This window comes from Mauremys mutica, chromosome 9 (genome assembly GCF_020497125.1).
Source record: "Mauremys mutica isolate MM-2020 ecotype Southern chromosome 9, ASM2049712v1, whole genome shotgun sequence".
Lineage (NCBI taxonomy): Eukaryota > Metazoa > Chordata > Testudines > Geoemydidae > Mauremys > Mauremys mutica.
The window spans coordinates 26,869,705-27,013,883 of record NC_059080.1 but is presented as its reverse complement, the minus strand read 5'-3'; the positions used below and the strand labels follow the sequence as shown (position 1 = coordinate 27,013,883).

Genomic DNA, 144,179 nt, shown 5'->3' with positions numbered 1-144,179 from the left:
TTTGGAGTAGTTCTACTTTTTGGGTGTAGTGCACAGGTAGTTGGGTCGTGTTAATGGCTTGTGAGGAAGTCAGTGTGGATGGTCTGGTGGTCCCTACTGGCCTTAAACTGGATTCTAAACTTCACTCATGGAGAACAGATAGGATTCATGAAGGAGAGAGTTGCACCAAATAAATTTGTGAGCTCCTTTGAGGAACCATCTTGCTCTTGCTTTCTCTTTGGATCAGGAAGAGACATGTGTAAGGCCTGGTCTACACTAGGACTTTAATTCGAATTTAGCAGCGTTAATTCGAATTAACCGTGCACCCGTCCACACCAGGAAGCCATTTAATTCGACCTAGAGGGCTCTTTAGTTCGAATTCAGTACTCCACCCCGACGAGGGGAGTAGCGCTAAATTCGACATGGCTATGTCGAATTAGGCTAGGTGTGGATGCAAATCGAACTTAGTAGCTCCGGGAGCTATCCCACACTGCACCACTCTGTTGACGCTCTGGACAGCAGTCCAAGCTTGGATGCTCTGACCAGCCACACAGGAAAAGTCCCGGGAAAATTTGAATTCCTTTTCCTGTCTGGACAGTTAGAATCTCATTTCGTGGTTGGACATCGGGGCGAGCTCAGCAGCACCGGCAGCGATGCAGAGCTCTCCAGCAGAGGAGTTCATGTAATCTCTGAATAGAAAAAGGGACCCAGCATAGACTGACCAGGAAGTCTTGGATCTGATCGGTGTGTGGGGCGAGGAGTCTGTGCTTTCGGAGCTGCGCTCCAAAAAACGGAATGCAAAGACCTACGAGAAGGTCTCCAAAGCCATGAGAGACAGAGGATACAGCCGGGATGCAACGCAGCGCCGCGTGAAAATCAAGGCCCCCAGACAAGGCTACCAAAAAATCAAAGCGGCAAACGGACGCTACGGAGCCTGCCACTACTGCCCCACCAGTGACCATGGACTCTGACGATGGGACAGTGTCGACAGCCAGTTCCTCGGCGATGTTCACGGACGGGGAAGATGAGGAAGGGTTTGTGGAGGACGAGGCAGGCGACAGCGCTTACAACGCTGGTTTCCCCGACAGCCAGGATCTCTTCATCACCGTCACGGAGATCCCCTACCAACCCTCCCCGGCCATTAACCCGGATCCTGAATCAGGGGAAGGAGCAGTCGGTAAGTGCTTTAACCATGTAAACTTTTATTCTTAATATAACAGGAATCTGAAGTATGTGAAAAGGAGGTCTCTCTATATATGGGGATAGAACAGAAATCCTCCTGGGAGATCTCCACGAAGCTCTCCTGGAGGTAATCGAAAAGCCTCCGCAGGAGGTTCCTGGGGAGAGCTGCCTTATTGGGTGCTCCATGGTAGCACACTTTTCCACGCGAGGCTTTCATGAGGTACTCAGGGAGCATTGCCTCCCCGAGCACGGCTGCATAGGGCCCTGGTTTGTGCTGGCTTTCACGCAGCATGCGCTTTCTATCTCCTTCAGTGACCGTCCTCAGGGTGATCTCGCTCGGAGACTCCTGCATCTAATTAGGGGAATTACTGTAATGTTACGCCTGGTCCAAAGTCTTTTTAAAAAATATCCGGACAGACGGCATAGCAGAGACTCAGCATGCTGCTGCGTGACGAGCGTAACGGAAAGCCAAAGAATCAAATGGACGCTCATGGAAGGAGGGGGGACTGAGGACGCAAGGTATCCCACAGTTCCTGCTGTCTCCGAAAAGCATTTGCATTCTTGGCTGAGCTCCAAATGCTTCTAGGGTCAAACACAGTGTCCGCGGTGGGTCAGGGCATAGCTCGGCAATTTACGCACCCCCCCCCAGAAGTGAAAGGGAAAACAATCCTCTGTTGACTCTTTTACATGTCACCGTATCTTTACTGAATGCTGCAGATAGATGCGATGGTGCAGCACTCAACACCAATATCCTTGCTCCCCCCCCCGCCATGGGTGGCTGACGGTACAATATGACTGATATCCATCGTCATCATCAGCCTATTGGCACATGGGGCAGTGCAAAAGGACTGGTAACCATGCCGACTACCATCTGTCAGGTCCCCCAATGTCAGGTGAACCTAATTTTTCATGGTAGATGGTGCAGTATGGTTGATAACCGTCTTCATCATAGCAACAGGGGGCTGAGCTTCATCAGCCCCCACCCTTCATGTGTAAAGAAAAGATTCAATTGCCCCTGGACTAGCAGCAGGATGCTGGGCTCCTCTCCTCCACACTCCTTAATGTCCTATCTGGACTATCATAGCAATTGGAGGCTGCCTTCCACTCATTTCTCACTAACAAGTCACTGTGTCTTATTCCTGCATTCTTTATTACTTCATCACACAAGTGGGGGGACAATGCTATGGTAGCCCAGGAAGGCTGGGGGAAGAATGGAATGAACAGGTGGGGTTGTTGCAGGAGCACCCCCTGTGAATAGCGTACAGCTCATAATCTATGCAGGATCTGACACAGAGCAGCTGTGCTCTCTGGTTCTCTGATACAGTGGTTCTCTAGTACACTTGCCCATATTCTAGGCAGGAATGATTCTGTTTTTAGATACCAAAAAGGAGGGATTGACTCAGGGAGTCATTCCCAATTTTGGCTTTTGCGCCCCTGGCTAAGATCAGCCAGGGGCACTTATGACAGCAGCAAATGGTGCAGTGCAAAAGGACTGGTAACCATGACCATCTTATTACCAATTTATGGTATGGTAGATGGTACAGTATGGCTGGTAACCATCTCTGCTGTCATGCAAAAGCAAAAGCATGCTGCTGTGTAGCGCTGCTGGACTGCCTCTGTCAGCGGCATCTAGTACACATACGGTGACAGGCACAAAAGGCAAAACAGGCTCCATGGTTTCCACGCTGTGGCGTCTGCCAGGTCAATCCTGGGAAAACGGGCTTGAAATGATTGTCTGCTGTAGCTTTCCCGGAGGAAGGGATGACTGACGACATTTACCCAGAACCACCCGTGAAAATGGTTTTTGCCCCATCAGGCACTGGGATCTCAACCCAGAATTCACAGAGACAGACTAGACTGTGTTCATTGTTCGCAAAAATGTATCTTTGCAAGGAATTCACTCCCTTTTTCCCATCACACAGCTTCGACTGTCTCCAGACCTGCCACAGCATCCCCCTCACAGAGGCTGGCAAAGATTAGGCGGCGAAAGAAAAAGACACGGGACGAGATGTTCGCTGAACTTATGGGGTGCTCCCGAGACGAGGCGGACCAGCAGAGCCAGTGGAGGGAGACCCTCTCTCTGTACCAGCGCTCACACAGCGAACGGGAGGAGAGGTGGCGTGAGGAAGACAAGCAGGCGACTCAAACGCTGCTTGGACTAATGAGGGAGCAAACGGACATGCTCCGTCGCCTTGTGCATGTTCTGCAGGACCTCAGGCAGGAGGACAGAGCCCCCCTGCAGTGTATCTGCAACCGCCCTCCCCCGCCACAAAGTCCCATACCCCCCTCACCCAAAATAACCAGAAGGAGGGGTGCCAGAGGCCGTGAAAACTGTCACTGCACCCCAGCAGAGTGCTCAAGTACCCAAAAGCTCTCATACCCTAAATTTTGAGAAGTCCTTTCCTTCCCGCCTCACCCAAGCCCCCATCCCAGTTTCATCCCCTAACTGTCTAGTTGATAATAAAAAATACTTTTCTGTTAATTACTGTTTCCGTCATGTTCTTTTAGAGGAGACTGTGTTTGAAGAGGGGGAAGGGGGTTGGTAATTGGACAGGACAATCACCTTTACCAGGGTACAGACATGGGGGCAGGATCAGCAGCAGGTCACACACACACTGCAGTCAGTAGGCACCCTGGTCGGTATGGGAGGTGGTTTGCAGGTTCTGTGTGAGTGGGGGGGTACGTGACTTTGTAGCGGGGGAGGGGGGTTACAGATCTCATGCAATGGTCCCTGTCCTGGACCACAGAGCCACGCAGCAGAGGAATCTGTATCCGTCCTCCCCCGCCAAAAGGCCACATAGCCCCCGCACACAGAGTCTCAAAAAGGAGGGATGGCAGGCTCCGTTGAAACATCCAGTCCGGCACTGCAGACCGCTCTGGGAGCAGGAGCCTGTCATTCCTCGAGTTTACAGGCGGTCTTTACATCACTGCACACCCTACCCAGCACAGTCCGTGTCCCAGTTTCAACCCTGTAACGCAAAGTCATCAATAAAGAAACCTTTGTAAAGTTACAGTGGAACATGTATTTTATTTTTAAACGTGTGTTGGAAGTTGGGGAAGCGGGGTGGGCGGGGTATGTAACTGCAGATGCTAATCAACAGTAACTTGGTAAAGAAACAGGGGCAGGTTCAGCTTCTCTGTAAAGAAACTGAACAGTCACAGGTCACGCTGCTCACTGCTCGCTGGTACTTGAAGAGTTCCTTGTCGCTGTGCAAGGCGCCTGCACAGAGCTTCACGAGCCAGGGCATTAGCGGGTAGGCTGGGTCCCCGACGATCACTATAGGCATCTGCACATCCCCAAGACTTATTTTGTGGTCCGGGAAGAAACTACCTTCCTGCAGGCGTCTAAACAGACCAGAGTTCCTGAAAAGACGCACGTCATGAACTTTGCCTGGCCACCCGACGTTGATGTTGGTAAAACGTCCCCCATGGTCCACCAGTGCTCGCAGCACCATTGAAAAGTAGCCCTATTTCTCAGCAGCTGACTGTGGAAGAGGTGGACGATAAGGTGCGAGGAGTTGACAACGGCCATAACTGCAGCGGGATCCGTGCTCAAAGTGCTGTGGCGCCCGCGCTGTCACTGAGCAGAAAAGTGCACGAACAGATTGCCCGCAGGCGCTTTCAGGGAGGGAGGGAGAGAGGGCGTGATTGACGGTTCAATGATGATAGTTACCCAAAACCACCCTCGACACATTTTTCCCCCCAGCATGCATTGGGGGGAAATCCCAGAATTCCAATGGGCAGCGGGGAGTGCGGGAACTGTGGGATAGCTTCCCACAGTGCACCGCTTCCAAAGTCGACACTGGCCCCATTACTGTGGACTCACACAGTCGAACTAGTGTATTTAGTGTGGATACACAACTTCGACTTGTGTATCCAAGTTGGGATACGGTCGATTCCACAAATTCAAATTAAGTTGATTCGAAATAGTCTTGTAGTGTAGACATACCCTAAGATTGAATTAATAGTGTTAATATTTATATTATAGGAACGCCCAAGGCCCCTGTAGTATCTGGGATCCAATTTCAGGCTTCACGGCAGATGTTTGGTGTCTGCATACAAAAGAAAACTGTGTGATGTGTGTGAGATCAGATGAATGCAAGAGGAGATAAGAGGCAAGCTATCTGAATCTTGTTACACAATGGCTGTATGTACTTGGCTTTTGTGTATGTGTGTGAAAAAAATAATCTCCCACTGTTATTCTAGCACCACTGCTGCTCTACCAGTGCCAGCAACAGTGTGGGAGCATTCGACCCAGCAGTTAGCGTTTTTGCCACTAGGTAACATGCTACAGATTTCCCTCCTGTTCAGATACTTGCAACTTGAAAGTGGATTCTAGCTACTACACTGGTCTAAGTAACATCCCTGGTGCTTAGTAAATTCTCCCCCAGCCTCTTCCAAGCAGACACCACCCATAAGTTCTCACTCTCTTCCTACTACTGTTTTTTGCAAGTAGCCTCACAAGAGTACCATGTCTTCACATCTGTCCACCTGCAAGCTTTGCAAGTGGCTGGGACCATTACCTGGATAACCAACCTGGGTTTGGGCTCATTGCAGCAGAATCTCAGTTTTCATTTAAAAACAACAACAACAACAGGCAGGGGGTGGGAAGTTACTAGCCCTTTGCCTTGTGAAAGCAGCTTGAAATGTAAACTAATCACTAGGATTGAAAGGATACAGCAGCTGGGCTATATTTCCACAGCAGAAGGCTGTTGAACACCCTGAAGAGCCTCTGCCCCACATTTTTAAATATAAAAGGTCAGCCCAAATCACTGATCTCACTACAGTCCCGAGGCTGGGCCTGCACCTAATGCTATGATAATGGTGGACAGGAATTGTGCCGGGGGAGGGGAAAGATAGCAATAAATTGGCTCATAGGCCCATCCGCAAATATGCTAAAGCCATGTCTGCGTGTTAAAGAGGTCAGTCCTCAGAGGCTGGGACTCAGCAACGACAGTGCTGCAAAAGGAAATCTCCTCCTGTGTCCCTCGGCCAGCACCCTTAGGAAGAACACCATGGGGAGAAGGGGCTCCAATTCCCCACTACCTTCTATGGAATATTTACTCCCTCACCTGAACCCCCAAACCACCTAAGGGAGACACCCCCTACCCCTAAGAGTCACACCCACTATTGCCAACCACAGGTGTTCAAAAGCTACGAGTCAGACAACAAAAGTCATAACTTTGGCTTAAAATATATATATATTTTTCTAAAGTTTAGTGATTTATTATATGCCAGGTTCTTTTTGTTTGCCTCCTGGTTTCCAAGCCCTCGGAGTGCACACGGGTCATGTTTTCCAGTTTTTTCCTCCCATCTCATGAAGACTAGAAACACTTTTAAAATGAAAGCTCATGTTCTCAACTAAAGCAACGGACTCCAGAAGCTGGGGCTTTAATGCCAAATATCATGAGATGCACGATAAAATTGAGAGAATGGGCCATGTTGCGCACCCCCTTGACACAGGAGTGGTGGAAGCTCTCTGAAAGTGTGTGTGTGTGTGGGGGGGAAATGGGGAGCCACCGGGATTCAGCATTTCACAAGAATATTCCTTGTCAAAGGATATTAAACAGCTTACCATGGCCCAATACAAAAGGAGTTTTAGGAAACCAAAATGGAGGATTAAAGATTAAAATAGGTTAAAGGCGAGAGGATTGAAAACCTTCCAGCCCATTAATTAATTCATTCTGAAGTCCTCCCAAGAAAAAATTAAACATCTGAGGACCATGCTTTAATATGTTCTGCTTCGGATATTACTTGATCTTGCCTAGAAGGATTTATTATTAATAAGTTAACAAGGGCCTTCATGCCATCTCTTCCCCCCAGGCCCTGCCCACACACCACCCCTTCTTCTCAGGCTCCACCCCCTGCTCCTCTCCACCTTCAGTTGCTCACCCTTACAGCCACCCTCCCACATGGCCTTTTGGCTGCCCCTGTTCCGGTGCTCCTGACCTGACACCACCATTATCAGCACGTGTCCCACACACTGCTGCCACCATCACTGTAGATGTGAGGAACAGCTGTCAGGTAGGGGAACCACAGACAGAATTTCCATGAGTGATGGGAAAGGGGATATATAGTTAGTTGAATAGAGTTAGAAGGATTGATGGATTTGGGTGCAAGGGAGGATTTATTTTTAGGAGAGGGGGAGGGAAAAAAGATGACTAGTGAAATTAGCATGGAGGAAGGAAAGTATTAAATTGGAGGAAGCCTTGGGGGCAAAAGTATCTTACTATTTTCCCCAGGGAACTACTGAGGCCAGGGCAGTAGAGTTCGAACTGATGAGCAGAGTGGCTGAACAGGCATTCTGGGATACCTCCGAATACCTCTGGAGGCCAATAACAGAGCTTTTGGTGGCCACACTGGCGGAGCAGTGCTGCATCAGCAGCGCTATAGTCGTTATTCCCCAGGCCGAGGTGGAGTACAACCAGTGCTGTAGCCAGGGAGATACAGCGCTGTACGTGCCTTGCAAGTGTGGACGGTGAGTGAGTTGCAGTGCTGTAAAGCCCCTACCAGCACTGCAACTCTCCAGTGTAGCCAAGCCCTGAGGAAGTAAAATATTGAGGGAGCCCCTTGTTATGCTGGGGAAAAAAAGGTGTTATTAAAAAAAGTAAGGTCTAGACTTATTGTTACTGCTGGAAATTCCTACCGGGCATTACAGCTGTTAAACTAGAATGATTGCACACTTTATGATGAAATAAACATCCTGGACTTTATCAGTGCATTGTGTACATGTCTTTATCTTATTCATTTACCAAACGGTAAATCCAATAAATCTCAGCATATCCTGGAGCATCCTTCAGCATATCAGAATGATCAGGAAACCAAACCCACACAGTTTGCTGCCTTCCATCTGGAATACCCATCAAATTTTGTTTAAAGCATAACTTGACTTGATGAATGAATGGATTTATTTAGATCAGAAACTTACCACAGAGTAATCATGGTTTCCACTATACCATGCACCTTGTTCACAGGGTGCACGTTAACCACAGCTACATTATACCCCTGAAAAACATGAGTACAGCAATGTAGAATAAAATAAACTCCTCTGAGCGTTTGATCAGCAAGGTGTTGTACAAACTCTTCAGCATTGATCCAGCAAAGCAAGTAAGCATGCGCTTAATGTTAAGCATGTGCAGCATCCTGCTGAAGTCAATGGAAGCATGGCATTTGGTGTAATCAGAGCTAGTATGTGCCACATGGTGGAGCAATGGCCTACGCTCTATTCCGGGTTCCAGCTCACAGACCATCTAATCAGCAGACAAAGTCTATTCCCTCCTGAACCTTGCTGCCACTTTTCCAGTCCTTTTCTACCTGGCTGGCTTCTCCCCACCTCTGGGTTTGCCAGCATCCCAACTCCCAGAGAGGAGGCATAGACTACCTGCCTCTGTGGTCTCCAAACACACCTTCCTTCTCCCAGCAAATGACTGCAGCCTCTTCTGCTATCAGCTCCCCGCCTTTATAAAGCCAGCCCAACCAGGGTCTTCTCAGCTGGGCCCCCTCATTCAGTGAGGGACCACCTGATTCCCTTCAGCTGTGGCCTGTTTGATTAATTGGCCCCCTTCATCACCTATATTAACTCTTTCAGGGCAAGTATAGAGATGAACACACCATCACAATCTGTTTGAGATGCTTGCTCATCCCGCTTTGTCCACAACACTTCCCTATGAATTTTTTCCCCTTGGGATGCAGGATTCAAAAAGGTTCTGAAACTTTGACTTAAAGCGGTGTTTCCCAAACTTTGGACGCCGCTTGTGCAGGGAAAGCCCCTGGTGGGCCAGGCTGGTTTGTTTACCTGCCGGGTCTGCAGGTTCAGCCAATTGCGACTCCCAGCGGCCGTGGTTCACTGCTCCAGGCCAATGGGAGCTGCTCGAAGCGGCGGCCAGTATGTCCCTCGGCCCGCGCTGCTTCCAAGAGCTCCCATTGGCCTGGAGCGGCGAACTGCAGACAGTGGGAGCCGTGATCGGCTGAACCTGTGGAGGTGGCAGGTAAATAAACCGGCCTGGCCCGCCAGGGGCTTTCTCTACACAAGCAGCGTCCCAAGTTTGGGAAACACTGACTTAAAGTAATTCCAAGCCTCCTCCTCATTCAGATCCTTGAATTCTTCAGTCTGTCTGCATCCCTAACTAATTCCCTTAATTTTTTAAAGTTTGCCCTTCACTTCTATGTCAGAAATATTATGATTTTATTTTTAGTTACAAGTAACATATCTCTACTGTACAGTATTCTCATCATTCCATAATTCATATATTTTAAATTCTGTCTTGAACAGTACTTATAAGTTCTTATTACAAGAGAATAAAGAGAAAATAGAAAAGAAATAAAGAAAAAGAGATTTATACTAGTAATAACTGTATGAACTGAATTTAATACAGCAGATGGAAGGATAGCATGTGGGCAAGTCTTTGATATTTGTAAAGCAGCGTACATCTGCTACTAATGATGTTAATAGTCTGATTTATTTCAGTTGCTAAAACAGAGAATCTCAGTAAGTTAAGTCAGATGAGTGGGCTCTTTCTCTTCCAGCTGAATAGGACCACTCCCCCACCCCCTGCGATAAGCCCATTTAGTATACAAAAGAGATTTAACACAAGATTTGGAGTATAATTGAAGGCTAACGCCAAACATAAACTGTAAAAACAGTGCCATCATTACAGCATGAAGAAATGGGTGAGAAATACATCAGAAATCAAAGGTAGGATTTTGGTTTTTTTTAAATCTTTCAAAAATTATTTTATAACAAATGAAAAAGAAACCTAAGGTACAGCTAGAGCTGTCAATGTGAATCTTATGTTCAGTGTTATCCCAGGGGATGCAATGAGGTAAGATTAGCTGTACTTTATGGTGAACATGGGCAGAATCTATTATCTGAAACATCCATGAATAAAGAAAGAAAAGAGGTTGATAGACTCGGAAGACAGGTAAGCTGATGTGCTCTGAAACAGTCTTGTGTCTCTAATGCCTTTCCTGTTATTATTCTACCCTTTCTTGATCTTACAACAGGGAAGCACAATTTTGGTCCCAGTGTTTTGTGACGTAGTGTCATTACCCTCATTTCTCCATTCCTTGATCCTAGAATGTGTACGGATTAAAAGAAAGAAAGACCCACAACATCAAATCTCCAGTACTGGCTAAACTGCATTTTATGCACAACCTTGTTTCACTGGCCCAGGAGACACCATGGGGTGCACTGTGGACGGAAGTAATTTGCTAGAGCCTATTTGAGAGTGAAGCTTACTTCCTTGCCACAGAGCCAGCAGCCCCTGTAATTCCCTTAGACTGGGGAAGCCCTACTATGGCTCTTACTCTCTGCGTGGAGGAGTTACGGCTAGTCACAATCTAGCCCTATAAACACAGCAGTTGGCTGTATCACTCATCCCACAAAACATAATGGCTGTTGTTTTGATTGTCATTTCTCAGAGGTCCAAATTAGAAAAATTCCCTGCTGAAGTTCGACATGCTCATTTTTTCAACATCTAAAATCTAAAAGAGGGGAAGTGAGTTGCTCAAGATCAAACAATGAATCAGCCGCAGATTGAGGATGAGAATCCAGGAGTCTTCATTCTCAGTGCCTTGTTATATTCACTAAGCAACACTCTCTCACTGTGTTTAAGGCACAAAACATCTCTTATGGGCACACCATGGATTCAGAGCCAGATCTTAAAAAGTAGGTGAAACTCAGATGCATATGCACAAACCCTTGATTGCACACATCAGTGTACAAATGTACACTCACTCAGGACTTTGTCGGAACAAAGTGCAAATGGAAATTATGGCCCTAGTTTTATTTGGTTCTAGGGCAGTGGTTCTCAAACTTGCTGAGGGTCTTGGCGGACCACTTAATGATCTTTCCAAACGTTGTTTGTACTGTTAGCTAACTACTGGAAAGCGCTTTGGATAAAAGTGCTATATACAAAAACATAGTAATTAAAAAAATTGTTCTACAAATAAAAGCACACAACTCATATTTTAATATCAGTAGTCTTACCTTTCTAATGTGGTGGATGTGCCCTCTCTCCCCGCCACGGCAGCCCCAGAGCTGGAGCTAGGAAGGAGGGGGGTCTCTCCCCTGCCACAGCAGCCACAGAGCTGAGGCTGAGAAGGAGGGCTGTTTCTCCCCAGCAGCCGCAGCCCTGGAGCTGGGGAAAGTTGCCTTTCTCTGGCCGCCGCAGCCCTGCACGTCCCAAATTCCCCCCATCCTCTCTTCCCACCCCACTGCCCCCTTCCACCTACCCCCTATTCCCCCCAAGGCCACCACCTCACCTTATATGTGCGTCTTCTCCAGGGTCCAGGCCAGTGATTTCCCTACACCCCCCCTGAATTTTCCCAACACCCCCCCCAAGTTTTGTGAGCTAGTTACATACCAATTTAGTGACTGTTTGGAAATCTGAATTTAAACTGAAACATTAATACACACTTTAAAAGCTTATACAGTATATGATAAAATATGTGTATCTGAAAACGTATAATAGATTTGAAAAGTATGAACATAGACTAGCTTCCTTGCTTCCTTATACAGCTGTTTTTTATGATGTCAGTGCATTCATTTCGGTGATGTTGGCCAACCTAATAATTTCAAATGATGATTTGTAAGCAAAGTCTAAATGAGTTCTCCCTGATAGCTAGTGATGAGCTGGGGGCTAAGGCTTCAGGGCCAGATTATATTTACATTCACACCTAATCTACCTAGGTATCCAGCAAACAGAGCTGTGTTGTCCAAGTGATAGATTTTGGCTGGGGTTGGGTTACAAACCACTGGAATGTGGGGGGAAGCGGGGATGAAATGTTGTTCTTATTGTATGAGTAAAGGGCAGTAGAACTGTACTTAGCCTGTGATGATCTGAAGGCATCAAGAGAGAGGGTGGGGACCTGTCCCTCTCCACTGTTTAAAGACAGAGCTGATTAGGCTCCATAGATAGTCTTTTGTTCTGTTAAGTGATCGCTTGCATCCGAAGAAGTGGGTATTCACCCACGAAAGCTCATGCTGCAAAACGTCTGTTAGTCTATAAGGTGCCACAGGATTCTTTGCTGCTACTGCAGCTGAAATCACTGAGAATCAGGTCTAAGTGCTTAGTCCTGTTGTGGGGACAGTGTTCCTGTGGGGACAGTGTTTTTGTGTAAGAGACAGCCCAGACTGCACTAGCAGCGAGGTTCCCGCACTGAGAGCTCAGCTGAAATCACTGAGAGCTGGTGGAACCTCAAGAGACCAACTCGCAGAGGTCACAGTGGTAGGTGACAGCAGAAGGTGACTGTGCAGGCCCATTGGCAACAGAGTGGTGGAGTGAATGGTGGCACAACGAACAGCCGTGGCCAGAGCAAACTGTGCCTTTTTGTCCCCCACCTGGAAGGGTGTACTCATGTGAAAACACCTCTGAACTCTGAGTCTCCACTGACCAAGGACAACACCGGTGAGTGGAGTGTGGTGGAGGGAAAAGTGAGGGGCATGTTAAATAAACATTTGTTTGTTGGACTATATTTTAGTCACTTTGCTCCAGAATGCTAGATTTGTGACTGGGAATGGAAACATATATAAATATGTTTCCCAGTAGGCCAAGGTTTTTAAAATGCATTATTTGCCAAGGTTGTTATCTCACATTGTTGCTAGCTTGGGAGGTCATTATGTTGGGGAGTTTCTGTACTAAACATTTTTATTATAATTAATTTTTACATAAGAATGGTCATACTGGGTCAGACCAATGGTCCATATAGCCCCGTACCCTGTCTTACAACAGTGGTCAAGGCCAGGTGCTTCAGAGGGAATGAATAGAACAGGGAATCATCAAGTGATCCATCCCGTTGCCCATTCCCAACTTCTGGCAAACAGGCTAGGGACACTCAGAGCATGGTGTTGCATCCCTCTCATCCTGGCTAATAGCCACAGATGGACCTGTTCTCCAGGAATTTATCTAGTTCTTTTTAAAATCCTGTTATAGTTTTGGTCTTCATAGCATCCCCTGGCAAAGAGTTCCCTGGGTTGACTTTATACTGAGTGAAGAAGTACTTCCTTTTGTTTTTTTAAAACCTGCTGCCTATTAATTTTATTGGGTGACTGCTAGTTCTTCGCACCAGTCAAGATTTTATAGACCTCTATCATATCTGCCCTTAGTCGTCTCTTTTCTAAGCTGAAAATTCCCAGTCACTTTAATCTCTCCTCCTGTTTCATACCCCTCACCATTTTAGTTGCCCATCTCTGTACCTTTTCCAATTCCAATATATATTTTTTAGGATGGGTGACCAGATCTGCACACAGTATTCAAGGTGTGCACGTACCATGGATTTATATAGAGGCAATATGATATTTTCTGTCTTATTATCTATCCCTTTCTTAATGATTCCCAACATTGTTTGCTTTTGTGACTGTTGCTGCACATGGAGTGGATGTTTTCAGAGATCTATCCACGATCTCTTCCTTGAGTGTTAACAGCTAATTCAGATGCCATCATTTTGTATGTATAGTTGAGATTATTTTCTAATGTGCATTACTTTGCATTTATCAACACTGAATTTAATTTGCCATTTTGTTGCCCAGTCACCCAGTTTTGGCCTGGTCTACACTGGGGGGGGGGGGTCGAACTAAGGTATGCGTAGCTGAACTCGAACTACCTTAGTTCGAACTACTCACCCGTCCAGACGCCGCGGGATCGAAGTCCGCGGCTCCCCCGTCGACTCCGCAACCGCCGTTCGCGGTGGTGGAGTTCCGGAGTCGACGGGAGCGCGTTCGGAGTTCGAACTATCGCGTCTAGATTAGACGCGATAGTTCGAACTCCGAGAAGTCGAACTCTACGCGTCGACCCGGCGGGTAAGTATAGACCTACCCTTTGTGAGATCCCTTTGTAGCTCTTCGCAGTCTGCCTGGGACTTAACTATCTTGAATAGTTTTGTATCATCTGCAAATTTTGCCACCTCACTGTTTACCCATTTTTCCAGATGAATATGTTGAATAGGACTGGTCCCAGTATTGACCCCTCAAGGATACCACTATTTATCTCTCTCCATTCTGAAAACTGATACTTTATTCCTGCCCTTTGTTTCCCATCTTTTAACCAGTTACTGATCCATGAGAGGACCTTCCCTCTTACCCCATGATGACTTACTTTTCAAAAGTCAATTTAAATTAAATACATTTTTTTAAATTATATATATATTTTTAGAAATCTAGATCTGTTATGTGTTTTGGTGTAACTTGCATTTTCCTTATGTTAAATTTGCATTATCCTAACAAAACATTTACTTTATTCACTTTCTTCACACCAGTCAAGATTTTATAGACCTCTAGCATATCCTCCCTTAGTCGTCTCTTTTCTAAGCTGAAAATTCCCAGTCATTTTAATTTCTTCTCCTGTTTCATACCCCTAATCATTTTAGTTGCCCATCTCTGTACCTTTTGCATTTCCAATATGTCTTTTTTGGGATGGGGTAACCAGAGCTGCACACAGTATTCAAGGTGTACATGTGCCATGGATTTATATAGAGGCAATATGATATTTTCTGTCTTCTTATCTATCCCTTTCTTAAAAAAGCAAAGATTTCAGAGTAGCAGCCGTGTTAGTCTGTATTGCAAAAATAACATAAGTTTTCGTGGGCTACATCCAATGAAGTGGACTGTAGCCCATGAAAGCTTATGCTCAAATAAATTTGTTAGTCTCTAAGGTGCCACAAGTGCTCCTGTTCTTTTTAAAAAAGCAAACAGAATGTTGGGAATCACTGACTGTCGCTGCACACTGAGTGGATGTTTTCAGAGAACTATCCACAATGACTGCAAGATCTTTCTTTAGTGTTAACAGCTAATTCAGACTCCTTCATTTTGTAAGCATAGTTGAGATTGTTTTCCAATGTATATTACTTTGCATTTATCAACATTAAATTTCATCTGCCATTTTTGTTGCCCAGTCACCCAGTTTTATGAGATCCCTCTGTAATTCTTCGCAGTCTGCCTGGGACTTAACTATCTTAAATAGTTTTGTATCATCTGCAAATTTTGCCACCTCACTGTTTACCCATTTTTCCAGATCATTTATGAATATGTTGAACACCGCTGGTCCCAGTACCGACCCCTCAGGGATACCACTATTTATCTCTCTCCATTCTGAAAACTGATAATTTATTCCTACCCTTTGTTTCCCATCTTTTAACCAGTTACTGATCCATGAGAGGACTTTCCTCTTACCCCATGATGGCTTACTTTTCAAGTCAATTTAAATACTTTTTTTTTAAATGTATATTTTTTTAGAAATCTAGACCTGTTATGTGTTTTGGTGTAACTTGCATTATTCTTATGTTAAATTTGCATTATCCTAACAAAACATTTACTTTATTCATATCTCTTTTATATATCTCATTGGTTCTGACACCCCCCCTGTAAATTCCAACACCCCCCCTAATTTCAATTCCTGGGGAAACCACTGGTCCAGGCACCTAATTAGTGGAGCCACGCCTGCGCGGCTCCACTAATTAGGTGGGTGGCCCTTCATTCTCTTGTGTGCTGCCACCCAGGCACGCACCTTAGAGGGACCTATCCATGGACCCACCTGAATGGAGCTCACGTACCACCCGGACCACAGTTTGAGAACCTCTGTTCTAAGGAACTCAGTTTTTGCCATATACTCAGTGAATAAAAACACACATCTTCTCTTTCATATTCCCTTGCTTACCAGGTACCTTGGCCACCTTGGCTTAATACAGTGCTTTATGGAAGCAAAATCACCCCATGCTAAGCTAAGCTACCTACATTATAAAATAACTGAATTATTAACATATGATGAAAATTGTGCCTTAAGAATGCAAACTGTGCTTTTTCCTTCTTAAATTTTGTTGAGCAGCTGCAGTCTGATGTCAGAAAACAACGTATCTCCTTGTGTGGAGGCAACTCTACAAACCAGTAATAAAGGAAGGATTGGGTTTAGGCCCAAGCAAAGCAAGATGCAGTTTGGATTAAGCTGGGCAAGCAAAATGGTAAGTCCTTCAATGTGCATGTAATTAAAGATGGAATATACAAATCTGAAGGAACTGGTGTGCTGTAGGAAAACCTATGTTGGCACAAGTCCTGACTTAAATGAGTTCTTGTGAGGAAAATTAATCTGAAGTATTAAGAGACAAAAACAGGAGAAAATTTACCAGTGCTCTGGATATAAGGCAGGGAATCAAATGGGCCTCTGTTTATTGAGATTTCAACACATGTAAAACAACATGGTTCCATTGACTTCAATGGAGCAATGCTGTTTTACACTAGCTGAGAATCAAAATGTGCAAATGTTTTATGTCATTTGATGGTAATAAAATCTAAATATGTTGGCTGTTCAGTACACATCACAAAACCTGCAGTAACTCTCAGCTTTGTGGGCACTATCTGTGTCAGCACAGAGACCAAGAACTGGGTGGATGAGGAGACTAAACCATTTCATCGGAGAAATAGCCTCCTTCAGATCAGTGTTGAGGCCATTTAGTGAGGCAGTGGGATTAAGCAAGGCTAGCATTCTGCACATTTCTCCAGTACCATGTAAAAAGTGCTGTTCCTCTCAGTGCTAGATTCCCACTCTCACTCATGCCTTTAATTATTTACTGCATTATTACTACTACTGATGCTATAGTTAATTGATATTAGTATTAGGCGTTATGTACTGTAAGTTTCGACCAAATAGGGCAGTGCTGCCTGAGATGTAAAGGTGATGGTCTAAACTAGAGGGTTACACACTTCATTGCTTAGGTAAGCTGAGCGGTACTCCTAGTGAGAGAGAGTAGCAAATTAAGCTGTGATATGTATAGACAACAGCATAGGAGAGTCCAAGGAGATCCCTTTCCATACAGCACCGAATGAGCATTCTGGGGGCCTGATTTTCTTCTCACTTACACCAATAGAAATCAGGCTTTTCTGGCTTTCCAATTTCTCACCAAAATCAGTACAATTATACCCATTATTGCCTAGAACACTCCTTGAAATTTTGGAATTGATCGGACGTGGCCTTCAAAAGTTACCATGTTACAAACAGACAGACAAACGGAGAAATACAATCAACTGAGTGTAAGGACTTGCTTCCCTCGGCCAACTAGGCATCCACCATTTCTGAGTGCTTTTGTCAATTAATTTTTAGTTTGCTCGGCTGGGGCTAAAGGAGGAGAGGAACTGTGCCAGTTCTTCCACCTTTCCCCCCAACCATGTATGAGTCAGGTGTCTCATTGTTTGGTGAAAACACATATAAACGAATCTCACTGTTGCATAATTTACATGGACAGATTTTCATGTCATTTTAGCTTACTTGGGAGAGAATGGGTCCTGAGTGCCCTGCATATCCCATCATTAAAATTTTACTTGGTAGTCATGTGAATGCTTCATGAACTTCCATATGCTACATTTACTCCATTGTAATTAAACGTTAAATGATGGAAACTTTACTTGATTTTGGCCATCTTCCTAATTGAAATAGTTTATTGCAGTATGCAAGTTTGTTTTCTCTGATGCTCTTCTACGCCTGACAGTTTCTGCATATCATCAGTGGCGGAATACAGGTTGATACATATGAGGTGGCCTGCACCATCTAGTTCTGTTCTAGGAGATGTTTGAGGGGATGCTTTGGTGGTTGTCTTTCCAGCTCAATAGACGGAGAGCAGAATTATGGTGATAAAGAGGGAGACATCCTGAGGAGGTGCATACCCCTCAACATATGATTTCCTCTATCTCAAGCATGCCTCCTGCTCCTGAGATACAGAGGAAAACTCACTTAATCATCCCAGATCCATAAGTGTGGAAAGTAGGGTTGTCTTCCATGGCCATGTTGCTTCACCGTTGCTGAAGAGAAATGGCAGGCATTATGGTTCCCCATACACAAAGGAAACACTCTTTTGCCTCAGTGGCTTTTATGTCAGATTAAAGAAAACAGAAAAGAAAGAAAGAATAAATATAAAGTTTCCATGAGAGAGAAACTCTAGTTGCTCACTCTTTCAGTTCTGCATCTCTGCACCAGGTGTGTAGATTTCTGTAGGTATAGATTTTAAATCAGTTCAGTTCTTCATAAGGGCAGTTAAAAAACCCCCACAACTATTCTCCATACTCTTCAATTCTTTAATTCCAGAAGGGAGGCCTTTCCTAGTCTGACTCCACCTCTACCGCCTGAAAACTAGGGTACTTTCAGAAATAAATGCTCCCCCCTCCCCAGTGGAGGAGAAAACTGGGAAAGCTGCACTCAGCCTGATTCACCTGCCTCACAATAAGAGGGGCTCTCTTGGACTCAATGTAAATCAGGAGTAACTCCAGTGTAGACAAGGCAGACAACAGTAGTGGTGGCCATGGCTGGTGACAGTAAAACTCATGAGGTCAGATCCAAGCCCTAGAATTTAGTTTTAAACAAATGACTTTTTGGAGTGTGGTTACACATAAGAACACCAATAAGCTCCAACCTCAGTGTACATCCGCTCTAGCTGAGACTCTAACAATAACTCTGGCTTTAGCAGAGGCAGGGGATGTGACTCAGACCCAGAGAGTATAGCTAACAATAGCTGAGGGCTTGGCTACACTTACAGTTTGCAGCGCTGGTAGTTTGCAGCGCTGGTCATCCAGCTGTGTAGGAGCAGCGCTGGTGTGTGGCCACACTCACAGCTACCAGCGCTGGTGTGTGGCCACATTTGCAGCATTTCCAGCGCTGTTGGGAGTGATGCATTATGGGCAGCTATCCCAGCATTCAAGTGGCCGCAACGTGCTTTTCAAAAGAGGGGGGTGGAGTGGGGTCTAGTGTGACAGGGAGCGGGGGGAAAGAGAGAGTGGATTTTTGGAGCCAACACTGTGTGTTAGCTTCCTGACTTGAAAAATCAGAACATTTTTCCGACCCCTTAGTCTTAACTCTTAATTGCAAACAGCATGTAGGCAACACGACTCCCCGCTGTTTCCCTGCCTGCCTCTCATTTGATTGTTTACAGCCAGGTACAGATGATCACAGCAAACAGGAGTTCTGTTTGTTTTTTAGATAGCAGCAGCAATGGAGGAGCTCCACAGAGCTCCTTCACAACAGGGAGGAGGATCTCATTTGATTGTTCACAGATTGATCACAGCAAACAGGAGCTGATAAGCAGCTCCGGTAGAAACGGAGCGAAACGGAGCTCCTCCGGAGGTTCACAACAAAACAAAGAGAGGCTGCATAACAAAACAAAGGGAGTAATTTAGTTTAAAGCATTCTGGGATATCTCCTTATTCCCTGGAGGCCAATAAAAGCGCTGGTGTGTGTCCACACTTGATGAGCAGCGCTGGATCACCAGCGCTGCAATCGCTACACCCCAACCTGGCCAGGTGTACAGCCAGCGCTGCAGCCAGGGAGTTGCAGCGCTGGATGTGCCTTGCAGGTGTGGACAGTTACTAATTGCAGCGCTGGAAAGCCTCTACCAGCGCTGCAACTTGCAAGTGTAGCCAAGCCCTGTGTGAAAGAGAGGTTCACGAGGCTTAAAATTTTAGTCAAAATGTTAAAATCACAATTAAAGGAAGGTTGAACTTTTACTTTTATCCAAAGCGCTTTCCAGTAGTGAAAACTGCGTATAGTCAAAATTACATTGAGTTGAATGGCGGGTGGAATCGCCCGCACTACAGTTACAGTATTAAAATTGTTATTTTTTCTCTTTTTTTGTTTGTTTTTTTGTTTTTGCCGACCGCGTAAAGCTGAAATTGCGCATGTTAAATGCGCGTAAGATGCGACAGACCTGTACTCTTAAAAACAATGCTAATATCCTTTGAAAGAACACTATTTCCTTCTTAGCATCATCCTGTTTAAAGAGTCACTGTTGTCCAGAAGGAATTGAAGATTTATGAAATATACTAGAGAAAATAAAAAATGGGTCTATGCTGAAGTGTGAGCCTGGCATGGAGTCAGACCTGTGAAAAATGTCTTGTCATCTTTGCACCCAGGTCCCACCATTCTAGGAAGCACATTTAGATTTTGTTTTCTAGAAGACATGTCATACCTAAAGGGTCCCAAGGTCTTCCCAAAGACCGGAGGCTGTGAGTTGTATGTTTTGGATTCAGGAACCAACCTTGCAACAAGATGTTAAGAAAAAAGTCTCTTCAGTATGCCACAGTCTTTAAGACAGGAGCAAACATAGTGAACTAAGGACCTTTGACCACAGCTGATGGCCTCACACCAGGCACTGTGTGAATCCATGTGAATCCACGACTCTCTGAGGAAGTCTCACAGGCAATGCTAGGTAGGGTCAGGGTGTGCACCTCTTTGTGTGTTGATGGAGAGTTTGAGAGCTCAGGATTTGGTGCTGACAACACATACAGAATGCCTTTAGCCACTCCAAGTCTGCCTGGAAGAGAGTCCAGGTTTCTGACCCATATAGCAATACTTTTTACATACACACAGGGCCCAACTGAAATCATAATTTGGTTTCTGCTGCAGAGGTCAGTTTTGATGAATTTTTCGACTGAAAAATGTTGAGATTTAGTTTGTAAATGGTCAAAACATTTTATTTTGTCATTTTCTAAATGACAAATTTCACTTTTCCACTGTGAAATAACTTTTTGGTGTGAAATGTAAGCTAATTATAGTAAGAAAAATGGCTGAAGACAAAACTAAACTTTTGGGGGGATTTTTGGTTCCTGAAAAATGTTCAAGATTTTGACTTTCAGCCCTGATTCAAGATGCCAAATTTTTTCAAAATCTCTCAGGTACCAATGTGAGATTTCTAAGGATAGATACAGCACTTGACCCAGGGTTTAAGAATCTGAAGTGCCTTTCAAAATCTGAGAGGGATGAGGTGTAGGGAATGCTTTCAGAAGTCTTAAAAGAGCAACACTCTGATGCGGAAACTACAGAACCCGAACCACCAAAAAAAGAAAATCAACCTTCTGCTGGTGGCATCTGACTCAGATGATGAAAATGAACCTGCGATGGTCTGCTCTGCTTTGAATTGTTATCGACCAGAACCCATCATCAGCATGGACACATATATTCTGGAATGGTGGTTGAAACATGAAGGGACATATGACTCTTTAGCGCATCTGGCATGTAAATATCTTGCAATGCCGGCCACAACAGTGTCATGTGAACGCCTGTTCTCACTTTCAAGTGACATTGTAAACAAGACATGGGCAGCATTATCTCCTGCAAATTGTAACCAAACTTGTTTGTCTGAGCAATTGGCTGAAGTAGGACTGAGTGGACTTGTAGTTCTAAAGTTTTATATTGTTTTATTTTTGAATGCAGTTATTTTTTGTACATAATTCTACATTTGTAAGTTCAACTTTCATTATAAAGAGATTGCACTACAGGACTTGTATTAGGTGAATTGAAATATATTATTTCTTTTGATTTTTACAGTGCAAATATTTGTAATCAAAGATAACTATAAAGTGAGCATTGTACACTTTGTATTCTGTGTTGTAACTGAAATCAAGATATTTGAAAATGTAGAAAACAACCAAAAATATTTAAATAAATGGTATTTTATTATTAACAGTGCGATTAATCACACAATTAATTTTTTTAATCGCTTGACAGCCCCAATTACAAGTGAAGTCAGTGGAAGTTGTGGAAGCTTCGACATAGGACTGAAAAGCAGCACTTTGAAAGTTGCATAAAGAGTGAGGCTCCTGGGGCTTGCCTATCAGGGCCCTCAATACATTCAAGTTGCTTAGAAAAGTTATTTAACTGTTTGGATGCTCATCTCAATCCCAACTGCAGTTCCAAATTACTGTCCAAAACTACCTGTCACATTAGAAATTCTGAAAGAAAATACCTTCATTCTTTAAGGTCGCATTCCCTGGTTTCATCTGTGAGATCATCATTTTTGGAACACGGGTTGCATTATTTTAAGACTTCTCCTAGCAGAGGAGCTTTCAGTTGTGTTCAGTTCACACTTCATTTGTCATAGAGAAGGTATTTTTCTTTTCTGAGTTAGCTTCTAGTAAACAGATCAAGAATTCAGAAATCAGTTAAAAAATGGTAGTATCTGTTTCCCTTAACAGCTGGAATACTGCGCACTTTTCCTTGCTTTGTGATATATGCTTTACTTGAAGGTAAGTTTTTTTTGTTGCCATAGTAAAATGCTCCCATCCAAAAATGTTGTCATATTTGTTTTCCTTTAGGCTATACCTGTCACAGTCAGTCAGTATCCCAAGTCACTTCCTGTAGATGTGTATTACATAGTGTTGCAAATACCTTAAAACTTCAGTTTGAATCTGTAGGATGCATACTCAAATGTCTTTGCTAAACACAGAATGCAGAAGCAAATGAGCTATTCACAGTCAACTATGGGCTGCTAGGGCTGAGTGAAGTTGGGGAAAAACCTCAGAAAATTCTTTCTCTGATTTGTTTTTTGAGTCCTGTGCCGCTATGCAGAGTACCCCAGGGAGCACTCATGGCTCTCCCTGAAGTCCTAGCGGTGTGCTGAGGCCACAAGCTCTGTTCCTTGTCAGCCTTATCCTCTCAAAGGACGATTTGTCAATAGCGCTGCACGTTTCATTTCTTGTCCCTTTCCCCAATTTTTCCTTCACAAGAGATGATTTGGCTGACTTCAGTGGAGTCACACCAACGTTGAACATAGCCCAATATGCTTAGTAAAATGTATTACTTAGTATTAGGGCAGTTAAGCGATTACAAAAATGAATTGTGATTAACTGTGCGATTAATCACACTGTTAAACAATAATAGAATACCATTTAATTAAATATTTTTGGATGTTTTCTACATTTTCAAATATCTGGATTTCAATTACAACACAGAATACAAGATGTGCAGTGCTCACTTCCTATTTATTTTTATTACAAATATTTGCACTGTAAAAAAACAAAAGTAGTAGTATTTTTCAATTCCCCCATTACAAGTACTGAGGTCAAATCTCTTTATCGTGAAAGTTGAACTTACAAATGTAGAATTATGTACAAAAAAATCTGCATTCAAAAATAAAGCAAAGTAAAACTTTAGAGCCTACGTGTCCTCTCAGTCCTATTTCTTGTTCAGCCAATTGCTCAGACAAAGAAGTTTGTATACATTTGCAGGAGATAATGCTGCCCACTTCTTGTTTACAAGTGATAACAGGCATTCACATGGCACTGTTGTAGCCAGCATTGCAAGATATTTATATGCCAGATGCGCTAAAGATTAGTATGTCTTTTCATGCTTCAACCACCATTCCAGGGAACATACATCCATGCTGATGATGGGTTCTGCTCGATAATGATTCAAAACAGTGCAGACCGAAGCATGTTCATTTTCATTATCTGAGTCAGATGCCACCAGCAGAAGGTTGATTTTCTTTTTTGGTAGTCAGATTCTGTAGTTTCCACATTGGAGCGTTGCTCTTTTAAGACATCTGAAAGCATGCTCCACACCTTGTCCTTCTCAGACTTTGGAAGGCACTTTAGAGTCTTCAACCTTGGGTCAAGTGCTGTATCTATTCTTAGAAATCTCACATAGGCACCTTCTTTGCGTTTTGTCAGATCTGAAGTGAAAGTGTTCTTAAAATGAACAACAAGTGATGGGTCATCATCCGAGACTGCTATAACATGAAATATATTGCAGAATGCAGGTAAAACAGAGCAAGGCACATACAATTCTCCCCCAAGGAGTTCAGTCACTAATTTAATTAACACATTCTTTTTTAACAGGCGTCATCAGCATGGAAGCATGTCCTCTGGAATGGCGGCTGAAGCATGAAGGGGCATATGAATGTTTAGCATATCTGGCATGTAAATACCTTGCAATGCTGACTACAAAAGTGCCATGCGAACGCCTGTTCTCACTTTCAGGTGACATTGTAAATAAGAAGCAGTGAGCGTTATCTACCGTAAATGTTAACAAACTTGTTTGTCTTAGAGGTTGGCTGAACAAGTAGTAGGACTGAGTGGACTTGTAGGCTCTAAAGTTTTACAATTTTGTTTTTGAGTGCAGTTATGTAATAAAAAAAATTCTACATTTGTAAATTGCACTTTTATGGTAATGAGATTGTACTACAGTACTTGGATGAGGTGAATTGAAAATTACTATTTCTTTTATCATTTTTACAGTGCAAATATTTGTAATAAAAATAATAATATAAAATACTGTACACTTTGTATTCTGAGCTGTAACTGAAGTCAATATATTTGATAATGTAGAAAAACATCCAAAAATATTTAATAAATTTCAATTGGTATTCTATTGTTTAACAGTGTGATTAAAACTGCAATTAATCATGATTGTTTTAATCATGATTCATTGTTTGAGTTAATCGTGTCAGTTAACTGCAATTAATTGACAGTCCTACTTATTATTTATTTGTATTGCTGTAGTGCTCAGAGTCCCCAGTCAAGGGCTCATTAGGCTAGGCACTTTACACTAAATCTGAATCCTTGTTGCACTGTCAGATGTCATTTAGGGCACAAACAAGGCTCCTCCACCCATCTATCATGCTGTTTGCTGGACTGGCTACCTTGTTGTTTCTATAACTAACTCTTTCATGAAGATAGATTGTTGGTCTATGGCTCAGCCCTCCAACTGGAGAACCAGTGGTCTGCTTTTCATCTGGTTCCTACTCTTTGACCTGTCCAGTTTGGGTGGCCTTACCAGGAGTTAAGACACATGCCAGCATAGCTCACAGGGTCAGTGGAACATACAAACTTTCCCACAGCATCAAAGTTCCCAGGCAAGGAGATGCTGCACACACACACATAATAAAAAAGGCAGTCGCTGCCCTCAAAGAGCTTACAACCTGAATAAATCCTCTTAATAGGATACCTTCCTACTGTTCCCTATGCCCCTGGCTGGGTTTAGCCAGTGTTATAAATGTATTTTGTTATTGAGAAAACTGTTCTAAATATAAAGACTTTAAAGCACCTCACCACTGATTTGAATAGGAAGACACAGTAATAGCACAGAGAAAGATACGGGGGAAAAAAGAGCCCCTGGTTAGAACTACTTCTGTAGTCATTTAAGTGAGAAGTGTTATTTTTAATTATTTTTTCTATGCTTCATTTCAGTTATTAAGGCACTTTTGCCACTGACTGTAATATGAAAGGTATGTTGCAGAGTATCTTGAAAGATAGTGTGTATGTGTCCTATTATATGATCAGACCACGGTGCAGTTGTGCCAGTTTTTTCACTGCACAATCAGAGCTGATTAATGTAAATCAGTTTGGAAAGTCTATTTTTTAAAATTTTACTGAGAGTAAAACATTTTCAGATTAACAAATCAAGGCTACGTGCATGTAGCAGAAGACGGGTATCCATTTAAGCCTTTCAGATATTCAGACATCTGGATAAATCCAGCATAGATTAATCAAGACTGACTGTATAGCTTTCATTATCCAAACTCTCATTGAAATGAATAGGATGCTTGCATTGTTCTCACTGTGAAATTATATAGGTAAGTACAACGGATAGTAACACTGAGTAGGAAACTAACATGGAATAAGAATAATTTGGTGGTTAAACCTCCAGGCAACAGTATTGGTCTGTAAACAGTTATGTTGCAAAATTTTTAAAAAGCAGAAGGAATTAAATACACAAGCTATTAAAATAACATGACAAGTCTAAACACACTAGGAGTCCAGAATAAAGCAGCAGTCTTAACACTGAGTTTCTTTGCTTTTATATGTTTTAGTCAAACCCTTTGTATTATTTTAACACCCTTTTTGTATTTAAATTTCTAATTTCTTTGATTGGGGAAGGGTGAAAGGGGGGCAACCAATTTAATTCCATAATCCTCCTAAGCCCTTACTTAATACAGTCACTTTATCTCGTGTCTGTGAATTTCATAATGGTGCTCGGGGAGTTGCAGCACTTCACGGGAAAATGTCCCATCATCTCCATTCAAGGCAAATTGTTTACTCTGGTAAGCACCCTATTCATACCATTCATATTGCCAAAAACCAAACCAAAACATAAAAAATACCCACCCCATTTATGGGCAGGTCTCTTTGCTGCTGTAACTATTTATGATTAAGGAAGCTCATATTCTATTTGCAAGTCATTATAATAATAAATTACAAACAGGAACATTTCTCAGAATGAGGAATTCCATTGAGGTTCCTCAGCGATACAATGGATGGGCTCCCAGCAGCCAGCTGTTAAAATAATAGCATGGAACCAAGAGAGGGTGAAGGGGATTTCCATGACTCCAGTGAAGTTTGCCTTTTTGAATGCTGCTAAACCACCCTTGCCAGACAGGACTTTTCCCTGGAGCTCATACAATGTGGCTGAAAAGCAAACTTTTTGCCTTTAGATGGACAATGGCTGAAATAACAAATATTTAAGAAAAAAACAAGGGAGAAGAAACTTCCTACAAGAACTTTATCTACAGCCCCCTCTTTAAATTACACAAGTGGGGTACTCTCTTATGCTATCCATATACAGCAGGGGTTCTCAAACTGGGGGTCGGGACCCCTCAGGGGGTCGCGAGGTTATTACATGGGGGGTTGCGAGCTGTCAGCCTCCGCCCCAACCCCCCTTTTGCCTCCAGTATTTATAATGGTGTTAAATATATTAAAAAGTGTTTTTAATTTATAAGGGGTGGGGGTTGCACTCAAAAGCTTGCTATGTGAAAGGGGTCACCAGAACAAAAGTTTGAGAACCACTGATACACACAGTGTAGTTAGCAGCACAGGGCATGATTTTCAAAGCTCCTTAAGTGACTCAGGCACACAAGTCCTGTAGAAAGTCAATGGGATTCGAGGGTGGGATTTTTAAAAGCACCTACGTGTCTTAGAAACTTGTGCTCCTAAATCACTTGGATGCTTCTGAAAATCCTACTCAGTATGTTTTTCAGAAGCAAGGTATGAATACTTCCAGCAAAATGCAGCTTAATAAAATATGTTGTCTCCTTATATGGTTGTGGCTATGCTGAAACATTTTGGTTTAAATGGGGAAACAAATGAATAGATTCCCTCAGTTAGCTAACTACTTGACAGATAATATCAACTAGACCAGGGGTGCCCAACCTACAGCCCATGGACCATACACAGTCCACCAGAGCATTTCATGAGGCCCATGGCCTGCTTCACCATAATACACTAATGGCTGATTTATTAGCATTTTGTCATCATGTTTATATCATTTTAATTTACACAAGTCTGTAAACAGACAATACTGAACATAGAAACAACCTATCTAAATACATACAAAACAAGCTGAACTTAAAATATAAATCAATATAGGTGACTTTAAATCTTATTAAAATATGTAGAATCTGTTTGGCCCATACAAGGTTGTGCTTATATTCAGGGGTGGCTCCAGACACCAGCACACCAAGCGCGTGCCTGGGGCAGCAAGCCGCAGGGGGCAGCCTGCCGGTTGCCGTGAGGGTGGCAGGCAGGCAGCTTTTGGCGGCACGCCTATGGGAGGTCCGCCGGTCCTGCGGGCTTCAGCGGCAATTCGGCGGCAGGGACGCTGATAGCATGGCACTGGTGAACCTCCTGCAGGCGCGCCGCTGAATCCACGTGACCGGCGGACCGCCCGCAAGCGCACCGCCGAAAGCTGTCTGCCTGCTGTCCTTGGGGCGGCAAAAAACATAGAGCCGCCCCTGCTTATATTTATGTGGCCCTCCTGTGTAATAAGGTTGGGCACTACTGAACTAGACCCTTGGTAGCCTGTCTGATGAGATGGACACTGTGTCAGAGCAGGGGGAAGCAAAGAATCATCTGTGCTGGAATTAATTTGGAGTTGGAAAATCTACTGTGGGGGCTGCTGTGATGCAAGTAGCCAAAGCAATCACTAAGCTGCTGCTACGAAAGGTTGTGACTCTGGGAAACGTGCAGGCCATAGTGGATGGCTTTGCTGCAATGGGATTCCCTAACTGTGGTGGGGCGATAGATGGAACCCATATCCCTATCTTGGCACCGCAGTGCCAGGGCACCCAGTACGTAAACCGGAAGGGGTACTTTTCAATGGTGCTGCAAGCACTGGTGGATCACAAGGGACGTTTTCACAAAAATCCACGTGGGATGGCCAGGGAGGGTTCATGACGCTCGCGTATTCAGAAGCACTACGGCTGCAGCAAGGGAATTACTTCCCAGACCAGAAAATAACAGTTGGGGATGTTGAAATGCCTGTCGTTATCCTGGGGGACCCAGCCTACCCCTTGATGCCATGGCTCATGAAGCCATACACAGGCAGCCTGGACAGTGGTCAGGATCTGTTCAATTACAGGCTGAGCAAGTGCAGAATGGGGTGGAATGTGCATTTGGCCGTTTAAAGGCGCGCTGGCGGACATTACTGACTCGCTCAGACCTCAGCCAAACCAATGTCCCCTATGTTATTGCTGCTTGCTGTATTCTCCACAATCTCTGTGAGAGTAAGGGGGAGACCTTTATGGCGGGGTGGGAGGCTGAGGCAAATCACCTGGCCGCTGATTACGCGCAGCCAGACACCAGGGAGATTAGAAGAGCACACCAGGAAGCAGTGCGCATCAGAGAAGCTTTGAAAACGAGCTTCATCAATGGCCAGGGTACAGTGTGACTGCTGTGTTTGTTGATGAACACCCAACCTCCCTTGATTGACTCATTCCCTGTAAGCAACTCACCCTCCCCCTTCGAGTACAGCTTACTTATGCAAATAAAGTCACTCTCGTTTAAAAATCATGAATTCTTTATTAATTCATTATAAAAAGAGGGAGAGAAGTAAGGGTGTGGTTTGGGAGGAGGATAGGAAGGATGGAGAAGGCCATTAAAAAATTTCACATTAACGACAGCCTTCTGGTTGGGCTGTCCACGGGGGTGGAGTGGGCGGGTGCACGGAGCCTCCCCCCACGCATTCTTACACGTCTGGGTGAGGAGGATATGGAACATGGTGAGGGTTGAGGGTGGTTACACAGGGGCTGCAGCGGTACTCTGTGATCCTGCTGCCGTTCCTGAAGCTCCACCAGACGCCGGAGCATGTCAGTTTGATCACGCAGCAGCCCCAGAGTTGCATCCCGCCACCGCTGATCTTCCTGCTGCCACCTCTCATCTCGGTTGTCCCTCCTGTCCTCACGTTCACTGGCCTCTTTCCTGTAATTTGATACCACGTCCTTCCACTCATTCAGATGAGCTCTTTCATTGTGTGTAACTTCCATAATATCCGAGAACATCTCATCTCGCGTCTTCTTTTTCCTGCGCCTTATCTGTGCTAGCCTTTGGGATGGAGGAGGGATGCTTGAAATATTTGCAGCTGCATGAGAGGGAGAGAAATATTTAAAAAGATACATTTTACAGAACAATGGTTATACTCTTTCACAGTGAACAGCACTATTCACCTTACATAGCCCATGTGATTTCCCTACAAGGTTGCATTCTTCATCTTAATACTGAGTGCCTGCAGCTCTGTAGTTACAGATCTCACAGACACAGGTCCAGGCATCAGAATTCAGCTTGCATGCGGCCATGGTAAGCCACTGTCTTTCGGCTTCTGCAGTGATTTACCCCTCCCCCCAATGCATGGCTAATACCACGCTAGCTCCCTGCTAATCAACACCCTTCCCACCCCCCCCCCCACCCACTGCGTGGCTGGTAGCTTGGGGAAGCCCCGCTGGCCAAACACAAAAAAGATCATCGGCATTTCATTCCTCCCCTCCCCCCGCTTGGCTACGTGGGGGAAAGGATTTTTTTTTAAGTTGCTGCAGTCCACGAACCCAGTAGGAAAATGGCCATCCACCTTACTTAAATTCCTGATTTTTAACCAGGTTATCCTGAACGATATCACTTTGCTGAGGATAACATAGCGAGATAAAGAGCGGATGCTTCTTGAATGCCAGCAATCACCGGGACCATACGCTGCTATGCTTTGCCACGCAATGATACCGGACTACTTGCTACATGCATGGCGTGGTAAAGTGTCCTACCATGGTGGGTGGAACAAGGCTGCCTTGCCCAGAAACCTTCTGCAAAGGCTTCTGGAGTACCTACAGGAGCGCTTCATCGAGATGTCCCTGGAGGATTTCCTCTCAATCCTCGGACATGTTAACAAACTTTTCTAAGTAACTATACTGTCTGCGAATGCATCCCAAGTCCTCAGGGCAAATCAATCATTAAAAAATGCTTGCTTAAAAAACAATGTTTGCTATTTACAAAGGTACACTCACCAGAGCTCCCTTCCATGGCGTCATTGTCTGGGATACTTGCTTGGGAGGGCTGGGAGGAGGGTAATTCCGTCAGGGTGATAAAAAGCTCCTGGCTGCTGGGGCTCACGGAGTGTTGTGTGCTCTCTGCTAGATCTTCCTCCTCTTCTTCATCTTCATCTTCCCCATCTGCATAATCCTCAGCCATGGCAGAGATTACAACCCCCACCTCGGAATCCACGATCAGGGGTGAGGTACTTGTGGCGCAGCCCCCTAAAATTGCATGCAGCTCAGCATAGAAGCGGCATGTTTTTCGACCTGCCCCAGACCTTCCGTTTGCTTCTTTGGTTTTCTGGTAGGCTTGTCTGAGCTCCTTAACTTTCACTCTGCACTGCACTGAGTCCCTGCTGTGGCCTTTATCCGTCATAGCCTTAGAAATTCTTTCAAATACTTTTTCATTTTGTCTTTTGGAACGCAGTTCTGATAGCACTGAATCCTCTCCCCATATAGCGATCAGATCCAGTACCTCCCGTGCAGTCCATGCTGGGGCTCTTTTTCAATTCTCAGGAGACTGCATTGTTACCTGTGCAGATGAGCTGTGTGTGGTCACCTGTGCTGATGAGCTCTCCACGCTGGGGAAGCAGGAAATGAATTTCAAAAGTTCGCGGGGCTTTTCCTGTCTACCTGGCCAGTGAATCCGAGTTCAGAATGCTGTCCAGAGCGGTCAGTGGTGCACTGTGGGATACTGCCCGGAGGCCAATACCGTCGATTTGCGGCCACACTAACCCTATTTTGATATGTTAATCCCGATATTAGCGCTACTCCTCTCGTCGGGGAGGAGTACAGAAACCGATTTAAAGAGCCATTAAAATCGATATAAGGTGCCTCCTAGTGTGGACGGGTGCAGCGTTAAATCGGTTTTATGCTCCTAAAACCGATTTAAACGCCTAGTGTAGACCAGGCTTAAGCTATACCACCACAGCCCTCCTCCACAGACAGAGTCCTCATATTTCTGATGTTCTCTATCTGCACTGCTCATTTCCCACCATATCTCTGAGGTTCATTCAAATTACTGGATGGAAGTTCTAGATGTGCAGACAAAATTTTACTCAACCACCTATGAATTAAGCAAAAGCCTGTTACTAATAAAAGTCTGTGGTGAGAGGCTGGGTTCATTGAAAGGAGCTGATAATGCCTTTCTTAAAGCTAGACTGTATCCCATAAACACAGGATGCTGCTGCATTGCTGTGCCACTCCAGGATCATCCCAGGACAGGAGTTGTAGCAAGGACAAGAAATTTGGACTTAACATGGGGATAGGGATTTAGGGGGGGGGGGGTCAGATTAATGAAGAGCAGTGACAAAGGGTGGAGAAGAGAGGGGTTTGGAGAACAGATCAGGAATGCAGTTTTGGCCCTGATAATTTTAACTTGCCACTGGGGCAGCCAAATGTCAGAGAGACAATCTGAGATGCGAGACACTTTGGGATGCAGGATTGGATGGTGAGAGTTAAATAACGAACAAAGAGATGGTAGCTGAAACTGTGTGATGTTGACCTGAATTTATGGACTAGTTTATTACGGCTTGCCAATGATCTGACCAAAAGATACTTAGGTTCTTGTCCCATTTCAGGCTACAGGGTTAGAAAACTCAGAGAGTTCAATGTCATGAGAGGACCTTCAGGTTATGTGGCAAGGACACTTATACTGAGGACAATACTGAAATGTTAAGATCTTTATTAAAATGAATGAAAGAATATTCAAAGATATAAAACACAGAGTCAAAAAGCAGTAATACAATTCTATGGCCCAGGGTGCTAACATTTCTATTCTAAAAGACTACCTTAACTAACATACTCAAATCCTTCCCTGAAGACCTGGTAGTGGGAGACAGAGGACCAGCCTCATCTCTGGCATGCCTGATGAATTCGATGGTCCAGGCTTCCCAAGTTGGTAGGGATCAGGCTCGAGTGTTGAGTAGCTAAGCTATACTGCAAAGCTGAGTTGATAGCTTGATAGAAGCTAGGAAAGATTGATCCTCTGCATGGTTGTTTACCCTCTTATAGGGTCCTGGCCCTGCCTTAATCAGGGCCCAACCTACCATGCCCAAATCCTGTTTCCTCACCCAGATAAATCTTCGGGTACATTTACTCCATAGGTTAACATATTATGACATGTATTCATACGTATTAACATCAATTATCTCATCCCCGAAACTGTTACCTTTGGCCTAAATCATGACTTCCACGTTCTGTGGTGTACCCTGCGGTTACCAGTCTGTTCCAGACTTACGGTAAACACATTCAGTTCCTTGTTTGGTTCCCCACTCAGTTCCCCAAAGTCAAAAGGGGTAACCGGTATGCCATTTATCTATGCCAAGGTTAAAAACACTTATGCTAACTTACTCTAGCTAATCATACAGGATACAGCCCTGTAGGTTCCTTGCATTATAGCCAACTATTATGAGTAACATATACTGAAATTCAGCATAAACAAAACCCAAGAAAATAACGATATAATCAACCAAACCAATGAAGAAAACACATTATACAAGATAGCAACTAGCTGACTGGCCTTATGGGCTATAGTGAACAGATGAAATCATCCAAAGAGAGACTGCAGAAGGAGAAGAGAAAAAGGCCCCAAGAACAGAGCCCTGTGGAACTAGGGTGACCAGATGTCCCGATTTTAGGGTCTTTTTCTTATATAGGCTCCTATTACCCCCCACCCCATGCCGATTTTTCCCATTTGCTGTCTGGTCACTCTGTGTGGAACCCTCACAAAAATGGGTGGAAAAGGACCCTCCAAGGAGATGCTGAAGGAGTGAACAGAGGGGTAGAAGGAGAACCTGGAGAGGACAATGCCATGAGGGAGAGGAAGTGATTGACAGTGTTAAAAGCAGCAGAGACATCCGGGAGAATGAGGTTGAAGGAGAGGCACTGAGATTTGGCTAAGAGGAGCATGTCAGAAACCTTGGTGAGAGCAGTTTACGGTGTGCAGCAGGCAGGAGCCAGACTGTAGGAGATCCAGCATGGAGGTGGAGGAGGAGAACATTTAAAAGTAATGCTTATTAAAGGCTCTTTCAATAAGCTAACAAGTGAATGGGAAAAAGGAGAGGGTATGGCAGGTGCATCATTTTATTTCAGTAAATGAAGGTAACACGCTTTTAGGTACCCATTATAACACCATTTTAGACAGCCAATCATGAAGGCTCCTGGTAGGGTGACCAGATGGCAAGTGTGAAAAATCGGGACAGGGTGAGGGGTAATAGGAGCCTATCTAAGAAAAAGACCCAAAAATCGTGACTGTCCCTATAAAATCGGGACATCTGGTCACCCTAGCCCCTGGGCACCTTAACAAAAATAGCTGATGGTATCATTCTGGTACAGATGATACACAAAAACTAAAGGATTTTTAAAAATCCTCAACACTTAATCTAAGAAAGGGGAAAAAACCAGGCAATATTTAGCACAACATAACTATTAGCTAGATCAGGGTTAGGCAACCTATAGCACGCGTGCTGAAAGAGGCACCCGAGCTGATTTTCAGCGGCTCTCACACTGCCCAGGTCCTGGCCACCGGTCCAGGGGGCTCTGCATTTTGATTTAATTTTAAATGAAGCTTCTGGAACAGTTTAAAAACCTTATTTACTTTACATACAACAATAGTTTAATTATATATTACAGACTTATAGAAAGAGACCTTCTAAAAATGTTAAAATGTTTTACTGGCACGTGAAACCTTAAATCAGAGTGAATAAATGAAGACTTGGCACACCACTTCTGAAAGGTTGCCGACTCCTGAGCTAGATCCATAATTCTATTAAAATTAAAGTAAGATTTGTAAATACAGTGACATTGCTACAGAGATACTCTGAGTCACATATTCAGGTGCTAACAGTCCAGTCCTGAAAGGTACTGAGTGCCTTCAGCTCCTATTTACTGCAGTGGAAGTTGAGGGTACACCGGATTAGCCTTTAAAAAGGGATCCACTTTTTTAAGGTTTACAGCTGTCGAAGTACCTTATCAAGGAAATGTCATTACTGTTTCTAGGAGTGAGCGCCCTTCTGGGCACTGTCAACTTCCTAGAATTGGAACTAAAGAATAATGGTAGCAATTTGCATGAGAAGAAATGTCTTAGCTAACTAGAGCAGCGGTTCTCAACTGGGGATCCACAGACCCCTAGGGGTCCACGAGCCCTTTCGGGGGGCTGCAGAGCCCTGTGGCTGAAACCCAGTGCCCCGAGCCCCAGTGCCGAAGCTGGGAGCGTCACGGGGCTGAAGCCAATGCCCCCCCCCCCGACCCCAAACCCTTGAAGCCGGGAGCAGCGTGGGGCTGAAGCTGGCAAACCTCCCTCCCTAAGCCAGGAGCAGCGGTGGGCTGAAGCTGGAAGGTGGAAGCCACACTGGGAGCACCCCCCACCCATACACAGCCCCTAGCTACTCCCTCCCTGAACCCTGAGCTACCCCCCTGCCCACACACAGCCCCTAGCAACCTCTCTCCCTGCACCCTGAGCTACCCCCTGCCCCGACACAGCCCCTAGCAACCTCTCTCCCTGCACCCTGAGCTACCCCTGCCTGCACACAGCCCCTAGCTACCCCTCTCCCTGCACTGAGCTACCCCCTGCCTGCACACAGCCCATAGCTACCCCTCTCCCTGCACCCTGAGCTACACCTGCCCCCACACAGCCCCTAGCAACCTCTCTCCCTGAGCTACCCCCGCCCACACACAGCCCCTAGCAACCTCTCTCCCTGCACCCTGAGCTACCCCCTGCCCCCACACAGCCCCTAGCAACCTCTCTCCCTGCACCCTGAGCTACCCCTGCCCCCACACAGCCCCTAGCTACCCCTCTCCCTGCACTGAGCTACCCCCTGCCTGCACACAGCCCATAGCTACCCCTCTCCCTGCACCCTGAGCGGTTTTCAAACTTTTTGAACTGAGTCCCCTCTGAGTTATACTTTTTGGCTGTGTCCCTCCACAGGCTCGGTGGCCTGGCTCGATGACAGGCTCGGTGGCCTCCTGAGTGAGTCGGAGGGCGGAGGTGGCGCTCCCTCCCTGGACCCTGCTGTGCGGAGCTGGGTTGATCCCTGCCAGCCCTTACCCCCACCCCCAACTAGAAGTAAAACTATGCCTATGCCCAAGGGTCCCCCCCGTGGCCCAGAGCCCCAAGTTCCCCCTCCTGCCCCCACTGGGCCCCGGCATTTTTATAGCATGTTGAGGGGGGCCTCAGCAAGAAAAAGGTTGAGAACCCATGAACTAGAGGATGTGTGAACATTCAGGGCCCAATCCAAAACTCACTGAAGTCAATGGAAAGACTCCTGACGATGGATCAGGCCCTTAAACATGGATGTGTAAAAGGAGAATTCTAATACCAAAAATAATGAATATTAGACAGTCAGTTAGGACCTATTCTGCTTTTTCCTAGCTTGAAAAGAACTGAATAAGTTGTGAGTTTTCCTGTATACATTTTGTCTCAGCAATGTTGTGCTACATATATTAATTAAATGGTAAAATTATTTATCTTGGTCTCTAATATATATTTCTATATCTGCGTGTACATATATGGACACACATTACCACTGTTGTTAGAATTACTTGTTTTCTTATACACTACATCCAATGTAAACACTTGCACCTACATGTGTGTGTCTTACATATTTAGAGAATTATATTATCTGTGACCATTGTAAATAACAATTATCAATATTAAATCAATGACATACATACCATCTAGCAGCTCAACAGGACACTGAACAGCTCACACCACTTAATGGCTGCCATAACATATATGAGATATGGATCAGTCCACAGCGGATCAGATGATATTATTCCACACAGATGGCATTTTGTGTTATGGTGCATACGTTTTAAGATTTGCAAGAGCAATAAATAATGTATTTCTATTTTACTGAATCAGAAGTCTGTAAACTGCAGTACAGATGGAATTATTAAAATACAGAATTTAGAGACAAAGGAGACTGTCTTCTTGACTAAGACTATTTCTCGGGAGTCTTTAGAATGGGATAGTATTAAATGTAATTCTTGATTATGGAGCACCATCTAGAGGAACATTTGTATGGCACAGGAGTAAAATGAAATGGTATCAAATTGAAACAAATAGCAAAAATGCAAACTAAGATTCTCTAGAATATCACAACTACTTACTTAATAGCCACCAAGACAACACGTTATAAAACAGGGGTCAGCAGCCTTTCAGAAGTGGTGTGCCGAGTCTTCATTTATTCACTCTAATTTATGGTTTTGCGTGCCAGTAATGCATTTTAACCTTTTTAGAAGGTCCCTTTCTATAAGTCAATAATATATAACTAAACAATTGTTATATGTAAAGTAAATAAGGTTTCAAAATGTTTCAGAAGCTTAATTTAAAATTAAATTAAAATGCAGAGCCCTCCGGACTGGTGGCCAGGACCCAGGCAGTGTGAGTGCCACTGAAAATCAGCTCGTGTGCCGCCTTCGTGTTATATCGGGTCGTGTTATATCGGGGTAGAGATGTATTTGCTAGGTATGTGATATGCAAGGTAGACATGTACAATATGACGGTGAAAGTATAAAAGCATTAAAAACTGCTTATGTTGTATAAATTCTGTAGCCTTTAAACTTCACATGGACACATATACCTATTTGTATATATCTAAGAGTCAAGGCAAATCCAGATCCAGACATATACTCATTTGCATATATTTAAGGATGGAGGCAAATCTTCTCCCTAGCATGCCTATTCAATTCTACTCTAGACAACAGCATTTGTTTTGATTCATTTCTCCTCTCAGAGCTGATCTGAACAGGATATAGCCCTAGACCTTCAGTCACATGACAAAACATATCCTTATATCTTTCAAAAACACTGTTTTCTGGAAGAATGCTATTTTTAGAGCATATTAAGGCAAGAAATTGATGTTACTGACTAGACACAAGTACAGTGCATGTTGGTGCCATGCATAGCTGGGCAAATTTATTTTGGCTAATCGTAAATTTGCCAAAAAATGCATTTTTTCAAGGAATCTAAACTATTTGTGAGTTCAGGTTGAATTCAGTGAATAGTTGTGGTTGAAAAAAATGACTTTTTTTTTTTAGAAATGTCAACTTTTTTTAATCTACATTTTGTTTAAAAAATGTCATTTTGAAATGATGTTTGAAACTTTTTGTTCAACCCAAACAAATTTGTTTTGGCCACTGAAAAATGGCTCGGCTTTAATGCTGTGCCAACTCCCCCTCATAGCACTATCAATGAACTTCAGTCCTGATCTGGTCGGCATGTTTTGAGCAAAGACAATCATCTGAAATATACGGTGGTGTCAATTAGACTTGAAAAGTTGGTCCTAGATATTACAGTGGAATTCTACCATATTTTAGACAGACCATCCTGCTGGGATCAGAGCTACAGGCCTCTGTGTTACAAATAGGGTTGCACAGGTATAACTGAGGACAGAATGTGGTCCGTTATGAGTAAAGTACTCCACAAATACATTTAATTGATAATGTTGGAAAATTTAATTGATAGTGTTGGGCTGGACTGTACAAGAGACATGAACTCTCCTCAGGAACTATGCTTCAGTGTTCTAGGACCTTCCGCACCTTCCAACCCCACAGGAGGTTATTTAATTGAAAACAAATGGACAAATTCTGCTGCCCTTATTTAGTCCATTGTAAATCCAGTCTAACTCTGCTGAAGTCTACTCTGGATGTGCATAGCCAAGCCATGCATAGAGTGTAATGTACTGTGTGCTGTCCCTAATGATTTCTATCTTAGACTCTTTCTACCGATTGAGCTTTCCATCGTTTTGTTTCTTCTTTATGGAATTTGATCTTCATTCTTCATTAAAAGTAAAACTTTCAAAAGCACTTAAGAGACTTAGGAGCCAAAATCCTATTGAAAATCAGTGGTAATTAGGCTCCCAAATCACTGTTATCTTTATGAAAAAATTCATGTAACTGTTTCCTCTGTATCACATGACCATGTGGAATGTGCTTTCTCCATGGTACGCCCACATCTCGAATACTGTGTACAGATGTGGTCTCCTCACCTCAAAAAAGATATTCTAGCACTATAAAAGGTTCAGAAAAGAGCAACTAAAATGATTAGGGGTTTAGAGAGGGTCCCATATGAGGAAAGATTAAAGAGGCTAGGACTCTTCAGTTTGGAAAAGAGAAGACTAAGGGGGGACATGATAGAGGTATATAAAATCATGAGTGATGTTGAGAAAGTGGATAAGGAAAAGTTATTTACTTATTCCCATAATACAAGAACTAGGGGTCACCAAATGAAATTAATAGGCAGCAGGTTTAAAACAAATAAAAGGAAGTTCTTCACGCAGCGCACAGTCAACTTGTGGAACTCCTTACCTGAGGAGGTTGTGAAGGCTAGGACTATAACAATGTTTAAAAGGGGACTGGATAAATTCATGGTGGCTAAGTCCATAAATGGCTATTAGCCAGGATGGGTAAGAATGGTGTCCCTAGCCTCTGTTCGTCAGAGGATGGAGATGGATGGCAGGAGAGAGATCACTTGATCATTGCCTGTTAGGTTCACTCCCTCAGGGGCACCTGGCATTGGCCACTGTCGGTAGACAGATACTGGGCTAGATGGACCTTTGGTCTGACCCGGTACAGCCTTTCTTATGTTCTTATGTTCTTATGTTCATGCAACAAATGCTTCTGCTGACAGGCTGCTGGGTAGGGAGGAGGACAGAGTCAAGTACTTGGGCTCCACACAGGATATGCCGTTCTGTGAGCTGGTATGGGGAAGTGGGCTTGGTTTCAGGAGAAAGGGGAAGTACCACCAGCTGAACCCACCCATCAGCTGCAAACTACAATGGGGATGGTGCAGGATTAATAGCATTAAGTGGAACATAAATTCCACAAGGGTATAGATCAGGATGGGCAACCTGAAGCCGGTCAGGGTAATTTGCTGGTGGGCCATGAGACAGTTTGTTTACATTGACCATCTGCAGGTATGGCTGCCCGCAGCACCCAGTGGCCGCGGTTCGCTGTTCCCGGCCAATGGGAGTTGTGGGAAGTGGTGCGGGCTGGTCACCGTTTCCTGCAGCTCCCATTGGCCAGGAACGGCGAACCGCGGCCACTGGGAGCTGCGGGCAGCCATGCCTGTGGATTGTCAATGTAAACAAACTGTCTCGCGGCCCACCAGCGGATTACCCTGATGGGTCGCAGGTTGCCCACCACTGGGTTAGATGGAGATACTTATAGTTCAGGACCAGATATGAGCAGAAGCTCTCCCACACAGCAACACATACACATCACTGCCTCTATTCCAGCTACAGAGCCATTCTCTCTTCTCCCCCATCAGCAGTGCCATTTCAGACCACACTATCCTCTGCCATTCACACTACCCCCTGCTGTCCAGCATCAACCCTATCCTTCAGCCAGCCAGACTTCCAATCTCTCTTCTGGCTCTAGCGTCCTTCCTTCTTTCCACCATCCTCAGCAGCTACAAGTAGAACATTGCTTATTTAGAACAGGACTGTAAGTTTCCACATACAACTTCCATGTGTAAGTTCTGTGTGAACACAAAAGACTGCAGTCTAAAGCATGTATTACTTATCAAGTATTGCTTTCCACACCATCACCGATGATCAGTTATAAGCACAACTTTCCCAAGAGGAGCATTGACCCATCTGTCTTTGACTGCAATGATTCTTACTGCCAAGTGTATTACAACCAGAAAGGCTAAACTTTCCTTTTACAAAAGAATGCTACCACACCTCTATCTTAGCAGGATGCTGCAAAAAGAGTAGAAGGTTCTAGGATGCTGTAAAAGAATGATTGCTATTGGTTGCAGGGTGTACCTGCTGTGGTATTTTCCTGATTACTGCTCAGATAGGCCACACAATACATGGGATCCCGATGGAACACAGAGATGGGTACTCTCTTTCTCTCTCTTCCTGTTGGTTGCCATTTCTGCTGTCTCTCATTTTCTTATTTCAGTCCACATTCCCTTCCCTTCCTGTGGTCTCCTCACACACTTTACCTTTTTACTATGGCAGATTGCTTCACCTTGGCCATGTTTTGGCATAGGTGGGTCACTCCCTTTCTCTTCTGCTTTTCAAGTGTTTTTCTCAAGGACCTCGGAAAGCTGGATCCCTTTGAAATGTGACTTTTAAATGGTCTGTATTTCATTACATTCATAGATTCCGAGGCCAGAAGGGACCATTCTGATCATCCAGTCTGACCTATTGTATAATACAGGTCAGAGAACTTCCCCAACATATTTCCTTTTGCACTACAGCGTATCTTTTAAAAAAATCAATCTTGATTTAAATATTGCCGGTGACAGAGAATCCACCATAACCCTTGGTAAATTATGCCAATGGTTAATTACTCCCACAGTTAAAAACGTACACCTTATTTCAAATCTGGATTTGTTTAGCTTCAACTCACAGCCATTGGATCTTGTTATACAGTAGCTTTGGCTTTCTGTTTTTAAGAGGCCAGATCTACACTAGGAGTGCGTTGCCAATATAGCTATATTGATTTACTATACTGACAACACACTGCTAGTGTGGACTGGCTAAACTGCCCTTTTGTGGTATGACCCCCCTGAGCAAAATAAGTGGTACTGAAAAAAGTGCACTTGCTGTTATAACTGTATCTACACTAGGCACTTTTGCCAACACAGCTATGTTGGTCATAAATCATATCTCATTACACCTCTGACCCAAATAGCTATGCTGGCACAAGTCTGTAGTGTCGAGCTGGTGTTAGTATACAACAGGCTACGTAAAAGGCTACTAATAGACAGAGCGTGAGAGGAACTCTGATAGACAAGAACACAAACAACCCTGGTGCAACAGAATGAGGCTGCTGGCTGCAGCAGAATGGTCTCCCGTGTAGCCGCTCTTTGCCGGCAGGAGAGAGCTCTCCTGCCAGCATAATTAAACCACCCACAACAAGTGGTGTTAGCTATGTCAGCAGGAGAGCCTCTCCTGCTGACAAAGCACTGTCCACACCAGCACTTTTGCCAGTGACACTTATGTCGGGTCAGGAGGGTATTTTTTTCACAACCGTGACCAACAAAAGTTTTACTGACAAAAGTGGTAGTGTAGATAAAGCCTTAGGCTTTGACTAGTCAAACTGTATTAAGTATGATGACAAGGCACTTGTATTTTGAAGATGGGCCTGTTGAGTTTACACAGTAAATGGTGTAATGAGAGAATTATGAGGGAGTTTTTCTTCCCACTCCCCAAATATTTTTTATTTGACATACCACTAATATATGGAGACAAGGTATGTTGGGGAAGGATGTTTAATTACATCCATGACAGAAGGAGATCAAAGATGAAGTGAGCAAAAGCAAAGAGAACTCATTAACACGTAGCTATATGAGAAAATGCACATACATATAACACATGGAAACATAAATCAACTTGAGACCTACATCAATATCAACCAGCTCTCCTCTTTCATAGTAATATAATTTCAGTTCATGTGTAAAGGTTCATTACCTACCATTCCTACATTGTGTTTACCTGGGAGATTACCATAAACCATGAACTGTGTCTGGTAAAAGATCCATGCTCTCTTATCATCATCTTAGAGGGATAATGACCGAGACCCTCGAGTATAGAGATTAACTAGGTATGTTAGCAGTGACTCAACTATTTTACATTGGCATAAGGAAGTTGGCTTTGATCTGTTGTAGGGTTTGTGGAGATGTGAACCTGTATTTAAAAGATGACCAGAGACAAGCAATTGTGTATGAATGGGAGATATCCTTTAAATACGGCACGCTGGCAATCTATAATCATAAAGGAGCGGCAAGGATGCTGGGTAGACCTCTTTGAGTCAACCTTTACAGCTAAGGCACAGAAAGATGTATAAATCAGGGCTGTCTTCCTCTTCTTGCTATTTAAAAACATTAACAAACCTGGCAAATAAAGTTTTCCCCATACTCCTTCCATTTGATTTCCATAGTATATAATCCTGGGATCAAACAACTGTTGAGGCACCCCATTATCACAAAAAACTGGGGGGGGGGAAGGGAGGATGTAGTTGTTAGACTTGGTCACATGGTGCTACATGGCTTTCTATGACCTTTTTCTCCCCTTATCAAAATGATCCTGCAGATATCACTGCACTGCTTCAATTTTCCCCATCTCTTTCCAGTTGCTAAAGAATCAACTGATTCCAACATTCCATCTCTCCTCCTTTCAAATGTGGTACCCCAAACACCTACTTTACAACTGAAAAGATGTAAAGAAAAATAAAATAAAGGAGAATGTAATGAAAACTGGGAGAGGTAAACTTCAGCTAACTTCTTTCAATCTCCCCCTCCTCTTTGACAATTTTGCTCTCTTGCTTAGTAGCAAAAATTATCATGCTAATTAAGGTTCATGTTCTTCTTTATCCTTCCATACTGCTTCCCTCATTAGTTCATTTGTATAATAAAATTTGGATGTGGAGCAATTTGCGTAAGTGGACACTGGCATAGCACCTTGCTGTGGCTAAGAGACTCCCTGGTCCTCCAAAAGTGGTGTTTCTTGGATGAGGAGGCGCCAGAAAGAAGTGGGTCATGGAGCTGCTGGTAGGAACCATTAGTGGAATAATGATTTTAGTATGCCTGGGGAGATGCGGGGTGGTGGTGGTGACGAAACAGTGCTCCAGTGCTCGAGGGACAAACTTGCAAGCAGGCATCACTCACCAGAAAGCAAAGACCACTTAGGATGAGATCCATGGGCATGTGCAAAGCAGCACTGTTCACAGTCAAGGGCCTCATAACTAGAGGGGTACTAGAAGGTGACTGGCAGAATGGGAGCAATGTGAAGATATAGTAGCTTAGAACCTGACACATGAAAGAAAAGATTCCAAGGGCGGGAGGCTTCCCAGCAGTAGTATACGCAACAATAATCTCTTGGACTGGAGGCTGGCCAAGGGCGGAGCTATGCAGCTGCCAGTAGGGACATGACTAATGATCGATTTTTATTTGATTTGTATACACAGTGCCATGTTCCAAATATCTGTACTCCATGAACATGAATTAACAAACAGTCATGTGAGTATTAAGGTGATGCTTTCTTTCTTGCTGATGAATTATTAAATCTGAACATTAGGGAATACTATATAGAGCTGTCATATGGCAGGTTTGTGAGTACAGTGACTAGGAATCCTGTGAAATCATGCAGCATTTGGCAAGAGACCTCCATTTTGAATGTGTGGGAAGCATATGAGCAATAGAAAGGTGTGCCAAGCGTGGGAATTTTTTCAACCTGTATTAGGCTTTCAGTCTAAAGCCCACTGAAGTTAATGGAAAGATTCAGTGGGCTTTAGAATAGACCCTATGAAAATAATTCTGCCAAAGCTAAATACAGAAATGGCAAAGCCACTCTCTGTTGTGGTGGTGCAGTTTCAGGGTATGTTACAATTGCCATGGCGAAGTAAGTGCAGGTCAGGCATGCAGAGATATATTAAAACTGATACATCAATCAAATGGTTGCCAAGGAAACCTGTCATTTTCCAAATGAAATATGCTGGGTGACTGTTAACACTTAGAAGAAGGCCTGGGCCATGAAAGGACATGGTGCTACACAATGCTCTTGGTGAGATATTTGCACATGATATGGATCTATATTCAACTTTGAAAGACAAGGAATTTGTTATATTGCAGAGTATTCTCAAATCATATTATAAAATCTCTTCTTAGTTTTTGTTCAATCAAATTTCTGACATCTGTGAAAGAATATGCCCATAACTATTAATGCTGGGGGCGAGAGAAATATTACTTATGTTCTTCACCACTGACGCATAGCTCCAGAATAACACAGCATAGTTCTTCATTAGTTTTCTTGTCTCCTACGTTGAGAACTAATTTAACAGAACTGCACTCTCTCTCTCACAAGTGCAGGTATGGTGACTTTCAAGAGTTTTTGGGGAAATATTGGGGAAAAAAGTTACAGAGAGGAGATAATGTTGGACACAAACATCAAATCTGATATTTACAGTTCGGCCTGTTTGTGCACGGCTTGCATCTCTGTCAGTAATGATGCTTTATCCAGCCACTATTTCATATCTGCTATCAAGGGCTGGAAGCTTCTTGGCTATTTTAAACCCCCAGCATTAGCAATTTCTATACTACCATGTATATAAAAGACTATGCCTACCCATCAACCAGTTAGTTCAAGATGCTGTAACAACATGGAACTACTATGTTAAAATGTCTCATAGAAAACAAACCAGCTTGGAGTGTGAACTGTGCAGAGCAACCAAATGCCATAAGTCTGATTCCTTCCCAATAGACTATTGCTGAAACTAGGTCAGATAATACTGAAGTCATCTGAAAACTTAACTGGAAAAAATTAATGTAGGCCAGACTGCATGTCATAAACAGATAGTTAAGGGCTAAAGTCTCTTTTACCTGTAAAGGGTTAACAAGCTCAGTAACCTGATGAACACCTGACCAGAGGACCAATCAAGGGACAAGATAATTTCAAATCTCTGTGGAGGGAAGGCTTTGTCTGTGTCCTTTGTTTGGATTGCCGTTCTCTCTTTGGATTTAAGAGAGGCCAGACATATTCTTCAAGTTCTCCAAGGTTTCCTGAAGTATTTTCTCCTATTCAGTATAGTGAGTATTAGAAGGCGGTTTAGTCTTATAATTGATTTCTACATTTGCAATTGTGTGTTTGCTGAAGAAATATCTTTATTTCTGTTTGCTGTTACTTTGATTATTCTGAGAAAGGAGGCGGGGGGGGAGGGGGGGAAAGCCTCTCCAGGTTTATAAATTAGACCCTGTATTTTTGCATCCTGGTAATACAGAGATAGTGTACTTTTTTTTTCTTCCTTTAATAAAATCTTTTATTTTTAGAACTTGATTGATTTCTTCCCTTGTTTGGATTTTCAGGGGAAGGGGAGGGGGGAAAAGTGAATCCCTCTTTGTTTTGATTCAAGGAGTTTGAATCTGTGGTGATCTCTCCCAACGGCTAGGGGAGGGGGGAAGAAGGTGGGAGGGGAATAGATTATTTCCCTTTGTGTTGGATTCAAGGAGTTTGGATCTGTGTTCCCCAGGGAAAGTTGGGGTAACAGGGAGTGTGCCAGACACTAAAAACTTGGCTGGTGGCAGCGTTTACCAGATCTAAACTAGGATTTAGTTTCGAGGAGTCCATGCAGGTCCCCATCTTGTGAACGCTAAAGTTCAAAGTGGGGAATAAACCTATGACACTGCATCTCTGTAATAACAGCACTGAGGGCTTTGAAACTGTACTTCACAAAAGTTTTAAAACTATGCATAAAACTAACGAAAGCAGAAACAATTAAATTGTTTCTCATGGTTCAGCCATACTGAAACAGAACACTGGAATTCAGCTACTTGTGTACTAGATCCATGTGTTGTTATTTTTTCAGCTTGAATGGCAACTTCTCTGATGCCAAAGCAGCCATTCAAAGCATTGTTAAACAGATACTGCTACAGAATGCCAAATATGTCAAAATACAACTTCAAAATAAAAAATTATTAATAAAGAAGTAAAGGGTTATTGACTTACGCATGAAGAAACAAGTAAAGAGAAGGTAGGACTAAGATGTTCCCACAAAAATATAGAGGATCTGTAGTGAATAGCTGTCATTTTATCTGACAGAACGATACATTTTGGCAACCCCTTAAAAATATAAAGCTATCAGGTTTTGACATCTTTTGGTATGGCAAAGTCATTTTCTGAAGCTTTGCCAAGCCATGTTTCCTATGAGAAATTATCAGCTGTCCTTGAGGATCTTTAAGTTGGTTGCTATTGCACCCTTCTTCCTCTGATGGTTGCAAGTCTTTTTTAAAAAAAATGCAATTTAACAATAATGTCTGTTTTCTTGAACACTGAGGGCAAATGATTTTTACTTGAGTGACTAAAGGTAGCCTAAGTGTGGCCCTGATCCTGGAACTGGATGAGGGTAGGTGGACCCTGGCGCCTACATGGAATCTCATTGACTTCACGGGTTGGCCCACATTGAGCCGACTGCAGGACTGAGACTGGTCTGAACTTCAGAACAGCTGAACACTTGCAGGTCCAGGTCCTACTTAGTCCAATGGGAAAAATGAGTGCACAGCACTTCTGACGATCAGACCATTTATTTAGGTACCTATCTATAGGCTCCCAAATTTGAACATTGTGGCTTGAATACCTTTATTTAACAGTTATAGTAGAGAGTAAATCACTACAAACATATACTGGTATTATTTATAGGTCTATTTAAGTTCTTTATATGTCATTAGAAAACACTAACATGCACATTGTTGTGTATCTTAGTTTAAGAAAACTTCGAATCATGAACAATGCACATTATTTTTTTAAATTAATACTTATTTCCAAATGGCTGCTGCATTCATGCTATCAAATGATCAGACATTGTCTTCAAAGCCCTGCTTATCAGTAGCAACTATTTGGTAACCAGTCAAACAACAAAAATAAGCATGACAAGGTGGGTGAGGTAATATCTTTTATTGGACCAACTTCTGTTGGTGAGAAAGACAAGCGTGTAAGCTCAAAAACTTGTATCTCTTGCCAAGAGAAGTTGGTCTAATAAATTATATTACCTCACCCACCTTGTCTCTCTCATATCTTGGGACCAACACACCTACAACACTACATACAAAAACAGGCATCACCTCCATAAAATCCCTATGACTTTGGACTGCTGTTACCATTGCAGCTAAGCTTTACCTCTTTTCGGGTTGCCTAGACTAGATGACCTAATACTTTTTCCACCTCTAATTCACATAATAGTAAAGTAGAACAATAACTGAATTTCAGTCTTATATGTTAAGGGCTGAGTAAGGTCTGTTCTTGGCCTCACTCTTTCTTAACTACTTCCTTGTGTGGACAGCAGGACTGTAATGTACTTCTGTAATCACACTTCTTCTGTCCCCCAGTGCTTGAAATACCTGACTCTTATACCAGAGGTGCTTAAAATATTATACATACTTTGTAAAATGCTTAGAGATAAACAGGTATTCATACAGATATGTAAAACATAGCTCAAAAAGGGATAAATGAACTTCCTTAAAACTTAGAAGTGTGTGTTTGTGTGTGTAAAGGTCATTTCCTATCAAAACACTATATTTTAACCATGGGGAAAGACATGCAGATCAAAACGGAAGGCACCTTTAATTTAAGCAGACATGATATTAGGCATAAGCAGACTAAACAATTGCTTAGGACCCAGGCAGCTCAGCTCCTTCCCGTCCATTAGTACTACTCCCCAAAATACCATTCATCTTAATGTGGGCTTTTTAACACGTGTACATAAGTGCTGTGCTGATGGATTGCCTGGCCCGGGGAAATAATACAATTAGGTCACTGGCTGGATTGCACTACAATAAAAGTCAAGTATCAGAGGGGTAGCCGTGTTAGTCTGGATCTGTAAAAGCAGCAAAGAATCCTGTGGCACCTTATAGACTAACAGACGTTTTGCAGCATGAGCTTTCGTGGGTGAATACCCACTTCTTCCGATGCAAGTCTTGCATCCGAAGAAGTGGGTATTCACCCACGAAAGCTCATGCTGCAAAACGTCTGTTAGTCTATAAGGTGCCACAGGATTCTTTGCTGCTTCTACAATAAATGGTGGATGATCAGGCAGAGGTTATGGGCCTGCTGCAGACAGATGAACAGGGTGGTTCCTTCTCGCTTTAAAGCCTATGGGGGGGGGAGGAGTGGTCCTGCTTAGAGCCCCCGCTGGGCAGGCACCGCCTCTGACCCTACGGGCCTGCCATGTTTGAAGGCATCCGCCCCCCCTGGGTGCAGCCGGCCCCAGGATTCCGAACCGGTTTCACTGGCAGCTCGGTCAGGCTGCGCTGGGGCCGGCTCAGCCCCATCTCCTGGCTGGGCGCGGTCGGGGAGGCCCAGCGCGAGGACGGCCGCCCGGGCAGCGCGTCAGCCGGCGGGCAGGGGGCGCTGTGTGCCAGGGCTTACAATGGCGGGCCTCAGCATCGCTCGCTCCCCCCCCCGGGGGGGAGGGACCAGGTCACAGCGCGCAGGACGCAGACCCGGAAGCCGCACAGGGCCGCAGCATCACCGAGTTTCCGGAATACTCGTACCAGAGCGTCGTGCCGCTGTCCCAGCACGTCCCCCGAGTCCGTCCGTCCTTCCTTCCGCTTGGACGTTTACCTGCCTGGGCGGCTGCCCCCTAGCGGCGGGCGGCAGCGCTACACCCTGCTCGGCCGCTGCCTCGGGCCGGGATATCTATGGGGCGAAACGAGATGCAATGAACCCGAGAGCGAGCGAGACAGCGACGAGCGCGGCGGACACGCACCGGAGCTGCTCCATGGGGGATCGGCCGCAGTAGGAGCGGCTGCCCCCGGGTACGATCCGCCCCTGTCCCCCCCTCGGGCCTCTGGAGGAGGATGGCGACAGCGGCCGCCCCGACCCAGCTGGAAGCCGGTGGGTATCGCTGGCGGGGGGCGGCGGGCGGCGCTCCCTGACGGGTGTCCCCCTTGTAACCGCGTCCCCTTCTTCTCCGCAGAGCTCTACTACCTGATCGCCCGGTTCCTGCAGTCCGGACCCTGCAGGAAATCCGCCCAGGTGAGCGGCCAGCGCGGGGCTCCGGCCGGCCCGGCCCCGCCGCCGGGGCCAGCGGGGGGACGGGCTTGGGCGGATGGGGCGGCGGAGCCGCCGCTCGCTGGCTGGGTGCCGGACTCACGTCCTTTGTGTCTCTCCCCAGGTGCTGGTGGAGGAGCTGGAGGCGCACCAGGTAGGGGCTACGGGCTGGGGCGGGCGGGCAGGTGAGAGTCGCCCGGCTCCGCAGCGGGCCCCCCTGCGGCTCCTGGGGACCCTTCGGGCGGCAGCGGGGAGGGGTCGGGGGGTGCCCTGCGGCGGGCGCCTCTCCAGGTGCTACCCGCGCGGGGGTGGGCAGGGCCTAGGAGCGGGGTAAGGATCAGCCCCCTCCCGGCCCCCGCGCGCCCCTCGCCTGGGGCCGGGCCGTGGAGCAGCCGGGGCGCGGGGCAGGGCTGGCTGGGAAGGGGGCCGGGGGAGGTGCGGGAGAGGCCGTGCCTGCGCTGACTGCCCCGTCCCCTGCCGCAGCTGATCCCCCGCCGCCTGGACTGGCAGGGCAAGGAGCACCGGAGGAGCTTCGAGGATCTGGTGAGTGAAGTTTCGCTCCAACTTCCCCGTAAGTTCCCCCGCCCGGCTGCCGCTCCCCACCGTGGGGTGAGCGCTGAGCCCAGGGGTGGGGCGGGGGGCGGCCGCCTCGCCGGTCACTGGGGGGCCGGGGGGGGAGTTACTGCCCCCGGCGCGTGTGTGCGGGAGGCTGCGAGCGAGGTGCTTGTTGTGGAGGGTTATCTGAGGGCACGAGAAAGAACTGGGGGGGAGCCTGGCGAATGGCACAACGCTTAACAAGCTGTAGTTCCGTGTTTGGGAATGGAAGCTGCCTTCTGATTGGCTGAAGCTCCAAAATACGGGAACTGAGGACAGGGCCAGTGTTTCTGCGTGGGGGAGCGCGGAGGACACCATGGCCCTGGCACAGTGCGGGGCTGCGGGCAGCCGGGGGACAGCTGGAGCCCAAGGGTCACTTACTGCGGCTGAGTAATAACCCTGTGAGCTGTGGGCCCCTCCTCATCTATGATGACAATACCAGCCACACTTCTTTGGCCTTCTAGGATTTCAAAGCACTAACACACTGTCACCTTTAAATGGGGTCTAAATAAACCTTTTGGGAAACCTACCAGCTACAGTGATATTTCCACTTTAAAAAAAATTCAATGTAAATAGTTTTTTTCCCTCCATTTAAAAACAAGTAAACATTCCCCTGCAGTGCTGGAAACCCAGCCATCACAGGCAACACTAAGAACTTGAATGTGAAACCATCAATCAACAAATGACACTCTGCATTGGTTGCTCTTGTTCCAGATGAGAGGAAATGCCAAATGTAAACAAAATATTGTAACAAGAAAATAGATTATTAGAACTGAAAGAACTTCCCTGAAATCCAGTGTTACTGGTAAGGCAAAGAGAGTTTACAACATAAGATACTGCAATAGCTTTTTAACATCCTCAGATTGTTCCCTGTGAAGTAAGACACAAGCACCCACAGTTTGCAAGAGGGGAACTGAAAGGCAGGTTGATTGTTTAAGTGACACACAGGAAGTCACTGGACAGAGACAGTATTATGATTCAAGGGTTCCTGGCCTATGTTCAATCCATCACACCACACTGATGTAATTGACTGCCTTATTTAAACAATAAATCCTGCACAAGGTCACTTAAATGTTTCAGGAATATGTAGTAAAAATATGAAATGTTTCATATTATAGTTAGCAAGTCCAGAGATTCCATGTGCAGAGACACAAGGCAGTCAGAGAGAGTGACTCGTTTCTAGAGAAGTTGGCTCCCCTCTGCAGTAAAGCTACATATGGCCTTTAGGCCCCTGGAGGCTCTGTGGGCCTGATCTTCAGAGGGGGTGGCACCTGAAGCCCCTGTTGACTGCAGATGAAGTACTTGGGCTTTAGGCCCCTGGAGACACTCGAAGTCTAATTTTCAGAGGTCGCGGGCATCTGCAATTCCTGCTGACAGTATATGAAGTTGTGGTGGTTCTGTATGGAAGCAGCAAAGACTGGAAGAAATGAGTTGGTTTTCATTGTCTTTGGAGGGTACATATCCTCCCTCTCCCAGCCCCGCGCTTTTAAAGTTACCAGGAGTTACATACAATAAAGCTTGGCATCAATATAGGACTTTACAGTTCAGAATGACATTAAATCATTTGTATTAATTTTCACAACACCCATATTTTGCACGCATATGATCTTGACTTGCCCTGCCTGTCTGTCAGAAACTGAAGCACCTGTTTCCCTCTCCACCCCACAAATTATAATGATTGTGTGGAAGGGTGACATGGTATTACTCAAACTTTACTACATTGTTATTGACTGAATAATAAGTTTTTCATGTGACAGTGTCTCCTGGAATAGTAACTTTGAAGTTAAACTTAAAAATGGGAAGTCCCCCTTACAGAGGGGACTTGCGGTATCCATACCTTGTGGTTTTTCTTTTCCCTAAGCTATGGAGAGTTGAAGGAGAATATCATGCTCCATCTAACCTCTGTCATATGGTAGTCCGGCCTGATATTTAAACTGAAAGAAAGGGAAGGGAGTAAGTACTGTGGTGAATAAAACTTCAGTGTAATATTTTTTTTCTAGGGAACCAAATATCTAGCTGCTAGGTTATTTCATGTTTGCTCTGCGATTATATCTGTGACCTGAAATGAACTCTAACAGTAGGGGAGACTGAATCTGATTTCAGGCATATATGGCATTTGCTTCAACAGTAATATTAATCTTTGCATTTTTGTTCTTTATATTATTAAATCCATCCACACTTTCTGGAGCACATTGGGGCACCTCTGGATTACCTTGTTTGTTCATCTAATGGCATTTTTTGAGGCCACATAAAATTCTTTAAAACTTTAACCTTGTACCAGTAAAACGAAGACAATAAAAGTCAGGTGGGGAAAAAAAGCTGAGAAAAAACAAGGTTTTGGAATTGTTTGCAAGTGGTTGTGATTTCTATATTTTAATAGATAATTAAAAGGTTTTGCTTTCTGACTTTAAAACAGGCAGGAAATTTCCCTCATTTGCATTTGTGTTAATATTACGTAACTAGTTAAGGTGGGTTACAGTAGAGTAAAGGAGTATAAATTAAATATTGAGTGTTTGTAGCTCTCTGTTATGGCTGCCTTCATGTTGTTCATTTTCTTTCCGGCTAGCCTTTTCTATCAGTTCCCAGAATAAAGCTTTATCTCACCTGAGGATGTTGGAGGAGTGGCTTTTCTCCAGCCATCATTATTCAGGGTTTGATATACTTGATGTCTGGATTCTTGAATGTACGTGACTATGTATATTTGGACTACTTGTCTGGCCTCAAGTGTTATGGGGGGAGTCAGACATTTGAAGGTTATGTGCAGAACAGTGCCACCATCATGAGGTGCCCAGGTCACAGTGAAATTCATTGTAATAGTCTTTCTTGGAAATGTAACTGGGGATCTTGGCGATGCAGTTACCACTCATAGACTTTAAGGTCAGAAGGGACCATTATGATCATCTAGTCTGACCTCCTGCGCAATGCAGGCCACAGAATCTCACCCATCCACTTCAATACCAAACCTCTAACCTATGTCTGAGTTATTGAAGTCCTCAAATGTGGTTTGAAGACCTCAAGCTGCAGAGAATCCTCCAGCAAGTGACCCCTGCCCCATGCTGCAGAGGAAGGCGAAAAACCTCCAAGGCCTCTGCCAATCTGCCCTGGAGGAAAATTCCTTCCTGATCCCAAATATGGCGATCAGTTAAACCCTGAGCATGTGGGCAGTCCTGTGCTCAGAACATCAGCTCCCACTGCTGCTCCCTCAGGGATAAAGACTGTTTATTACTCCTTACCGATCACTTACACACTGAGTTACAAACCTGTCTTTAAGAGGTTGCAGCATCACTGCTCCTTCATGCTGATGCCAATATTGACAATATAGAGAAGGCAGATAGGTGAATTGCAAAGGAAGAACTTTTGCTTGCTCCTATAGTGTATAAACAGAGGCCTCTTTTATTTTTTCTTTATTTTTTTCCCATCTTTTCCAAATCTTAAAAAAAAATGACTATCAAGTCTTGATTTCCCTGTTCTTGCTGCAGAATTTGAATAGAGAATGGGTTGTTTTACATCTTTTACAAAAGAAACTTTTCTCCTAAATGATATTCAGGAGCTTGAATTCAACAGGTTTTAACAAACTCAGTGTTTTATACAGTCTGACTAAATATTTGGCTTTTGGGACATGACCAGGGATATATCTTAAAAACCTGCTTTGTAGACTTTTTCTCTGTTTATAATTTTGTTTTTAAAGGTATTCATAAGCAATTTTTAAAAGTACATTTTTAAAAACAGGGTTTTCTTTGTTAAATTTTAGAAAAAAAAAGTTGTCCTCTGATTCTGTATAATTAACAATAAGAATATAATTAACAGGGATAAGAGAACTCTGGTTAATTCTTGCTTCCAATCTGCTCAAACTTCTGTGTTCTATCCAAAATCTTCTGAACTTCTGTGAAGCTTTCTCTGTATTTCTATTCTGTTTGGACCTGGTCTTGTACTTAAATGTCAGATAATATGGGACATAAGAAGTAATTTAAAATGTGCTTAAGGGCAAGCAAGAATTTTAAACATACTTGCTGAACAAAAAACTGTAGAGATTTCTGGCCAAGTGTGTATGTGTATTACTCTTTGTTGAAAAGATGGGGGCGGAGGAAACAACAATTTTGGGCACTTTTACACAAGTGCTGTGACTAATGCTGTGCATCTGCTTGCATATGCGACATGAGCAACTAAGTGAACTCTAGCAGGGATAGTCAATAGGCAGACTGTGGGCCAAATCTGGACCACTAGACGCTTTTGAACAGACCCCGAAATCTTTTTATTTACTTATAATTAGTGTTGTGGGGTTTTTTTCTTTCCTCTGGAGTGTGGACCTTGACTATACCTTGATCAAGAAATTTGGACCTTAACAAAAAATAATTCACTACCCGACTCTAAAGGCTTGTCTTCACTAAACTTTTTTTTAACATTGAGCTATTGATAGCCAGTGAACTTTTGAGCTACCTCTGCGTGTTTGTAAAGGCTAACATGGATGCTCTCCATGTGTTTGTTACAGCCTGTGTCCACACTAGCCTTCAGAAACTCTCGAAGTGCTTAGAGTTCATTGACAATCAATAATTTGAAGTTTGGATCGCGGGAGGTCTAGTGAACACACCTGCTTGGTGGTTGTGCAGGCTGGTTATCCCAGCTGGCTTGCCTCTAGCTGACTACTTTTACAGGTTTTGTTCGTTACATTTAAAATGGATTTGCTGTGTCCTGGTTTCTGATGTGCTGTCTTATTTGATTAGAGGTCTGTCTGTCTGTCTGAAGATGTGTACATGGTTTCCTGGGTTCCCTGAGACCTACTGGTTTTGGGTACTAATCCTGCAGCCTGATCTATGTAGGCATTAATTCAGTGGGACTTCATACCAATGAAAGGCTTTGCCAGTATGGATCAGATTGTGGGACTGGGTCCCAAATTCTTATCTTGTCTATCTAAGTTACTTAAAACTAGTTGTGAGATTGTGGGGCAGTTATTGATTGACATTGTCAATGCCAATTCTAGCAAGGGAGAAGGTATTGGAAATCCTTGTGCATAAGTCAGTTTGCCTCATCTCAAAAAGCCAACATTGCTTGATAATAGGGTGCTTGTAACCCATTCTGAAACCTTTTATTTTTAGAGAAGGTAGTTGAGTGGATGATGGCTTTACAGCCACAGGTGCATTTGAACACCAGTGACATCTTGGGTGAGTTCCAGATTCTGAACTTCCTTTTGAGTTGAAACTCCACTCATCAGGGTCTTGAGTAACTTCCTGCTTACCTTATATAATGGTCAGTTATCTCTTTGGGTCCTTCTGGACTTTGGTTGTTTTTTGATACGGTTGACCATTGGCTGTTGCTTTGGCAGCTGAGGGAAACTGGGTTTGGGTGAAAGTCATATCTAGAGCAGAGGAGAGAAATCGATCGTTGATGATAACTGTCCATCTACAAGGAATTTGGTATGCAGGGTGTCTCAAGATGCTATGCTATCTCCTGTATTAAATACATATGAAACTGGTGAGATCACTTCAAAGAAGAAAGTGGGGTCCGATCAATATGCTAATGAGATGCAAGTTATTAGTTCCTGCACCACAACTCCCCAAAGTCAGTCTCTAATATGAATGAGTTTGCCAAATGAATATGTTGGCGTTATCTACTCTCCATCTCTGGGAAGAAAGAAGTCTTGCTTGTGGATAAAAGCTGTCATGAAGACTCATTTTCTTTGTTTCCCATTTAGTGAGGGGCCTCTTGTACAGACAATGAGCAATGTTAAGAATTTAGTCACTTTTGACTTAATTGTATTATGATTACCCTTAACAGAACAATATACTCTTGTGATTGTGAGGCTTGATAGTTGAAGCTCCCTTCTAGCACTGGTTCCAGCTGCTCTTCTTCATTGCTGACGGCAACTTGTTTGCTCCCTAGTTTGGGCAATCATGGTCATATTACATTCACACAGTGTTCTTTATGTTGGCTGCTTATGAAGTGACAGATTCACTTTAATCAGTTCTGTTTGCTCTTTAAATCCTTAAGTGTATTGGGTGTGGCTCTTCCATGAGCCTTATCTTGCTATTAAATCCAGAATCTTTGGGAGAGCTCAGCATTACTGGAATTATTGTTGGTTTCTCCGAGTGCTACTTTTCCTTTTGAGAAGCAATGGTTGCTCAGGTGGCACTGAAGGGCCTGATTTTCTGATTCCTCTCATAGTTGAATCAGAAGCATTTTATTTGCTTTTAATCAAGTATTACGTTGTATTTGTCATTAGAAAATCCTCCTTTTTCATTGGCCTATTGATGACACTTGTGGAAGTGTATTGTAGAGGATGTGGCTCATCGTGTTGTGCCAGGATAATACCACTGCTATTGACCATTTGGAATCCTAATGTCGTAATAATCCACCTGACAAACTACCCAGGTTGGAATGTGAGTGCTCTGTGTGCGTATATCGCTTCTTTGCAATGGATGCAGTGCCAGAACTTCTGGCCCTACTTTAGTAATAAGTAGTTAGGTCTGCTGTTTGGTGAAATTAAAAGACAGATTACAATATAGCAGGACAAGGTGAGTGAGATAATAATTCTTATTGACTTGACTTCTTTTGGTGTGAGAGACAAACTTTCGAGGTTACACAGAGCTCTTCTTCCATATACTCATTTTAGCTAATGGAATTTTTTTTCATCACATCAGAGCATGTGGGATATAACCTATAAATGCTTACAGTGTTAAAGTAGTACTGTTGGTCCCAGGGTGTTAGTGAGATGAGGTGGGTGAAGTGATATCTTTTATTAGACCGACTTCTGTTGGTGAAAGAGATCTTCTTCAGGCCTGGGAAAGGTACCCAGAGTGTAAAATAGCTATTAGTGATACAGGCTATTTTCTAGTTTTCAAATCTGCAGTAAGTAATTATGAATGTTCCCTTGATTGACCATAAAAAGGAGGTGGAAGCAACTGTGTGTTCTATGTTGGAAGAACAATTTAAACTGAAAATCTTAACACTGAATTTTAAATGAAATTTATTAGAAATTGGCTTAGGAAATTTCAGATGGCCAGAGCTACTTGCTTGCTATTCATACTGGCTAATGAAGAAGTGATTTGCTTGTTTTTGTATTGGGAAATAGGCTCTTTATCTAGGAAAGGGCAATACTGAAGAAGAATGCAGACCATTTTCTTATGATGGGAGACCTGAATCTTACACCCCATGGGTATGGAGTAAGCTCAGTTAATGTCAGGTCTTAATGGAACCCATTCACAACAGCTAAAAACTGAGCAGACAGACCTTGTGGCTATTGTAATGTTTTCAGGTTTTTCCCCACCCCCTGTTGTTTAGGTTTTAAATGGAACATGTTTGTAACAACAGTATGGGGTTAAAATGTGCGGCAAGTGAGGAAGGCCATAGTTGCTTAGCTGAGTAGTAGATACTTTATGTAAAAAGAATAAACTGGTGAGGTGAAATAGAAAATGATTCCCCAAACTGCCCTCTGCTTACTCAAAGTACTCCATTGAAAACACTGAGGTTTGGGGGATTCATGTTTCTTCCTCTCTGGCTTTCAGAATTTAAAGTCATTATGTTATACTTGAAACTATAATATAAGCTATTGAGTTGGCTGTTGGCACGACCTTACTGGTCAATTTTTTTAGTGTCCAAGGTATTTACAGGATTCTCTTAGACATACTGGGAATAATTCATGTTGAGTTTTAAAAAAATTGTTCTTGCTTGTCTGTGTACTTAGATATTTAAATATGAACTGAACAAATAAAATGTTAAATGAAAAAAGCTCAGATGAAGAGGAAAGAAATATTTTTTCTACCCCTACTTCCAACTTAAGGAAAAATAAAAATGGTGTGTGGTGTTTCATGTGTTTAGGTGGCAGCCAATACACACATCCCTCCAGACTATCTTCTGAAAATCTGTGAGAGAATTGGACCCCTCTTAGACAAAGAGATCCCACAGAGTGTTCTTGGAGTGCAGACTTTACTAGGTGTAGGACGGCAATCTTTGCTAAGGGCAGCAAAAGGTAAGATTTAAAGTCCACATAATCGCAACTAATTTAAACAGTTAAGAATGATTAATATTTAATGCAAAATATCTTTTAAGTTTGGTGTCTGGGGAGTTTGCATACTTGTGTGAGCACTCCTCATGCTACTTTCCATGGACAGTTTCTATGTTCTAGTTACAGAATTGCTAAAACACAACCACTAGGAGAAAGTTTGGCCTTCTCTAAGGCCAGGATTATGCTAGAAAAGGTTTGCTGGTACAGTATAGCCATAATGGCAAACCCTCCAAGTGTAGATGCAGTTTATACTGGCAAAAAAGTGCATTCACTGATGAGGCTTATGTTGGTTCTAGAAGCAAAATATGCTATACTGGCAAAAGCCTTTTTATACCAATATAGAATATCAGGGTTGGAAGGGACCTCAGGAGGTCATTTAGTCCAACCCCCTGCTCAAAGCAGGACCAATCCCCAGACAGATTTTTTCCCCCAAATATCTCTCTCAAGGATTGAGCTCACAACCCTGGGTTTAGCAGGCCACTGCTCAAACCACTGAGCTATCCCTTCCCCAAGGAGGTCTGATAATACAATGTTGCAAAAAACCCATTGCCCCTAAACAGCACCAGCAAAAGGCGCACTGACCTGAGGCTATGTCTACAGTAGCACTTTTGTTGGTCAGGGGTGTGGAAAAAAACCACCCTCCCGACTGACATAAGTTTCACCAACAAAAGCGCCAGTGTAGACAGCACTATGTTGGCAGCTTATATAGGAGATCTTATAGGAGTGCAGCTGCAGCAGAACATCTGTGCCACTGTAAGGTCTGTAGTGTAGAAATAGCCTAAAGTTGGTTGGAGGTGTAGAAGAGGGATATGTGCAATATCCAAACTGAACATAGGGGCCATTGTTTTGCTTGTAAGCCATCAGCTATTGTCATCCTGAAGAATGGGAGTCTTGAGATGTTTCCAGCAATTTGTTAATTATATCCCAGACTTTAATATGTCATGAAAAAATCCAAACCATAAACTCAGCATCCAAACCCCACCATATACTGGTAAATTTAAGGTGCTATAGTTCAACATACAATAACCTATGAGATAGAGCTTTCTTTGGGAGAGGATACACATTGCCACTCATCACTATGCAGGTCATCCGAAGCAAGTGTCCATAAAACCTTTATACCATACCAGCTTTTATTCTGTCTATGGTATGTGTACAGAAAATTATTTTAGAAATATTCAGTTATTTTAAAATATGTTGCTGAAACAGTGTTTAGTATCCCTGTTCCTGTAAAACTAGGTACTTAGTTTTGAATGTACATTACTAGATACATTACTTTGAATGTAACTGTGTAACACTTAGAAGGAGAAGAAATGAAGACAGCTGTAAAAATAACATGTAATACCTTTTTTATATCTAAAAATGTCATAAATCTTGAAGAGCTGTATCTGGTCCTTTCATGGCTACAAGTGAGTGCTGGGTCCCACTGGGAAGCTGGGAGTCTCCTCTTTCATTTGGATGTTGTCCCTGAAGGTAGCCCTGCTAAACCATGGGATATCACTTTAAAATTGTGCCATTTTTAGGTACAGAAAAGCTGCTGCAAGCCCAGGGCTTAATCTTGCCTGACGTGGGCCCTTGGCAGGTGTAATGTGATGGAGAAATTCCATACTTGTAGGGAGAAGAATGATAAAACAAACAAAAAAAACAATGGCTGGTTGCCAACCCCTATTCCAGTTTCAATGTTAGAATAAATCCCAGGGCAGATGCTTACTGGGCAGAGCTCAGATGAGTCAGTCAGAGATATAGGATAACTTGAAGAGCAATGTGATGAATTACAGGGAGATTTCTTCATGTATTTGACTTTCTGTATAGAGAAAATATATTGGCCTTGAGCCACTTGGTGGGTAAACAATATCTTTGTTCTAAGAAATAGTTGTTCTTTCCAGATGGCAGTTTTATGGATCTTTTAAAGTTGCACTTGAGTAGTCTAAATCAGTGCTTCTCAAAGCCAGTCCGCCGCTTGTTCGGGGAAAGCCCCTGGCGGTCCGGGCCAGTTTGTTTACCTGCCATGTCTGCAGGTTCAGCCATGGTTCACTGCTCCAGGCCAATGGGGGCTGCAGGAAGTGGCGCGGGCCAAGGGATGTGCTGGGCGCCCTTCCCACAGCCCCCATTGGCCTGGAGCGGCGAACCACGGCCCATGGGAGACGCGATCGGCCGGACCTGGGAACGCGGCAGGTAAACAAATCAGCCCGGTCTGCCAGGGGCTTTCCCTGAACAAGCGGCGGACCAGCTTTGAGAAGTACTGGTCTAGATAGTGACAGAAAATAGAGAGCTCACACATTTGTTCTAGAAAGCTTAAGTTGCACTTCTATATATAATTATTACAACAAGAGAAAGCTGAGAATGAGAGATTTGGGTTGTTATATATTCCATCAGGGTTCTGCCTGGGTTTGGACACTCCGTGTTCATGGATTCAATGGTGATGCATGAGTCCATCCGTCAGTGGCATTAGCCTTCTGCTCCACAGACCTTCCTCCTCATAGAAGATCATTTCTCTCCTTCCAGATGGCCACTAATGGAAAATGCCCAGCTGTGATTTCCGAGGCACTTTGTTGAGCAGGCTCAGAAAATGCACTATTGTTTCCATTAGAGGGAAGGCTGTCTGAGGCCAACTGGCAGCAAAGTAGCTGGAGAACCTTAAAAGAAAATGGCCTTAATTCTAAAAACAATGTTTTAAAAGAGAGAGAATGTGGAAAGCACATTACCACCAATTAAAGGAAACCAGATTTATTAAAACAAAAATCTTACTCACTCCCATCCCAAGTATAAAGTATGTGTGTACTGTCTCCCAGATGTATAATACACTGGGACTGTCTTAATGCAAATTAAGATGAAAAGTTGGGAGTGTTACTTTTTAGTGTTCCTTCCTGTGAAGTTTATTAAATGCTGTTAAACTGTTAATTACATGTAAAACTCTTATTCTCACAGTTTTTTGCCCCATCAGATTTAGACTTTCTAAACCTGAGAAGCCAAGTAAATAAAGAGAGAATTTGAAAATGTTTCTAAGACTTTATCACACAGTAAATACAAATCAGAGTTTCATCATCATTAGTTTGTCTGAAACCTGACTCTTTAAAATGATTTAGCTGCATTTTATGAAAACTCTGATTCTCTGTAGCCAGGACATACTTGAAAGTCAGGGGATGAGCTTTTGGTGTTATCAGTATTCGGACAAATAGGTCAGTTGGATGCAGAACCCACCTCTGCAGCTTTTATTTTTTTTTGATCAATTGTTAAATTTCATTGATCTAGACTGCAGGCATACGCTATGGAAGGGATCTGCATTTGCAGCTCTTCACAGAGGCCGACCTCCCGAACTACCTGTAAATTATGGGAAGCCACCAAATGTGGGTAAGTAATATCCCATTAAAATATAAAGTGTTTTGGATTTTATTTGTATCTTTATTAGCTTTTTCAATTGAAACTTTTGTTATTAATCCAGGTGCTACTTTAGGTTTTCATTTACATTTTTTGATGAGTTTCAAGACGAACTCATCCCAAAAGCTTTTAATTTATTCTACAAGTGTTTTGCTTCTTCCATGAGTCTTTCATATGCTCTTGCTTTCTCATTTTTAAATCTGTGTGTGCATGCGCGCATGCCTGTATATACATAAATTATATTTTGCCCCTCTGCCAAGTGGTGGTGGATGTCAGAGCCTGACTTGTTAGCATCCCTTTGGAGGAGAAATCAGTGATATGAAATCGGCATATGTTCTTGTTGGTTCAACCTATATATGACAGTCTTTTCAACAGAGTTGGTCAGAAAGAGCATCCAGGCAATTCCTTCTTCCAGGAATCTCAGCCAAAACACCAGTGCTTGGTTCTTGGGGAACACTTCTGCCTCAAGGATTGATTAGAGAGATTAAGACAGAGCGAACTGCTTGTCACAGCTCCCTCAAAAAGAAATTGAATCACAAAACTAAGAACCCAAGCATTGTGTCAGTCTGAACAGTGCACACATGTTAAGGAAAAATAACTTGTAAAACTATGTATAATAGCACCAACTGGTGATTCCCACCATAACTATAAGACATGTAGGCATTGAACTGTTTAAGCCCTTTTGTACATCGGAGTGCTTTATTAGATATACAGCTGTAGTTATATTGGTATATCTTGTGCTCCTCCCCCACCCCCTCCACCCCTGGTGAAGATGCTTTTATTCTGTACTAAAACAACAAAAGGAATGTTTATATCAAACACCTTCTCAAGTGATTTAAAATAACAAAAGGAATGCTTATACCAATACAAATCCTAATGTGGAAACTCTTATTGTGATAGAACTACATGGAGTTACATTCATGCATTAGTCTGTGCTGAAAAAACCTCTCTCCTGTAGACAAGAGCTAAAACTTAAACTATCCCTTGTTACAGCAAAGAAACCAGCTTGATAGCTTGCCGGGGGAAAAGCAGCTGCCCTCTGCGCACACCTTCTTTGTTATTTTATTATTTTATTTTTCAGATGGGCACACATGCACACTTTTGTTGTCTACTGAGGAATCTGTTTGCTGTCACCCTCACTTCTCTCAAATAGAGCAAACTGACAAATGAAACACGGAAGATTTTTCTAAGTTTCTTTAGCATCCAGTCCAATTATTGTTTTTAATTTAAAATATTAATTTTTTTTCTTTTTTGTCTCTTTCTTCCTGCTATCCCTGTCTTAGCCTTTTTGGAAATTTTCCCCTTCACCTTCTTAGTGGGTTTCTCTATCCTCTACCCAAAGCTAGGGTCCAAAGCTAGGACCCTCCCATCTGGGATTATTTTGATTTTCTTCTTCATGTTGAGGATGCTTATTTTTTGTTCCTACTGTCCCCAGTCCATTTTTTGTGTTTCTGGTCTCCGTCCCAAACTTTTTCCTCCTTTATTTCCTAAAATCAACGTTTGCTGAGAATGAAACTAACAACTTACTTAATTCAACATTGTGACTGAAACCCCGTCAGTGTCACTCTGCACAAGATGTGTGTTATATAAGTAACAGAATGACAGAATAGTAGTAATAATGAGACAAGGTGGATGAGATGATCTCTTTTATTGGACCAACTTCTGTTGGTGGGAGAGAGAGAGATGCTTTCGAGTTTACACAGAGCTCTTCTTCAAGTGTAAACTCAAAAGCATCTCTCTCTCTCCCACCAACAGAAGTTGGTCCAATAGAAGATATCACTTCACGGCCTTGTCTCTCTAATATCCTGACAAATAATATGCAACAATCTAACATTTGTAAATTTTCCTTCTGTTGGCTAATAACCAGGGGCGGCTCTAGAAATTTTGCCGGCCCAAGCAGGCTGCCTCCGGCGGCTTGCCTGCGGACGGTCCGCTGGTCCCGCAGCTTCAGCGGACCTCCCGCAGGCGTGCTGCCTCAAGCACGCGCTTGGCGTGGTGGGGCCTGGAGCCGCGGCGGCCCTGCTAATAACTCATGTGTGATCCTGATAGGTCACAAAGGGATTATGGCTGTGTATTACATGATTACTTCTCTCCATTTATTCTTTTAAACTAGCCTAGTAATGATAAAGCAACAGTTGTGTTAATGGACTGTTAATGGGTCTGACCTTAAACATACAACTCTTATTGATGGAAATAGAAGTAATACATATGTAAAGGCTTCTGGATCACAACCTTAATTAGGTGATTCAGCCAATCAAAATACAGCTGGTTTTGGATAATTTGTATTACCATTTGTTAATTATAGTTAGGATCAAAAGTTTGATCTGTTTTCTTCATGGCTGTTATGTCAAAGAGCTATATGTTACCTCTGTGACATAACAGTTGTAAAATGACTTTATGGTGGTAAAGAATAGAATAGTTTTCTGTTTTTTTGCATCCTTACTGCTTCATCTCTTGTCACTTCTGAAACCACCAAGATAAAACTGTGATGGTAGAAGCAGCTGTTATGTACATTTGAATTTATTGTATAAATATTAATATTCATGGTTACAACTTCCATATGTACGCATAACTGCTGTTAGGTGAGACAGGAAACTTAGTGTACAGGTATATGTAAAAAACACACTCCCTAAAACTTGATTATAGTTGAACTATATGGTCATTTTGGGATATGATTTCACAACAATTCCTACTCCCATTTCTGAACTGTTTCCCGAATTCTCCTCTTGTATATAATAGGTTGTCTTGGGTATGATAGGCTGTAAGATTTTTAAAGATGTCCTATTGTATGTTCATTAAGTACCAAGCAAACTTATAATGCCGTACTCGGAGCATTCATTGAGTAATCTGCCATTCTTAATATTTAAATAGTTAAAAATCTTGTTGCTTAGAAGGCAAGATAAGTGTCAGTGTTACATACTTTGTAGAATGGGTTGAATTCTGGTAAACAAGCAGGTTAATATTTAAACTAGAAATGTTAAGCTCCTGACTGCCGCTGTGACAGGTGGAGATGCTGCAGAATAAACATTCATCTTAAAATTAACAAATTCCCCTTTCCTTCCACATCCCCCTATTTTTTATTTATATATATATATGTATAAATACATTTTAGTGGGTATGCTTGAGAAGAGAGCCTTCTAAATGTGAACTCATGTATTTCGGTCTTAGACAGCTGGAAACAGCTCAAAGTGAATGGGGTACTTCACAGATCTTTTACATAATAAGTTAATTCTGAAGCCTAATGTTGCTTTAAGTGTCAAATTTCCAGTAACATAGGCACATAATTATTTTGTTTGTTTATGAAATTATTGTGGTTGTGCATACAAATGATTTACACTTGAAGATTAGATAAATAAGCAAAGGGCAGAAATAGCAGGTGTAAAAGTGTCCGATATCATTTTCCCCTCAGCGAGTAATGTTGACTTCACTAGTAACTTAACTAAGGACTTGATTATGCAAAAATTTACTAACTGATATGATGCTACTTCTATGGGAGTGCTCATGGTTATCTCCTCATCCTTAAGTTGTGTGCTGCACAGCACCTAGATCCGTTCCCTCCAGGTCAGGGGATTTGTGGGGAGTGAGGAAAGATTGGGAATGATACAGATCATTTCTTCCCCCTCCAACAAATACAAACACTCAACCTACAACTAGGAGAGCTTGGGGAGGGAATGCAGTAAGAGTACTGGTATGTAGTGCAGTTGTGTGCTCATACATAGACAGTGTGTGTTAGGAAACTCTTTGGGACAGGAGGAGGATGTGTCTGGGGAAACTACCAGCTACAGGAATCATGCTGCCAGACCCTAGATAGGGGCTTATACCACAGGGATGTGGAGTTTCCTTGCTGATTCTCTGAGACCTGTGCTGATGTCCTCTCTCCCACTAACAGAATAACTGGGATGAAATTTCCATGAGGACAACCTCATAGATATAAATGCTCTTTAGTCTGCTCCTTCAGTAGTGGGAAATTGAGGCCACCTTTGTGCCATCACAACTGGGAGGTGGAGAGGGAGTTGTGAACTTTCTAGGGCTCCTGGGGGAATTATGGTGGAGAGAGGGTTGGGAGTTCTAACAGCCCTTTCGGTGGGTGGCACAAACCTATTCCTAGGCACCTGTTACATCTTGCAGGAGGCAGGTGTCCTTTGTGCAGACATAAGGAGGCAGGCAGGCTTCCCTTCTCTGTCCCATGTTAGAACTGTTCTTAAAGTTAGTGCTGAGAGTATGGATCAGTAACTTAAGGGTGAACATTATTATGTAATCACTGTAGGTAGTACAAAAAAAATTAAACCAGAAAATTCATGGTTTAACATCAATATACAAGAAACACAATTGTGTGTATGGAAATTCATTGTTAAGATATCCAAACTACCTTAAGTCTGCCCACATAGCAGTGCTCTGAGAAAATCAGAAACTCTGAAGATTTACCTATCCATAAAAAAAGAACTTTGTCATATCAGTGACTATGAAGGCTAAAATGCTCTATTCTTACAGTAGCTGTTCCAAGTTCAGCTCCTTTTTTTGGCCATATGCAGTCCACAAAAATATTTTACAAATATTTCACTATAAAAATAATGTGCTGAAGGCAATTATTCCCCAACTCAGAGCCCAATTCCCCCATGTGTGTTGTTCCTAGTCTCTTTACTAAATCAGGCCTTCTGATTGTGCTAGCTAGCCATGCAGGTTTCATGTCTCCATATAAAACTCCATATGCCCAGATTATGAAATTATAGTGCTTACATGAAAAGAGCAAATACTAATGTGGTGACAAGGCACCACACCTAGTATTGGAGACATGTATATATGGTGCTAACATTGGCGTTAATGTTCTGTGGCTCATGTTTTCAGTTCTCCACCCATAAGGAAGGGATCTAAAGTAGTTCAAGCATTTGTACAATTGAGCAACTGTTTCTATATTTTCAGATTTTTGTGTTTCAACTGTTAACTCTCAATTTCTTGGGTGTGTATTTTTTTTAATTGCATTTTATTTAAATAACATGCTTGTTGGGAATTTTACACATAAATTACTAATATGTGTTCATGGCTTGGACTCTAGTTTAAGTATTTTTGTCTAGGAATTGGAGTAATGTAAGAATGTGTGTGTATATTGTGACAAAGTTCCTCCTCTACTCTGATGTGTCCTGTGCTTATTGGCAGATTTACTCACCTCAGTGATCTTCCCCACAGTCTGGGTCAACTCCTCCTGTGTCTGATCCGGAGTTGGGAGGTTTGGGGGGAACCCGGGCCCGCCCTCTACTCCAGGTTCCAGCCCAGGGCCCTGTGGATTGCAGCTGTCTATAGTGCCTCCTGTAACAGCTGCATGACAGCTACAACTCCCTGGGCTACTTCCCCATGGCCTCCTCCAAACACCTTCTTTATTCTCACCACAGGACCTTCCTCCTGGTGTCTGATAACGCTTGTACTCCTTAGTCCTCCAGCAGCACACCCTCTCACTCTCAGCTCCTTGTGCCTCTTGCCCCCAGCTCCTCACACGCACTTCCTCTCCTCTGGAGTGAGCTCCTTTTTAAACCCAGGTGCCTTGATTAGCCTGCCTTGATTGGCTGCAGGTGTTCTAATCAGCCTGTCTGCCTTAACTGGTTCTAGCAGGTTCCTGATTACTCTAGTGCAGCTCCTGCTCTGGTCACTTAGGGAACAGAAAACTACTCATCCAGTGACCAGTATATTTGCCCTCTACCAGACTCCTCTACCCCACTGGTCTGGGTCTGTCACAATATCTATTCATTGAGTGGGTTGAACTAGCTCTCAGGGAAAGCAGGAGATCAGCCACACCTAAAGCATGCTCCTCTAGTTTATAGGCAGATTTTTCAGATGGAAAGTTCATCCAAAGTTAATGCTGTTCCTTGATAAGGTGAGGAGGGTTAATATACCGTGTGGATCAGGGAATTCAGGTCGGCACAGCCACAGAGCTAGCTGTGCTGCTATTGGGTGGGAGAGGAGAGCTAGGACATTCAACAGATGGGTTGGCTTCCCCTTGGGATGTCCCAACATCTATGAGTTGGAATTATAAATTCTCCATGGATCTACAAGCTTCATGTACAAGGGAAGCTGCATTCTGGATTCCTTCTCTGAGAGAAGAATCCTCTCCTTCCTGAGGGGAGAATAACTCAGGTTATCTGTGGCATCAAACAATTGATATTTTTGGGAGCATGGATCTTAATGTGTAAATGAATATTATGGCTGCAAATGGCAGTAAATAACCAGATGATTTGCTGGCACCTATATGTCCAAGTGATGAATCATTTAAGCAGCTAGAAATTAAGCTCTTGCCCAAGAAGAACACTCTAAGGAAGCACTTTTTTTTTTTTAAAGGGTGAACTGGATGTGCTTGTGTTCTGTCCATCATGCCATCTGCAGTTAGAGCGAGCCCATCCTATGAGGGGGTGCTACGTGGAAATACAGTTTAAAAAGGTCCTCCAAGGATAAATAATTGTGGTCAGATAGACTATTTGGCTGCTGTTATGCCCAATGTAGCATGAAGTAAAGCAACTAGTGAAAGATGTTGCTAAAATTTCTTAGGGCTGGTATGTTGCTAATTCTCTGTGTGGGAATCCCAGTTTTAAAGCTTTAGGCATTGTGAGCACAATAACATCATTGTACTAAAGGAACCAGCCTTCAGAAAGGCTTTTTGGAGAGTGTGTGTTTGTGCATGCATGCAATTCCTTCTTGTATCTAAACTTGTTTTAATCTTCCACTGAAAGATGTGAGAGCTGGGATTATGTATTTTTTGTTTGCAATTTATCTGAAAACAGTAATTCACTGAAATATAAGAATATAGAAAACCAATTGCAGCCTAATTTGTGTGTGTGTGTGTGTTATGCATGTGTTAATGTTGGCTGCTTTTTAAAAAAATGGGAATCCAGTGTGCGAACACTTCAAATTTGCTAACGATCTTCTTTTTGCTTAATGGTACAATAATACTTGATATTTCTTTAGCACTTTCTATTCAAAGATATCCAATCACTCTACAAACATGAATATATTTAAGTTTTATAATCATCCACTTAAAGTCCGGAAGTAATAGTATCTCCATTTTACACATGGAGGAAGTGGAAGCAGGGAGAAGTTAAAGGGGCTTTCACGTGGTCAAGGTGTGAGCCAATTGCAAACCTGAGAATAAACCTAGGATTCTAAGCGGGGAGATAGATGCCAGATTGCCATTGACTTTCAGTTGGAGTTCAGCACCTCACTGCTGTTTGTGTCTTTAAAAATTTCCCTGATGTTGTATATAGCAAATGTGGAGGAGGGGAAGGGCGGGTGCTAACATTTTCAAAATAAGTCACATAGATGCTTTTAAGCTAAAATTTTCAACAAAATAAACCATGTACTACTTTGCTTAAAATAGGGTTTCTGGTGTATTTAATTTTAAGATGAATAACACAGTGAGAAAAGGGTTGTGGAATTTATAGTAGAGGGAAGATAGTGTTTTTTAGCATATTTTGACATGTATGTGAACCTTCCTGGTTCATGCTACTATTAAATCTTTTAAACATTTATGTTCCAAAAACAAAACTCTGGTGCAAAGCTGTTTGAAATTGCTAAAAGGCAAATACGTTGTTGCCTATCATATTATTTACAAAACCTAAGCACTGAAAAGCAAGGAAGGGTGGTCGAGGTTAAAGGACTACACCTTTATACTGTTATGACTGTGTGCACAATAGGGGGTTGTACTGCTTTGACTGTATAGGTTTAGAAACTGATCTAGTTAAAATAGTACAAAAACTGTGTGTAGGCAAGCCCTTCCTATGTATGTACAGAACCTAGCGCAATAGAACCTCTATGCACTACTGTAGTAATGGGGAAAAAAGATACATGAATAGTTAAGGACATAATTCTTACACTGCCTACATAATAAACACAATGTTCTCAGGTACAGTTAAATGGAAAATATCAGTTAATATTTTGGCATAGTACTAACTGTTTCCTGAAGAAAGTTGAATATGTATTTTAATAGCTAAAGTGTAAGTTGATGGACGGTAAAATTGTTACTTATATTGTGGACTTGTATTTGAAGCTGATCACTGTGTGTAATGTGCACTTATTATAGATAAATCTGAAATACAACGAATACCATTTTTCATCACTAATGTCAAAACACTACTCATTTGGAGTTGTGTCTAATATGAAATAAATATTTCTTTATACTTGAAAACAATGTTTTGGTTGTCTGGGCAGTTTCTTTATTACCTTGCTTCTATGTGCTTGGGATTTGTAAATGATGTGATAGATGTGTGTATATATATTGTTGAATGCAGTGTTTTTGTAGCTGTGTTGGTCCCAGAACGTGTAGGGAGACAAGGTGGATGAGGAATGTCTTTTATTGGACCGTCTAGTCAGTTGGCAACCTTAATTGGCTTCTGAAATAATGTCGTCCCCCCTCCTCGTTTCATAAAAATCCTTCATAATCTTTTGTGTATGTAGCTAAAGGATGATAAAATTAAAAACGAATTATAAATGAGACAAACAGTTCACCAGATTATTAAACTAAAGGAGTGAGAGGCGCTAATAGTGGCTATAGAGGAGACCTTCGTCCTTCAACGTTCAGTTGATAAGATAAGCTTAAATTAATAGGATATGTCTACGTTGCAATTAAAAACTCATGCAGGCTCATAGGGCTTATGTTAAGGGGAGGTTTCATTGCAGTGTAGACATTTTGGCTTGGGCTGGAGCTTGGGCTCTGGCAGCCTACCACCTTGCAGTGTCCTAGAGCTCGGCTCTAGCCTGCACCCGAACATCTACACTGCAATTAAACAGCCCCTTAGCATGAGCCAGCTGATACAGGCCAGCCATGGGTTTTTAATTGCATTGTAGACCATAGATTCCAAGGCTGGAAGGGACCGCTGTGATCATCTAGTCTGACTTCCTATATAATACAGGCCTTAAACTCCCCCAAAATAATTAGTAGAGCATATCTTTTAGAAAAAACATACAATCTTGATTTTAAAAATTGTCAGTGATGGCGAATTCACCTCAGCCCTTGGTAAATTTGTTCCACTGGTTAATTAAAGTCACTGTTAAAAATGTGTGTGTCTTATTTCCAATCTGATTTTTTCTAGCTTTAACTTCCAGCCATTGGATCATGTTATGCCTTTCTCTGGTAGTTTGAAAACCCATTGTCAAATATTTACTCCCCGTGTAAATACTTATAGACTATAATCAAGTCACCTCCTAAGCTCCTTGAGTCTGTCACTGTAAGGCATGTTTTCTAATCCTTTAATTATTTTCATGGCTGTTCTCTGAACTCTCTCCAGTTTATCCATATCATTCTTGAATTGTGAGTAGAACTGGACATAGTATTCTAGCAGTAGTCACACCATTACCAAATACAGAGGTAAAATAACCTCTCTACTTTTACGTGAGCTGTTGGGAGCTCTTAACAAAGCCAAAGCCATGTATGCACAACAAAACCCTATCGATGCTGTGATAACCAGACCTTTAGCTGGTGTAAGTTTGCCAATGCTGATAGAGACCAATTGAGTATCTGGTCCTGAATGTTGGTTTAAAAATATACTGAAAACAATAGCAAGTAAGCACCAAATCCAGGATTGGAACTCAGATCACTGTTTGGTTCTACAGCCAGTGCCTGTTCTATTAGGCCACAGTGCTTCCCAGCCAAGTCACTCACCCTCTTATTCCTTAGTTACCTCATCTGGAAGGGGGGGGGGCGGAAAGCCTAATAATAGTGTTTTTAATTTATTTAGCATGTTATGTAAATAGAACTTGTGGTACTCTACCAAAGTGTTATTAGTTGGTCTAAAAAAAGATTTTAAGTAATTTTGTGTGAGAGGCCCTGAGCTAGGGCAGTGGCTCCCAACCTTTCCAGACTACTGTACCCCTCTCAGGTGTCTGATTTGTCTTGCATACCTCAAGTTTCAACGTATTTAAATAACTACTTGCTCACAAAATCAGACATAAAAATACAAAAGTGTCGCTGCACACTGTTACTGAAAAATTGCTTACTTTCTCATTTTTACCATATAATTATAAAATAAATCAATTGGAATATAAATATTGTACCTACATTTCAGTGTATAGTACATGAAACAGTATAAACAAGTCATTGTCTATATGAAATTTTAGTTTGTACTGACTTTACTAATGCTTTTTATGTAGCCTGTTGTAACACTAGGCAAACTAGTTGTAAAACTAGGCAGGGGACTGGACTCGATGACCTCTCGAGGTCCCTTCCAGTCCTAGAATCTATGAATCTATGAAATATCTCTGATGAACTGGATGTATCCCCTGAAAGACCTCTGAATATCTCCAGGGGTACGTGTACCTCTGGTTGAGAACCACTGATCTAGGGGATAGGCTGTGGGGCTAATGTTTCTTAGATCAGGACTATGTTCCCAGTTGCACCACAGATTTCCCATGTCTTTTATTTTTTTTTTCCAAGTCACTTAGGGAAACTTAGCAACAGAGATTCCATCTGGAAAATGGCCCTGTACTCCTTCTCTGTAGGCTGTGGGGAATGTATGTGAAGAAGCCATTTTATTGGGTCCTAGAGGTAGCTCTTTTCACTTGTGAAAAGTAGTCCAAGCCCGTTCAGAGGGTAATCATAAGTATTCTCTATCACCATATTCTTTTATTCTCCATCATGTACTTCAATTACATCAAATCATAACTTATTTTTAAATAACGGCACCCCCTTTGCTTCTTACTACTGTTTTAATGTTTGTGTTAAAAGCGATTTATTGAATGTAGTAATTTTAAAAATTAAAAATAGGAGCATCCATTCTGCTTCAAGGTGGTAGCTTCTTAAAATGTGCAAGAGATGCATTGTAAGTGCTCCCGTTTGCACGTGTATAAAGATCACTTTTGCACTCTTTGTTGACCTTCAGGAATTTTTCTCTTATCTACAGAATGTAAGTTAAGGGTTGGGAAATTCTCCCTGTGTGTGTTGCTTTAGTGTTGTTCATTTTTATTGATGAATTACCAGTTGACTTGCCTAAAGCGTTAAACACAGATGCTTCATTTTTTACCATTGACCCTTTCTTATTCTTCTCAGAAAGCCAATGGTGTTGATACAACTGAAAATTTATCTTAAGTTCCTCCTTCCAGTTCTTCACTTTTCATTTATCTGGGTTTGATTTTGTTCATTCTTGTTTCTCTTTGATATTTCTATATGATTAAAATATCTGATTTAATTTTTGCTTAATAACACAACTAAGATGTTTCTTAGAAGGATGGTTAAATATGAGAAGCATAGAAAGGATTGTAGTTATGGTCTGTAGCTCCCCCCCCTCCCCCCCCCCCTGTGGTCTGATTAAAAAGACACTGAGTTTATTTTTATTTTTTTGCCTTAATTTTTGCCAGTGCGAGCTGCTGTTCTTATTATTTGCATTGGCATAACCCTCAGAGGCCTCAATCACGATTGGGTTTCCATAGTACTAGGTGATGTACAGATATATGTAAGAAATGGGAGAGTCAGTCTTAAAAAGCTGTGGAATCATACTTTCCTACTAAATGTGATATATTTAAATTAAAATCCAGGCCAAACAAGGTCTTAGGAGATGATTATGTTTTTTTATTTTCCCCCAGTAAATATAATTTCTGCCAAGCAATTAACTGGATATGGACGCTTCAACCATTTATTCCCATCATCCAACTATCAACATATGAAGATGCACAAGAGGATTCTGGGGCACTTATCATCAGTATATTGTGTGGCATTTGACCGCAGTGGGAGACGAATTTTCACAGTGAGTTTAAAAATTGTAATATCTTGGATCACTGAATGTTTGTTTTTATTATTTTTTTCCCTTGATGCCCTAAACATGTCTTCCTGGCTTACAAAGAATGAACTTTGTCATCGAGGAAGAAATAAAAACAAAGGTTATGAAAGGCTTAGAAATTCAACTCTTTCTGCACTACCTCTCCCAGAATTTCCACCTTCCCAAGCGCAAAGTCTGTGTAGTATACTTGTTTTGTCTTTGTATTTTTTAGAACAGCTCACCGAATCAGTGGACAGGCAACTGAAACTATTAGTCAACTATCCACTTCCCCATATAGAACTATAGGAGTTGTTTACAGCTCAAAGCTCTGTGATTTGTATCAATAAATATGTGTTATGTTTATAAGCTTTCTTGCTCAGTGGTCCCAGATTCCTGTGATATTCTGGGGTTTGGAAATACTTCAGATGCGTCTTACTTGAGTGAGTCTGGTTTGTTTTTAAACTGTTCACAGAAGTCCCTCACTAGCCTGCATTTTGCTAAGCTACACACGTTGAGAAACTGGCAGTCTTTCCCTTATCTCTTATTAAAAACTAGATAGCAGATGCTGTAGTGAGGTCTCTTATTACTAAAGTTTCATTATTAAGATTATCTAGCTTCTTTAAAAAATAAAAACTACTCTCATACATTTATTAGCATACTATGAAGTATAAAAAATAAAACTAAACTGCAGCTGTCAAAATAAGTGAACAAAATATATTTTGTCATGTTATTCCTTGCCTTTTATTGTGTGTATTCACTTACTAATCTACAAGAGTTGCTAATTCACAGTTTATCTTGCAGCTGTAAATCTGAATTTGTGAGGTTTTTATTGTACTTCCATGTTCAAAGGCAGCTTTTTCCCCCACCGTAGAAAAAACATATACATTATCAATACAAACCCTTCTGTTTTTATTTTAATCTTCTTTTCTCTTTTCTGCCTGTATTCCCAGCAGCAGTTACATGTTGTCATGTAACACATCTATCTCTGAAATTTTATTCACTTAAGTGGAATTAAATGTAAATCCCCATTACACTTCACATTATATTCAATTGTGCTAGTATATTGGGTTACACTTTAAAAAATGTACTGGCAAGATTCTTTCCTGTGCTGAGCAGAGCTTTGGGGAGGCAGAGCCACAGACCTGAATCCAAAACAGTAATGCCCAGCAGAGAATTCCCCTGCACCAGGGGACTTTTCTGATGGGTATTAGTGTCTAGATCAGGGGTCGGCAACCGGTGGCTCGTGGCTCGCCAGGGTAAGCACCCTGGCGGGCCGGCCCGGTTTGTTTATCTGCCGCGTCGGCAAGTTTGGCCGATCGCGGCTCCCACTGGCCGCGGTTCGCGGTCCCAGGCCAATGCAGGAGGCAGGAAGCCGCGGCCAGAACATCCTTCGGCTCACGCCGCTTCCTGCCTCCCGCATTGGCCTGGGACCGCGAACCGCGGCCAGTGGAAGCCGCGATCGGCCGAACTTGCCGACGCGGCAGATAAACAAACCGGGCCGGCCCGCCAGGGTGCTTACCCTGGCGAGCCGCGAGCCACCGGTTGCCGACCCCTGGTCTAGATTATGCTATCTGAGTGGTGTACAGGGCCATAAACTCTGAGCCCTAAGTTTTGGTTGTGTTACAGTTTCTATCACAGGGTTGTTGGTTATTTTGAGTGTAAAGTCAAGTCTTGTAGTCAGTATAATATGTAATGATATTTGTTTAATCTGGGTAAAAAGGTGTTTAACAAATTCAGTATACCTGGGATTCAACGTACATGTCAGAAGGATGAAAAAGAAGAGAAATCCTATTTACACTACCTTAATGACCAAATTCAGTCCTGATGAGCAGCTTTTTCTCCATTAGCTTTCATGGAACTACACCTGCTTTTGCTAGGACTGCATTGGGCCATTATTTTGAAGTGTGTATGTGTCTAATGTGTCATATAGGGTGATGTGGTTTGGATAAAGGCTTCATTGGCATGAGATTGGGATGGCTATGTCATTCCTGGATGGTGAGGCCATGAGCATGTTGTGTTGTCATAAAACCTTTTCTAGCACACAACACTAACCTATATTAATCTCTTTAAAAGAGTTTTTGAAACAGGTTGTGGCTTGGTTTTTTTGTATCATTGCATCTCTAAATCTTGGTGCCTCAGTTATTACTAGTCCAATTATACTCAATTCAGGGGGAGCCAGAGAACCATTTTAAAACCAAAACCCACCTCCCAACCTTAAGTGCTTTTCTGTATATTAAAATGTTATGATTTTAAAGTCCACAGCTTCTATCAGAACTAGAAGTGAGTGCTGGAATCTCCTCTTTTAAGTTTTGAAGCTCTTTTTCTACTGTTTGGAGGTGTGTGCAATATTGTTGGTCCTGTTTACAGAAGAGCTGAATGACCATCGCTCCAGCTAGTCGGTGTAAGCTGTAGGTGTTCCATGACATTGTTGTGTATCAAAAAACTATCAGAGGCTCAGGGCTGAGTCTTATCCCAAGACCTTGGTTGGTGTAATTTGGTTGGAGAAATTCCACATTTGAAGTTTCATTTAAAAATATTGAAGGTATACGAAACGTCTCACAGGTTGGAATGTTAGATAATAAATCCTGGTAGGGATGGATTCTTGATCAGCGATCCCCTTAGATAAATGTATTTATTACATAGCTCTGAAACTTCATGTGGGTCTTTAGTCTATCAGATACGGATCATTTCCACAAATGTGATGTGTATATGATTTTATTATATAGAATAAAATGATTGAAAATATATGTGGTAGGTTCCTATATATACCTCAGTTATTGCTGACCTGATCATATTGCAGAAGGTAACATTAACATTAGTAGTCTTCCCTCTGTGTTCCATGTTCAGATATTTTTGTCATTTTAAGAAATATTTAAAGTCCTGATCCTGCAAAGGCATCCACGAGCTTAGACTCTTATGTTCGTTGGAGCCCTCTTGTAGTCATTTCTTGCAGTCATGGCCCAGCGACTGTTGTTTTGTTTTGGATTCTCATCTGTCTAAAATATATAGAAATATCATTGCCTAATCTTTGTATTTGTGTAATATTAGGGCTCAGATGATTGTTTGGTGAAAATTTGGGCTACAGATGACGGTCGTCTGCTCTCAACATTGCGAGGACACTCGGCTGAAATTTCTGACATGGCTGTTAACTATGAAAACACATTGCTGGCTGCAGGCAGCTGTGATAAGGTAGTCAGAGTATGGTGTCTTCGAACCTGTGCACCAGTTGCAGTGCTGCAGGGCCATTCAGCTTCCATTACGTCCATACAGGTAAGGGATAACACTTGCTCCAGATTCCCAAGTGGCTTTTAAAATGGTGGGGAAGGGTGTGGAGTAGCAGTGGGAAGCAGACCTCTTTCACATCTAAGTCAGCAGTTCAGATCTGCCTCAGCTTGAGAGTGACCTAAAGTTGTTGCCCTGTAACCACTTTTCTGTGGTTTGTGTAAAATCCATTGATTTGTGTGGTTCCTAGTGATCAGGTATCTCAAAGGCTGTCATCACAACTGTCACCCTTTTGGCAGTCTGCACAGAGGGCTGTAACTAAATGGACGCTCCTAGAGATTTATTTACTTTTTCAAAAAATATCTGTTTGCTAAAAGCTTTTTATTGCAGATCACTTGCATTTGATTTGCATATATCTTAATCTGAACTTCAGGGAGCTGTGCTGGAAACTGTGGCATATGTAGACAGAGGGCAGTATAACTGCAATGGTGTGGCACATGCAAGTGCGGATAAGGGGCAGAACTGAAATAGCATGGTCACTGTATGCAAACTGCTCTGGTAGTACTTGCACTGTTACATCCTCCGTTACGTTACCAGCAGTTCCATTCTATAGTGGCAGTGTAGTCTGTAATAGCCGATGAAATCATGTTACATTGTTGTAGTTGGCACCATGTTTAAACCAAGTTCAAACACAGTTCCCTAATATGGGAGGAGGCACAGTGCAGACTGAGCCTTATGCTACTGGGTTATAAATGGAAACAACTAATTTACACTGATACAATTTCATGTAGGTGGATGTTGAAAGGAGCACATAAATATGAACACATAATTTGAAAACTGGAATTCATTCAGGAGTTTATTCATTAACTGTTGGATGTTTCAGAACTCTGTGTCCAAAGAAAGTCAGTTTTTTACTTCTGAGTCAATGGTTTTCATTTAAAATATTTGACTTTTTTCACCGTGTTATAATGAATCATAAAATGTGTAGCTCCTTTGGAGGTTTACATACACGTACAGAATGCAAAAACTGGTTGTAATAGCTTTCTGTGACATTCTTATACAAGTTTACCATTTCTGTAAAGAATGTATGCTGTTTTAAATTGGTTTTATTGTTTATAAGCAGAGCTTAAGCAATTTACGAGATACTTAGTTTCAAGAGCATTAAACTTCCTATCCAGACTGTCACCAAAGACAAACCCGTGGCCACAGGGTGACACCCTGGTGAAAAGTATCATTCCCCCTCTCCTCCCCGCCCCAAAAAACCCCCAAAAACCAACAACCAACCTGCTGGGAAGTGGGAGGGTGCTCAAATTCCTGCCAGGGTGCTATCCTGGATCATACTGGATCCAGTGTCCAATTTTCTATCAGTCTCTGCTAATGTGTGTCAGATAAATCTCGGCTGCTGGAAAGGAGGAGCATTCTCTTACCTTGTTCTGTAAGAAAGGACGGTCTAGGCTACTCTTACCTTCTCCCGGCCTCCTAGCTTCTGAGTGCCTTCGCTACTCAAAACATACACATGCTCCACTTCCTTTGTTTGATTTTTATGAAAGCTTAAATTTTGGAGCAATGTGTGTTTAGTCTTTTTTTTACAGTCAGAGAAAGTTCATACTGTCAGTGGCAAGTAGATTCTTTTCATAAGATATCTGTATTTAAGAGGGCAGGGAAGTCAGCTGATTTAACTGCCATAACTGTATTTTTAGTTTTCTCCAGCAAGAAAAGGAGTAACCCGATACCTCACTTCTACTGGTGCTGATGGAGCAATCTGTTTCTGGCAGTGGCATGCCAATACAATTAAATTTAAGTAAGCTCATTTTGGTGTTTATAACTGTATCATTCAGTTAAAGAAGTAATTTATGTTAACTTATTTTAGAAAGTGTTGAAGCATGTGGAACCAGAGAGGGGGCAGTGAGATGTGTGTGGAGAAAAGTGTGTGTTCTTTTTGGGGTAGATAAATGAAAAGAGAGCAGTTTCCCTTGCTGTTTATTCCTTTGCCTGGTTGGCATGATGCTTTCAATGAAGAACTCAATCTGCAATTCCCCAGTGCCCGATTGCCATACTGCTCTTTGGGACAGTGTGGAGTGTGAGAAGCGGCGAGCGGGGGTAGCCACATAAGCCTTTGCAGCTATCTTAGGGGGTGTGCTTTCTCCACGTGTGCTGTGACTTCCACGGGTCTGCAAAGGATTGGTCCCTGAGTTCTTTGCTCTATGCTTCGCAAGCTATAGTTTTGTGGGATGTTTTCCTCACTTTTAGGCCCAAGGCCTGTATGTTTAGGCCCAAATTCTTCTCTAAAATGTGCAGGAATGCAAATTCCATTGACTTTAATTGGAGATGTGCACCTCTTTATACAGAATTTCATCCCTAAAAAGTATGGGCTTGATGATATGCTACAGGCTGGTGACTTGTCAGTTTCTATTTTAAGTGTTTGGCTTGTTGACTATAAACAAAGACATTTAAAAGGGTTAAAAGACCTTTTTAACTCTTAAAAGTAGAAAGCATGAGTTACTTTTTTATTAAATATCAGAGGGGTAGCCGTGTTAGTCTGGATCTGTAAAAGCAGCAGAGTCCTGTGGCACCTTATAGACTAACAGACATATTGGAGCATGAGCTTTCATGGATGAATACCCACTTTGTCGGAATACATGCATCCAACGAAGTGGGTATTCACCCACAAAAGCTCATGCTCCAATACGACTATTAGTCTATAAGATGCTACAGGATTCTTTGCTTTTTTATTAATCTGATTTTAAGGGTATTTAGCTGATGGCAAACTTCAAGTTACAAATTCTGTAATAAAAGAACTTAAACTGGAAACACTGACCTTAATTTTAACCACAGAGTTACTCTGATACTGCTCTTCTTAGGGGACATGAAGATAAGGTCATAAAATTAAAATTGTCATGTTATTTTCTTGCATTTAGGGATCGCCCTGTGAAATTTGCTGAGAGATCCAGGCCTGGGGTTCAGATATCTTGTTCATCTTTCAGCTCTGGTATGTATAGAAGTCAAGAAATAGCGCTTCAGTTTTTGTGTGTGTGTGTGTGTGTGTGTGTGTGTGTACATATAAAAAAAATGAAGGTTAGCTTTAAAACAATCTCTGGTCCTCTGTAGCTACTGAAAAATAATGAAGACAATATATCTGGGAATAGATTGATATTCTATAGAAGAAAGTTTGCTAATGATCTGAGATTTTTTGGGGGGAAACAAAGTGATTTAAATTAAATATTCAGTGGCAATTTGTACATTTAAATTGGCTAATTCTTCAGTAGGAAAGATGATTAGCTTAATTTTTCCCTCATGTGGAAAGTGGGGGTGGAAATCTATAATTGGGAAGCATTAATTTTTCATATGGTCAAATCACAAAGTCCATATTTAGAAATAACACCTATTGACTTCAGAGGGAATTTTGCTTCAGCATGGTGGCTGGTAGAAAAGAAACTCCATTTCCTTTTAAATTTATCTTAATATTAAACTCTTTATTGCAGTATAATGTAAAGGAATTACTATTTAGATCCGGTCTGTGACATTGGTAGTGTTATAAAACTCTGAGTCAAACTCTAACTCATTCCTGGATAAGGGTCCAGGGTTTTCTAATTTATTTATTTATTTTTATAAATAAGATTTGTTTCCAAACTGAGAAGTCATGTTGTTCTCAGCTTGTATTTCCTGTCACTGTTGTGTTCATGGCTTTGTCCAACATTTTGTGGTTCAAAAGAAAACGTATTTTTTTTACCTTCCTTTCCCTTTTTTAAATCTTTATACTTTTAAAGAGCATTCTATGAACTTGAAATTGGATAGAAAACAGTTTGATATTGAAAAGATCACGTGTGTTCCCTATAATAGATATCATAGGCAGAGCTGGGAGCACTGCCTACTATTATGATAGTCTGACACTTCCCATTATAAGATCCTATTTTATTTTTCTGTTGCTTATAACTTTGCTAAATTTTAAATTTTGTGTCCTTAGGTGTTTTTAAATTTCAGCCAACATAATTAATCCGTTTCTGAGAATGAGACTGGGGAAAAATACAGTATTTTGCCCATGTAAAAAAAATTCTGGTGACTTTTTTGTTGAAAAGCTCTCTCATGCCCCTCCATAATTTGGAGCGCAGAATTGAAATTTAGCAGTGGTGTTGCCTCTGTGTCAGAGCTGTTCCTTTTCCTATCCCTGTGAAAATCTGCCCAAATTTGGCCAAATCTGGGGGGGGGAAGTACATGATTTAGTTAATTAGACTGTGTCATCATGCAGATGCTCAAGGTGCTGAATTAAAGTTGTACAGGCCTCCTTAACTTGGGCATTTCCTAACTTTTGGGTCCTTGACTTTGCATCCTGAATAATGTTCTTTTGACATTTTTTGTGTGTAATAGTTTGTCATGTAGCATAGATGATATTGTAGATTATAAGTAACAAAACTAATCCCCAAATGTCAGGGACTTGGTTCAATAACACTTCAGTCACAGGGCCATTTTTTGTGGTAATGTATGTTTTCTTGTCACGCTGTGTCTTTCAAGATATAAAGTCTGTTTCCCTGTTTTGATCCGGCCTTGTAGTCTGCAAGAGAGAAGATATCTTGTTGTGGTACTTACCCACAGAGTGAAACAAAATCATTTACCTGTAATTATCTTTATGTGAAATTGCTAGCCTGTTTCAGGTCCACACTAACCGTGCCTTCCCCCCCATGAAAGTCACTGTCACAAGTCAGGCATCCCGTACTGAATAATGACTCTCTGTGTGACACTGTCATCGGAGAACAATCATTACAGGAAAATAGTTTATGCTGTCAGGCCCTGATTCAACAAGCATGTGAAGTCACTTCAATAAGAATTTGCTTAAGTCCTAAGTGTTTTACTAAATTTGGGCCTAGAGATTTGCAAACCATTCTTTGCCTTTTATTTCTGTGTATTGGTCAGGCTGATAGAACTGTGGTAGACTTGCTGTAACTGAATGCTGTATTTTGAAATGTTATCCTTGTTTGTTCAGTAACAGGTCCAGTAATTTTAACCCTTCTTTAGCAGTAAGGAGATACTTGAAGTGTAAATGGTCTCAGAAGGTGCAGATCAGGGAAACATTTAAGCCAAGATTACATATTTATGAACAAGTTTAATTCGACTGAAAATCCTCAATTTTAAACTGTGAATTATGCTGCTCTAGCAGTAACACCATGCTCACAAAGTTTTTAGTTCCTTTAGTGGCTTTTCTTCTCACAGAAAATACTGTCTTTCTCAGGTGGCATGTTCATTGCAACAGGTAGCACTGACCATGTGATAAGAATATATTATTTGGGCTTGGAATCGCCAGAGAAAATTGCTGAGTTAGAGTCCCATACGGTAAGAGCTGAAAGAGAAATTAAATCTTTCCATTTTTAACTCACCTTGGGTATTTAGGTTTGGTCTTGTAAATCCTGTTGGACCAATTTTCTGTCTATCTTTGGTGATGGGGGCCGTATAAGTACCTTAGTATCTGAGCACATGACAATCTTTAATGTATTTATCTTTACAACAAACATATGAGGTAGGGAGGTGCTATTGAACGAACAAACCTGCCAGGGATGTTAATACTTATCCTGCTGGGGACTGGATTAGAAGATCTCTCGAGGTCTGTTCCAGTCCTGTTATTCTGTTCTATGATTCTATTATTCCCATCTTACAGATGGGGACCTGAGGCACAGAAAGGCAAAGTGACCTGCCCAGGGTCGCACGGGAGGTCAGTGGCAAAGCAGAAAACCAAACCTGGACCCCCTATGCTACCTGACTACACCCTCACCCCTTCATTTTATTTTTAAGTATCTGACTTTAATATTGATATAGATCAGAAACGCCTGTAATGAGAGAGAACAAGTGTTCTGGTTTTAGGGTGTGAAATCAAACAGAGCATACAAGTGTGGTTTCATTTTGAAAGAAAAAGATTAATGAAAATCCTTTTTTATTTCATGTTTTAACAAAGAGCATTTTTTGAAAAATGTTTTAAATATCAGTCTGCCTTTAACGAAGTTATGAGTCTCAGTGGCTTTTGTTATAACTAATGAATTTCGATGAAGGCTGATGGAAATTGCTAAACCCAGCATTAGAACATTTCTTAATACCCGTTTGATATTGAGCCCTGGCAGTGTGCTTAGTGGTTGGACAGCGCATGTTAACATCACATGTTCTCTATATGGTTACTGCTCTTTGCTTTATAGCCTCAACCTTGCTCCTCTTAACTCTACAAACTGCTGTCAGCATGTTCCTGAAAGGATGAAACATCAGGGACTTGTTCAGGATAAATCTTCATTATTATTTTTCTTTTAATTATAGTCATCCAGTCAGGGAACAGAATCAAAACCATATGATTAAAATAAGCAGTCAGGAATGGTGAATAATAAGAGGCCCATGGCCAACATGTTATGTGAGCAATCCATAAGCTGACTCTTGTTTGCATGAAATATTAATAAAAAATATGAATTGTGAACAAATTTGTAATAATGTGTCTAGCTGAACAATTCAAAAATTGTTCTAACTCCTGGTTGAAATTTGAGGAATAAATTGATCTCACATCCTGAAATAATCGGTCCCAAAACACCAGCAACCGTTATGGCTTTGAACTAAAATACAGTATTCCCCAGCCTCCTTGGGAGTTGGCACTCACTGGGCCTAAGTAGCTGAGAAAGGCTCTGGTCCTAGCAATTCCCCAGTTATTGTGAGTTCATAAAATATACAGGCTCCCAGCCTTGATTCCACCTAATGCTCATGGCAGTATAGCTACATCAACACATCTGGGAGTGTGTGATGTGACAAATATACATCTTTTGCAGCACACCCCCTCACAAGAATAGGTGGGAGTTTAGTAGCGAGATTGTGATTTCCTAAGCCGGTTTCCTTCCCAGGCTGCTCCAATGGCAGTACAATAACTACTACTTACTAATGGTATAGATCATAATGTCTAGTAATATTTGTTTCTGGAAATTTAACTCGAAATATTTTTACTTCTGTATTCTGAAATTCTATAAGATCCAATTTGACTAGTTTAAAAAAAACTAAAAAGAATTGCAGACTTACAAAATGCTTTCTGCTCTGTTTGTTTGTTTGTTTTATTTTTAGGACAAAGTAGTTGCAGTTCAGTTCTGTAACAATGGTGACAGGTAAGCATGTATTCTGGGCTTTTTCCAGTATGACATGTTATTGTATTTAATTTTCCAAACAACTTTTTGAGAAAGAGTCTTTTGTTTTATAACAGTAGTCATACTTTACACAGGGTCCTCTCATTTTAATTGACTTGTCCAAGGTTATATAGCGAGCCAGTGGCAGACCTGAGTCTGGATTCCATGTCTCCTAGTGTAACCACTGCTTCTGGGGAATTCTGCACCAAAAAATTAATTAAAAATTCTGCACACAGTATTTAAAAATTCTGCATATTTTGTCATAACTCAGTATAGTCATGCCAGTTTCAGTTATTTTGGTAATTTATTTCAAAATACCTGTCAGCAAGTATGTCTGCAACAATATAGACAACAAAAAAGATTCCCCCAGGAGTAGAGAGTTAAAGAAACCTCTACGACTGCCCAAGTCCCATTTCTCTGTTATTCTTTTGTCAGGTGCCTCTGTCTGGGTGTGTCACGTGCCAGTGGGGCACATCTTGGGGGAAAACTCTGCGCCTCCAGTCTTTTACTCAATTCTCATTTTTTCACCCTGCTCTCATAGGATTACTGTATTTCAACTTCCCAAATAATGGAAGCTGCCGGGAGAAGGGGAGTTGGAGGGGGGATATGTTTGGGGGATGCTGGAGGGTGTATTTAGGGTGCAGGAGGGGTTTGTGTACTGGGAGAGGATATTTGGGGGATGCTGGAGGGGGCAGCGTGGGGCTCCCCAGACCAGAAGCCTGCGCACGCACACATCCCTCCTGAGCTCAGCTGAAGGCTCTGCTCTGCATAGCTTCATTGCTGTCCTGCCAGGGGAAATGGTGCAGCCCTGCCCTTCCTCACCCTTTGCCAGAGCTGGCTCCAGGGCCGCCCAGAGGGGGGGGGGCAAAGGGGGCAATTTGCCCCGGGCTCCGCAGGGGCCCCCAAGAGAACAGCGGAGGCTCCCGCCTCCACCCCTCTCCTGGAGCCTCAGTGCATCAAGCGCCGTGTCTCCGGCGGAGTCCCTGAGCCCCGCCCCGCTCCGAACCGCGTGGTCGGGGGCGGGGCTGGGAGCTCCGGGCTGAGCTCAGCTCCCTCCGCTCGGCCTGGAGCTCCCAGCCCCGCCCCCTCACCACGCGGCTCTGAGCGGGACGGAGCTCAGGCCTCGCCGGCCACACGCTGCGGCTGTTCCGGCGAGGCGCTGAGACTCCGGGTGAGGAGGGAGCCGGGGGTAAGAGGCTGGGGCCGGGGCGGGGGGGGAAGCGGGACCCGCCGCCGAAGCGCAGCCCGGTCTTCGGCGGCGAGGGGCCCTTCCGTTCCAGGACCCGCCGCCGAAGTGCCCCGAAGACCCGCGGCGGGGACCCTCCCCCGCCGCCGAATTACCGCCAAAGACCGGGCTGCACTTCGGCGGCGGGTCCCGCTTCGGCGGTAATTCGGCGGCGGGGGGGCCCCCGCCGCGGGTCTTCGGGGCACTTCGGCGGCGGGTCCTGGAACGGAAGGGCCCCCCGCTGCCGAAGACCCCAGGCCCCTGGAATCCTCTGGGCGGCCCTGCCTGGCTCTCCTGGGTCCAATGGCCCCTAGTACTGGCCAGCAGTTATGCATCACCGATTCTGTGGGGAAAAATTAAATTCTGTGCAGAATATTATTTCTGCGCAAATTCTGCATTGCGCGGTGGCACAGAATTCCCTCAGGAGTAAACCACTAAAAATAGTAAGTTCTTTTTTTTATGGTTTAGAAAAAAAAAATCAGGTGCTCAGTTCCATATCCTTATTTCTGTTTAGTAGACTTGTACTCCACATGTAGCGTTATTGAGTACAGTGGGATTACATAAAACAATAAGAATGGGCATGCTGGATCAGAACAACAGTCTATCTAGTGCAGTATCCTGTCTTCCGACAGTGGCTGGTTCCAGATGCTTCAGAAGGAATGAACAGAACTGGGCAATTATCAAATGATCCATCCCCTGTCATCCAGTTCCAGCTTTTGGCAGTCTGAAGTTTAGGGATACCCAGAAGAAGGGATTGTGTCCCTGAGCAGCTTGGCTAATAGATATGAATGGACCTATCCTTCATGAACTTATCCATTTCTCTCTCTTTTTTTTTTGTTTAAACCCAGTTGAACTTTTGGCCTTCACCACATCCCCTGGCAAATAATTCCACAGCTTGACTGTGCATTGTGTGAAGAAATATTTCCTTACATTTGTTTTAAACCTACTGCCTGTTAATTTCATTGGGTGACGCCTGGTTCTTGTATTTTGTGAAGGGGTAAATAACACTTCTCTGTTCACTTTCTCCACACCATGCATGATTTTATAAATCTCTATCACATCCCCTCCACCCCCCCGGAGTCACCTCTTTTCTAAGATGAACATCATACTCATGGAACGTGGTACTATTCCACGCGACTAAGGGTATTGGAATCTGGCCATAAATGAAAGATTAACAAAAATGGTAGAATTATCATGGATACACAGGTTACCCAGCAAGTAAACTTGACATCATGCTTTAGAGGATTGTGATGCTGCAAAGTGCTTAGCACCCTCAGTCTTCATTGAGTTTAACAGGAATTGAGGATTCTAAGCATCTCATGGGAGGTGTTCCATGCCTTATAGGATTAGGTTCACATTGCGTGACATGTCTGTATTTTTTTAATTCTAGTAGGACCAACTGTGCCAGTAAGCCTAGGTTTCTGTACATCTCCTAACATTAATAACTTTTCAGCCGGAAATTGCATCAGGTTAAAACATGGCATCTAGATTGTCAGCTCTGTGGCTTTAGTCACATTAGAGCAAGTTTTTAAAAATATGCAAGTTGTGAGGGTTTTGTTTGCTTTAGTGCAGACTAATACCCTTAGAGCAGTGGTTCTTAACCGGGGGTGCGAGACATGTCAGATTTTTTTAGAAGGTAAATCATCAAAAACACAAATTAAGTTCAGGCACGTCAGTACAACTACTTTGTTTCCTCAAACCTATGTATTTATTAACATGATACATTTTTTTAACAATTACTGTAATATACAAACAAAAAATATATCTAGGTTTAAAGAACTGACCTACTTCAATGATTTTTTATAAGAGGTGCGAGAACATGTTTTGCAAACCAAAGAGGTGCAGGCTGCAGTAAAGGTTAAGAACCACTGCCTTAGAGCAACAAGGTTTCTTACAGAAAGCAGGATCAGTGCTTCCTGGAACTCCAGAGAGCACAAGGAGAGTGGTTACTGTACCACTCTTGCAATGGTCAGCCAGCTTTGATGGCTATTTCAGAAGAGGTGAGGTCATGACCACAGCCCCTATTTGGAGAAGCTACCACTGGCATTTGTGCTTTGTTAATGTAGTTCTTGAATTCAGATGAGCTGTATTTTTCCCATTTTCTACATTGAGACACAAAAGAGGAGGCTACTTGTCTCCTCTTCCCCCACTATTCATTGCACAATCCTCCCTTTGCATTTAGGCACAATGCAAAATTCTTTGATTTCAAAAGAAATGTGCTTGGATCAACATCCTAGTGATGCAATCAACAGTGCAGCTGGCCAAAAGAACCCATGAACCCAATGTGATACTGAATGAAAAGGCAGTTTTATTTCCCCTTTGTTTGTTTTTTAAAGGTGGTGTGGGAAGGCAATTAATTTAATTTAGACTCTATTTTTTTCTTAATTTCCTTGCTTTTGCTAAATATGAAATGCTAAATTAAGAGCTAAGGCTCCCTTTTTGTCCTGACCCCATCATATACTGATTTCACTTCTGTAAGAGAGAGATATTGGGATTAAGAGGGCTATTTTATTTTTGTATCTGATTTAATAGAAAAATATGCCCTCATTGCATAGGCTTCTTGGGGGCATTTCCATTACTGTTGTTTTTTTGTAAGTGAATAGTTGGCATATTTTAAAACGCTTTCCAAACGGATAAAACTGCTGATATGCTACTGCAAGACAAGAACAGCAACCGCTACTAACTATCTGACCTAATTCCTTGACGTCTGATTTCTTCTGTCAGGCCTATCTTGGGCAATGGCTTGAGTAAGCAAATAGTCCTTTCCCATGCCCTGAAGTTCAGCAAAACAGAGTTCTGAAAATCATGCAAGAAAAGCACATTTTTAGTTACAAACATGCTGCCTCCCGTCCCCATGTATTCAGATGTACATGCTGTTCAATGAAGCATCTTAGCTGATCTCAACTTTTGGAAGGTTCTGTAGGGAAAGATGTACTGTGTAGGGGTAGCCAGGAAATTCTCCATCCCCCATGTTTTTGGCTTTGGGATTTGTGTTGGTTTGTATGTAAAGGACAAAGCAGAGGACCACGCTCCAAGAGGAGTGGGAGATGCAGTTTATCTTCATGTACAAATGTCAGATTACATCTGTTTGTAAAATAGATAACAATTCATTTAAAACAAAAGCATATTTCATCCCTCCCATTTCAGATATATTGAAACTTACCTAAAAGCAGCTCTCAGTTAATTGTTCTCCTTGTAATCAGCAGCAGAGAGCACTACAGTCCAATTTTCACAAGAATACAGATGCTCCATGTATTGCTTAGTATTCTCGCCACATTTTTTTGGTCATTTATGTACACTTTTTTCCCCAAGTGTCATTGTGTGGAGGAACCATATTAATAGAGTTTAATATTGTGTAGCAGTCTTAATATTTCCTAAGCTGAAATACCTCTTGTGTGTCTGGCATGAATTATTATGAATGCCGGTACAGACTTTTAGTAAGAATATTACCCTGTGTACTCTATTGTGGATCCATATTACAATAAGTAAAGTAGTTAATATACGTATGCAGCATCTGCTCTCTAAACCCCCAGCCTTCTACTGGCTCCACTTTTGTAGGATCAGGATTTAAAACCTTAATATCCTGGCTATCATTCCTTTGGTATGTTTTATTCACATTTGTTTGCTGTCCTCTGACAACGTCGCTGGCACTCTGCAGAAAACTAATATATACGCTGTCCCTACCTGCAAGACCGTTTGAACTAGAAGATAAACACTGGAGGAAAGTTAGAGAATAAAACCAAAAGGCCCATGGTAGAATTTTCAAAAGTTCCTAAGGCTAGCTCTGCACTACAAATCTTTGCTGGCACACCTCTGTCTGTCAGGGGTGTGAAGAGGTGTGATTTCTGACCAACGTAGCTGTGCCAGCAAAAGCTCCTACTGTAGTTTATACTGGCAGAACTGTGCCCTTTTTGCCAGTATAAGCTATGTAGACCGTAGGAGTGCTTTGCTTGTGTAGTGCGCTGGTATAGTTATACTAGGAAAGTGCTCCTAATGCAGATCTGGCCTAAGTGATGTAGGTGTAAAAGTCTCATTGAAAGTCCTAAGTCACTTAGACCCTTGAAAATTACCCACTCAGCCTATTATATTGATGCTTTTAATTCCACAACCCCTTGTTTAGATTACAGGAGTAATGAAAAGTCCTTGAAAGAAAATAAAGTCAAAATAAAGGAAGAACCTAGCATAAGTGTATTTATAGGTGGTTTTTCCCTTCTTTCTCCATTACAGTACAAATTAAACTTAAAAAAAAAAGAACCTATCACTTATTAAAATTCTGTAGGCTTGCATTTTTACACGGAAAGCTTCAGGTGATTTTTTTTTTTCGTAAGAGTAAAAAATGTTGCTGGGCATCCTTGAATTAAATGTACAATACTTGGGGAATTTCTCTATGACAAGAAAAACTAAATATTGTTTCATTGATGACCATGACAGTTTTATGTAGGTGAGTGTCATTTTATTAAATATTTAACATTTTAACCTAAAATAGTTTGAAAAATAAAGCTATGTACATTCATCTTCACAAACAGGACTATTCTTTTGCAGATTTGGGCATAATCTGAACAAATGTTAATACAGTATCATTTATAGTAGAACCTGGCCATATATTTTCTTTTCTGCTGCCGTTATAAACTGTTTCAAGGGATGATCTGGTCTCATTAAAAAGAGAAAGTGCAGCTTATACGAAATACAACATTGAATTCGCTCCAAGGCCATCTGCTAGCTGTAACTGTAATTAATCTTGTGTACAATATCTAATAGAAAAAATATAAACTCATTGTTTTCTCATTACACTCTGGAACAGAGATGTACAAGCAAAATATAAAGAAAGATTAAATATTCTCTGGCTTTGATGCTGACAAATTACGTGACTTATTTTTTCCACATTTGTCTACAGTTTAAGATTTGTCAGTGGGAGCAGAGATGGAACCGCAAGAATATGGCAATACCAGCAGCAGGAATGGAAGAGTATAGTCCTGGATATGGCTACTAAAATGACAGGGTAAAAGAAAACAAAACACTAATTTATATTGTGCCATCATCTATGTGTAAGAACAAAACCTTTCCAGCAACTAATTTGAAAAATGTTGTATTTTATATTTTGAATTAATCTCAGTGCACGTAGTTTGATGTGTATTGAAAGTGCTGTGTCCTTGTCCATTAAATGACACAATTCTTTTGAACATTTTAATTAACCTTGAAATTAATCTGTATTAACATATCTACTCAACAGTTTCATCGCTCTCATTAATGGCACATTCTTCCTATTTTACATAAGAAACTAGAATGTTGACTAGTCTCTCTCTCTTGTAAAGAAGCTGTAGTCAAGGAGTGGGCAAACTTTTTGGCCCGAGGGCCACATTGGCTTTACAAAACTGCATGGAAGGTCGGGCAGGAGCGCGCAACCCTGCTGCACAGAGCGCTGCCCGCACGGCGATGTGGCTGGGGGGGGGGGGGCAGCGTGGGAGGAGCCGGGGGCTAGCCTCCCCAGCCGGGAGCTCAAGGACCGGGCAGGACGGTCTGGCCCGTGGGGCGTAGTTTGCCTACCTCTGCTGTAGTGGAACCTTATTTGTGTGCAGTTTGAGCTGCACATTTTATAAGATGCACAAAAGAAGTGTGGTCTCTCCCACCTATCAGTGAAGATTCAATTGTAGTTGCTGTAGTGTGGCCTTAAATTCCAAAGATTTCTTTTATTTTTTTACAAAATATGCCATATTATATTTATTATATACTGTGATGTATTATAATAAACATTAAAACTAAACTAAGAATTGACAAAAATAAACAAAGTACATCCTGTGATTCATCTTGGTGTTGAATCATATGAATTCAATAATTTTCCATGGATCACCCCATCATTAATGTATAGTGAAGATTTCCTGCAATTACAGTTAGAATGCTAGTGAATGAATGTTTTCAGTAAAAGGGTGTGAGGTCATTCTGAAAATCATCTTATATAGTTGAAAACAAAGGGCAGAGAGCAGAAAAATGCTGAAAAGGTCTGAACTTAGTTCTTTTATTTTTTTCCATATTATGTCCCTTTTAAAATATATTTTGGGATTTCTTATTGCTTCATCTAATATGGTTATAAGACTTTTATCTGAATGTTTTCGTAGTGTTTCTTAACATTTTTTTTTCCTGTTGGAGATGCAACATGATGTAAGATTTGATATGCTGGTTGGGTTTTTAATTTTTTTGAGTGGTTTTTTTGCATGTTCTTCAAATGACTTCAATAAGTGGCCCAGTATTAGAACAAACACAGGCATAGAAAATAGAGATGGAAAAGACCTGCTGCACAGTTCCGTCCATTTCCCTCTGCTGTTGCAGAAAATAGATATGTATCTCAAAAGGTACACGTGTAGCACCAAACATCTTTAAGGTGGCCATCTAACTGTAATTTAGATTTATTTAACCAGTAGGTACTCCTGATGGAGTTTACTATAGCACGTAACAGCGGTGGGTGGTGGGGTTTTTTGGTTTTTTTTTAAAGTGCCTACTGGAAAAAGGGGAAAATGATTGATCTGTTACACAGAACAGGAAGTGAAACTACTTCTGCTTTTCAAAGAGAGTGAAAATCTTTCAATATGAACCAACTTTTCCACAGTTTAATAAATATGTTTATGAATTCCAAATGTTTATAAATTGCATGGATGTGCACGCATCTCTCAAATTTCCACAGTTTCAAAACAAATATTTATTTTAAGACTAAGGAGAGAGAAATTCTTCCTACCTCACTTGTAAGCTCCTTGGGGCAAGGTCTGTCATTCATTATATGTTTGTACAGCACCTAACGCAATGGAGCTGAAGCTGGTTGCAGCCTGTAAGTGCTGCTGCAATGTAAATGTTTAATAATAGTAAGAGCTGCTTTACTCAAATAGAGAAGTGAAGGATTAAGGTTAATGTCAAATGTATTTAATATTTCCTGTATTCTGCTTCCACTACAACAAAATATTCTAGAATTGCATGAACCATTATTTATTTTCAAACTCAATCAAACTTCACTGTCCTGTAATACCCAATAGTATACAAAAGGGATCAGCAATCTTTGGCATGCGGCCTGTCAGGGAGATCTGCTGGCAGGCCGGGACGGTTTGTTTACCTACAGCGTCTGCAGGTTCGGTCAATCGCAGCTCCCACTGGCTGCGGTTCACTGTTCCAGGCCAATGGGGGCTGCGGGAAGTGGTGGCCAGCACATCCCTCGGCCCACACCCTGACGGGCCACATGCCAAAGGTTGCCAATCCCTGGTGTACAATATAGTGGTGACAGCCAATCTCCCACTAATTTCCAATTGAATTGCTACTGAGAGGTTTTGCTATAGTTACTGAGGTATGATTTGTATTTTTCAATTATGAATTTCCACAGTAACAGCTTGGTATCTGGGGAGGACAAAGTAACTAAACTGAAGGTTACTATGGTGGCTTGGGATCGATATGATACCACTGTCATCACTGCGGTCAACAACTTCCTTTTGAAAGTATGGAACTCGACCACGGGACAGCTTCTTCATAGTTTATCTGTGAGTAAAAATCCAGTGTATATTTCAAAATTCTGTACTTCTTGACCAGAACAAGATTAAGGGGTGGAGTCTGCCATCCTTCCAGGCACTAAGTAATGTCTTACTTCTGAAGTAAGTCAGCTGTATGCTTCTCCTGAGTCCTGGTTTAAGGAGTGTGTATTATGGAGAGAGAGGAAATTATCACGGTGCTGCTGTTCTCCAGCAATTGCTGGCCGACAGAAGGGCCTCTTAGGGTCATAGCCAGCTTGTATTAAAGTAGCTCCAAGATCAGGGAGCTGCAACTGTCCTCTTTGTTGGCCTTCACTTTACCTTTGCCCAGCTGGGAATCTGGACTATAAGATAGTGAATTTTACTAAATGGAGCTAAAAGTCCTCAGAACAGTGACTGAAGAGTGATACAGTTCTAATCTGATACGCTTACATATCACTGACCTCAAAATAAATATTTAGTTGCACATTGAGCTGTTATATAGAAACATTACTTTCCTTTCCTACTTTGCTTTCATCACAGGGTCATGATGATGAAGTTTTTGTTCTGGAAGCACATCCATTTGACCAAAGGATCATGCTTTCTGCAGGTCATGATGGGAACATTTTTGTTTGGGACCTTGACAAAGGAACAAAAATTCGCAATTACTTTAACATGGTAAAAATATTTTCACACTTGTATGAAACTGGGCTTTAGGAAGGAAGGATTTTAAGAATTACTTTAAGAATAATTCCAAGTCATTTGGTAATCTATCATGTTTACATCTCTGAAAGTCAATGGAATGTTTTTGACCAACTTTTTCACAATGGAGCTTAAGGGTGTTGGTATTAAGTTTTGACATTAAGGTTTAGGAAAGATGGGACACTAATTTAAAACTGAACTGAGAATTGTAAATGTTAAAAAAAATAGCTAAATGGGAAGGGGGGAATTAGTGAAATTCCATTTAATTGGTGTGAGATGGATCTTACATTAAACTGGGACCTATAAACAGAATATGTGTGCAGTTATATAATGATATTTGAAGACTCTGAAGCAGGGCAGATTAAATCGTCATATTGAAGCTAGTGTAGAAAATAAATGATTTTAAATGGGTATGCTGTGTTTGTATGTTACAGATTGAAGGCCAAGGCCATGGTGCTGTTTTTGATTGCAAATTCTCACCAGATGGACAGCATTTTGCTTGCACAGACTCACATGGGCATCTGCTATTATTTGGGTTTGGATGCAATAAATATTATGAAAAGGTGGGTTGACTGAATCTTAGACTTTTCTGCATTTTGGGCTGGTTTTGTTTGGGAAGTGTTGTTTATGGTACTTCTCTCATGACGAGCTCTAAATGGTACTTGAATTATGTGTCAGTCACTGGTTATCTAAATCAAAATCTGCACGTGTTTAAATATCCCACACTAAATTTTCTTTTGGTAGTGGGAATAGAGGATGTTTGGCAAACCTGGAGAGAATGATGCAAGCCTGCACTACATGTTGTTGTTAACTTAACGTGTAAAGGAAAAGTGTCACTTTGTGAAAAAGCACTCAGAACACCAAGGAAGGTCTGTAGGCATCTTAAGGAAGAGAGAAGGGTTTTATTTGATCAAAATGTGTCACTTCTATTCTTTTAAATTTTACACAAGTTCTTTTCTCCAACGTAGGCGGTCAGTTGGTGTCATGTTCTGTGAGATCCAATAAAATCCTTTCTTCCATGTTGAAACTGAACAGAAAATTGACTATATAATTATTGTTCAGTGATGCCTCTTTCTACATCAAAGAAAGTGATGAGATTAACTCGTATATAGTAAATGCTCCAGATTTCTTTTCTTAGACCTCTGAAAATTAGGAAATAGAGGACAGGCACTCCTGAAATTTAACCTTAACTCTGCCCTCTGGAGCTGGTAGTTGCTACTGGGAATAGTTCAGTAGGATGGAGCCAGAAGTATACATGAAAAACAACACAAACAATGGCACATTCTTGTAGTCATGTTCCAAGTAGGTATTGTGGCATTTATCTGCATGCACTTTGGTTGCATTCACTATGCTATGTACCTGTATTGAATGGAGCAGGGATCAATTGGAGCAGGTTGGAAGAGCTGTCACTGTGTTAGGAGGAAAGGTGCATGTGTACCTTGAGAGATCAAGTGTGCCTGATTTCATTGAGTTCTGTAGTTTGTGTCGGTAGCAGTGCACAGGGCTCTTCTTGCCAGGGGGATTGTCAGCCATTTGGTGGCATATGTGATTTTGGTCTCCACAGCTTAGTGAGGGATACATGAAGGCAATGTCTCAGATGTAATCCTCAGGGCATGGGTAAAGTAGTCTGGGGTGGACTGTGCGGAGTTAGGCTCAATGTTTGAATGTAGGCCAGGTGTAGGTAACTCCTCTTTGCTAAACCCATCCTAAACTCAAGTTTTGTCTAAAGAAAGAGAAGATGTTAGACTTTGTCCTACAGTGCTTTTGTATTAATTTACCTGAAATAAATGGACCCAAAGAGACAAAGGTGTTAACATGGCCATGAACTGTCCAACATATGAGAGTGTTAAACAGGGTTTGGTATACAGAGGCCTCAGCCTGCTTAGTACAGGGGTTCTCAAACTGGGGGTCGTGACCCCTCAGGGGGTTGCAAGGTGGTTACATGGGGGTCGTGGGCTTTCAGCTTTGTGGGGCTGACAGCCCTGAGCCCCCATTAAATTAAATGACCCCCGGTTTTAATTTATATGGGGAGGGATCACACTCAGAGGCTTGCTGTGTGAAAAGGGTCACCAATACAAAAAGTTTGAAAACCACTGGCTGAGTACCATGGCATATGTATAATTAAAAATCCTTTAAAACCTTTTATTAAAGATACAGAAAAGGGAAAACAGAGCTTTTTACATGTGAAGTATTAGTAGGACCATACCAAATTCAAGGTCCATTTTGGTCAATTTTGTGGTCACAGAATTTTTAAAATGGTAAATTGCAGGATTTCAGCAATTTAAATCTGAAATTTCATGGGGGTGTAATTGTAGGGGGTCCTGACAGAAAAAGGAGTGTGTGGGAGGTGCAAGGTTATTTTAGGGGGTTTGCAGTACTGCTGTCCCTACTTCTGTGCTGTCGCTGGCAATGGCGCTGCCTTCGGAGCTGGGCAACCGGAGAGCGGCAGCTGTGGTAGCCCAGCTCTGAAGGCAGAGCCGCCATCAGCACCAGCGCAGAAATAAGGATGGTGCAGAAGTAAGGATGCCATGGTATGGTATCGCCACCCTTGCTTCTGCGTTGCTGCCTGCAGAGCTGGGCCCTTAGTCAGCAGTCGCCACTCTCCGACCCTCCAGCTCTGAAGGCAGCCGCGCAGAAGTAATGGTGCAATGGTATGGTATTGCCACCCTTACTTGTGTACGGCTGCTGGCGGGGCGCTGCCTTCAGAGCTGGGTGCCCGGCCAACAGCTGCTGCTCTCTGGCTGCCCAGCTCTGAAGGCAGCACAGAAGTAAGGGTGGCAATACTGTGACCTAAGTTCCCTGTAAACCGCACGGCTGCGCAGCAGCCTATTTAGCGCTGTGCAGGCACTCGGGGAACCCGCCCAGAGACCTGCCACAGCCGGGGAGGGGGCACCTCTCCCCTGCCCCAATCTAGCCTGGCCAGGGTGCCCCTCCCCAAACCCCAACTCTGCTGTAGCCCAGACCTGCTGTGGCCCGGGTGCTCCTACACCAGCCTGAACCCAGCTGGGGCGGCCTGGACCTACCATGGCCAGGGCACCCCTACCTGCCCCAATTCTGCCACAGCCTGAACCTGCCGTGGCCCCAATTCTGGCACGGCCCGGGGCACCCCTGCCCTGGCCCAGACCTGCTACGGTGCCCCTCCCCTGGTCCATACTCAGCTCTGGCCTGGACCTGCCGGGGGAGGGGTGCCTATCCTGCAGCCTAGCCCAGGTGCTGCTGCGGGAAGAGAGAGCTCTCTCCCTGCCGTAGCCCTGGAGCACCCTCCTGCACCCCAATCCCCTCATCCCCGCCCCAGAGCCTGCACCCCCTGCACCCCAACCCTCTGCCCCTGCCCTGAGCCCTGTCCCACGCTCCGAACCCCTCGGCCCCACCCCCACCACATGAATTTTGTTATGTGCACCAATATGAAGGTGATGTGTCAGACGTCACCTCCATATTGGTGAACATAACAAAATTAATTCCACACATGGGTTGGAAAAATTAGAGGGAACACTGCCCAGTACCCCCATATTTTCCATCACTGCTCAGATGCCTCTCTGCTGCTCTTACACTGCTCTGACTCCTCTAATGTTTTCTTCTTCATACCCATCTCTGACCACCCCCTGCACCTGTTCCTCCAAGGCCTCTCTACATATCCACCTGCTCCTCCCTCTGCCTTGCTGCTCAGTCCATGGCCCTGGCAAACTAGGAAGGGCTGTGGGGAGAGATGGGGACATGGCTACGAGGAGTGACATGCAAGTTTTTGAGGCAGGAAGGGACAGGAGGAGCCCCTTTCACTGCTGGAGGAGGGAGGGATAGCTCAGTGGTTTGAGCATTGGCCTGCTAAACCCAGGGTTGTGAGTTCAATCCTTGAGGAGGCCACTTAGGGATCTGGGGCAAAAATTGGTCCTGCTAGTGAAGGCAGGGGGCTGGACTCAATGACCTTTCGAGGTCCCTTCCAGTTCTAGGAGATTGGTATATCTCCAATTATAAAAAAAAAAAAAAAAAAAATCCAGAAGGTGGTGAGTTCTGGATTCCTTCCCCCTTATTGGTGAGCCTTGGCGCCTGCTCCTTTAACCTAGTTGAGCAGCCACAGTTAGCTAGGGAGGGAGGGCACAGATGGCTCCAGTTCCCTTCCTCCAAAGTATGTTACTAAAGAAGATGAATTCCAGCTTCCCCTCCTTATTGTTTCTGCTCAGTCAGTGCTTCTGAGCTCTCAGAAGGGAAAGGTCCTATTGAGGATGATCCTTTATTCATTGAGGGATCATAGAAAAGCTACTCTTTTGGGAACCCTAGTTATTTGTCAGAGCTCTAACCATTGAACTAGATTTTCAAAAACATAGTGTTTGGATGTTCCCTTACGCCAGTGTTTCCCAAACTTGGGACGCCGCGTGTGTAGGGAAAGCCCCGGCAGGCCGGGCCGGTTTGTTTACCTGCCGCATCTGCAGGTTTGGCCGATGGCGGCACCCACTGGCTGCGGTTCGCCACTCCAGGCCAATGGGAGCTGCTGGGAGTGGTGGCCAGTACGTCCCATGGACCGTGCCGCTTCCAGCAGCTCCCATTGGCCTGGAGCATGCTCGGCCTGCCAGGGGCTTTCCCTACACAAGCAGCATCCCAAGTTTGGGAAAGACTGCCTTACGCTAATAAGGGTCATTATCGAGGTGTGCTGGCTCCTCAGTAGCCGTGTAAGAGCACAGCACTAAGGGATGAAGATTGGCAAAGGGCATTCCCCACACCTCGTGCACTGCTCTAACACAGCCCTGCATTCCCCCACTCTGCTCTGATCCCCCTCTATTCCTTAGCTCTGCACCAAAATAGTTATAAGAATCAGAAAATCTTATGAGCAACTTTTCTTTGATCCCACGTAGTCCCATTTTTTAGAAGGTTGAGACAGGAGTGCATTATCCTAACTGCTTACTAGAGTCATTCATCTTTCCTCTGTTTAATTAACACAAATTTCCTTGACAACGCTTCTGCAGTAGAATCAGTGTCTCCTTGTGGATTTTAGAGCTCTGTAAAGTAGATATATTCATCTCAGTGACAAACTTCCAAAAAGAGCCTTTGCAGAATGCAGGCAAAGAGCAAGGAACGTGCACAGGGCACACTTGGAAGCTGCCACGGGTAGGGTTTGCCCTTGTGGTACATGAGTGTAGCTCAGGTTCAGTGACCATAGGATGTCACCTCCCAGCATTTGTAATAACTGTCTGGAAGCCCTCTGGCTTTGCCAGGGACCATGGTCTGGTTTTGTTCTCTTTGGCATGTTAGTTTCACTCATGCTGACCTGGAGTTTACTTTACCCTCAATAGCTTTTGAAATGTGCTTCTCCAAAGGGGCAGTGGGTCCAAGCACTAGATAAATTCCTAAGGGCGATACCAGTTTGGAGAGGATCAGAGCTATAGTTTGAGTCTGAGACCCATGTGTGGGCAAAAGGAGTTAGAACCACCAGGTGATTTTTGTAAACGCCACCATTTTGGGGGGCTGTATCTCAGGAACCCTTTGCACACATGAGCCTGAATTTGGACCCCACACTCATGAGATACAGTCAGCATGTGGATTTAAAGACATTCTGAGTCCGCATGTGGATTTTTAGTGCACTTAAAATAGTTGCCTTTTAAACAGTGACTCTGAACCTTAAATAGAGCAGAACTGCTGCTCTGCCATAATAAAAATGAAATGAGGCCTTTTCAGATACATTCTAGGATATGAGTAGTGGTGGGACCAGTAGTGGTTTTGGCTTTGGGGTTTTTTTTGTAGCCTAGAATACAATTATGTTTAGTTTACAGGAAATGTGAAACTTGGTCTTCTGAGCTTCTGTTGGCACCTGGCTACCTCATTCTCACTCTCTTCCCCATCTACTTACGTGTTTAATTTTTGTTATTTCTCCATTTGCTCTTCATTATGGCGAGTGGAGGACTGCACACTTACTTCCAGAATCCACCAATGTCATTCTTTAAGCTGTCCAAGGAGAATCATTAGAAAGGGCTACAAGGCAGTCTTCCTGCCTCGCTTGGCATATCCTGCTGCTGAAGTTTGATCCATGGTGTCAGAATTTTCAAGCCTTGAGTATAGAACGCATTTGTGTTCTTCATCATGTAATTGGCTCTGCAGATCCCCCAGTGTCGGAGTTGTGTTCTGTGGGTGCAGAAACCATTCCAAAGCAGACTGCTGTTAGTGGACACTCACCTATTACTAAATTGTCCTTCATGTAGATTCCAGATCAGATGTTCTTCCATACGGATTATCGACCACTGATCCGTGATGCTAATAACTATGTGCTGGATGAACAGACCCAACAGGCTCCACATCTCATGCCTCCCCCATTCCTGGTGGATGTGGATGGAAATCCACATCCCACAAGATACCAACGTCTTGTACCAGGACGTGAAAATTGTAAGGATGAACAACTTATTCCTCAACTGGGATATGTGGCTAATGGTATGTTATCTAAAATTCGTATTTAACAAACTTATTGAAAAGTATATGAATGCTAATTAACTAGGGCAGCACTAGAGGGAATGATCTATTATCACTCTTCTTCAGCTAGACAGTGATCTTCAGCCCAATGTTAATATGTGGGGGATGAATTACAGCATGAATGAAGCAATGTAAGTGTACGGATTGGCCTGTCTTAAAATCAGAGACAGGATTTGAGTTATTGTAGAGAATCTGTAGCACTCAAACATTAGTGAGCCTTATTCTGTATAGTCAACGAATCCATTAATTTCAGTGGGGCTGTATGCCAGGCTGGCAGAATAGGGCTCTGTATTTTTTTAATACAGTAGTTATAAAGTAAAGTAATCTTTGAAAAGGAAGAGGGTTTTTGGTTTTGGAATCAAATTTGTTCTTTGTAATATAAACTTTGCTACAGGAAGATCTCTGTAAAAAATCTGACCGTTAATACTAAGTGAAACATTAGTACAGTATTTGTTTTCTCTACTGCTAAATGTGGCTTTAGGCTTAATACTTGCAATGGGTGGGGAGAATCTTTTTAATTTTGGACTCTGTGTAGATAAGTAGTTCCCTATATGGCAAGAGAAATTTGGGTAGCAAATAACAAGGTATAAGAACCAGATCGCAAGAAGACTTCTCTTGGTTCTTTTATGAGTATATGCTTTCATACAAACTGATAGTCTTTGACTCTTGCTGCAATTCATATGAATGATAAAAATAGTTTTTAAAATCTGTAGCATGAGTAGAATGAGAAACCACTAGAGCTGAACTTAATGGGAAAGTATTCAGAGGAACTAGGTATCTCATGGAAACCTTTGTAGTCTACCACCTTGTTGAAATAGTTGGCAAGCAATGTATTTTACAATAGAAAAGTCAACTTGGCTCTATACAAATAAAATGCAAAATTATATAATGTACGTGAATGGAAGGCACTTGGTGCGGAGTTTGTGTGTGTTTGGGTTGTTAGTAAAACTGGTGTTTTTGTTCTCACTAAGGTGATGGTGAAGTGATTGAACAGGTGATTGGGCAGCAAACCAATGACCACGATGAGAGTATTCTGGATGGAATGATTAGGGAGCTGCAGAGAGTACAAGATCTAAGGAGACTGAATGAAGGAGAAGCTATCCCCAACCCTCCATACAGTAGATCACACTCTATTAATGGTGGTAAGTTTTCCCCCCTTGTCTTGATTACTCATTTAGTCAGACTGCTAGGAAGGCACTCTGAACTACTGTGACCAGGTGCCTGGATTGGCTGCACTGAGAATGCCAGTGCTTTTGCAAATTTGACCCAATAGTTTCAGCTGAGGAAATGTTTTTCAGGGCCAACTTCAGAAAAGCATGTGTGTTTGCCTATGTCCATCCAGATTCAGATCTTCTCTCTGTCTGATTCAGAGGATTGATTTCAATCCACATCGCCTATCTCACAGATGAGTGTGTTAATCACCAGGCTATAGAGGCATTCTCTCTCTCTCTCTCTCTCTCTCTCTCTCTCAGCTGAGTGAATATTTATGCAAAGTGGAACAGCTTCAGCCAGAGAGAGTCAGAGCAGAACAGCCTATAGCCTGGTGGTTAGGATGGTTACAAAGAAGGAGAGAGATGTGAATTCAGATCCCTGCTTCAGACTGGGGATTCAAATGTGAGTCTCCCAATCCCAGACAAGTGCATTAACCGCTGGCTAAAGGTTATCAAGGGACACCACACACACTCCCTCACAGTCTGTTCCCCCCTCCACCTCCTGAAAATGGACGTTTCTGTTTTTTGACAAATGCCTAACATTTACAGACTATTTTCTCTGTTTTTTCAGTTTGCTGATTTGAACCAAAATACCATTTATTCGCCCAGTTCTACCATAATTATGTCTTGTGTGTGCTTTCTTTCCCTGTCTTTCCCCATTCATTTAAGCCAGAGGGTCTCAACCTTCATTGCACCATGACCCCCCCCCCTTCTGACTTACAAAAATTACTACATAACCCCAGGTGGGCGGGCTGAAGCCCAAGCCCCGCTGCCCTGGGCTGAAGCCCACGGCTTTGGCCCCAGGCGGTGGGGGTCAGGCTTTAGTGCTGGGCCCCAGCAAGTCTAACTCCAGCCCAGGCAACCCCATTAAAATGGGGTTGTGACCCACAGTTTGAGAATCACTGATTTAAGCATTAGTAACCCATCTGGAGGTCTTTGGAGCTCAGGTGATGACTTAGTAGAAGAACTGAGAGTGTGAGGTACAAATGAGGGCACTTGATGATCTAGCTGGGCAGTGCCTGACTGCTTAAGATAATTAGACCATAATTCTCTTACAAACTTTTTTTAATATAAACTTTTACTATATTATCTTATCATCATTTATTTGCTGCAGGGATGATGCTTTCTAACTTTTCATATCTTAATGTCACCACAACAGTGTATAATTAATAAGTAGACAAAGTTATTAGAGTACAGTGCTGCGAAAGGCTAATGCTCTCTTGCTGCTGCCTATATACATCAGTGTTCATAAAATAAAATATCTGCTTTGTCCCAGTGTTTCATTTCAAAGCTTGAATTTGTTCTCCTGTCCCACTGTTCTGTTTCCCTGACTTCTCTTCTGATATAGACCATGATTAAAAACTAAAATCAAACCCAATCAGATCTGACCAGCTGATTACAAAGCCGCTTACTGTCTGTTGTAACAGATGCTGTGGACTTGTGCTGTGAGTCAGCTAGTCACAAATCAGTTTATTCCTAGTATCCAAAGCTCTTAAAAAGTTTGCTGTACATGTGCTAGTAATCTGGTTTTAGGTTTTAAATGACTGAGTGACTTGCTTATGTTTAAACTATCTGCCACTGTTACAGATCCGTGGGAGCAGTATGCTTAGAACTGCTTTTCCTTAAACCAAAGTGATAGGAAAGGATTACCAACAGAACACCTAATTTTATTTTGATCTAAACCAGTGGTTCCCAACCAAACCCAGCTCACAAGCCAGATCCAGCCTGCTTGAGGTTCTTATCTGGCCCTTGTGACCAATTTTAAATTTTGCATAGTGCAACCTTTTTTTAGTCCATATGGTTAAGATAACCCTCCAAACATGACCGGAGTGTAAACAGATGCCCCATTGTCTTCCAGAGTTTGCAGGCCACTTTAAACAGTAGCTGTGGGAGACAAGAACTGCCCGTATTCACCTCAGTGAGGTGTTTCCATTTAAGCCTAATTGACACTTTAAGAACCAGATTTTCATAAACTTTGCATAATTATGAGTGTACTTTGCATGTGCATCATATTTGTGCATATAGAAATTAGATAATTTCACTTCTAAATAGCCAAGTAAACCAAAGATAGGAATAGCTGTGGTACTAGTACAGCCCAGCATCATCTTATCCCCACTTGACTGACTAAAGGAAAGATTCAGACTTTGTCTGGCTCTGGGTAAGTGGCAGCATGTAGATGTGCTGCCTTGAGTGCAGCTCAGGGGCAGAGTTGTGTTGAGAACATAAGAACGGCCATATTGGATCAGACCAAAGGACCATCTAGCCTAGTATCCTGTCTTCCGACAGTGGCCAATGCCAAATGCTTCAGAGGGGATGAGCAGAACAGGTAATCATCAAGTGCTCCATCCCTGGTCACCCATTCCCAGCTTCTGGCAAATAGAGGCTAGGGACACCATCCCTGCCCATCCTGGCTAATAGCCATTGATGGAACTATTGTCCATTAATTTATCTAGTTCTTTTTTGAACCCTCAAAAAAGGCACAACAGGGTAGGTTATAGAAACAGAACAAGCAGATGTGTTGGCGCCTACAGCGATCTCATCCGCTTTTGTAGCGTGACATTTTCAAAAGCTCCTAAGTCAAAGTCCTATTGAAAATCAATGGGACTTTGGCCCCTAGGTACTTACAAAAACTTTACTTACACATCTTATGTTGGCCTAGTTGTTACTTGGCTGAGAAATCTCCTCGAAAACTCCAGGTACTGTAGGAAGTCACAGCACTGACTGATCACTTTTTTTATGAGTGTGCAAAGTAGTTGGTAACATTCCAGCGACATATAGAAGTAGATATTCCCCTAGATATTCATCGGAAGTATCAAAACCCCTCACCTCATGTTAGTCACTGATTTTCAGTTGATCAGTAACTGTGATAAAACTTCCCTCATCTGGACTTGCAGAGGGCTGAGAAGAAACTCTCTGTCTGGCTCTAAATTTTTATGCATAGATTTTTATTAAAATAGTTGTGGAAATGAAAGGGAAAGAGATCTTCATTTTTGTGTTTTAGCTCTTAGAAGTCCAGGTTTGGACTCCCCACCAAACGTTGGTCTCAGACGTAGCGGTCAGATTGAGGGGGTCCGGCAAATGCATCTCAATGCTCCTCGCAGTCAGATGGCCACAGAGAGAGATCTCATGGCCTGGAGCAGAAGAGTAGTGGTGAATGAGCTGCATCCAGGGGTTAGCAGGTAAGATGAAGCCATTGATGCTGAATTTCTGTTGGAACCATCTCCATTCCTTTGCAGTACAAGAATACTAAAACATATTGAGTTAATTTGTTCCTATTTCTTTGTGAATCCAATATGTGCTGTCCATATGGAATCAATTGTACAAACATTATGAACTGTGTATACTACTAAAGATCATATTATAACTGTAAGGAGTCTATTGTTTCCTGGGTATGCATGTATAATGTTCCAAAAAATGCTTGGGGGAGGAAGAATAACCCATGTAGTGTTTCAATGATGCCTCTTTCAAAAATGAGAGAGATTTACATTTTTTTTAATAAATTGATTTTTCAGTTCCATATATTCTTCAGACTTAGACTTAAAAATTAGGATTATATTCTGCTTGGGAATTTGAAGACTGGTAATTTCTTACCTATATGGTTATTTAACTCCTTCTTTGCTGGTTCAGATACTCCATTCTTACCTTTTTGGGGCCAGTTTTATTTCGACTGTTCTTTCTCGAAAGGTGTTTTTTCCAAGTGCAGCTTTTAAAAATTTTAATAGGTCATCATGCTCAGTGAAAGATTTCTTGAGCTATTATCAAACATCCAGCCAGCTCCCCTTTTATAGGGAAATGACTAATGACATCAAAAGAATTGTTTTTGATTTTAAAGAAAGCAAAATCTCTGGGTGCTAGGAGGACTTATGCTCATTTAGCTGGTAGCAAGGAAGCAAATATTGTCAGTCTGTTTAATGATTTAGTGAATAGGCTGACTGTTTGCCGTATGTTTTAAGGGTTCAGGAAGACTGCCGAGCTGCCAAAGGTGATATGGAAGTTAATCTTTACACTGTTGAAAAGAAGAGAAAACCATCCCACACCTTGCAAAGGGTGAGTAATTTTCACTAAAAGAAAAGGGAAAATAAGAATGGAGACCATTTTAAGCATTATGCAAAAAAAAGTCCAACAGCAATTTTTCTAGATGTTTTAATATCATTGCTACTTAATCTTTCTAATTTTACTATGTGTAGCTCCATTTTTAATTTAGTCTGTGCTGCAGACAATTTGCTATTAGCTGTGTAAACCATTGTCATGGGAAGGGAAACAGTGATGTACATGGTTTAAGTAAGTAAAGGCTCATCTTAGATTAAAAAAAAACATTGATACCAAGATCTAGCTCCTACAACTTGCAATATATGGGCAAATGCTGCATCCACAGGAAGCCTCCTGTTCTTTAGTGGGGCTCTATGTGAATGGAAAGAGTTCTTCCCGCATGGTGATTTTTGCAGGATGAGGGCCTAAGGTATTTTCAGGCTCTCGGGAATGCAATAAATGTTTTCTTATGCATAGACTTTGAGGACCAAATATGTTAGATTTTAAATTGAAAAATAGTTTAAATGGCTGACTGCTTGACAAATTAAGTGTTGTATATGTGTAACTACTTTACTCATTTTTTAAAAAAGGATTCATAAAATGTATCTATTCTACAACTGCTGTCATGAACCCCTGGGTCTATGTGAAGTCCCAGTGTTTGGGGACAGAGGCCCCTAAATTGCAACAGCACTGTTCTATGAGTTTATATTACACAGCCAGTTTAAGAGACCACATCAAAGATCTGTTTTGTACACCCACCAGATGATATTGATATCATTCAAAGACGAAGTCACACACTCTGCTGTAAGGGCTTTTTAAAAAGTGCCATTAATTAAAATACAAAACACCATTTTTAATACGTCTGTATTGGATGAAATCCTGTCCCCACTGAAGTCATTGAAAAAAAACTCCCATTGATTTCATTGGACCTGGATTTCACCCATTGTATGCAAGTATTGCAGCTGATAGGATCCTTTTTTCAGGGATCTTCAGTCCTCATCTTCCTCCTCTCTATTAATAATATTTGGGTTATCATAGCGCCTAGAAGTTCACTGTGCTAGTTTCTGTACAAATACAGAATAAAAAGACTGTTCCTGCCTGAAAGGGCTTTCAGTGATGGAGGCCTTTTACTTCGTTAAAAAATACACATTGTTCATGTTTGTTAGAAGTAAAAGAGATGAGGTTCTTTTTCCAAGTGCCAGTTCTGTAAACTCAGCCTGAGATCTGAAAGTCAAGCTGGCTTCGTTGCTGCTGATGCGTAATCAATAAAATCATATGTTCAATCCTATGTTTTTTCTTTGGAATCAGATATGTAATAGAGGGTAGACTTTCTCTTCTTGAACAGCAGTGGGAAGGTTATTTGAACCTTTTGTGCTTTTATGCCAGCAAGCTACATCCACACTAGTACTAAAATGGGGTTGACTGAAACAGTATTTAGAGTCTTGTTGAAAGCAAGTCTAACCTCAGTTTGATTTGTGGCATTTTTATACATGCATTTTACAAGTACGCTAGAGGAACCACACAGTTCTTAGAACAGTAATTTCCTTTTTTGTAGTCAAGACCACAGGGAACAGCTGTTCAGCAAGAAAGTGGTATTTTTGCATAACCAATTTTTCAGGGTCGAATCACTTTTTAAAACAATGGGCAATATTTTTTCCAGTAATACCTAGCCAAGCCAGAATAAGTTAGGGATGGCATTTCAGCCCGAACTCCAGATTTTCTGGTTTTCCATTGAGAGTTGGACAGCATCCATTCCTTTTGATATGGCATGTTTATGTAGTATATATATTTAACTGCTAAAAAATCTAATCTTTGTCTTTTTTCCCCCCAATAACAAAAGAGCGATTATCAACCTGGGAGTGGACGATCTTTGAGAAGAAACCAACGCAAACGCCAGCATGCCTACCAAACACGCTCCACCATTGAACACAATCAGCAGGGAGCAAGTCAAAATGCACGTACAAAGGAAGAATCTGAAAGCTCCTCTGAGGTATAACACCTCAAATGATTGCTTCAATAGGTTCCTTGTTCATAGATTGTATGGTTTGACTACAGATGTTCTCAAAATGGTGTTATCATTAAGACTTAGGATTTTCTCTTCCTTTATGAAGAAGGATTTGATTCATATTGTTTTTAGGATTCATGCCATTATTTTATTAAATCAGTCTGGGAAGGAGATGAGCCATTTATTTCAGTGCTTAAATTGGCAGAAATATAAATATAAAAGTACTCAAATCTAGTTAAAAATGGATTGTTTTATGGACATCATCTGCTAGGAAGTCTTCAAGTGTTGTTGGGTTAATTTAATTGGCCTGGACATTTGCTATTCTGGTGTTTCATGCAAATAAGAGACTTCATATTGCACGTGTATTGTAGATGTCACTAAGTAGGTTGGTTTCGTGTACATCTGTGCAGCAACTTTTAAAGATACTGTGTTGGTGTTAGTGGTTGATATTGGTGAGAGTAAGGACTGAAAGTTTCACAGATTAAATGAAATTTCCTCTCAGCAAGGAAAGGGGAGCATGTAAAATAAGAAGACACATTATACATATTCTATGTATTCACTGCTTTCTCCTGCTCTAACTTAAAACTAAAATACATGTGAATTAAATTCTCAGTTAAAAGCTCACCATAGTTATCAGAATTCTGACGAGAAGAAAAAGCTTAGTATTAGATTGATTAATGGCCATACTTGTATATTAATGGATATATGTTTCAGATATTAGAAATTAATACCTTTTAAGCTTTTAAGAAAGAAACCATTTTAAGTATTTTTTTTTATTTTAACATCTGATGATATGAAGTTCTTCCTCATGCATCTGCTTTTGCAACTCTCCACTGTAGGAGCCCTTTGCCTTGCAGACCACAAACCTTCAGTAGCAGCAAGAACCATTAAAGGCTATGTGCATCACCCCCTAAAAAATCAGGCTTTTCTTCTTCCACCTGTTCTGCAGAGACAACTTTGTGAGAGAGGAATGATGGTCACGTACCAGTAACTGGAATTCTCTGAATATATTTTGGGTCTGTAGATCTGCGATGACCACATCCAGCCTTTTCCTTTCCTGTGGATTTTGAGTCCGGTTTTCTGAGGTTGCAAGGACCTAAAGGACAGTTTTATAGGGGTGTGGAATTATATATATTGGTTCTAGAATGCTGCCAGGGTGGGTGCTGTCCCATGTCCTTAGTAGTTCATGCTACTATCAAAGGTGCAGTGGTTTGTGAGGGGAGTCATGTCGTGTAACTCCTCCTACATCACTCTGGAGAGACCTTTTTTTGAGAAGTTGAGTTACTGGTAAATAACTTTCCTTTAACAAATGACATCCAAGTGTTTGCATCATGACATTTTCAGGTGAATACAGTAGAACCTCAGAGATATTAACACTTTGGGAGTGGAGGTTATTCATAACTCTGAAACGTTTGTAAGTCTGAACAAAATGTTATGGTTGTTCTCTCAAAAGTTTACAGCTGAGCATTGACTTAATACAGCTCTGAAACTTTACTATGCAGAAGAAGAGTGCTGCTTTTAACCATCTTAATTTAAATTAAACAAGCACAGAAACAGTTTCCTTAGTGTCAAATCTTTTTTTTATACTTTCCTTCTTTTAGTAGTTTGTGTTTAACATAGTACTGTACTGTATTTGTGGTGGTTTTATTTTCTTTGTCTCTGCTGCTGCCTGATTGCATATTTCCTATTCCAAGTGAGGTGTGTGATTGACTGGTCAGTTCATAACTCTGGTGTACTACTGCATATATAATGTGAAAGAGAAAATATTTTGGTGAAAGTGTGGCAGCAGGAATAACAACACAACTCTTTTGTTTTTGATGCAGGAAGATGAAACAGTTGGCACAAGTGATGCCTCTGTGGACGACGCTGTAGCTGTGTGGCAAAGTGAAAGCAGTTCCAGGTAGCTTTTCCTGTCCTAAATATTTCTTCTTTGTCTAGTGATTATGTAGTCTTAGAAAGCCATACCGTGACAGCTGGTATTTCTGGAGCCATGACTGCAATATGGAAATGAGTATCTAGGACTTATTTCACTATAAAATAAGTAAATCTGTTACTCCTGTGAGAGATTAAGGTAAGGAGGAGAATCACACCTTGTTTAGTAGATTTTTGTGCTCTGCACTGCTCATCATTGAAGTTCACAGGCTCCATCACTCTGGACAGAATGTTTATGTCTCTTTAACTAGGAAATATCATAGTGAAACTGACCAAGTAATTATAAAAGTGTTAACAAAAGGTAAGTGCTTTTGTAAACACTTTTAAAGGCAGTGTGAAAGATCTGTACTTTCAAATGTTATTTAGTCTGAAGATTTTCTTCTTTTTTTCTTATCCTCTATACAGTTTTTTGTATTCTCTGTGCAAGATTAGGAGCTAGGATGAAGTAGATCTGCAAAATGAAGCGTTTTCATATTTGTGAGTCAGCTACCCAAAACACAAATGTTACTTGATTATTTGACTAGTGAAGTAATAGTATTGACACAGGATGACTGCATTGTGCTGAAGTGGCCAAATCTGTTCTGCTCTCTGTAATGAATTTGTTAAAATATCTTCGTGCATAATTTTTAGAATTTTTTAAAAATACAATGCTTGGTGGTATACAATGCTACTATAGGCTAAAACTTTGGCAAATTCCAGTAATAAATCCATTAAGAATTGATGTGAAACCACGAAGGCAATAAAATATGTTCCTACAGCCTTCTGTGAATGAGTGGAATCATTACTATGATGCAAATGTTAAATATAATGCTGGCTTGTATATGAATTTGCAACTGAAATAGTATGCTGAAATGTCTAAATTATGCACGATTTAGGCTTTCTATAGACTTCATGTGAATATAGTTCTAATCCTGCCAGCTGTCCTCTCAGCCACAGGAACTCACCTGCATGGAGCAGCATGGGGATGAGGCCTAGGACTGTATTGTTTGAAAGTCAGAGTTATGGTTTTCTTGACACCTTGTTTCTTAGCTTTTTACTTTGTAATATTTACAGTGATTCTTCAAGTGAATATTCTGACTGGACAGCAGATGCTGGAATTAATCTCCAGCCTCCAAAGAGACAAACCAGACAGGCGACTCGGAAGATCTGTAGCAGCTCTGAAGATGAAAACATGAAGGAAGCTAAAGGATTGGAAGAGAAACGAAGGAAACCCAAACAGACTAGAAAAAAGGTTAGCTTTTTTTAATGGCTTTTTGGCTTTACGGCTATAAATCTTTCATAAATGGTTGTCTTCAAGTTAATTTTTTTTCATTAACAACTATATATGAAAGATGACTGACTGATAACACAGTAGTCACAGTTCACTTTAAAGTAGAACAGAATAGGATTCTGGATGTGTAACTTTGTTATGCTATTGTTGTGTAGTGGTAATTTTGATATTTTAGTGATTTGTAATTAGGATGCTGAAAAGAACAGACTTTTATAAAAGAGCTAGGTTAGTGAGAGAGACCTTCATATTTACTCGCTACAGACCAAGTTATTTTGTGTTTTCTGAATAACTGTGGCCAGAACCAGGCCCACATGAAGGTTCTTTTTTGTCTGAGGATTTCCTTGGCTAGTGCAAAGCCAACACAGTACACTCCATGCATAAGAGGAGGGATGTAGTGTTTTGAGGATTGGAGAGGGAGGGCCAGAACTCAGTTGTGCTCCAGCAGTCCCCACTGCTGCAACATCCCTTGGAGTCACCACAAATGAGAAGTAAGTCAGAGCAGCCATTAATATGCTTTAACTTGCACCAGGGGCCAGTTCAGCTCCTTTCCAGCCTGAGGATCTTTGCCACAAAGGTGACTTGGAGCCACTTTTTGTCTCATCTCAGCTGTGCCAAGCCATGCTCTGGAACAGCTGAGGAGTTAGTCCTTAGGTTCTCAAATTTTTCAGCTGTCTATTTTACTTTTACTCTTATGTATATATTGGGGTGGAGAGGATGGAAAAGAGAAAAACAAGTGATTAGCACCCCCCCTACATCTTTCCTTTTGTATAACTTCATCTCACAGGGCAAATGTAAAGGGTCAGATTCACACCTGAAGTGAGCCTATTGACTTTGAATTATGTCCCAAATAGACAGAACTACAAAGGGTTAGTGGAAGGGCTGAAACATTAAAGGAGTTATGTTAGTTACATATTTTAAATGTTTTTATTAAACGCTTCTCTTGAGGAATGTTTGGTTTTTGTCGAGGCAGATGTTTAGCATGCTGTTAGGCCAGTTTTGTTTTGTTTTTTTTATATATATATAATCAATCTTAAGAAATGAATTCTTTCCTTAGTCTGCCATTATATTGATGATGATGGGTGATCACTTGATCTTCTTGGAGACTTGGCATTTCAGGATTTGCTTTGCTTATAATATTTAATTAGCGTTGTTCTACATAATGACTTGTTCACATGCCTTGCCAATAGTAATTACAGCTTGTTCCCTAAAAGTAATGTAATTTGTTTAAGAAACCAAGTGGATTACTTTCGATGGAAGGTGAACCCAGTGAAGAATGGTTTGCACCCCAGTGGATCTTGGATACCATACCACGTCGTTCACCCTTTGTCCCACAAATGGGAGATGAGGTAATGTTGTGCATGTTCTCACTGACAGCAGCTGAAATTGCCTTAACTGGGGCCAATAAAGATGCTTCAGATGCCTAGATATAAAAATCCGGCTGCTCAGGAGGAATAAGAGTGTTTTTTCCAACAAAATAATCCTTATGGAAATAGTCTATAGAATTTAAGAGGGATGATCCTTGTTTGTAGCTATCTTAACCCCATGGATCTACACATTCTCTTTTCTTTTCTTTAAGATTATATATTTTAGGCAAGGCCATGAGGCTTATGTGCGGGCAGTAAGGAAGGCAAAAATTTACAATGTTAACATGCAAAAACAACCATGGAACAAAATGGAACTCAGGGTAAGTCAACTTAAAAAAAAAAATACTTCCACGATCTGTGAATCATGTCATTAACTTCTGCATTAAAGTGAAATGTGAACAAATAAAAGAAAAATGCTGTTTAAAAATGTTGCTTTGCAAACCAAACTTTAAAGATTTTTTATGACATACACCAAACAATCAATCACTGATGGTGAGAACTCAGTAGGAGATTCAAGTTGAAGGAAGATGTTTACCTAGAATGGTATCTTCACTAACAAAAGTTAGACAACTGTAGTTTGAAATATTATCTTTTCTTGCATCCTAACTCATGTAGAACTAGCAACTCTCAAGTTGTTCATATAGTCACTTCAGCATTCTTAGAATGAATGAACATACAGCTACTGCTCATTGTTTCAGAACCTGAGAGTAACAAATAGGGGTCCCAACTATATATATCTATATAATCTCTCTCTATATAATATATAATAATAGATTATATATAGATAGATATAAAAATTTGTATCAGTGGTGGCTGTTTGGGGCCAACTATGAGTCTTCAAAGGGGATGGGAAAGAACTTACTCCCCTTAAGTTACGTCCACACTTGGAACTAGGGTGTGATTCCTAGCTCAACTAGACATACTTGTGCTGGTTATCACTGAGCTAGTACACTAACATTAATATTGTACCTGTGGTGACATGAGCTAGCAGTCCCAAGAACATACCCATGGGATCCAGTTGGGTTTGTGCTCGGGAGAGATTAACCTGTGCCACCGCTCACCACTGCCTGTGCGGCCACAACTACACTTCCGGTTTTGACATGCCCATTGGATGAGAGCTAGCACGAGCATTTCTCTGTGAGGTGGGACTCACGCCCCAATCCCAAGTGCGGATGTAGCCTTAGAAAGGCATAATGCGTCCAGGTATTGCCTCTCAAGTCCTGGCACTTCCAGAGGCATTCATTTAGCTCATGCTGAATCTTCTTTTTAAAAAGACCATACTTTGCTTCCCCTAGTGCTGCCTCCTGATGTGCAAAGGTTTGAGGTTGTGAACTTGGCCAGAGATGCCCACCTGGGGCCACTACTGCTTCTGGAAGACCAAATGCACTATCCCCAATACACTTTCCAGTGCAGTTAACCAAATTATGACCAGCCTTGTGGAATACGTTACGGGGGAGGAGTACCGTCTACCCTCTCATCCTTCTTTGTTAGAGAGACCATTATGCTCTTGGATTTTTAGGAATGAAGCATATGACTGATAGAAGGATCTAGGCAGGAAGGAAGAAGTAATTTATAAATACATACCTTTCTTTGCACATATATACGTGTGAGTTTAAACATGAATATGCTGCTTTTAAACCCTAAACATTGATCCACACTGTGTTTTGATCATTAGGAACAAGAACTTGTGAAGACTGTAGGAATTAAATATGAAGTCGGACCTCCTACACTCTGCTGCTTGAAGCTTGCATTTCTAGATCCAATCTCAGGCAAAATGACAGGAGACTCTTTTTCCATTAAGTGAGTAACTGACTAAATCATTTCTCCAAAAAAACAAATATTCTTACAAATTGTCTAGAATCTCTTTTTTTCTGATCTCCTTGCACTTGAAGGCTTCACATAAGCACTTGTCATTGCTGCAATGAACATGAAATAGTATTTGAAGACTAAAAAGATGGCCTATGAGAGTCCACGAGAACAATTACTGTGGAAGCAGTATCTTGTTTAGAAATAATACTGTTTTCTGTTATTCATAGGTACCATGATATGCCAGATGTTATTGATTTCCTTGTGCTGCATCAGTTTTATAATGAAGCCAAAGAAAGGAACTGGCAGATTGGTAAGTACCGTTTTACCACATCCGTGTGTTTGGCATGCTGAATACCAGTATTGGACAGGATGCAATTCGTTGTCTTTATTCTAAATCTAAAATGTAAATATTTTCCCAGGTTTAATGAAAGAGGTACTTGTAAATCATTGGTTGTTCACTTCTAAATGTACTGGTTATTTTTCAAGTGCAGTCTTCTCTTTGAGAGCATTCTAACACACCTTTTGATGTAAACACCTTATGTTTTATTTTCTAGCATTTAAACTTACTTAAAAAAAATTATAGTTTGTCACTTCTACAATTTACGTATTAATAATTTCTGATCATGACTGGTATGTTTTAATGCCAGAATGCTCAGATATGCTGGTGATAGGAGCCATATAAATACTCACACAGAATACAGTTGTGACTTTCAGAGAGACAGTCTGTACTTGTGATCCACCATCACCAAGTTAGTGGAGGCTGGTGTGCTGGTAAGATGATGTACTTGGTCAGCATCAAATTATGTAAATTTACACTGAATTGTCTAACTTCTGCTACAGGGATCGGCAGCCTTTTGCACGCGGCCCACCAGGGTAAGCCCCCAGCAGGCCGGGACGGTTTGTTCACCTGCTGCGTCCACATGTTTGGCTGATCGCAGCTCCCGTTGGCCGCAGTTTGCCGCTCCAGGCCAATGGGGGCTGTGGGAAGCAGTGCGGGCCAAGGGATGTGCTGGCTGCCGCTTTCTGCAGCCCCATTGTCCTGGGACGGCGAACCGCAGCCAGTGGGAGCCGCGATCAGCCGAACCTGTGGACGCGGCAGGTAAAGAAACCGGCGTGGCCCCCCCAGGGGGCTTACCCTGGTGGGCCACATGCCAGAAGTTGCCGATCCCTGTTCTACTATATGATAATGATTGATTCTTTATGGCACCATTGGAAGCTGTGCTTTCACCAGCAAGGTGACTAACAGCAGTAGTAGGAGAGGAAGAGAAATGTTATAATATTGGAGGAGAAAGTGAATAGGTCCATAATGACTAGAAGAATCTGTGGCTAGGTTGTGGTCTGAGGCTAGGGGAAATCTGCTGTCAATCTCCAGCAATGTAAAGATGCTCTCCTTTGGTCTTTTTTGGCCCCTGTATGCTGTTGTGAAGAAGGGGGTAGACATACAGACTCTTGTAAATTATTTACTTTATTATATAAGTAAGGTGTTTTGCTGTTACATAAGAAATGGATACATTATTATCTGCATTACTCCATTGCTAAATGTAACTTTTAAAAAAAAATTGTTTTTAATTACAGGGGATAGGTTTCGCAGTATAATAGACGATGCTTGGTGGTTTGGAATGGTGGAGAGTCAGCAGCCTTTCCAGTCAGAATATCCTGATAGTTCCTTCCAGTGCTACAGCGTTCAGTAAGGATTACTATAGTTGCAGTATATCAGATATATCTAAGCGTTTATGGGTCTCTTCTCCTCTGCGTATTTATATGTAATTTACATGTGTGCGTCAAGGAAAAAAAAATTAGGAACAAACAACCCACCTTTCTTTCTGACCTACCTACTCCCAAAACTATAATTTTGCACTAAAATCTCAATTTGATATGAATTAGAGCCCCAGACAACTGCACTGAGTTCCTGGTTCTTGTTACACTGGAATTGCCTTACCAGATCAAACTGTGGTCTTTCTCGTCCAGTATCCCATTTCTGACAGCAGCACTAAATGCTTCAGAAGAAGGTTCAAGAAACCATGCAGTGGGAGTCATGAAATAACTTGCTCATAGGGAAGGTTTCATTCTTACTCTGGCCAGTGGTTGTCTTTTATGCGCTGGAGCATGAGGCTTTAAATGTTTTAAATAAATTAATCCTATCTAATGTAACCGTGATGTTCTACATTTTTGTAGACAACGAGAATTCCCTTTCTGAATTCTACTCAGCTTTAGCCTCACTGATCATGTGACAGTGAGTTCCACAGTTGAATTATGTTGTCTTTTTAAAAGTTTCTTTTTATTAGTTTTTAACTTTGCCTTTCAATTTCATTGACAGTCCCTTAGTTTTATTATAAGGGTAAATAGGAACACCTGATTCCCTCTGTATACCATTCGTTATTTTGTATACATCTATGTCTCCTTTTTATTAGTCTCCTTTCTAACAAGTCCCAGTCTTTATAATTGCTTCTCATATGGAAGTCTTTCTCTGCATCTAATAAATTTCATCACCTGTCTCTGGACCCCTTCTTTTTCTGTTATTTCTTTTGAGATGGGGCGACCAGAACTGAGCCAATATTCCAGGTGAGGGCATACTATTGATTTGTATTATGGCATGATAATACTGACAGTATTATTGTCTATTCCAGCCATTTATGCGTAACGTTTTGTTTGCTGCACATGCAGCAGATGCATTTCAGTGTTTAAAAATGTAATATAATGAACATTGAAAATAATAATTTGAACTATTCATGTACACTGTTGAATTCTGTGACAACAGGCTTTTAACCTGAATAGTTACAGTTAATTTGAAACCCAGTAATGTGTGTAAATAGTTCAGATTTGTCCTTCAATGTGCATTATCTTGCATTTGTCAACACTGAATTTCATTTAATGTTGTGCTGCCCATTGGCCTGGTTCTGTTGGATCCTTCTAGTGCAGGGGCGGGCCAACTTTTTGGCCTGAGGGTCGCATCGGGTTTCAGAAATTGTATGGCGGGCCAGTTAGGGGAGGCTGTGCCTCCTCAAATAGCCAGGCTGTTCCAGCCCTGGCCCCATCCAACCCCTCCTGCTTCTTGCCCCCTGATGGGCCCCCCCCCACCCCTGGGACTCCTGCCCCATCCATCCCCCCCCCCCCCCCCGTTCTCTGATGACCCATCTGGGACCCCCGCCCCATCCACCCCCCCTAGTCTCTGTCCCCTGACCACCACCCCGAACTCTATACAACCCCCCTCCCCTCCCGCTCCCTGCCCCCTTACCGCGCTGCCTGGAGCACCGGTGGCTGGCAGCGCTACAGCCGCGCCTCCCTGCTGGAGCCAGCCATGCCACCGTGCAGCACAGAGCACCGGGTCAGGCCAGGCTCTGCAGCTGCACTGCCCCAGGAGCTCACAGCCCCACCGCCCAGAGCATTGTGCTGGCAGCACAGTGAGCTGAGGCTGCGGGGGAGGGGCTGGAGGCTAGCCTCCTGGGCCAGGAGCTCAGGGGCCTGCGGGCCGTAGTTTGCCCACCTCTGTTCTAGTGTTTCTCAGTCTTCTTTAGTTTTAATTAACATCATTTTGAGTCATCTGCAATTTGTGTCACCTAATTGTTTCCACACTTTTTCAGGTCATTGCAGTGTGGTTCTTTGGGACATCCTACTGTTAATGTTTTGTCACACTGAAAAACAAGGATTTGTCCCTATGGTGGCTTTTTTGGGGTTGGGGGTGGGGGTTTGTGGTGTTAGCCAGTTGCTAGTGTATGGCAGGACTGTGCCTTGTCCCATGACAAAATAGTTCCTTAATAGCCTCCTGTTTAGTCAAAGGATTCATTTAAAAGTTCAAATAAATAAAATCAACCATTTTTCCATTATCCACCCTCTTGTCGACTTGTTCAAAGTGTGCTACCAAATCTGAGAAGCACCATTTTCTGTTACAAAAGCTGTGCAGGTTTCTTCCTTGCATATCACTGTTCATGTAGTAGAAGTAACCAAAATACTATGTTGTTCTGGAGCGCTACTGGGATTCTCAAAAGTGATCTGTAGCTATTATATTACAGCCTTTTCTGGTAGATATCATCTGACAAAAACATTTGTTAAAAATATTAATCACTGGTTGCAAAAATAATCTGTGGTTAGTGGTTACAAAAATGTTTTGACTTTTTTTCCCTCGTGATGGTAGTTATTGATTGCTGTAAAACAATCTTCCCAAACATTAGGTTTTATTAATTGTTGTCATTGCTAAGGCAGATACGTTGCAGAGATTTGACCAGTACTCTGTGTATTAGAGATGGGCTTGAAGAAAAACCCTGGATCTAAATATCCCCAATCATAACGGAAGCTGAGATCCACTTGTGACTCCGGCCCATCTCTAATATACTTCTGGGAAGATCACACTGCCATTTTATTTCAAGTCTCTTTTGGAAGAAATTTTACACCCTACGTGCATCAATGAAAATAGGTAAAAATTAAATATTTGCATGTAAGTAATATGGTTTTCATTTGTTTTAAATAGCTGGGACAACAACGAAAGAGAAAAGATGAGTCCATGGGACATGGAACCAGTTCCAGAAGGAAGTAAATATGCTTTTGAATTCATTATACACCGCTACCCCACTATAACACGACCCGATATAACACAAATTTGGATATAACGCGGTAAAGCAGCGCTCGGGGGGGGTGGTTGTGGACTCTGGTGGATCAAAGCAAGTTCGATATAACGCAGTTTGACTTATAACGCAGTAAGATTTTTTTGGCTCCTGAGGACAGTGTTATATCGAGGTAGAGGTGTAATTTCCATGTCAGTACAATTATAGCAGGATGGCATTAATGGCTCACTGGTTTTGAATTCTTCACATTTCTTTTAGCTGCTTATCCAGACGAGGTTGGTGCTGGAGTTCCCGTGTCCCCAGAGGAACTGACATCTCTGCTGTATAAACCCCAAGAAGGAGAATGGGGGGCCCATTCCAGAGATGAAGAATGTGAACGAGTTATTAGGGGAATTGATTATCTTCTGACCCTTGGTATGTTGGGCATTAAATAAATTACAGGAGCATCAAGAAAATCAGCATGATGTCAAATGACTCTTTTGGGGGGAAATTTACTTAACAAAAAACCATTGAAAATAGCCTCTTATTCCTCTCGGTACCCTTTGCAGGCACACTTTCATCTTTATATGGTTTGATCCTGCTCCCATTCATGTCTAATGATAGCAAGCGAGCTAGACTGAGTCCCTAATGAACAAAATATAATTAGTTTTAACTAATCTTGGTATGAAACTATTTTATTTAAATGTTGTTAAATAAGGAAGGAATCTAGTTTATAGTTTCTGATGTTGGACACCCCTACTTCAAAGTTTGTATGAGATGGCAGTTTTCAGCAGCAGCTACTGGCATTGAAATCTCAAATGCAGTTTTTAACTAAAAATGCATTTTTTAAATATAGTAGTTCATACATGGGGAAATTCATTTTCATCCCGTGGGCATTCAGAATGGCTCACTGAGCAACATGACTGTAGATATATTTATCGTTGGGCCAATGATTGCTGGATTTTTCTTTTTATAAGGGATCTAATTGTGTTGTTATCATACGGCCAGGGCTGTCATCTGCGGAGCCTAACTGATTCTGATCTTCTTGTTTTTAGATATTTCTAACCCCTTTGCTGTTCCAGTGGACCTTAGTGCCTATCCCATGTATTGCACTGTAGTTGCTTACCCAACTGACCTCACCACAATCAGGAGGAGACTTGAAAACAGATTTTATAGGTCAGTTTGATTTGTATCTCATTTAAATTCCTGTGTATTTTATCATGTATCCCACTAGAACAGGGGTTCTCAAACGTCATTGCACTGTGATCCCCTTTGGACAATAAAAATTACTACACGACCCCAGAAGGGGGGAACTGAAGCCTGAGCCCGCCCTTGGGCTTTGGTCGCAGTTCACAGCAAGTCTAAGCCAGCCTTTGGGGTCCCAACCCACAGTTTGAGAACCACTGCACTAGAATGATCTGCTGAGCTGAATGTATTGCAACTCAACAAATTAACTTCAGTGACTAGTATCACTTACTGTAATCAGTGTCCTCAGCGGGTCTATAGCATAAGACCATACCATACCCCATCTTCAAAAAATAGGTCTTGATCATTTTTTTTTTTTTTTGGCATATTGCAAGAACAAAACCAGATTTCTGGATCTTGATCTCTTTCCTGAATCTGAGACATCTGCCTTGTGTCTGCCATCCTGCAAATATTGGAGGCAGTTCAGACTTGCTTGATCACGCCTCTTCTTGCTCTTGCACTCGATTCTTTCTCTGCAGTGCAGCAAACTTAGAGGCAGTTCAGTATTCCTGCCTTCATGTAGTAGCATCTCAACTTTTTGAGCTGATTTTGGGGCAGCAGCAAATAATATCTTTGTTAGCCCCATCTCCTTTCCCTTGGAGGACAAACATTTACCATCGGGACCACTCAGCCGTGTTCCTTCACTGCATTTGTTTCCACCTGGGGTAATTCCTTTCATTGTTAATTGTGGCATGTGAGTTCCCTTACCATGTAATAGGCCATGGAGCCTGCCACTGCCAACCTGGCACGTACCAGACATCCTGGCCATCTGCAGAGAGGCTTTGTGTCTTGGTGCTGGGCTTGCAGGATTACCTCTTTTCTAACAAAGTTTTTTATGGCACCAAAGGAAAGTAACATTTTTCTTTCCTTTCCTTCCCTCACTCAGGAGAATCTCAGCATTGATGTGGGAGGTTCGATACATCGAGCATAATGCTAGAACTTTCAATGAGCCAGATAGTCCTATAGTTAAAGCTGCCAAAATTGTAACGGATGTCTTACTTCGCTATATTGGGTGAGTACTTTGTGTTTCCTTAGGCCAGCATTTCTGGGTTTCTAAACCAGTTCTGAAATGTATTTTGACTTGTCCTGTTGCTCTGCAGGGATCAGAGTTGTACTGATATATTGGATATATATAATAAAGTGAAAGCAGAAGATCTAAGCAGTACTGATGAAGAGGAGGAGGTAAGAGCAGTAAGCATGATCATCAGAAGCATAATTAGCTCTTTTTTATTCAATAGATGGATGGAGTTTAAAGATTGTTATGGTTTTTTTTACATGTTGTCACTTTGGGGTTTGATACAAGAATGGTTATGTAGTTTGTGTTGCATGGTCTTGGATGATAAACTCTCCTCATTTAGTAAGATTGATTCTTTGAAGTCTGGCTAGCCATCTGAATCTTTCCAGAGTGCCTGAGTTTCACAGAGGAAATGCATGAGGTAATGTAATATTATATTATTCACTCCAAAGAAACCAGGTGGACAGTCATCTCTCTGCAATCTGTCCACCTTCCAAGTGGCACCATAGTGGATTTTGTCTATTGAGACTTTACTTTTTTTTCATTTCTTGGTTTTGCCTTGTAAAGATGACTGACAGACAGAAACTGCTCCAAAGTTTAACACAATTGTCCTGTTTTTATCTATTTAAAAAATGCAGTTTTCAAGAATATTACAGTGTAGCAGTTTCCATTGTGATGTGGTGACTGCCAATAGCTAGAACGTCTCAGTTTTGCCTTTAGTTCTTTCAGGCTCAGGTGTATGCGCCTTTGACAATGGGATACATTTATGATGGTCATTTGCATCCACCCTCTCCAACCCCCTTTCCCCAATATATCTATTATTCAAATCTTTGAATGAAAACTGATTGCTGGATGAACATCTGTACCAAATGAATAAACATCACACATCATTCATAGCTTTTTATAACAGACCAGAATGAATACAGTGGAATGATTGTGTTTGAGGGTAAGAAAGGAGTGGTTGTTACGTTTGTCCTAATCACTATTGTTGTGAATGCAAATTTTTTTTCCTCTAAGCGTGAGCAGGTTGGGGGAAGGAGTTGACAGGCCTGGTGGGGGAAACTCAGTTTTCCCCACCCTCTGGCACTACGCAGCTCACCCAGAAAAGATAATACAGCATAGGCCTGTATTAGCTTTCTATGAAGCCCTCTCTGCAGTGAGGATTTTCCTTTGAGGGAGGTCCCTGGGTGCAGCTGCAGTTACGGTGAATCCTTGATAGTAATGCTGCTCACTAGAATTGCTGGGACTGGTGCCGGAGCCACTCATCCACACAGATGCTGCTGGCCTCCTACAGATACCCCGGGATCCACATTTACTTGGCAAACCTCGTGGCTTATTGCTCAGGGCAGCAAATCCTACTTCTCCCCAGCAGAACAATGTGAGAATCTCCACAAGGGCTCACCATGGAGTTTTCCACCCTGTAAGCTTCCTCCCATGGTTTGTTTGTGGTTTTTTTGTTTGTTTTGTTTTTGTTTTTTTTGTGGAAAGAAGGGGACTGTCAATCAGGACTTTTGTGTTTAAATGTTTAGCTTCATTGAAAAAGTCCAGCGTAAGTGTATTGTGCTAGACATGTTCGTTAATATTAGTAATGTAAAAAGCACAAAACATCTCTGAATTTTCTCTTTCCTCACAAATGTGGGATAAATAATTTTAATAAAATTATGTTTTGTTGCATATTTTTGTAGTACAATACTCTTGCATTTTACCTGTCAAGTAAGGTGTTTTTCTGTTTGTGCTCTGGTGCAATTTCTTGTTCTAGTAACCTGTATGTAACTAAATGAATAGAGACTTCTTTAAAAATAAGAGAGCACTGAACATACATTGTATATTCTCTTTGGGGTCTTACAAGACTCCACCTCATCCATCCATCCATTTTAATTTTTGTATTTATATCTATATAGATATATTTATATACACGCACACACATCAGAAACAAACTCATGCTCCAATACATCTGCTAGTCTATAAGGTGCCAAAGGACTCTTTGTTGCTTTAAACTCAGGGAGTTGAAGCAGCTTTTCTGTTTAAAGATACTAAAATATAAAAATTGAAAGTTCTAGTAAAAAAAACCCAAAACCTCTAGTTTTGCTTAAATCATTTTTTTTTAATTGCAATCTTACCCAACATGTTTATTCTCACAGTAATAGTTTGGTTTTGTTCTTTGTGTTCATGCTAACATTTGTTTGAGCGTAATCATTACCGTTTCCTTTAGGTGGCAGAAGTAGATGTAGATTCAGATGGGCCTGGAACTTCATCTGGGAAAAGAAGAGTGAGTAAATAACTTATCTGTGTCCAGTTTATGCTGCAGGAGTTGGGTTGGTCCACGGAATTAACAGCCCTCACTTAGGGCCTAATCCTGCAAAAATTTAACTTTACACAGGCCATTGTCAGTCAGACTGCTTGTACGTATTAAGTTTCAGCACATGTGTAAGTGTTGGCAGAATCAGGACCTTATATTACTATAGAAATAATTTGATGATTGCTTAGTGGCTGTTACTGTCCTGATGCTTTGTAAATCTGTACAAGAGCATTAACCAACAATATACAAGTTGCTTGTGCTTCTTCAGTCATGGAAGTGGACAGAAAAATATTGAATTTTTTTACTTTATAAATACATACTATTACTAAATTAATGACCATGGAAGGCTGCCTGTATTACATGTAATAGATAAAAGTTTAACTTTCAAAAAGCAATTATTTTCCCATGGTAATTAATGAGCAACTTTCCCTTAAGCCAGTAAGGCATTGTGGCCTTTCCGAAATATACAAAGCTCTGAACCACAGCTCTTGGCAACTAAAATGTTGTATGGATATTGAGTTGGGTATTTTTATATTATTAAAAGAGAAAATGCATTCTTCAGTAAATTGCATAGTCCATATTGTTATATCACTCAACTTTTGTTGCGTGTTTTTAAAGCTACGGATTTCAATTTTGAACCATTCTCCGAGCACACTGATAGTAATTTAAAGCCAAGACTAGTAGATACGAAAACATTTACACTTCTAAAGTTATTAAAATACAGCTTTTATTTTGTTCTCTTAAAATCTTCAGGTAAGACGACCAATAAAAAGGCAGCCCTTCAAAGCAAGCCCTGATGCTTGGAAAGAACAGTGCAAGCAGTTGTTAAGCCTAATATATGAACGTGAGGACTCCGAGCCTTTTAGACAGCCAGTTGATCTCTTCTCCTATCCTGTAAATATATTTCTGCTTTCTGTAATTAAAAATCATTCTTATCATAATATTTCAGTCTTTTAAGAATTCATATATTCTTCATGCTGCTGGATACATTACTGAGCTCCTCTTTGTCAGTCACAGTGTGTCGTCTTTCATGAGTGCTAAATTAATTCCCTCTGAGAAAATGAGGGACCCATAGCCTTGGATTGAGCAGGAATAGGGCCACCTTCTTCAGAGAGCTCAGCCAGTGCACTTCAGACTCTCCTGTCGTTCCTACATCTCATGATCTCTTGAGGAGAGACTGCCAGACACATTCTGTTAGTGCTATTTGAATGGAGGAACATGGATTAGCCCATTAAACTCATTTTCACCTCTGATGGAATGTGAACCCTTGAGTGCCAGCAAATCCCCTTGGAATCTGTAAATATGAGTCTTGTAGCTAGAAGATTTAAGTTTAGTCTAAAACAGAGTTTGTGAAACACTTTGATTATTTTGTGGGTTAGGATAAATTTGAGCTATTGGACTGTACAGGGACATGAAGCAAAACACATGTAATGTTTACTTAACCAGTTCATGGCAGCTAGTGATAACTTTACCTAGTTGTTAATATTACATATGTTATTTTTGTAGGACTATCGAGATATTGTAGACACTCCAATGGATTTCAGCACTGTGAAAGAAACTTTGGAAGCAGGAAATTACACCAATCCTCTGGAATTTTACAAGGATATTCGCTTAATATTCTGCAACTCTAAAGCTTACACACCTAATAAAAAGTCACGGGTAAGTGATTAAAATGTGGATACGTGACGTCTCAGGCCATTTCTGCTAAGATCTTCAATCACACTTTCATATAAGGAATGAATGGCACTTGGAATGTGCAGATGGAGGTCGTAGCATGATATTTTTAAATATAAATGAACAGTGTTTGTCATTTTAAGGACCTAGGATAATAAAACCCCTTTGCAAAGCCCTCCCAGAACATGCTTCAGGTGACTGTCTCAGTTTCTTGAAAACTTTCAGGCATAACATTCAGAGATACTGTAGTTATAGTCTAGAACAGTGGTTCTCAAACTATGTACCATTGTGGGCCACATATGCAGCAGGCTGTGGTATGTGGGCTGCATCCACATCCTATATATACTACCTGTATGGATCTTAGGATGTCACATGGGCTGCAGCGCTGTGCTGATTGGGCCGTGGGTTGAGAACTACTGATCTAGATACTATAGGTATATCTACACTGTAGGAAAAACCCATGGCAGTGAGTTGGCGAGCCTGGGTCAACTGACTTGGGCTCACACTGTGGGGCTAAAAATAGTAGCGTTAATACTATATATATCTGGAACATCATCGTTGTTGTAAAGTTACCCAGACTGGCAGGTGTAGTTACTAAAACTACTTTTAATTCATCTGTTGACACTGTCTAAAGTAGGAGCTGTTTTTGTTCTGGTAATATATGCAAGAGCTGAAAGTCAGTAATGTTACTGTGATTCCAGAAGCCAAGCAAAACCAATGTAGGCATGACCGTTAGTAATGCAGGAAAATAATGCATATTTAAAAAACAGTGCCCTTGGCCTGGCACACTCATTTAATGCCCCCATTTAACATACTTGGAAAGAATGCTGGTTCCCATTTCAGGTACCGCTGCCATGTAGAAAATGGAATGTGCATCAGGTATTAAGAATGAAACATGTTTGGGGCTAGATTGGGCTGTTAGGCTTAGCTCTGTGTATTGGGTGGCAGATAGCTGCACTGTCCCGCGCTGAGCATGTGGAATGGGCTGTGACTCAGGGTGGTCTACACAGAGAAAAAGCCCACAGTAGCTAGTGCTATAAATGTAGTGCTCTTGTGTGCATTAGCTTAATGCACTTTGGAAGAGCATTAAGCTAAACCTCCCAAGGGCACACTTGGAGTGCAGTATGAGTGTCTACATGGGCAGTTAGAGTGGAATATCTAGTGCAGTGGTTCCCAAACTTGTTCCGTCACTTGTGCAGGGAAAGTCCCTGGCGGGCCGGGTCCATTTGTTTACCTGTCGCTTCTGCAGGTTTGGCTGATCATGGCTCCCAGTGGCCACAGTTTACTGCTACAGGCCAATGGGAGCTGCTGGAAGTGGCGGCTAGTATGTCCCTCGGCCCGCGCACTTCTAGCAGCTTCCATTGGCTGGGAGCCACGATCAGCCGAACCTGCGGATGTGGCAGGTACACAAACCAGCCCAGCCCGCCAGGGGCTTTCCCTGCACAAGCGGTGGAACAAGTTTGGAAACCAATGACCTAGTGCACTTTGATTTCACACCCTACCTTAACGTGCACTAACTTCCCCATGTAGACAAGCCCTTAGAGTCTCAAGTGTTCTCCTCTTTGTTCTAGTGTGGAGGAAATTACTTCCCCCTTTTTTGGGGTAAAGCTTCCCCCCACCTCCGTACAATCTGCTAGCCACTGTATATGGAGATAAAGCCGGGGCTTCTCCCACTCTCATCCCCTTCCTCTCCACTCACTCACAGTAGGGGAGTATCAGATGTACAGTCCCTGCCCTTCCCTCTTTGTGCCGGAGGCATGACCCAAGCAGCGCTAACTTGGCTGCTTAGAGGGTGAGATGCCTTGGCTGTACTTACAGTGAACTTACCAGGCTTCTCTCTCAGCTGTATTGGGGCTAATAAAAAAAATCTATCCTTTAATTAAATAGGCAAAACTTGACTTCATGCAAAAAAAGAAAAGAAAAAATGATGTTTAACTTCACTTGAGACTTTGGGAGGTTTAATGAATTGTTTTCATCCTTTCTTATTAGGGGTACCCCCTAACTTGTTTGTCTAGTTTGTCATCTATTTGATTATATTTTAAGACCATAAACTCTGAAATACTTCATTCTTGATTTCTATAGCTAGAATGCAGATGACTTCCTTATACTAGTACATGTGTTATGATCTTTCCAGTTGTCTGTCGGTATGGATTTTGCTTTTGGAATATTGAGGTTGATATATTTCTGTGAATCTTTACAACGTTATTTTGCTTGGAATTGATCTCCACAAGTTAGAGGAATCAGTAAATATGGCCATAATTTCTTTCTCCAGATCTATAGCATGACGCTTAGACTATCTGCCTTATTTGAAAATCATATTAAAAACATCATCTCTGCATACAAGTTGGCCATGCAGTGTCGGAAGAGGAATAGGCCACGCTATCGAAAACGACTAAGGAGCAGTAGTAGTTCGCCATCTAGTAGCAGAGCATCCAGGTAACTTAATAATGAAACTCTCTATCTGCATTGTGACAGGGTAGATCACAGAACCACCCTCCACCCCCGGGAGCTGCCACCCGATGTGCCAAGACTACTTCTACCCCTGCTTTCCCTGCCAGCTCAGGACTCCAGCACCCTGCCTTGCTGAGCCAGACACTCCCGTATGCTCCAACAAAGACCCACGGTCTGAATTACTTATTCCAAAGCTGCCGGTTTACCTGAAAGCAGCTCACAGAAGTGTGCTGGTCTTTAGCACTCAGACACCCAACTCCCAATGGCGTCTAAACCCAAATAAATCCATTTTACCCTGTATAAAGCTTATGCAGGGTAAACTCATAAATTGTTCACCCTCTATAACACTGATAGAGAGATATGCACAGTTGTTTGCTCCCCCAGGTATTAATACATACTCTGAGTTAATTAATATGTAAAAAGTGATTTTACTAAATGCAGAAAGTAGGATTTAAGTGGTTCCAAGTAGTAACAGACAGAACAAAGTAAGTCACCAAGCAAAATAAAATAAAATGTGCAAATCTATGTTTAATCAAACTGAATACAGATAATCTCACCCTTAGAGATGCTTCAGTAAGTTTTTTTCCTCAGACTGGACACCTTCCAGGCCTGGGCACAATTCTTTCCCCTGGTACAGCTCTTGTTCCAGCTCAGGTGGTAGCTAGGGGATTCTTCATGATGGCTCCTCTCTCCTTTGTTCTGTTCCACCCCTTTATATATCTTTTGCATAAGGCGGGAATTCTTTGTCCCTCTCTGGGTTCCCACCCACTCCTTCTCAATGGAAAAGCACCAGGTTAAAGATGGATTCCAGTTCAGGTGATATGATCACATGTCACTGCAAGACTTCATTGCCCACTTGCCAGCACACAGGTATACAGGAAGACTTACAGGTAAAACACAGCCATCTGCACACAATGGTCCTAATTAATGGGAGTCATCAAGATTCCAAACCACCATTTAATGGCCCACACTTTGCATAATTACAATAGGCCCTCAGAGTTATATTTCACATTTCTAGTTTCAGATACAAGAGTGGTACATTTATACAAATAGGATGAACACACTCAGTAGATTCTAAGCTTTGTAATGATACCTTACAAGAGATCTTTTGTGTGAAGCATATTCCAGTTACATTATGTTCACTCATTAGCATATTTTTATAAAATTATATAGACTGCAATGTCACATGCATATTTTGAAATCCTCTGTTTTAGGGGGAAATAAACGTTCAGATAAGAAGGCAGTAACAATATGGCTTATTTTATAGTACAGTCTCTCCTGTGAGTGACCAGATTGTGAGATTAAACACTGGAACTCGTGCGTAATCCTAGCAAGGGGAGCGATGCTTTATAAACGTGTGAAAGGAGCTGTATAAAAGCCATATTAATTTCTATAACACATTAACAAAGCAAACTGTATGTTCCTTTTAGGAAAGCAAGATAAAATCTTGTTCTTGAACAGTTGTATTCCTTTAATAAATTCACCAATATTTTTTTCTCTATTATATATTTTAGAGTACTACGACTATGTAATCTTTGAGATAGAAAATCGGATGCTCCATGTTATATTTAAATATCACACTTACACTGATAACCTGGTAACAGTGTTATATGTGTTTTTGTTTTTTAAATCCTTTTGCATTAACATTTGTATATTTTTGGGGATGTTTCATATCTTCAGCCCTAAAGGGAAACAGAAACAAGTGAAGGTGCAACCTAAAATCAACCAGAATACCTCACTGCCTTTGACTAGGACTAGCTCTTCAGTTTCATCTCATGGTAAGTAAAATAAAAAATGGTGTACATGGCAGAACCAAATTCTGAAAACACAGGAGTGCCTAAAGTATTTCCACTGCTGCTTTCTAATAACTGCAATATGAAGAAAAGCTGAGGGATATTTATTGCTGATCTTAAACTTGTTGTATTCATCTATCAAAGGCTAGTATCTAATTGCTGTATAATTAAAGATTTTGATTATGTAAGAATATTTGGCATAGATTACATGCAAACTAGATACATCCCTCAAGTTCTTGGTAAGTTACGAGTGTATCAAAAATTTGGTTTCCTCTGCATTAATTAAAGAAAAGATTGAGCCATTTTGGACCTGTGAAATCTGATTGTTTGCACAGTGCCCTAGCACGTCAGTATAAGGAGAGATTAAGGAAATTGTTTGAGGTTTATGCTGTCCTGTTTTAAGTTTCAGATACTACAGAGGAGGCTCTGGGTTCAGCCATTGGTGAAGAAACTGAAGGCCAACCATCCTCATCTGGGTTAAATACACAGAACCGAAGTGGAAATAACATTGATCCAGGGAAAAATAGACTAGTCAGGAGTAAATCCACACCAGTTAAACAAGGTTGGAAGTTATATGCTTTCTTTGGATGACTAATTTTACTAGAAAAGAAATCTGCTTCTGGGATCTATGAACTACTGTAGACAAACACTTACTGCACTGCAAGCTGTGGTATAAATCTATAGTTCTCCAGTGTGCTCCTCAAACTCCATGAGGACTACAGTCGCCAACTTTCTAATTGTTTAAAACCAGAGACCCCTGCTCTCTCTTCCCCCAGGATGCCCTCTCCTCCCCTGCTCACTGTCCCCTCCCAGGAAGCTGGTGTGATTGAGCAAGATGGTGCTGAATTTTGAGACTTAGAACAGCGTGAGAAGTTTAAAAGAAGTGTTTGTTCTTTGCCTTTTGGAAAACTTTGTTTTCTCATACTTGATACCTTTCTACAACAAAATTCTCCACTGAAAAATCATGTAGAAAAAACCTCTAGCCTTAGGAGCGTACATTAAATGTCTCATCTATTCTGTAGGTAGGCTTTCCCCACACACGTTTTCAGGGACTTTTTTTATTTTTAAAAGAGAAGCCTGATTGCACACTCAAATGAAGCAAACATAATGAACTGATTCAGTGTGGTATTATACAAATACATATTGACATTTACCCAATGTGCACATATTTGCAATTGTGTCGTAATGCTTAGAGCTTGTCTATATTAGAAAAGTTGTACAATCTTAACTAAATTAATGTTAGCAAAGAATCCTGTGGCACCTTATAGACTAACAGACGTTTTTCAGCATGAGCTTTCGTGGGTGCATCTGACGAAGTGGGTATTCACCCACGAAAGCTCATGCTGCAAAACGTCTGTTAGTCTATAAGGTGCCACAGGATTCTTTGCTGCTTTTACAGATCCAGACTAACACGGCTACCCCTCTGATAAATTAATGTTGAAGTCTGTGTAGTTAAATAGATGATACCCCCTAATGTAGATGCACTTCAACCCATTTAATCCTTGTTTAGCATGTACTAGTAGACTATTACATTAAATTAAACTGATTTAAGTGAGGGTTAAACACATTTAAGTGCATCTACATTAAGTGAGATGTAGCACTGCCACTAATATCCAAAAAAAAGTTTACAAATTTTCCTTTAACTTGGTTAAAAGCCTATCCCACCTCTTTTCTATGTGTTAGATACCAAAAGGTACAGGAATGTGAGTTTTTTTCTTGGGGTGAAGGTGAATGAGAAGTTCCTCAAACTTAGAAAAGGCAAGTTTCAGCTATACAAACAAGAATGCCTTTCTATAACATCATATATCAAGATCACGCCAAACAAACCTGGCAGCATATGTAATTCTGCTATAAAATGCAGCAAACCATTTGCCAGAGTACTGCTAACTACCAGGCCCATTTTCCATACTCCTGATCATCTCGTTTCTGTTTTAGAATCTCTCTAAATTTGGTACAAATTTTATGGCTTTTGGCGTACTATGCACATTAAGATTTGTTTTTGTAGAAATTAAGTCTTTTTAGGTGTCTAAATTGTTCTTTGAATAGCTGGGAAGTGATTTTTGGCTGTTTAAGAAAGTATTATATTTTAAGTCAAACTTATTTTAAAAACTGTCGCTAGAATAGGCATCTCAGAATATTGTTTGACTAGAAATTTATTAATCGACACTCTTGATAACTCACAGAAAAGTATCCTTGCCCTACTTCCCAAGTGTGTGTTAGGGGGTGAGAGCAGTAACTGGCATTGAGGGGTGCTGGTACTGTAGGGGCACTAACTGGCATTGAGGGGGGAACGCTGTCTGTGGGCACTAGAATTTTAGGGAGAGCAGTAAGTGTCACTGAGGGGGTTCTTGGGGTGTGGAGGGAGCAGTAAATGGCATTGAGGGGGTATGAGGGGATGACTAACTGGGATTGATGGAGCATGCTGTGGGTGGGGCACTAACTGGCAGAGAGAGGGCGGTGGAATTGGGGGAACCATTAACTGGCAATGGTGGGGTGGGGTGTGTGTGATGGGGGTGGGGAAATCGCGCCACAGTGGGGTGGGGTCGGTCCCCAGAGCAAGAGGCCAGGGCAAGAAAATGAGGGCACAGCGGTGCAGATATGGGGGACAGACAGGATCTCCTCTCAGGTAGTGGCAGTGCCGGTACCTACCTCTCCACCCAAGAGGCTGGAGCTGGGTCCGGGAGACAGCCAGTTCTCCCCATTAGCATCTGAGTAGCTGCTGCTCTTCCTGCCATCTTGGTGTGGAGGCTGATCACGGTTACTCTGGTAACCGGACTTTTAGTGTCCAGTCAACTGTGCTGACCAGACACTGCCAGGTCCCCTTTTTGATTGGACTTTCTGGTAGAAAACTGGACACCTGGCAACCCTAGAGTGAACTCTGTACTGAAACAGTTACATAATGGGCTTAAACCCTGCTGTTTCAAACAACTAAATGTACTTGTGATCTCTCCACCTGAGTGCAGTATTAAATTGAGCTTATTTCCCTGCTTTGTCATGTTTCCGGACACGTTTTTTACAATTCTGAAATCTGTTATCTAAACTATGGGGTAAATGTTCTCCAAAGATTCAACCAACGCCCCTAAAACGTTGCCAAGATGGGAAAAGTTGATAATTCTCAAAGAAAGTTAGGAGTTTCCCAAAGGCTTTTAGGAAATTGCTGACATTTTATTTGGCATATTAAAGCTGAAGAGAAGGGGGGAAATATTTTAAAAGTTGAACAGAAATGTCCTGACTAGCTCATGGCTTTTTTAATCTGGGGTTACACAGTGGTTAGAATTTTCACAAGGCTATGCTGGAACAGGTACAAGTGTTTCACTCTTCTGAAACTGTCAAAGGGTACACATGTCTTTGTGAACATATATGAATATTTTTGTAAATAAAATTGCTATCATGTTAAGGTGCACTTATAAAAATGTGTTATTTGTTATGCGGTAGGGCTTCACTTTTCCAGGATTAATGTAATTTTTCAAACTTCACAAGCAGCATATGTTAACTGTGAAAGGAGAAACATTTTAAGCCCCAACACAGCAAAGGCACTAAAGCATGTGCTGAGCTTTCAGTACCTAGTAATCCCATTGATTTCAGTTGGACTACTCACATGCTTAATATTAAGTATGTATTGAAATGCTGATTGGGGCCTTACAGAACAGATGTTTGATGAGGGCTGATAGCACAAGCTATTTGAGAGAAATGTAAATTTTAATAGAAAATCCTTTTTATATTTGAAAAGAATTTTTCCCTTGAACTGCTGCAGTTCAGATTTAACTTTATCACACTGTTAACAAGTGCTTTGTATTTTGTGTTTGTTTAGATCAGTCTCTTGATGGACCACTTACAAATGGTGATAGCAGAGAGCCTCGGATAGCAGTCAAGCGGAAGCTAGTAAGTGCCTCAGAAGAGGAGGAACACCTAGAGGAAGAGGAGAAGAAGAGAGAATTAAAAGAAAAACCTGGTTTATCTTCATCAGAAAGTGGGGAGTCAGGATCCAGTTCAAGCTCTGAAAGCAGATGTGGCTCTGATTCAGATTCTGAATCAACCTCTAGAACAGATCAGGATTACATTGATGGAGATCATGACTACAGTAAAGTTGTGCAAACTAAACCCAAAAGAAAAATTAAAAGGAAAATTGCTAGTGGGAAAAGAAACTGGCAGGGCAGAGGGACAGGGAGGAGAGGTAGATGGGGCAGGTGGGGTAGATGGAGCAGAGGGGGAAGAGGTGGCAGAGGAGGAAGAGGAGGCTGCGGCAGAGGAAGAAGAGGAGGCAGGGGAGGAAGAAGAGGCAGAGGAGGTAGAGGAGCTTCACGAGGAGCAACCAGAGCCAAACGTGCACGAATGGCAGATGATGAATTTGAGAATCTGTTTGGCGGCCGATTTGGCGAGAATATGTTTGGAGGACGATTCAGCAGGCCACCACGAATTAAAACAAGGAACGAAGGCAGGAGAACTGTTTTATATAATGACGATTCAGATAATGACAACTTTGTGCACACCGAGGATCCTCTGAATCTTGGTACTTCCAGATCGGGCAGGGTGCGGAAAATGACAGAAAAAGCCAGGGTCAGCCATCTCATGGGATGGAATTATTGACAGATAAACATCTTTGAAAAATTTCAAATGAACTTCAAAGGCCTTCTACTGCAGGGATTTTACCAGAAAATCTACCAAGCAAGTTGTGGGGGGACTCCACTCACTTTCTACAGCGGTGCTTTTCCATTATGCCAGTATACATTTGTTTTAAGACTTCAGATTGCCACACTTCATTGGTCAAAAAAAGCCTTACTTAATAGGCCTTAAATTACAGAAATTCTTCCCCACGCACTACAAGTTCATTTTGTTTCAAGGAGCTTCCAGCTTCTCAATAATAGCATGACATTTTGAATCATGATTATGAAATCTCTCCCTTGTTTTGTTTTTTTGTATTATAGAAATAGCACCTTCTTACAGAGTTTTTATATGGTTTGTCATAAATTCTTATACACAGTAATAATTATAACTTTTGCACAATACACCAATCCTAAAGGCAGCTATAAAGTGTTTACTGTTTCTATATTGTAAGAAGGATCTGGATTATTTTAATCTTCCCAGGCCAAACTTTCATGAATTGTGCTGAACTGAAGTATGTTTATACTACAGTTTAGGAGGGTTTGAAATGCTTTCTGTTGGTTTGTAATTCATGTAAAAAGTGAGAAAAGGGTTGGTGCCTTGTAAATATGTAGCAAACCTTTGATGTGGTGTGTCCTAATGTGTGCATTAACTTTATTAAAAAGAGAATACTTGAGAAGTATGAATATCTAGACAGAAGGTGCCAAATGCAAAAGTTACTTGCATCTGTTTTCTTTTTGTCCTCTCATATTTTTATAACATTGATAGAGATTGTGCAGCAAAGGGTTAATTTCAACATTTGAAAGGTTTCTCCTCTTCAAAGCATTACATGTCTTAATAGTAGCTCAGCTACCTCTGTCTACAACTACTGGAAACTTAAAAGAAAATAGATGTTATTCTGCAGTGCTTATTGAAGAAGAGGCAAGAATGAGTATAGCAGGGATGGAATTGCTCAAATTATGAAGTAACCTTTTCTTCATCATATTGACATTCTGAAACAAACCTTAGTGTAGCTATCAACGCTTTCACAAGCCTAATATACTTTTAGCAGATGGTCATTTGTTGGGCAAACAGCCAGTAGGTGCTCTCACATTTCTGGTATCGCTTATTCAATGAAAGTCTGTGTTTCTGTTTTTAATTTGATTATTGAAACGTTCAAAGAAACCTAAATTGAGCTATCGTGTCTCTACTGGCTACTCATATTTTTGTATCATTACTGATAAGTTTCCATTCATATCATTGACAAGAGTCCTTGTAGCTCAAGCTTCCAGAAGAGAATTCACATTCTACTGTACTCTTACCTTCTAAATGTTGCATTGAAAAATAATAACTTGCACACTGAGGTAATTCTGGCAGTAATACAGTATGCAATGCTATGAGGGAAATGTAGGGTTAGGAGATTACTCTGTATCTTGCTCTTCAGACTGAGTGACTGGCTGTGTTTAATTAATTGGAACATGCTTGTTCTTGTGGAGTGAGAAGGAGAGTTGCAGCCTTCTACTTTGTAGGGTCCAGTTAAGATTTGTGGGACTCTGTCATGTTACACCAAGGAAGAGACACCTAGTTGAGTTGAGCTAGTGAGTCACTGATTACATGTGGAGAAACAGGGGTGAAGGAGGAGGTTTGGAAATCGAAATAAATGAGGGATGCAATTCTGAAATTTCTTGCTCAATGTGCAACTTCTATCACTTTGTCAATAATTCTGGAAAACCTGGGCGGGGGGAAGGAATAGTGAAGTGTATTCTCATACATAAATAGATTTGGTTCTGGCCTTTTTTCTATGACAGACATTAGCAGGCTGATCACTCTTTGCAACAGTTCTAGTCAGGTGCAAGATAACTGGAACAAATGCTGTGATGCAGGCTTGGGAGTCGGGAGAAGAAAGCAGTCTAAGTAGTATATGGTAAAGATCTGAATTTATGGTACAGTAAAAATCTCTCAAACTTTTTGTTACAGTCATTGTCCTGATTATGCCAAAACTAATTTCTGGGCATGACTCAGATACTCCATTTAACAAAGAAATGGATACAGAGGATCTCCTAGCGCTGTATTGGGCTTTAAAATACAAATGCCTGTCCTATCATTTCTTACAGTATGTATTCTTCCCTAGAGTTATTGGTCCCCATATCTATGTAATCAGGAGAAGCATGGATATGTCAGTTCCTAGACATAACCATACACATTTTAGATCAAAGTTCTTTTCAACCAATATAAATGCTAAGATTCCTATGCTAAAGTCCTGAGATTCTGAAGAAATGCTATTCATATGTTTCTGGCTGGCTGAAGCTGTAATTATTAATTTATTGGGGGGGTGGGGAGGAAAAACATGGATTCCTGAAAAAATCATGATTTCCTAAGTTTAAATGTATTTTTAGCAACAATTAGAATAAGAGTAAATATGTTCTTAAATGTATCTTTTATATGTAATGAAGTACTGTGAAGATAACAGTAAAACGGCACTTTGCTGTGGTGTAAGTATTAATCTAAAATGTGTTATGTGATTAAGAGCCAGACAGCAGGGTGTGCTAGAACAACAGATCTATTGCTTATTGTAAAGAATCCGAGAATTTGTTATTTTATTTTATTTTATTTTGTGCATGAAAACCTTTTTATAAGCATGAAAGAAATAACTTATATTTTTGAATGCTATTTTTACTTGATTTCGTATCTGGATTTTTTTTTTCCAATTTAAATATTTGATTTCTCTCGCAGCCTCACTCTGTGGATGAATTATAATTTGTAATAAGTTGGACACTTTTTTTTTTTTTACTCCGACGTTAAATTCAATTAGAAGCCACTTACTTAAAGCTGCATGACACTTGATTTTACCCTGACAGCTGCAGCAGGAGCAATGAAACAAGAATAGCCCTTGCACCAAAAGGGTTGCAACCCAGTCTTTCAGACCCCAGTCCAAAACTTCTGTGCCCATGTAATGCCTCATTGAAATCAATGGGTTCCATGCAGGCACAGAGCTCTGTCCACCCCGAGTTCATTGCAGAATCATCAGCATTGTCTGTATTCATACAGTTTTAACCAAAAGTAACTTCTGTTTGTATCTACTCTTTAACACTTGTGTATGAAGGTGATATGAGCATATATTTAAGATACAAATGGCTAGCAAAATCCGTAGTCGGGCTGTAGATTGCTGATATTTAGTGAATATTCAAGTACTGGTGCTTCAAGGCTTTCTCCAGGAATAGGTATGAATGAATGGTCTCAATCCCTAGTGTCAGCAGTTCGAGGGCATCCCATTACCAGCCTTAGGAAACAGGACTGCAAATAGAGCCACCAGCCAGCAGTAACATGTGATTTGTGGGTGTTGGAGGGCTCCTTTGGCCCCCACCACCCACACACTTTCAAGAGCAGGGAGCTGAACGTTTGAGTGTGTGTTTGATTCTTGTGTGTTTTGAATACCAGCTTACTACCTCTGGAGCATGCCCAGCTCCTGCAGGCCCAGGGTACACAGGCCCAAGCTTGGTCCTGAACACTGATATGCTGTCACTAGGCCTTCAGCCCAGTCCCACACTTCCATTTTGCCTCCCCTTATTTTGCATGTCTCTGCTCCGTCCCCTTCTGGTTTTGTGGCTTTGTTCCATCCCCTTTTTCTTTCCATTCTTTGTTTCTCTGTCCTCTCCAACGAGCCTGCCTGTGCTGCTGCTCCTGCACTCCATAGTATTCCCCCCATTTGTGTCAGCAGGATCAGCTGCAACTTAAACTCTGATGCTCTTGCTGGGCCATTAGGAATACATTAAGTTCTTTCTCATTTGTCCACCTAACAAACCTTCCAAAAGTGGTATTAGTAAATGAATAGAAATGTAGAAAGTTGTTGGGCCTGATTCTCCATTGTCCTGCACTTTAGGTCTTCATTTACACCAGTGTAAACACTCAAATCGAGCAAGTACTCTTTGCACTCACTCTGAGGTAAAGGTACAGGCCAGTTCTGACTATTTGAATTAAAAATTTAGGTCTCACCTGACCTGTATAAATTGTTTCATGCTATTATCTGAATTATCACATTTTCTTTATCTGAACGTGAGTTAATGTAACACCTGTATAGCTCATGTGTTTCCTTTCTAATGTCTGAGATAGTGGGATTAGCATACAATTTTACCTGCATTTTGGAATATTCAGTTACAACACAGCATCACAAACACCAATCAGCATGGTATATCTTGAAGGTTTAGGTTATCTGTTTATTTGGGGGGGGGGAGTTTTTTAATATTAAATCTTTTATGGTACATGAAACATTCTGAAATGCTGAAAATAGCTGAATAGCATTAGGCAATTACTAAAAAGTGTTTTCTCCATTGCCTTTAGTGTATGTGTATTTTTTTGAAATCTTGGGTTTTCAGTTGGATCTTTCAGTTGCAAGCAACCTATACTACTTTATTCAGGTTCTTACACAACATGCATCACTGTAGTATCTGATTTAAGTTTCTCGGTCCCTTTTTTCGTTTTGTGTCAGTCAGGATTCATGCCTTTTTAGCTGTTATACTTACAGAGCATGAGGTGTACTTAAGCTTCCCAATGAAGTTTCTTCCGTCCCAATATCACATCCTTTCTGGTGTCTTACTTATCCCCACTTGTTTTTTTTTTTGTTGTTTTAAAAAAAAGAGTACAAACCTTACAAAATTACTCATAGCTATAGTCTGTGCAGGCTTGAGCCCTACAATAGCAAGGTCTTGGTAGGACACAAGTAAAGTGTATTAACTGAACTGTGTGGGGAAGTTAACTCAGACCTATGTGTATTTATATCTGCTTCAAGTCTGTAATAATCCCTCACTTTCAAGCCTACTAACTTCGCAAACTGCAAAGCAAAGATTGAAAAGGAGAGACATGATGGTACGTTTGCTTTAAAAAGAGAAGTATTAGAGGAGTAATTCACCTGAAAAATGAGCCATGTAGGAAAATTATCGGTCATATTTATAATACAAGAATTGTGATATGTAAAAGTAAGAGGAGGCAAAAATATTTACAGTTAGGAAACCAACTTGTGGGTGATTTCAGTTTAAGTTCTTAATACTGTTTGTTTTAATCAACTTCCCTTATGATTAAAAAATAAATGTAGACCTGGCTGTTTCTACTGCACATAAATATGAAAACTGTATAGTATATAAATACTGAAGAGAATTGAAGTCAGGTATGTGGTGGGTAAAATATCCATGTACAGTAATTAAACATTAAGGAAAGACAAATTAAAATGTATTGCTTCTGACAATGTTTTTGAGGAGCTGATTACTAAAAGTGAGATGAATCTTGGCAAATATTTGAAAATATGGCTCCGAGATGTCTATAGAATGTGTCTGATGAACATTCCAAATCATACAGTATTAAAATGAGAAAATGCATTTAATAACTAACTCAAGACTAATAATTCACCCTTAACCTGTGCAGATGATGACAGAGTAAACAAACCAGTTTTAGGTTAAGGATGTTATCAGCCTTAACTTAATGTGTCCTACTATTGTTGGTCTGTATCACAACTTTAATGTTTTTAAGATGTACTTTTGTGTTTACATTTCTTGGTGTGTTTTTTTTTAAACTGTCATGGAAAGTTTTTTATAAAATGCTCATTATTTACTTGATAGACTGAAGGAGCAGTTAACAATCTACGGATAAATTTATATTTAGTAATGTAGGAAGCTGTCGTGTTATTACAAGTATGTATTATAGAAACTTACTGCGCATGTGCGGTAGTTAACTTTCAAATATTAATATATCAGATGTTTACACATTTTAAAAAAACAACCTCCTTTATGTATAGTAAGTAATAGCCTGCAAAATTTTGGTTTAAAAAGTTGTCTTTTTTGGTAATAGAAACACAAAGACCTGTTGGAAGCTTGTACATTTTTACTATGTTATGCTTCAGCCCACAGCAAATTTCTGAAACTGCTATGAATCCCTGAAAAATTAGATTTCCAGTGGAATTGCTGTCACAGCCTTAACTCTAGTATGAAAATGGTGCTTAAATACGTATATATGCATGGATGTGGGTACCTCAAATCTGTTAAGAGTGTTTAAATGAGAACGTCTAAGTTCAGGGTTTGGTGCTGAAAATGCAAACAAACTAATGCTCCTGTTAGATAAGGACAGCCATGTTTTGTGAATTCATCATTAAATATTTTAACTTCCAGACCTATTAGAACAATTTCCGAGTCTCTCATAAATAAGAAGATAGTGCATACCTTCCCGGTTTCTGGGTGCATTAAACATTTGTGAAACTAAGGGCAAGGCAAGAGGAGAGCACTTGAAGTGTTAGAGAACGAAAGGGTCTGTTTGAATGCAAGATAAATTGGTGTTTCTGTGCTAAATGGTGTTACCATTCATAGAGGTTTTCTTTTGACGGACAAATACCCAACTTAGTTTTTCAAAATGCTTTCTCAGTAAGTGGCGTTCACCCAACATACTCCTATATCTAAGGCTGATTTTTTAATTTTCCCTAGGAATATTAATATAGGTTATTCATTCTTTACATAAGAATCATTACGCAGACTTCATTTAGAAATATCAGTTTTTACAGTTGAGGGGCTTGGAACAATGAAATGGTGCTGTCTAGCCTCGCACATTTCGGTGTTCTTGACAGTTTAAAATACTCCACCAAAAATGCACAAAACTGATTTGAACTGATATGTCTAGTTTCTGTATTGATTTTTTCAAGGGGATATTTATGCCCCTATCTTCACATCCACTATCTCAGGTCCCTTTAAATGAATACTTCAGGGATTTTTAATGCCACTTGATGGCAGACCAAATGTAATATTTATATGCAACGAGCTGTTAGTTTTTGTATTGTAAAAATGTAAATTTGTAAAGATTTTTTTCTAGAGTTTTTTTGAAGTCACTTATGTAATTTAGGATGTTTCATTTTTCCAGCTGTGGGATTGTCTTAATAAAAAAAACGTAAATCTTACTTTGATTTTGCATTACTTATTAAACAGTTTAGACATTTAGAACTAGTTAGAACTTTAAGCATACCTAAAATTCACCTTTTGATTTAGCTCTGGATAATTCTACATTGAAGTTAGAGAAAATTGTTCTTTTTATACTATAGTAATCATTGGAACATCAGTTGGCTGGTTGATGGAAAGCTCCCACATTCCTTATTTAAGGTCTTTGGGCCATACAGAATAAGCCAGGATGGGGGGAAAGGAAATATGCCATGAGTGGGAACTGATTGTGGTGTTTGAATTTTTGTCAGCAGGAGGAAAGCAGACACTGGCACAGAAAGGGCACTGAATACCATAGACATCCATGCTTCCTAGCAGCATTTTGTGCCCAGGTATTAATGGCAACTGCTTCCTCCAAGTCACCGCTGTGGAAGTTTTCCACTGTGGCAGGTCTCATGGTATTGGGCCCCTTCTCCCCCCGCAGCAGCCTACAATCTTAACCAGCATTTCTCCCTCACTTAGGAGTGGAGAGTAATGCTGAATAGTTTGTTCCCCGTGGAGCACTTGGCTAGTGGCATCTGGCAGGTCAGAGAAAGGAAACAATGCTGTGGAGCTGACCCTGTTCAGAAACATTGGGTCTGGGTCACCTCTGTTTATGGGAATAGAGGGGGCAATCTAGCACTTTCTAATACCATTAATTTGAAAATTGCTCATTTAGGATGGAATTTGCATTGTAAAGCTTGAGTTACTTGGCTTTCTGTGGGGAAGCATGAAAGGTCTTGAGATTAAATTCACCTGCAACTACAAAGCAGGAAGAGTAGGTCAGGAAGGGTGCATTGTAGACCACACCCCGGGACAGTTATTTCAATCTCAGCAGGAAGGCAGGGCTCCCGACTTCCCCCATCCTCTCATGCAGCCACAACATGGTGTTATGTGATGAAGACAGCTTTGTGTTGGCTCCCAGCCCCAGGGTGAATTTCACATTTTAAAGTGATATTTTGAGGAACACAGTGAGCAGAGCCCTGGAAGTGGTTTTAGTTTGCCCAGGTGCTTTTGGAAGAAGATTTTTAGCATTGTACCAGTTACAATTTAAAGCAAAATACTGTGAAATACAGTTACTCTTAACATTGTAGTTATGTTCCTGAAAAATGTGACTTTAAGCGAAACAATGTTAAGCGAATCCATTTTCCCCATAAGAATTAATGTAAATGTGGGGGTTAGGTTCCAGGGAAATTTTTCTCTCTCACACACACACACGTTTTAAACAATTTAATACTATGTGCAATGATGATTGTGAAGCTTGGTTGAGGTGGTGAAGTCAGTAGGTGGAAGAGGGTGGGATATCGAGAATGCCTTACTGCTAAATGAACTAAACAGTTGAGCCCTCAAGGGTTAGCACATTGTTGTTAATATAGCCTCACACTCTACAAGGCAGCACAAATGTAGGGAGAGGAGACAGCATGTCAGGCAGAGACTGAGACACACACCGTGTGTGTGTGTGTGTGTGTGTGTGTGTGTGTGTGTGTGTGTGAGAGAGAGAGAGAGAGAGATGTGCATTTCCCCTTTAAGTTTGCTGACCCCACTCTAAGTACATTGCCTTTTAAAATAGATCAGCAAGTTGAGACAGCAGCTGGCAAGCTCCCTCCGTCCTGAGTCCTGTTCTGTCATCCCGCCCCTCGCTCTATGGAAATGGGGTAAGCGTGGGGCAGGAGCAGAGGAGAGGGGGACACCCTGACATTAGCCCCCTTTCCTGCTTTCCCCCCTCCCCCACTTGCATAGCAAGCAGGAGGCTCCCAGGAGCAGCTCCAAGGCAGCGGGCAGGAGCAGCACAGGGCGGTGGGGGGAAGGACAGCTGAACTGCCTGGCAGTTGATAGCCTGCTGGGTAGTTGTGGCACAGGGAACTTGGGGAGGGGGGAGCTGATAGGGGGGCTGCCAGTCCACCCTGGTTCCAAGGCCCCACAAGCTAGCTCGAATGGGCTGCTCTTTCTGTAAGCAGTGGACAAAGCAGGCGGCTGCCAAACAAAGTTATAAGGGAGCATTGCACAACTTTAAACGAGCATGTTCCCTAATTGATCAGCAATGTAACAATGAAATGTTAACTGGGAGGACTTTAAGTGAGGAGTTACTGTACCTAGTTAGCAGAGCACATAGTCTTTCCAAGGGGCATGGAATTATGAAGGTAAAAACCCATTCTAATGGAAATGCTGGTGGACTCCATTCCACTCTTCCAGCTGGTCTTGGATTTCTGCAGGATGGCCAATAGACTAATCAATCCAAGATTACCTGGCACGTTGCAGCCCTTCTCTAAGAACTATACTTATGGGAGGAGCAGATGCTGTCCTCATGATTAGTCTCTCACCTGTAATTTTGTTCCATGTTTTGTGTAAATTCTTATCCACCTTCTAAGCATCTCCCACAAACCTCCTGCTCTGACCTCCCGACTGTTGTGCACTATTCATGAACATGGATACCTGTGTGTGATTCTCTTGCTCACATGGGAGTAATGGAATTTCAGAACGGTTTTAAAGATTATTCTCTTTGGCTCTGCAGGGATTGTGTGGGTGTCTGGAGTCAAAGGGACAGGTTAGACAAGCTAACTTCAGAGCACCAACATCTGTCTAGCTTGCATTAGTACATTTTTATGGTGCTGGAGGACCACAGAAGTTCCCAAGACCCAAAATAAGGAAGGAGCAGCTGGCTTTCCGTGCTGTAAGGGAAAAGGGAAGTTGGGGGCAAGATTTCTGGAGTGATGGGAGGAATTCTGGGATAGGGTGACCACCCCATGCAGGACTGAAAGGAGTTAATGTGGCCGGGCAGGCCAATCAACTCCACAGGCTGCACTTGTAGGAAGAGCCAGAGAGCAGGGAACTAATTAGAGGCAGGTTCAGCTGTGCCGGAACAGGTGGGGCCTGTATGAAGACAGGTAGCTGGAAACAGACTGGGGCTGCTGGGGAAGGCTTCAGGAAAGCAGGCAGCAGTCACTCTCTGGGAAAAGGGAAGCGGGTTTGGGGCTGGTACACCCAGAGAGAGAAAGGGAATGAGGTGTGCTAGGAAGCAGTCCAGGGAAGGAGCAGTAAGGGTTGAGAGGGCAAAGCCCAGAACTGCTGAGCTGAGGGTCCCTGGACTGGAACCTGGAGCAGAGGGCGGGCCATGGTTCCCCTACCAGCCACTGAGGGAGTGGCACCGAGGCAGTGGAAGGGAAGACTGCCTAGAACTGCTAGGGAGAAGGGATTTTGCTACCCCAGAATGGGGAACGCTGAGTGATCCAGCCAAAGGGCTGAGTCACAAAGAGGACACTGCGGTTCCTGGGGCTGAGAGAGGGACTTCAGACCGGGGCGGGGGGAGAGCATGTTGGTGTGCAAACTGCGGACAGGGGCATCAACCTCAAGAGCTAATCACCAGAGTGACCAGGAGGAGATTCCAGGCCAGGAGTGAGTGGTGCATCTCATGACAGAGGGATGAGGGGAGGGTTTGGGGGGAAGAAAAGAGAGACTGACAGAAAGGAACAGAAAGGAAAGTGGCAAAGAGAGAGAACCCCAACCCTTAATTTGTTTTGTTTGGAGTTTGGCAACTCAGAGAATAAGAAGGGAGAACAGAAGACGGAAGGGATGAAAATATTGTAAGTATAAAGGAAAAGGAATGAAAATTGAAAAGGTCTGATGGAATGAAACTAAAATGGGAAAAAGTCAGAGAATCCCAATAACATATTGCAAGTTTGTTTTTCCACTTCCCTTCTTTTTATCAAAAGATGAAGGAAAATCTACAGAGGAAAAGATTAAAAAGTGTACATAAGAACGGCCAAAGGTCCATCTAGCCTAGTACCCTGTCTACCGACAGTGGCCAATGCCAGGTGCCCCAGAAGGGAAAAGGGAAGCATAATCTCTTCTCTTGTATGTGTTATTTTGATTATTATAGTTTGCTAAGAAAGTGCCCATTTATGTACTCGGAATAAGGTGGTGGCACATGTTTTCTAGAGACTTTTTTCATACTGTCACACGTTGCCAGATTTGGCCCAGAGAGAGGTCCTATTTGGACTCCACTCTTGTACAGAAAATAGCAGTATTTCTTGCTGTGAATATACTGGATTATGATGAACCCTGAAGGTGAGGGCAATAGGGTATTTCCATATTTTTTCCCAGGATGTTAGTACAATAAATCCTATTGTGCAGTGGAAATGCACGTAATTGCTGCTTGTATTTCAAAGAGATCATAATGATGCCTGTTATTAAGTTATCATATAATAGCCTCCCTTTGTTGCTACTGTAAAGAGTTGGGAACAAATTATATGCACAACTCTGAGCAGCATTCTAAGATGATTATAAGCTTTTGATTATATACCTATAAAAGTCAGCAAGATAAAAGTTAAAGATGCACGATAACACTTTTCCTGGAGTGAACCAGTGAGGAATGTAAAGATTTAATGTGAAAAGGTTGCATCAAAGGCAAATACGATAATTAGTAGCAGACATGAAATTGTCACAGCAGCATTCTTCACCACTGCTGTGTAGCGTGACGGTGGGCTAGAGACTGAATCCTAAAGACATCAGTAACTGCCTGGGGCTGTTCTAAGGACCAAGGCTGGATGCAACTCCTGCTCCTTGAGGATCTTGACCTCTCTAGACTGTAATGTGGTCCCTGTATGTATATACACACCCTTGATATTTAAACAAATCTTCAAGGGAAATGCTAATAACTGCTCTTAGCAGAGTGCAGCTTTCAAATACTAAGTACCAAATACCTGGCCATTCTGTAGTCTGCAGCACGTGGCCCAGTGTTCTGGTCTGCTCTTGGGAGATAACAATGCACTGACAGTGACATTTATGTAAATTTGAAAAGCTGTAGATTCCAAGGTAGCGCGGAAAGCAAACACGTGTTCGCGCTCTCTCTTTCTCCTTCCTGGGACCCTGCCCAGCAGAGCCATGAGCCTGTGGTACTGGCATTGGAAGGAGCTGGAGGGGGCTTGGGTTCTAGAACATAGAGAAGAGTGCCCTTGCCAAGCCAGGGGTGTGTCACTTCTTTCTTTCGAACAGCAGTCATGGACCAAGGCTCTGCTGTGCTCCGTGCTGCACACACACAGAGCAAAAAGATGGGCCCTGCCCCGACATACAGAGTGATTGATTATTTCTGTCTGGGTACTTAGCCCCACACTCCAGTGTGGATTTCCCATAAGACTTTGACAATGGCACTCTTCTGACTTAAGATCATTCTCCCTAAGACCCAGCTTCTGCACTGAAGCTGTAAAATCCTGTGTTTATAGCTTCACAGTGTATCACCAAGGAAATTATCCTGCAGAGAAGTCACAGTACTGAATTTGTGATACCACAATCAAGACTTGCAAGGAGGAGAAACCTAGCTGCACAGGAGAAAGCTCTTATTTAAACAATAATATCTCTAATATTTAGTAAGAGGGCAAGGAAAACTAATGACGGGAATGATTTTGTATTTTAAG

The 144,179-nt window shown here is 41.9% G+C and overlaps 1 protein-coding gene across 2 annotated transcripts; it reads left to right on the top strand.

Moving 5' to 3' along the window:
* The first annotated feature begins 48,329 nt into the window (after positions 1 to 48,329).
* Positions 48,330 to 138,752, top strand: BRWD3 (bromodomain and WD repeat domain containing 3). Of its 2 annotated transcripts, XM_045030119.1 has the most exons (41): positions 48,330 to 48,536; positions 48,619 to 48,677; positions 48,817 to 48,846; positions 49,176 to 49,235; positions 57,099 to 57,249; positions 60,535 to 60,633; positions 72,217 to 72,377; positions 75,438 to 75,659; positions 77,312 to 77,412; positions 78,530 to 78,600; positions 80,836 to 80,936; positions 82,686 to 82,726; positions 88,864 to 88,968; positions 91,330 to 91,483; positions 91,994 to 92,128; positions 92,587 to 92,715; positions 98,341 to 98,566; positions 99,577 to 99,747; positions 102,818 to 102,995; positions 103,770 to 103,863; positions 105,686 to 105,835; positions 107,674 to 107,750; positions 108,836 to 109,013; positions 110,282 to 110,398; positions 110,629 to 110,736; positions 112,092 to 112,216; positions 112,453 to 112,535; positions 113,801 to 113,912; positions 116,691 to 116,752; positions 117,043 to 117,198; positions 117,819 to 117,939; positions 118,895 to 119,020; positions 119,109 to 119,190; positions 120,318 to 120,443; positions 121,236 to 121,292; positions 122,076 to 122,216; positions 122,829 to 122,981; positions 125,269 to 125,432; positions 127,128 to 127,225; positions 127,644 to 127,802; positions 131,052 to 138,752. In XM_045030119.1, the coding sequence occupies exons 1-41, from the start codon at positions 48,500 to 48,502 to the stop codon at positions 131,825 to 131,827; spliced, it is 5,496 nt and encodes a 1,831-aa protein (XP_044886054.1). In that variant the 5' UTR covers positions 48,330 to 48,499; the 3' UTR covers positions 131,828 to 138,752. The 2 variants fall into 2 exon arrangements, with proteins under 2 accessions (XP_044886054.1, XP_044886055.1); XM_045030120.1 differs by lacking the exon at positions 120,318 to 120,443.
* Positions 138,753 to 144,179: the final 5,427 nt, after the last annotated feature.

Coding starts and splice junctions, on each gene's coding strand:
- BRWD3 (XM_045030119.1), top strand. CDS start 48,500: ATGGCGACAGCGGCCGCCCCGACCCAGCTGGAAGCCG. Junction 91,484..91,993: donor AGCTTCTTCATAGTTTATCT/GTGAGTAAAAAT, acceptor CTTTCATCACAG/GGTCATGATGATGAAGTTTT. Junction 110,737..112,091: donor GGAACAAAATGGAACTCAGG/GTAAGTCAACTT, acceptor TTTGATCATTAG/GAACAAGAACTTGTGAAGAC.